The 144,179-nt window shown below is 41.3% G+C and overlaps 3 protein-coding genes and 1 long non-coding RNA gene across 13 annotated transcripts in view; 2 read left to right on the top strand and 2 right to left on the bottom strand.

The window, feature by feature from the left end:
* LOC147170321 (uncharacterized) overlaps window positions 1-31,108 on the top strand; it is a 103,854-nt gene extending 72,746 nt beyond the window's left edge. The window contains exons 5-7 of the mRNA XM_086082170.1: window positions 2,389-2,560; window positions 20,595-20,677; window positions 30,662-31,108. Coding sequence (XP_085938296.1) covers window positions 2,389-2,560; window positions 20,595-20,677; window positions 30,662-30,682 — 276 coding nt within the window. The 3' untranslated portion in view covers window positions 30,683-31,108. The remainder of the gene's footprint in view (window positions 1-2,388; window positions 2,561-20,594; window positions 20,678-30,661) is intronic.
* A 12,372-nt stretch (window positions 31,109-43,480) lies between these two features.
* On the bottom strand, window positions 43,481-104,871 carry LOC147170319 (P2X purinoceptor 3-like). Its single transcript, XM_086083779.1, has 12 exons — window positions 104,750-104,871; window positions 81,821-81,956; window positions 81,683-81,754; window positions 77,283-77,352; window positions 77,082-77,175; window positions 62,354-62,431; window positions 62,095-62,236; window positions 60,074-60,210; window positions 59,743-59,836; window positions 59,601-59,666; window positions 48,408-48,485; window positions 43,481-43,606 (listed from the first exon to the last, which is right to left on the bottom strand). Exons 1-12 carry the CDS (start codon window positions 104,869-104,871, stop codon window positions 43,481-43,483), a joined length of 1,215 nt encoding a protein of 404 aa, XP_085939905.1.
* On the top strand, window positions 64,091-97,408 carry LOC147170320 (uncharacterized). Of its 2 annotated transcripts, none has more exons than XR_015095866.1 (3): window positions 64,091-64,233; window positions 96,555-96,657; window positions 97,249-97,408. It is a non-coding gene; the product is annotated as an uncharacterized LOC147170320 (long non-coding RNA). The 2 variants fall into 2 exon arrangements; XR_015095865.1 differs by lacking the exon at window positions 64,091-64,233 and adding an exon at window positions 78,118-78,351.
* Window positions 104,872-140,728: 35,857 nt separating the features above from the next.
* LOC147170316 (palmitoyltransferase ZDHHC5-A-like) overlaps window positions 140,729-144,179 on the bottom strand; it is a 99,676-nt gene continuing 96,225 nt past the window's right edge. For all 9 annotated transcript variants that reach the window (XM_086082463.1, XM_086082457.1, XM_086082458.1 and 6 more), the window contains one exon: window positions 140,729-141,733. In XM_086082463.1, the coding sequence (XP_085938589.1) occupies window positions 141,673-141,733 (61 nt within the window). In that variant the 3' untranslated portion in view covers window positions 140,729-141,672. The remainder of the gene's footprint in view (window positions 141,734-144,179) is intronic.

Here is a 144,179-nt window from a genome sequence, read left to right as displayed (position 1 = left end):
ACTGCGTTGTGGAGAATGAGAGTTTTCAGGACATGATAAAAACATTAACGACCCCGATATAATGTGCAACTAGATTCCTGTTTGACAATCACGCCGCAGTGAGTTGTTTTAAAAATCGGGTTTGTTGCACAGCAAAACATAAGCATGTGTTAAGTGGAACACAGCCATCCCTCATCGTCACTGATAATGAAATATAGGTGACATCATCGTGATGATCCAAGTTCAGCTATTTTTTCACAAGAAGAACCTTGATAAGCATCAAGTATACATCAACTTATTCACTGCATGTATGGGTAGTTTACAGGAACTGACACTGTCTCACAAGAGTAAAAGTAAGTAAGAGGTAGATTTAACTGTTTTAAGTTAATTAGTTTTAATTTAGTAAGATGGCATGTTGAAAAAGATATTCATTAGTAGTTACAACTTTTTTTATTAGGCAGATGCATGTTAAAATGGCATTTAAAAAAACTGATAGTTAAAGTACCACTGATTGTCACATCCACCCAAGTGGGGGGAAATTCATTCTCCGCATTTGACCCATCCCCTGAGGGAGCAGTGAGCAGCAGCAGGGTCCGCGCTCGGGAATCATTTGGTGATCTAACCCCCCAATTGCAACCCTTAATGCTGAGTGTCAAGCAGGGCGGCAATGGGCCCCATTTTTATAATCTTAGATATGACCCAGCCGGGGATTGAACCCACAACCTCCCAGTCTCAGGGCAAACACTCTACCACTAGGCCCTGGTTTGGTCTGTAACATGTCGGAACAATACTTATGCAAAAATGTTGCTCACTGTTTTCCAAAATAAAAGCAGATGGTTGCAAATGTGCAAATTACGAGATTTAGATCATTTTAAAATAAAATATTCAAATGATTAATGGAGCATCAAAATAATTGTAAGTTAATTTGACAATTGACTAATTGTTGAGTAATAAAAAAATCGCTGCACGGCTACACCGAATCGAACCAAATCGTAATCCTACTGAATCGAACCAAAACTAATCGTTCCATTTTAAAATCTAACCGTCCTTGTATTGGATCGCACCCCACCTATCGAGATGCGTATCGAATCGTCTTGTCTTGATTGGAGAAATGTACACCCCTAGTAACAAACAATAGGGAGCTATTTACTTAAGTTTTTATTGATCTTTTGAAGACATGCTACTGTCCCTGGAAGATCCCTGAACTTTTTGTTTGTAAAACAAAGATGTCTATTGACTAAGATTTGTTTTTAAACGTCAATATTTTAAGAACCATAAATGTTGTTCAATAAACATATGCTTAAAATAAATAAATGCATTAATAAATAAATAAATAAGAGCTAGAGTTTGTATTATTATTTTTTTGATGCCAATATTTTCCCCTTTAGTGAAAATGAATATCGGCTCCAAATATCGGTTATGACGTCCTTGACTACTAATTATCGGTATCGGCCATGAAAAAAACATATTGGTCTATCTCTAAAATAAATGTGCCACTGTGATTCTGTAACCTAGCTTTTTTCCCCACTACCTGTTGGAAAGAAGAGGTAGTGCAGTTTATTTCTCCCCTATGTCATAGAATGGCAAATAAATGCTCCACTGTGATTCTGTAACCTGGCTTTTTTTTCCCCCACTACCTGCTGGACAAAAGGGGTAGTGCAGTTTGTTTCTCCCCTACGTCGTTAGTCTCATTGGAATGAACTAGCTTGCCAACTGCTGCTGTGTGTGAATGCAACCTAGTGGGCTACATACAACCTCTTATAACTAGGAACAGTCGGTACCAGGAATTCAAAGTTCTTGGGCTTTTTGGTGTAAAAACTACTAGCAACCAATCAAAGGTAATGCAAGCGGCAGCACATCTGCAAAGCTGTGAAGCACAACAGCGGTGATATTTGACTTCATTTTAATCACAAACAAAGCATAACGTGGACATTTGTGGCGATAGTATTAATTCTAACACACAGATAGTGCATCTGTGAAACGTGTCAATAGCTGCTTTTCCACCAACAAGCCCAGGATCTTTGAATTCTGGGTAAAGGGAGTTCTTGGTTGTAAAAATTCTGCGGGGAATTTATAATTTGTGTTTCCACAGCGTCTTAGAGTTCTCTGTAATTAATTCAAATGAGTTTGATGACGTATGAGTTTGATGAGCCCAGCTGAAAAAAACAGTATGATACAAAAAAAATGCCTTTAAAATTCTATTTTCTTAAGAATTTATGGGAAAAAGAGATTTATAAAATAATTGATTCATGGTTTTCTGAATCGATATCGGGCTTGAAAAGGAAAGTTGATTCAATATTGATTTTTTTTTTTTTTTAACACAGCCCTATTTACTACACTATTGTTTTGTATGTAATAAAATTCAGCAAATTAAGTTAAGTTCTGTTTTCTGAAATCCCATTGCAAAAGGTCCAGAACATCCAATTGGAGAGAGAAATGGCATTGGCGTCCAATCGCAGCCTTGCGGAGCAAAACCTGGACATGAGGCCGCACTTGGAATCCAGAAGAGAGATTCTGGTGGAAAAATATGCACAGCTTAAGGCCATCAGAGAAACCTACAAAGAACACTACGTCATTATGGGTATGCTCAAGTAAAGTACAGAATGCTGACATCCTGAAACAAAAACAGAGCTTCACTTTGTCCACATTTTCATGTTGCAGGCCTTTTTCTAGATGGATTATTGTTTTCCCCCAGAATTCAATTCACAGCAGCCTATTATGACTGTGTGTGTGTGTGTGGGGGGGGGGGGGGTGCGTGCGTGCGCGTACGTGTGTTTAGCTTTTTGCATAAGTATAAAAAACAAAAAAAACAAGGAAATTACATGTACAGCAAGGGTGTCAAATCAGACGCCCAAAAGGGTTTAATGCCCGCGAGATGCTCTTGTTAAGTAAAAAAATAATAATAATGTCAGACCAATTAATCTGATGGCTGTAATGTTTGCATATAGTCAATCAACATTTCACAAATGTTCTACTGTGTATTAGCATCTCCTATTGGTGAAGGTCTGACACTACATCGAGTTGGTAACTGATCAGTTACGTGCATGTACAAGAAGGAAGCCAGATTAAACAAGCAAGCTGCTGTGAGCACATAGTTGTATCATTGATGTTTTCGTACAAGCAAGAAATATCACTGAAGGGCCGGCCAAAATCAAAACATAAATTAGAAATTTCACAAGCCGTCCTCAGATGAGCAGTGCAACTTGGACACGGAATTTACCTTAATGTCATTATTTTACACACAACCTAAAGTTACAGTTTGTTGAATTTTTTTTAAAATTAAAAAACATAGATCAATTTAAATAAAAAAAACTTGCTGAATGTGACACAGACTCAGCTACATGTAACATGGTGTTACTTTTTGGAACAATATTTACAGAAGAGCCCCGCAATTTAGGGATGGCCTGTAAATAGCGAAGATGTGTGTTTAACTGATGCCAATTGTTTTTAAGTTATATACCATGATTTTTACCGGTCCGGCCATCCATGTGGACCCTGAGCTAATATGAGTTTGACACCCCTGATGTACAGTATGTAATTCGCAGTGTTCACAACCTTTTATGTGAATACTAGGGGTGTAACAAAAACCAATGTGAACCGGAAATCCGGTTTTGAGTTTAATGATGCAAGTGCGCCGGCACACGGACTAATGAATTAGTTTAAAAATAGCTTGCACCGGCCGATGTCTCAGTTAAGACATTATAAATCGGTTTTATGTTGCTGATACAGCTGCTCAAAACGTTTTTATAAAACAACCAAAACAGTCCAGTTGCGATCAATTCAATGCCATGCGAATTAAATGTCCTGAAGATAAAACAAGTGAGCTGTTGAAACTGCATTTCCTTGACTCTAAGTCAAACGAGACTTCGCCCGGGAGACCTGTTTGTTTGTGTGTGGGTGAAAAAAAAGTCACGTGAGACTTGTCACAGTTATGTTAGATAGCGCTTCGCGCAGCTTTTAGTTTGGGACAGAAGTATAATGGAGACGCGGTCACGCGGACAAGATTCACAACATGCTCTGGCAAGTTTAATGTACAAAGTATAGAAGAGATGTTTATTTTATATACAATGAAATGCTGGATAAAAGTGTCGTCATGTACTAAGCCTGTCAGCCTGCGCTCATACACACCGAGAGGACGAGAGATATATGTATATGCTTGACAGCGAGGACTTCTTCCAACTAAAGCACCCACAACTCGACCAGAGGAAAGGTAATAACGTTCTTAATAACCCAGTTTATTGTTAAAGACTTAAGCCATACTGCGTTGTGGAGAATGAGGGCTTTCAGGACATGATAAAAACAATAGCGCCTCCGATATGATGTTCTAGATTCCTGTTTGACAATCAGTGAGTTGGTTGGGGGGGGATGTGGTACGGGTGGGGGGGTGCTGGGGATTTGGGGGCCTGGGGGCGGCTGGGACTGGGTTGTAGTGGGTGGCGGGGGTGGATGGGGGGCGGGGGCGGCTGGGACTGGGTTGTAGTGGGTGGCGGGGGTGGATGGGGGGCGTCGTGGGGGGAGCGGTGACTGTGGCCCGGTGGGGTGCCTTGCGGGCCTGCCGTGCCACGTCCTGCTGCATTGGGTTGGGGGCGCGGGCCGTGTTGGGGTGGGGGGCGCTCCTGGCTCCTGGGTTTACTCTCTTAGATATAACTGTTTTAAGTTAATTAGTTTTCATTTAGTAAGATGGCACGTTGAAAAAGATATTCATTAGTAGTTACAACTAAGGAGTGTAGTATTTTATTAGGCAGATGCATGTTAAAACAGCATTTTAAAAGACTGATAGTTACTAATCTTACTAATTTGAATTTTTTCAACTTTACATATGCAAAAATGTTGCTCACTGTTTTCCAAAATAAAAGCAGATGGTTGCAAATGTGCAAATTAAGAGATTTAAATCATTTTAAAATAAAATATTCAAGTGATTAATGGAGTATCAAAATAATTGTAAATTAATTTGACAATTGACTAGTTGTTGAGTAATCAAATAATGGACCGCTACACCGAATGGAATCGAATCGTAATCCTACTGAATCGAACTGAACCGAATCGTTCCATTTTAAAATTAAACCGTCCGTATATCTGATCGCACCCCACGTATCAAGATGCGTATCGAATCGTCTTGATTGGAGAGATTTACACCTCTAGTGAATACATTTGATCTTTATTCAAAATGCTGTCTGCAGCACTAAGATTTTTAAATAGATAAAGTGGACTCCACCTTGGGTTTCCCATCAAAAGATAATGAGACCAGATCAGTGGGCCTAGTGTCCGCCCTGAGACTGGGAGCTTGTGGGTTCAATCTCCGGCCGGGTCTTACCAGACTATAAAAATTGGACCCATTCTGCCTCCCTGCTTGACACTCAGCATTACGGGTTGGAATTGGGGGGTTAGATCACCAAATGATCCCCGAGAGCGCAAGCCCCTGCTGCTGCTCACCGCTCGGAGAACAAATTTCACCTCACTTAGATGGGCGTGATAATCAGTGTTACTTCAACCTTTTAGCTTGTATTTACTTACATATATTTGGTCTGATATACACTTGGAATAGAATAGAATATAATAACGTAGCATTTACTGTCAGTGGGGTGCACAGTTAAATTGGAATGCTAATCCTTGGTGTGATACAATAGAACCAAAAAACAACGATAGTGTGCCAATGAAAATAAAATGTGCAAAATGCAGTAGAAGCTTTTTCAGTATTCAGGACCAAGGCTACTTTGTAATTCACTCTCCATGTTTAAAGGAATGGAATGTGCCTTAAATTGCACTTTGAGGTATTTTCATTATTAAAAAAAAGAGATAAATAGTACTTTGTCTTAATTTATTTTATAAAATACTTCTGCCCATTAAAAGCTAAATAGAACATTGTCTTCATTTATTTTATAAAACACTTTTGCCTATAAAAAAAAACTGCACTATTATCAGCATTTAAATAAATAGTTGTGGTTGTTCCAGCCCATTAAATATAATAACAAACATTCAACTCAAAATGTCAAACATAGCCGTTAAGATTTTAGGAACACAATTTTAAGCCATTCATACCTTTTATTTTACACATGGACCATGTATAAAATAAGAATGTTTCTGCATCATATTGCACTTAAAGTTGTGTTCCTAAATCCTAAATGGCTATATTAGACATTTAGCGTTTTACAAAATAAGTGAAGACAAAGTATGTATCTGTATGTTTTTTGTTTTTTTCTGATCCGAAAAACAATCTGATCCGTGACTCAAATCCGTGATCCGATCCGAACCATGACTTTTGTGATCCGTATAGTATTTGAACACCCTGCGATTTTGCAAGTTCACCCACTTAATAATTGTGAAGGAAGAAAGGAAAATATGGAGATGTCTGATATTTTCCTCATAGGTGCATGTCGACTGGGAGTCATAATCTAAAATAAAAAATCTCAAAATCACATTGTATGATTTTTAAAGAATTTATTTGTATGTACTGTATTTTCACAACCATAAAGGTGCACGGTATTATAAGGCGCACACACAGTTAAACATACGGTAGCTCAAAACATATGGTATCATGCTATTATGCTAAAACATATGCTCGTGCTAGCACATGTTTAAAAAAAGGCAGAGAATGGAACAAAACTGAATTTGGTTGAAGTAACAATGTAAACACTTGAAGTATATAACAATGTACTCGCGTTGCTTTTGATCAATCCTAATCCACAAATCAGTCATAGTCCTCATGATCTTCTGTATCAGAAACAAACTGGGCAAGTTCTCCATCAAACACGCCATCTCATTGTCAGAGTCAGTCTCGTCGTGTCCTCGGAAATTATGCCTCTGCATTTGCGTTCGCCCAAGCATTCACGATCCATTGACAAGTTGTGGCATAACTTGCACGGTGCTGCCTCCCAGTCTTGGTAAAGCTGTGTTCGCCAGCCTCCCGGAATGAAAGCAAGCTCTGCGTTCATTTGCCAAACTTTATTTTTCACAGCGGCTGAGAGATGTGCGCATTTGAGTAACGGAGATAAGGAAGGAAAGGTGACGAGTAGGAAAAAAAACAATCTGGTGTCGTTAGTATGTGGTGTGATCTGTTTAGCTACACTGTGTTGAATTGCTCTACTTCAAAGGGACTTTTGCGATGTCTGTTGCTGTAAGTGCATGTTGTTCAATAAAGCATTTAAAAAAGAAAAGAAAAAAAGGAAATACACTACTGTATGTAGTAGTTTAGCCCAGGCACCCCTTTGCATTTGGTATGTTCCATCTCCCTCTCTGCGCAAGCAGACTGGTCTGTTTTGGAGAAAGCTGTCAATCAAACAATAAACTTGTAAGTGGCTCCTTAAGCTCTGAAACAAGCAAAAAGAGGACACATGCTCACTGAACATGCATGCTTTAGCGCCATGGCATAAGTTTGAACACAACAAGTCACGATTGGCAGAGCGAACACGTGGGGGTGTGGGTTGGTTTAGGTGGAGAGGGAGAGGAGGGGCTGGAAAATTTGCCACCAAGTTGACTCTTCCGTGCTCTCATGTCTGTCCTCAGTCAGGTCCGCCTTTCTTGTATATAATGTGTGCAGGAAGTCCTCTCACACAGTAAGATTTTGGACCTTGGTCCACACACAAGGCGCACCTCACTATTAGGCACACCGTCGATTTTTGAGAAAATGTAAGACTTTGAAGTGCGCCTTATAGTCGTGGAAATACGGTAAGTGCTGAAAACAAGTATTTGAACACGTGAGAAAATGAAGGTTAATATTTGGTACAGAAGCCTTTGTTTTAAATTACAGAAGTTAAACGTTTTCTGTAGTCCTTTACCAGGTTTGCACACAATGCTGGGGAATTTTGGCCCACTCCTCAGATATTGTCTAGATCTCTTTCAGCTTCCTCCAAAGATTTTCTTTTGGATTTAGGTGTGGAGACTGGCGAGGCCACACAAAAACCTTGATATGCTTCTTGCGGAGGCACTTCTTGATTATACTGGCTGTGTACTTTGGTTCGTTGTCATTTTGCAAGACCCAACCACAACCCATCTTCAATGCTTGACTGAGGGGAAAGAGGTTGTTGGCCGAAATCTCACAATACGTGGCCCTGTTCATCTTCTTAATACGGTACAGTCATCCTGTCCCCTGTGCAGAAAAACAGCCACAAAGCATGACACTTCGTCTTGTCAGAGTCAGTCTCGTTGCCGTGCGGCTCCTCAAAAATGATGCCGACTTTTGCGGAAGCTCGAACAATGGTGCAACCAGACACGGTAGCCCAAGCGTGCACAATCCATTCACAAATTTTGGCATAACTCGCTCTGCGCTGCCTCCCAGTCTTGAGTAAAGCTGTGTTCGTCATCTATCGCTCACACGCAGCATGCAACTTCAACGCCCTGTTTACACTGATGTCCAGTGGTTGGAGTTCCTTTGTCAAGCCTCCCGGAAATATCGCAAGCTCCGTATTCATTTTCCGCACTTTGTTGTTCACATCGCCCGCGACCGTGAATTAAATTTAAATTAGCACGGCACGCTACCACAACCCTACTGCACCACTCGGAAGTCGCGCCAACATTGAACCATATTTACAATTTCATATGGACCACCATGGATGAAATATTGCGGTCTTGATTTCATGACCGTCTTGCAAAACAATTTCTGAATGGAGAGCTCAGCCTCATTCATTTAACGGCAGCGCGAGCATCCCATTCAAGTGAAGGCGATTTTTTTTTAAACCACAATCATTACAAATCCAGCCTTGTTCAGCCTTGTTGCAAAACATTATATTTATTGTATATACTGTATTTTTATGACTTTGGCAAAGACCAGCAGGCGCCTCTTGCCTCGCTTGCGTAAAAATAAGGAAATGTGCGTGTGCCACAGCGATGCTTGCTGCATTTGCTGCATGTGCGCGTCAGAAGAATTCAGATGCACAATCAAGTGGCGGGATCGATGATGGAATGTCGCCTTTTTTTGTTTTTGTTTTGTTTTAAGGTGGCCCTTTTTTATTTATTTTTCTTAAGGTCGTGTGTTGTCATGCGATCGACCAATAATACGTTTGCGGTTGACTGGTCGACCGCGATCGATGCATTGAACACCCTTGACGTAGACCAGGTTCGTATACATTTTGATGCTTGGTTTTTATTTGAAGCAGAGATTTTTTCCATTGAAATGTAATTTATGAGGAGGCTTAATTAGTGGTCGATATTCAGAGTTTGTTTATTTTTCTAGTTAACAAGAGTTGTTTTTTTGGCAAGGGCTATGAGTGTAGATTGAGATTTTTTGTGTGGTAAGTCGGTTGTTAAATCACCTAGTAAACACAAGCTTGGAGATAAAGAAATCCTACAGCGGCGAAAGATGTATACATATACTGTATATGTGGTTATAAAACCTAAAATATGAATACTCATTATGTTTAGGCTATATTACAATTATAATATTAATACATAACTATATCTAAAGTATATTTAAACGAAAAATCTTGCTTAGGTTACCAGTTACTGGTGTATTTTTATGTTTAATCCCCCGCTAATTTCCTTCACTTTCACCTTAGAACACGTTACCTCATATTTTACACAAATTACATAAACCACTTAACCACTTTGATTCTATCCTATAACATGCCAATTTTAACAAATGGTCTATACAGATATATACACAGGACTGAGTCTATATTGTTTGTATGCATAAATTAGTTCTGGTTTCCTGGAATGTTTGTGGCGCTCGCTCACAGCCAAATTTTTTTAGACCATCTCTTAATAAAAGCAGATATTTGCCTCCTACAAGAAACCCACCTACAAAAATCTGAAGAAAAATTACTTATTGATAAGAATTTTAGGCAAGCGTACTCTGCCCCTTATAACAGTAGACAAAGATGAGTCTGTATACTCATACATAAGAATTTATTCTTTACTCTAAATAATACAATAACAGACCCAGAGGGCCCATACATTATTATTCAGGTGACTATATTTAATAACATATATACATTTGGTAATTTATATGCCCCTAATAATGATGATCCGGCCTTTTTCCATGAATTTTTCTCTCAGCAGTTTGAATTAGCAGCGAACTCTACTATTATTATTGGAGAAGACTTTAACACAGTCTTAAATCCATTAATAGATCGTTCTAATAATACAACATGTATAAGGTGATTACAATCTACTAAAGTAATAGGGGAATATATGGATGATTTTGGCCTCGTCGACAGCTGGAGACTTAAAAACCCAAATAAGAAGGAATTTACCTTATTTTTCTTACAAATAACTCTATTGCTGATAAAAACTGTTACAAAAATACATCCTATTATTATTAGCGACCATGCACCAGTCTCCCTTTCCCTACAAGTTGATTATACCTTTAAACCACCCCCGACATGGCGTTTTAACATCTCACTGCTAAACGACGCGGAGTTTGACAAAATTATAAGAAAAGAGTGGGCAGACTTTTTGGAAATAAATGACTCTCCAGACTTATCTCCATCTCTTCTCTGGGAAGCTGGGAAAGCAGTAATTAGAGGTAAAATTATATCATATTCATCTTATAAAACGAAACAGGATCAAAATTTTGAAAAAAGACTTGGAAGATAAAATTAAACAACTGACGGATGAGTACGCAATAAACCCAAATAACCAAATATGGACTGACTTACAAAATACAAAAATACAGTTAGATGATATGTTATCCAAAAAGACAGAGTTTATAATACAACAATTGAGATACAACAACTTTGAATAGAATAACAAATCAGGTACATTTCTTGCAAACCAACTTCAACGCAATTGGGAAAAATCTCTTATAACGGCTATTAAAGGGACAACTGGTGAATGCACACAATCACCAGAAGAAATTAATCAAATTTTTTATAACTATTATCGCAACCTATACTCAGAAACTAACAAGCCTAACCCTGAGCATATTGAGTCATTCCTCAGTAGCTTAAATATACCTCAGTTAACTACTGAATATAAAGATATGTTAGATGCGCCACTTACTATGAACGAGTTGTACAGTGCTCTAGATAGTATGCCTAATGGCAGAGCACCTGGCCCGGATGGTTATCCGGCTATATTTTTTAAGCACTTCTGGTTAATGCTTGCTCCACTATTCTTAAGAGTAGTAACAGAAATTAAAACTAATGGTTACATATGCCCACACATGAATACAGCAGCAATTAAACTTTTATTAAAGCCAGAAAAAGACCCCACCCTTCCATCAAGTTACTGTCCGATTTCACTAATTAACACTGATATTAAAATTATCACTAAGGCTTTCACATCTAGACGAGAAACAGTAATCTCGACAATCATTCATAGCGACCAAACAGGTATATTAAAGGTTGTCACTCTACTAATAATATTAGGAGGCTCTTTAACCTTATTAGCATGTCACAGCGGCATGATAAAAAGGCAGTTATTATATCATTGGATGCAGAAAAAGCTTTCGACAAAGTTAACTGGTCCTTCCTCTTTGCTGTTTTAAATAAATTTGGCTTTGGGAAGTCATTTATTCACTGTGTGTCAGTATTATATGATTCTCCTAAAGCTACAGTTACTATTAATGGGATTATATCTCAGAGTTTTACTCTACAGAGAGGCACAAGACAGGAATGCCCACTGTCCCCTTTATTATTTGCAATATTTATTGAGCCGCTTGCATTAGCTATACGCCAGGAAAGAAGGATTCAAGGTATTCACTTTGGGGTAACAGAACACAAAATTAATTTATATGCCGATGATATTTTACTTTATTTAGAAAACCCTGCTATTTCGTTAGGGGAAGTATTTAACTTAATAACTAAATTCTCACATTTATCAGATTATTCTATTAACTGGACAAAATCAACACTACTACCTATTACAGAAAATTCATGGAACCCTGCAAGCTAGGAACCACACTACTCATTTCCTATAGGTAATTTAAAATACTTAGGCATAAAAATCTCACCTAAATTAACTGATTTAATTCATTTAAACTTTACTCCACTTCTGGATAACATTTATAGTGACTTGGAGCGCTGGAATAATCTTCCTATTTCTCTAATAGGATGAATAGTGATAGAGAGTATCCTATATTTTTGTACTGCGTGTTCCAATAAATTGAAGTTGCGTTTCTGGTGAAGGGGTTCCCTTGCAAGGGTTTATTCAGAAATTTCTGATAACACAAATGAAGTCACCCAAGCAGTGATCCGTTCCAAATGTGTGTCTCCAACTCGAGCACACAGCACATTTATTGAAATACAGTGTTCACAGGAAATTGCCTCTCCCCTCCCCTCAGCAAGTTCTCATAGGTACAAAATCAGATTAGACTTCGACAGCAGTATACCAGCTTGTCCTTGGACTTTCTTTGACCGAACAGAAACTCCTACAAACTCTACTCCCTTAGATAGTAGAAAAGAAACCTGTTACCTTCCTCTTTCCCAGGCAAGAGAGACAGATAAGAAAACAATCGACAGCATTATTCATTGAGCTATACTGAGTTAACATAATTATACCTACATCTACACAGTTATAACTAAATTCAAAACAGTTAAAATATAAAGTAAAACAGTAAAAATGTTAACAATAGCCACCATTAAAATGAAAGTTTTACCCAAAATAATTATTTTTTCTCAATGATTCCATTCAAATCTACGTCTCACTGGTTCCAGTCGTTGGACTCGGCCGTTACAAAATTTTACTGGAATAAAAAAAAAGCAAAGATTAGTCTATCTACTCTTCAGAAAAATAAATCCAAAGGAGGTCTAGAGGCACCAAATTTTATGCACTACTATATAGCTAACCAGCTACAATATATCATTCTATGGGCACAACCTAACGGAGATAGTAACGGTTGGCTGGAACTAGAACAGAAGGATTATAATAACCTCAGACTTCTAGATTTACTCTTCATTACAACATCGATTAGGCGACATAATTGTTTTAAAAACCTTATTGATTTCCGCCACCCTGACTGCCTGGTGGAAGGCACTAGAAATTACAAAAGCCCAAGTGGAGCCCTGCGGGCTTTATCCCCTATGGCATAACCCCGACTTTCAACTTAACAACCAATCGTTTTATTTAGGTGTGTGGGAGCAGAAAGGAATTACACATCTCCACCATCTTTTTTTTAGATAATATGTTTATATCATATACATCCTTGCTCCAAAAATACAAAATAAAAAACTGAAATTTTTTACATTATCTGCAAGTTAAAAGTATGATAAAGAAACAAATTCCAACACTTCGGGGTACACTCCAACCGCCTGTTTTAGCTAAAGATATTACCAAGCTTTCTCCGACAACAAAAAACATCTAAAAAATATATAAGTAACTTTCATATACTGATAAAATGTCTTTACCCATCTCGAAATGGGAGACAGACTTGTCTATAGCGCCGGAATCTGACTTTTGGATTCAAGTTTGTGAAAACGTATTTAAAATGACAAAACACACAAATTTACAACTTATCCAATATAAAATTATTCATAGAACATACATTACTCAATATATGATGAAGAAAATGGGACTCTCAGACTCCGACATTTGTCTCCAGTGTTTACAAAACACTACAGACACTTATTTTCATGCTTTATGGTTATGCACTCCGGTTATGTATTTCTGGACTAAAGTCTTAGAAAAACTTTCCGCTATCTTGGACTGTAGGATATCTTTATCTCCAAACTTGTGTTTGCTAGGTGACCTAACAATAACTGACTTACCACATTAACAACTTCAATCTACACTTGTAGCCCTTACTATCGCCAAAAAACCCAATTCTTGTTAACTGGAAAAATAAACAAACTCTGAATATCGACCAATGGTCTAACCTCCTCATAAATCACAATTTAATGGAAAAAATATCTGCCTCAAATAAAAACCAAATATCTAAATTTATAGAAACATGGTCTACGTCTATAGAATATTTGAACCTAAATCTGGTTACTTAATTCTGCCTGTTAGCGAGAGCCACCATATCGCGATAACTTACATTGCTGTTTCTGTTTTTGGCAATTTGTAACTAATGGTTGTGTTTTTATAGTCAGGAACCCAGTTGCTGCCAGCAGTATCGAGCAGACTACATCAAACGACACCTTAATCACCAACTCCTCAAGGCCCGGGCGACACGGTTCGGGGGCCTGTGGGCCGCCGGGGTGCCCCGTGGTTCCCTCTCTCCTCCCCCTTGCTGCCTCTCTGTCCCTTCTCCCTCGTCACCCTTCCTCCTCCTCTCTCCCTCTCTCTGCGGCCCTGCCACTGCCCCTTGCCCTTTTTGTTGTCTCCCCTCTTTGGTGGAGATTTTCATGCATGCCAGATCCACCACACCAGCATCTATCGAAACTCAGACACAATCTGCTTCTTCCTCTGGTCGTTGAATCGGTGGAGGCTGGTGTCTGTGGATCTCACTCTGCTTAGTCTGTCCTTCCTTCCTTTCCTCAGTCTCTCCTTTGGTCTCTTGAGGTCTGCCTGATTTGTTGGAATTTAGATGTTTCTGGGGTTGATGTGAAGGACTCTGGTTGGTGGCCCGGTGGGTGGTGTCTGGTCGGTGCTGGATTTCACTTTCCTTTCTTTTCTTTGGTCCTTCCTCGGGTCTCCTGACGGCCTCACAACTCTGGCTGGAAGTGTTCGATTTAGGTGAACGGTATGGGATTTTTTAATAGGTTTTAGGTGAACTAATGAATACACACTCACATACACGCACATGCACATACACATTCTCACCCACATACAAAATAACAATATATTAAAAAAAGAAGAAAGGAAAAAGAAGAAAAAAAAAAGAAATCCTACAGTCCAAGATAGCGAAAAGCTTTTCTACGACTTAAGTCCAGGAATACACAACTGGAGTGCGCAACCATAAAGCATGAAAATTAATGTCGGCAGTTGAGCTGTGTGATACTTGAGATTTTTGTGTCAATCGATACCAAGTAAATACTGGTGCCAATATCGTCGATACCGATACCAAGTACTTTTAGGTTAATAAAATATTTATGTTATTTTAAATAATTTGTCCTATTAAATCACTTTGTTGGTTTTTTTTGCAAATTAAACTTTCTTGTTCATAAATATGCCATAATATAATATCCTCAACGGAAACATACCAGGGCTGTTATTTAAATTTGTAAAGTAGTAATAATCTTCATATACTTAGTTCCTGTCACTCTTCTGCACCCAAAAGTCAGCCAAAGTTCCTCTAGTCTAGTTACATTAAATAAACAATACTTACATGTTGTGCTTAATGTGCTACACTAATATCTAGCTCAACTAGTAGTTGGAAAAGTGTTTGTTACCACCAGTGCCACCCACCGCTGTCATTGGCTGGCCGACACATGCGCGTGTGCTACAAAAGTATTGCGTGACGGACCCATGACAAACCAAAATTAAAAAATGAATGTAAAATATTGATACTAGCGCTACGTTAGTATCAATTCTATCGATACTTGGATCGATCTGCACAGCCCTAGTGTTTTGAGAACAGTAGAGACAGATTTGTATTGAGTAATGTATGTTCTACGAAGGATTTTATGTTGGATAAGTTGTAAACTTGTGTGTTTTGTCATTTTGAATACGTTTTCACAAATATGAATCCAAAAATCTGATTCCAGCGCTATAGAAAGGTATGTCTCCCATTTCGAGATAGGTAAATACATTTTATCTGTGTACGAAAGTAAAATATTTTTTTAGAGTTTTTTTGTTGTTGTCGGAGAAAGCTTTGCAATATCTTTAGGTAAAACAGGCGGTTGGAGCCTTACCCCGAAGTGTTGGAATTTGTTTCTTAACCATATTTTTGACTTGCAGATAATGTAAAAACTTTCAATTTTGTATTTTGTATTTTTGGAGCAAGTTTGTATATGACATAAACATATTAATTGAGAAAAGATGGTGAAAGTGTGTAATTCCTTTCTGCTCCCACACACCTGAATGAAACTACTATTACTCCTGTACAAATCTATTGTCACCCGGAGATAGTAGTAAGTGTTTACTTTTTTAAAACTGTTAATAGTAATAGTGCTAAGTTGAAAGTCGGGCTTGTGCCAGAAGTGAGAGAGCCCTGCAGGGCTCCAATTGGGATTTTGTAATTTCTAATGGCTAGTTAACTAAATAGTAGTAATTTGGCTTTTGTAATTTCAATACTAATAGGGTAGTTGGCTGCCCTTTTGGCCAACTCAACAATGACCCTTACCTTATGGATGCTAATGGTGCCTGTGGATTAATTTAGTCAGGTTCCATGAATGTGAAGTGAAATCCGCGCAAGCATTTTAAATTTGGCCCATTTATTGACCGTAGGCTGCAGTGGTACGTTACTTCCTTCCTGCGCCATTAGTTAAAAGCAGGGTCACAACAGACATGGACGCAAGTGCGACACAGGAGAGTGAGGCAAGCTTACTTGGACCTTTGAACTGCAAGTTTATTTATAATAAGAGCAAAGGCAGGAGTTTTGACAAGAACTGAGTGATTTGTACCTTGTGTAAAAATAATTTTCCGTAATGTCCTAGAATTCAAATTCTTTATTTAGGGACCTTTAGCAGATCTGAGATTAAAATAGATTAAATAATTTAAAATCCTGTAATTAATTGGATTAATTTATTTAACCGCCTGACAGCACTACGATTAAAAATTAACTAATAAATCGTACAATTTTCACTGTTCACAATTAATCAAATTGTTCTACTTCTGCTTTTGTGTTTTTCTTAAATTAAAGCGTCAACTTTCAGATTTAAATTCATTAGAGTTTTAAAAATATTATTCAGTTAACTCCTCCGTGAGTCATCACCTTATCGTAGTGGTTGGGTTTGCGTGTCCCAATGAGCCTAGGAGCTATGTTGTCTGAGGCTGTCCCTGGTAGGGTCACCCATTGCAAACAGGTCCTAGGTAAGGGACCAGACAAAGCATGGCTCAAAAAGACCCCTATGATGAACGTCAATTTTGGATTGCGGTTTCCCTTGCCCGGACGCGGGTGACTGGGGCCCCAGTCTGGAGCCAGGTCTGGAGGCGGGGCTCAAAGGTGTGTATCTGGTGGCCGGGCCTATACTCATGGGGCCCGGCCGGGCACAGCCCGAAAAGGCAACATGGGTCCCCCTTCCCATGGGCTCACCACCTGTGGGAGGGGCCAAAGGGGTCGGTGCGCAGTGAGCTGAGCGGCAGCCAAAGGCGAGGACCGTGGCAGTCCGACCCCCGGCTACTGAAGCTAGCTCCGGGGACATGGAATATCACCTCTCTGGCACAAAAGGAGCCCAAGCTGGTGTGTGAGGCCGAGAAGTTCCGACTCGATAAAGTTGGACTCACCACCAGACACAACTTGAGTTCTGGTACCAATCGTCTCGAGAGGGATTGGACTCTCTTCCGCTCTGGAGTTGCTCACGGTGAGAGGCGCAGAGCATGTGTGGGCATACTTATTGCCCCCCCGGCTTGGCACCTGTACATTGAGGTTTACCCCGGTGGACGAGAGGGTAGCCTCACTCCGCCTTCGAGATAGGGTGAGAAGCTCGGTCATCCGGGAGGGACTCTGTGTCAAGCCGCTACTCCTCGACATTGAGGTTACTCTCAATCTCAGTTGAGGTGGCTCGGGCATCTGGTTCAGATGCCTCCTGGACGCCTCCCTGGAGAGGTGTTCAGGGCATGTCCCACCGGCGCGAAGCCCCAAGGACGACCTAGGACACTCTGGAGAGACTATGTCTCTCGGCTGGCCTGGGAAAGCCTTGGTGTCCCGTCGGAGGAGCTGGTTGAAATGGCTGGGGAGGAGTCACTGGTGGGAAGATGATTAAACATGGACTATTCAGGGTTTTACCTGCATTCAAAATTCGGAGGCGACCGCCTACAGCTAATTTTTGTGCCACCTCCAACCAGAGCGACTGATATTGCTCAACACAGCGCTCCAGCTGTGTTAACTGAGCACGGCAGCAACGTATTTTAACTGCAGTTGCAGAGTTGTGCCACTATGTTGGCGCTATATCAACAGCAGTGCGCCAGAAAGACCTGAAGCAACTACCGAAGAAGAAACAGATCACGGAGCATCTCCATTGCACAAGCTCATTTCCTGGTTTCAAGCGAACCAGAGGCGCCCTGCAACTGTCGCAAAATCATGAAAATACACTATATACAATAAACATAATCACAACGCTGAACTACATTTACAATTTAATATGTACTAGTGGATACATTGTTAATGATTGTAGTTTTTTTATTTTTTTTTTATTCACGAGCGCATACAGCTGCCGGGTCGCAATCGGGCCATCCACTTAATGAGAGCTCCAGCCAGTTGTACCCCGGAGCTTCGTCACTTCCCCGGCCCATGGTCATGGCTTCAGCTTCAGGAATGGCAGCTTCTCCATTCAGAATGAATCTGCGCTCGCGAAATCATGACAGCAATATTTCATCCATGGTGGTTTATATGAAATTGTAAATAAGGTTTAATGTTGTAAAATGCATAATGTTTGTAGTCTGTATATATCTAGGGTAGTTATGTAGCTGGCCAGCCGGCAGGCGCCTGGTTGTGACTCGCCACATCAAGCAATTGAAATTCATATTTTGAATCCTGGCAAAAACAGTGGCCGAAACTGCACTGCCACTCCTGAAATGTTATGGCAGAACCGTTTTAATGAATGAATGCTTTAATATGATAATAGTCATATTCTTATTGGAACTCCTAACTTAAAGTATGTTACCTGTAAAAGAAAGTGAGTCCGTTGAATTTACAGAATACGATACGATACAATATACTTTTATTTTCCCCGTGGGGAACTTTTTCCTGGACTCCGTCCAGCTGCAGTTACAGTAAAGAAGAAACAACAGAATAGAAAGAGATAAAATTAAAGTTAAATAAGAAGTGCAGCAATAAGAAACCTTCACAGAAGTATACATGTGTAGAGAAGTATATACATGACTGCACACACCCATATACACACACACACTCCTAAATATATATATATATATACGAGTATGTACAGCACGGCTGCATATATTCCACACCCACAACATTGCACCATATATCTATTGTACTGAGTTAATGTCGGTTGTTAAGCAGTTTGATGGATGTCGGCAGGAATGAGTTCTTGTAGCGGTTCAGCCTGGTTCTGGGGGCCCTGAATCTCCTGCCGGAAGGCAGTAGCTGGAACTCATGATGCAGAATGTGAGTCGGGTCAGTAACAATTTTCTGTGTCAGTCCGGTGACGGACCGCTCATAAAGCATCTGTAGGGAAGGATGATTCCTGACCCCCATGATCTTCATGGCAGTCCGCACCAGACCGGCAATCTGTGACCTTGACTGCACAGTCAGGTTGCCGTACCAGGCCGCAATGCCGTATCTGATGATACTTTCCAATGCAGCCCGGTAGAACAATAGCATGATCCTCTGCTCCACTCCATAGACCATAAGTCTGCGTAGGAAATAGAAACGCTGTTGGAGTTTGGAGCAGAGACTTCCAACATGTACCCTCCAGCTGAGTGTGTTGTCAATGTGGACCCCCAGATACCTGTATGAACCCACCTGGCTGATGTGATTGCTTTTAATGACAACTGGTCTGTGGTCACCAACAGTTTTTGGATCAAATATCACTTCCTCTGTCTTCCCCACATTGAGCACAAGATGATTTTGGTCACACCACTGCACAAATTTCTCTATTTCTGAGAAATAGTCCAGTGGGCTACCGCCGGCCTGCAGCAAGCTGACGATAGCTGTGTCATCAGAGAACTTAATGATAAAGTTCTCTGGGTGTGATGTCACACAATCATTTGTGTACAACGTGAAGAGGACCGGGAGCTGACGCAGCCCTGTGGGGCGCCTGTGCTTATCAATCTGGGTTCCGAGAGGGAGCTGTTGACCCTGACTTGCTGTGTGCGCTGTGTCAGGAAGGAGTGATACCACCTCGAGATGTACGGGTTCACATTCATCTCCTTTAGTTTACCCAAAAGCAGGTGCGGCTGCATAGTGTTAAATGCTGAGCTAAAGTCAACGAACAACACACGTGCATAAGCTTTAGGGCCGTCTAGGTGTTTGTTGACCAGATGTGTGATGCTGTTGATAGCATCGTCAGTGCTGCGACCCTGCTTGTAGGCAAACTGAAGGGAGTCTAAGTGTGCATCCACCTCGCATGCACGTCATAGTGTATGGTCAGGATTAGGGATGTTCGATACCAATTTGTTTCCGACCGGTACATACTCAACTATTGAGCAGTCATCAATACTGTTACCAAATACTTATACCACTAGTAGATACAATTCCCTACCCCAAAATGACAGATGAATTTAAAGAAAGACTTATATACCCCAATACATTATTATTTATCCTTAAAATTGCATGAAAATAATGGCAATTTTTTATTCCTGTAATTTCTCAATTCTAGTTCTTGATCGTAAAACAGGGAATACGATACCTTAAAATGAGACTGGTATCTGCACCTATACCTGGTAGTACCACCTCTACCTCAATTTGAGCCAGGAATGGTGGTATTTAGAGGGGCCGCAGGCGCACATGGCAGCCATCAGTCTGCCCCAGGTCAGCTGTGGCTACATTATATGTAGTTTACTGCCACCAGAGTGTGAATGTGTGAGTACATGATGCATAAGGTTTTTCTGATGAATTTTCAATTGGATCTCTTCAACAGGCTCGGCGCAGTAGATTTAAAAAAATGCATACAATTTATTTATTTGTAATTATTTTCCTTTAAAAAAAAAAAATCTCAAATTTTTTTCTTGCACAGATGGAATAGTTGGCCAGGTGTCTCAAGAATCATTCTTCTCCAGACTACAAACAGAGGGCAAAAAAGCAGAAGCTGAGTCAGAGGTCAGTGCTAAACTATTCAAATAACTTGACTTGTGAGTTTAATTTGTTAAGTGGCCAAGCTTGTAACTCAATTTACTTGAATGTTAAATCAGTGAAGTGGACACCTCTACAGTTTGTCCTTGTTACAAACATGAACTTTTGTAACTTTATTTAAAACTAATAAATTTGACTGTTTAAGTAAATTTTTGTCTTGTTATCAGTGCTTTATGGTTAAAGTTAATATTTTGCCCTCACAACACGTTCTCAGCTTTGTGCAGCGAGACACATAGTATGAAAAATGAAGCTCCAGAAGCTTTAAGGATTCATGTTGATCCTTTTACTATTTTCCTTCATAAAGAGGTTTGTCCTTAAACTTATTTTAATATTCTAAAATGCAATGAAATACTTGTGTATGTATTTATGGATTCTGATTTTAAATTATGTAAAGGGGAGTCTAGCTTGATAAATTTAGCTTCTTTCTGCCCCTTCTCAAACATGCATCTTATCATATTGTGCTTTTTATTTCTTTCCTTTGTTGTGTTTTTATTACTGTGCTTGATGAATACAAATCAAAATCAAATGACAAAGACTAAACTGATGTCTGTTCAAGAAGTCAGGGCCATATATAGAGAGAGTTTGCCCAACTCTGTTATCAGCCATATGTCATGCGGCCAGCAGTTGACCAATCATGCTGATTGGTCAACTGCTGGTCACATGACAAATCTTGTTACCCTGCTTGAAACAGAGTTGACCAAACTCTCTCTACGGCTCTGCAACAAGTGTAACAATGAGGCCCTCTACTGGACTAATAAGACACTACATCAGCAAAACTTATTTCACCACAAGTGTAATTCAGCTTGGATAGGCTCCAGAACACCCGAAACCCTTGTGAGGATAAGTGGTTCAAATAATAGATAATAATAATAATAGATTTATAATAATAATAATAATAATGAGTTTGTATCATCCACAAAACAGTCATTACACATAGGAGCAAGCTTGCACAATCTCACAACTATGTAAAAATATAGTAACTGGTATGTAGTAGTCATATTTAACATCTGTGGTATGACCTGAAATGTTTTTTAATTTTGTCCAACAAATACATATTTTCATTCTATTTTTACTTGTGTGGCTAGCTAGAATGTTTTGTTTATATAGCTAATTGTTTGCCCCATAACTTTGTTAGTTAGTTAGTTAAATGAGTGCCTTGCACGTTGGGGTACTAGCATATTTGATTTTGATTGTTTTTTTTAATTGGCACAATAAATCTTTACATACGGATTTTTAAAAATGTTTTTAAGACAAGTGTGATGTGTGCGCAGTTTAATGAGTTTCCGTCCATGTTAACTCTTTGACTGCCATAAACGTTATATAACGTTTAGTAAAAACCTACGGAGGGGCGCCGAGGACGTTAAAAGACGTTCACTATGTTTTTTTTTGTTTTTTTGGGAAACGGGTGGAGGAAAGCCTTGGGCAGCTGTGCTGAAAGTATCAAGCAGATCTAGTTAGTATAATGACTCGTTTTGGCCCCTAGATGGCAGCGATGACTCTCTTTGGACAAGATTGGGTGGGTGTCAGTAGAAGACGTGAGGCGGAGCTAGAGTGTTGAGGGGACAATGGCTGATGATGCAACAATGGCTGATGAAGCAACAATGGCGACCGGTTGCAAGCAGCTCACGCTTGAGCATTTTTTTCAAAGACGGAAAGCATCGATCAATACTAAAAAGCGCATTGATGTCGACGATGATGATGATTCCGAGCTTGACGCCAAAGTTGGAATCCTTGACGCGACCGTTATGATCACGTAGTAAGCCTCACCGGCTAGCGACGCTAACGCCGGAAAACGCGCAGCACAACCGACTGGGTACTTCTGCACAAGCGGACATTCGATCGGACGATGGAGAGTAGTCGAAAAGCATCGACCAATGCACATTGATGATGATGATGATGGTATGTCCCGAAGTTGACGCCACAGTTGGAAGCATTGACGCGGCCGTTATTCTCTCGTCATAAAGCCTCACCGGCTAGCGCTGCTAACGCCGGAAAACGCGGAGCTGCACAAGCGGACATTCGATCGGGCAATGGATGCATATTCATCGGAGGAGCGGGTACAGTCTGATCACGGAGAAGACACTGGTTCTGGACTACGATGCCACCATGAATGGAGTGGATAAGATGGATCAGAACATCTCTTACCACCCGGTATAGGAACCGAAGGACATGAGGAAGCCAGACGTAACACCACCGTAACGTAACCGTAGTATGATCCTGATAGTAGACTTGATGGCAACACACACTGCAGTATATACTTGCTATTCCCCGGAAAAAACGGCCGGCAAGAAAGTGTAGCTTCTGCACGCGAAGAGGCAATCGCAGTGAAACTAATCTGTTGTGCAAATCCTGTTGCGTCTCCTTGCACGCAGGGGATTGTTACACAAAAAGAAAAACTGTCGTTGAAACATCCACATAATTGTAAATAGTACCACAGTTGCACACATTTGTAAATAGTTTGCCAAATTGTTGTCAAATTGTTACACTGTTGAATGTAAATAAACGTATTTTGCTATCAAAAAACACTTTTTCATTCTTGGTGGTAGTGTTTTATAGAAGTAAAGCACTATTTAGGTGTTTGTGGCATCATTCATGGACAAAAAGAAGTGTAAAATTCACTAGAGTGCATGAAATAATATCGTTTCACTAAAAGCTTGATTTCTCCGTATTTTGGTCCAAAACAAGCGCATTTGGGTGAAACTAACCATTTTCTATTGTTGATTACTAAAGAACGGAATAAGGTTCTGATGAAAGATGAAAGTTCAATCTTTCATTTGGTAGTATGTGTGTTTCCATAGTCCAAACAGAAAATTTTCTGTGGACCTTGAAAGATCAGTCAAAATGCTTAAATCGGCTGGCACTCACAGCATCCCTTTTCTGAAAACGTCTGGCAGTCAGAGTTAAGACCCTCAAAATAAATTGTTTTTGTTTAGCTTTTTGACGAACAATGTGTTGCCACAGCAATAGTGTTCACGAAAAATCACAAAGTTACCGTTTCAACGTGAAGGCCTAAACGAGGGGTGTCAAACATACGGCCCGCGGGTCGGATTAGGCCCGCCGAGGGGTTTAATCCGGCCCATGAGACAATTTTGTAAAGTAAAAAAAAAATTCTAATGTCAGACAAATTAATCAGATGGCCACAATGAATACATATAAATTCATAATTTCACAAGCAGTCCTCAGATGAGCAATGCAACTTGTACACAGAAGCGTCCTGGATGTCAGTATTTTACACACAACCTAAAGTTAAAGTTTGTTGAATTATTATTATTTTTTTAATAATAGACCGACATAAACGTGTTGAGTAAGACACAAATTGGTAATATAGTTTCCTCCATGCGGCCCCTGAGTTAATATGAGTGGCCTAAACACTCTTGTTGTGTTGTTTACCCACTAGGACAGTGGTGTCAAAGTCCGGTCCTCGAGTCCTGCATGTTTTCGAGGCTTCCCACATTCAACACAGCTAATTCATATTTAAGATCATCAGCAAGCTCTGCATTAGCCTGATAATTATCCTGATCATTGAATCAGGTGTGTTGGAGTAGAGAAACCTCGAAAACATGCAGAATTTAGGCCCTCGCGGACCGGATCTTGACACATGTACGTTAGAAGAAAAAAAAACAAAGAAACATTTATTAGCTTTTGCCAGTAGGTGGCACTACCACTATAGATGAAAAATAATTTCATGGATGTCTTCAGGCCTGGACTGTCATCAAATATGTAAAATGTTGAGAAGATAGGATCATCTGGGTCAAGTTACAGCAGCTTTTATTGTTACAGTGAATCATCAGACTTTTCGGCACTGTAATGGCCACACCCTTTGCAGAAAAGTCACAATATTCTGTCTGAGGCATGATCAACATCTTAAGGCTTTTCTGACAATTTTTTAACTGGACCCGTTCTACGGGCTTGGCATAGCAGATACAAATGTTTTGTCACCACTATATGGCACTATATGTACAACCAAATATGATCATATATCTGTCTTTAGGCCGTGACTATTAATATAGTTGTGAAGTTTGGTCTTTTTTGGAGCTTATGCAGAGGAGTTTGAAAGCATTTTGTCTTGTCTTTGAATATATGAAACACAAAATGTAATGTCCCGCCCCATCACATAGTATTTCGAAAACTCAATATTTTTTCCTCTTTTGTCCCAATTAACATGGTACAGGCCAAGTTTAAAGTAAATCCGATGGCACGTCTAAATGTGCAAAAATTGGCAAAAATCTTAACTCACTTCCACTTTTATTTGAGCATATGGCTCCAAGAGACTTTTTTTTGTAGGTCTTAGGCTCCATCACATACCTGCAAAAACTCTCTTCTGAGCAAATATGAGGTAGGTCTTGGAGAAAAAACGTCAAAAGATAATACCATGTATTTCTTTTTTCCAGTCGGTGACTCTAGCACTTGTAGCAATTATTTGGGTTGCCATAATGGCTTAGGAGAAATTTAGACGGTACCGAGGGGAGTTGTAATTTCCTCAGCAACCTCTGGGGCACCACGTTGACTTTGCTTGTTTGTAGGAGCAAAATAAACGATAAAAATCCTATTATCAAGTATTCATAATCTGAAGTGGCTACTTTAGTTAATCATGGAGTTCTTTGCTTTCATAAGAGAATTACTAACACAAATGATTCGGAAAATGGAATTTCTAGACAACAAATTTATTTAATAAACACACATATATCATTCACAGTCTAACCTATTAATGAAACAGAATAAAAATGTGAATCAAAGATAAAAAGAAAACATGCAACCTAAGTAACTAAGATAAAAAGGGAATGAAAAAGGTAGATGGGGGATAAAGATGGAAGCGTTTGACCTGTCAATTATTTTATGTTTGAATAAAAGCGTTGCACCAGTACTATATGGTCAGATTGCAATGACAGCGCACTCACGGACTGGACGGGAGTCTCTGGCTGCTGGCGAGGTGCACGCGTGGCGTGGAGGCCGCGGCAGGTCCTTAGCTGGTGCACGTCCCGGTTGGTGGTGATGTACTTGCGCGTTTGAGAGGCCGCAGTCAGTTGGTGTGGGTGCTGCGGGGCGCCTCGGGCTCACGGCTGGACAGACACGCGCGTTTTGGGGATGTGCAGGGTGGTTGCGAGTCCTTGCTTAATGCATGCTTTGGGAGCGTGTGGTGTCTCAAGTCCGGGGCTCAAAGGAAGAAGCCACGTGGTCACCCTCAGCGACCACGTTTCTAGTGATGATCAGGAAGAGTTCATGGGGCCAGACATGAGGTGAAGAGCAGGCGGGGAATTGCGCAGGAAGTTAAGAGAGAGTCCTTGAGCAGTTCATAGGGCGAAGGAGAGGGGAAGAGAGCAGGAAAGAGAGAGAGACTCCTTCGCGCGCTGGCTTTTAAACTGTGTCCCAGGGGGCCGGCAGTTTGGTCCCGCCTCTTCCGTGCGCATGAAGCAGACTTGGTCGACTGAGACCAAGCTTTTGGGATAGTATTTGATAATTTTTTATCAGAATTGACAAGCCAGATGCTTGATTTATCATTCTGAACACATTTCAAACATTACCGCGATCATAAAGTTATTGAATCCACTAAGCTTACTAATTAGCTAAACTTAGGTGGCTACAGAAATTACACACATCATTAATTTGAGATAGACATACAGGTTGTGTACAAAGATAAACAACAGGAGTCACTTGATGTCAGTCAAGTACATAGAGTCCCGAATGATGTCGACTTCAGATTAATTAGGAGCGGCAGGATTCTTGAGGATAACCAATAGTGTCCGCTGGAGGGCACTGTTGTACTATATAACTTCCAAGGGGCATTATTTCCAAAAAAACACATGGCTAATTCCTGTGGATAGACCAGACCACAAAATATGGTCTGGGGACTGCTTATCAGACAGGTTTTCAGGTCTGTCGGAGCTGTGATATGCGTTTCCTGGGGGTTATAAACGAAATCCAGTCCCTGCTGGAGGGAAACTCAAAGAGTCCTTTTTTAACTGAAAACACAAGAGTTAAGACACGCACACACATTCCCCGGGGGGAAGTGTTTAAAAATAAAATAAAATGGGAAAATTAAGGGTGTCGGGCAATATTCATTACACACTACAATGAAATATAAGTCCGTAGATGTCTTCAGGAATGGACTCTCATTAAATGTGTGAAATTTTGAGAAGCTTTTGTCACAGTGAATCAGCAGACATTGTGGAACCGTAATTGCCATGTCACAATATTTAATATTTGATCAACATGTTAAGTATTTTCTGGCAAACTCGGCACATTAGAGAAAAACTTGAAGAATGACATTTCTTGTACAACCAAATTTTACCATGTAGATGTTTTCAGACCGTGAAGTGGTGTATCCAAGAATCTTATGTCGCTGAGATCATCTTAACGATTATTTCTCAATCCCGACAATTAATCTGCCATAACGGTGTCGTGTGTGCTTGTTCCTAGCTGCGCATGTGCATTTCGAGTGTTTGTAGTATGTAGCCGCAGAGCTTCGGACTCAGCCATTCATCGTTGTAGCTCCACCAATCTCACCGCATACTTTGAAAATGGCTGAGAGCGACTGCAGAGACTGTTGAAGATGATAATGAAGATGAGCTTGTACGTTCTTGGCATTTGATAGGTATTTCTCCCGGACGAGCTGGAGAGCTGGTAGGATGGTCTTCCGCATGTGCATTTTTTAAAAAGTGACAAAGGGACGTCGTCTTCTACTTTTCGAGAAGATCCTTGAAAACACCTTTACAATGTGAAGTTTGGGATTTGTACCAGGGGAGTTATTAAGCATTTCCTTTTTTGTGATGAAGGAAATACGAAAGGCACAATTTGATGCCCCGCCCTTGTCATATAATATTTCAAAAACTCGAGATTTTTTCCCCCCAGTTGTTGTCCCTGGTCTTGAAATGATACAGGCCAAATTTGAGGTCAATCGGATGAAAACTGTTAGAAAAGCGGGCAAAAAGTACGACCCCTGTGAGTGTACAAAAATGGGCCAAAATTGGACATTCAAAAAAATCATAGCTCACTGCCTGTTCATTTTAGGATAGGGCTTCTACTGACTTTTTGTACATCTCACGGTGCTACACATGCCTGCTGTTTTGTAACCCTAGGTCAAATGTGACGGGATAGTGCTCCATTAGGAGTCGCTACAGAGACATTTTACAGTTATCATTTATGACAACTTTAACTCTTTGACCGCCAAAAACTTTTAATAACGTTTAGTAAAATCCAAATGAGTGCCGCCAAAAACGTTAAAAGACGTTAACTATGTTTTTTAATGGAAACGGGTGGAGGAAAGCCTTGGCCAGCTGCGCTCAAAGTATCAAGCAGATCGAGTTAGTATAATGACTATTTATGGGCACTAGATGGCAGCGATGACTCTCTTAGGACAAGATCGGGTAGGAGTCAGTAGTAGAAGACGTGAGGTGGAGCTAGAGTGTTGAGGGGAGAATGGCTGAGGAAGCGAAAATGGCGACCGGTTGCAAGCAGCTCACGCTTGAGCATTTTTTTCAAAGACGAAAAACATCGACCAGTGCTAAAGAGCACATTGATGATGATGATGGTGACTCCGAGGTTGACGCCGAAGTTGGAAGCGTTGACGCAGCGGCTTCGATCACGTCGTAAAGCCTCACCGGCTAGCGATGCTAACGCCGGAAAACGTGGTGCACAACCGAGTACTTCTGCACAGGCGGATGTTCAATTGGACGATGAAGAGTACCCTGAGTCCAATGCATATTCATCGGAGGAGTGGGTACAGTTTGATCACGTAGTAAGCCTCACCGGCTAGCGACGCTAACGCCGGAAAACGCGCAGCACAACCGACTGGGTACTTCTGCACAAGCGGACATTCGATCGGACGATGGAGAGTAGTCGAAAAGCATCGACCAATGCACATTGATGATGATGATGATGGTATGTCCCGAAGTTGACGCCACAGTTGGAAGCATTGACGCGGCCGTTATTCTCTCGTCATAAAGCCTCACCGGCTAGCGCTGCTAACGCCGGAAAACGCGGAGCTGCACAAGCGGACATTCGATCGGGCGATGGATGCATATTCATCGGAGGAGCGGGTACAGTCTGATCACGGAGAAGACACTGTTTCTGGACTACGATGCCATCATGAATGGAGTGGATAAGATGGATCAGAACATCTCTTACCACCCGGTATAGGAACTGAAGGACATGAGGAAGCCAGACGTAACACCAGGTCACCCGTATCATGATCCTGAGAGTAGACTTGATGACAACATGGCCAAACACACACTGCAGTACATACTTGCTACTCCCCGGAAAAAAACGCCGGCAAGAAAGTGTAGGGTCTACACGCGAAGGGGCAATCGCAGTGAAACTAATCTGTGGTGCAAATCCTGTTTGACCGGACCCAACGGGAAGCTTCCGTCCCCGACCGGCACTCCGCTGGTCGCCTCCCAAGCGCCGTCAGCCTGCCGCCCAACCCCATTCCCTTCATGTACGTTCTGTTTCTCTGTCTGGTTCCCCCTTGTCCTCCGTCTCCCATTCACCCGATCCACGGCAGCCTCAAGTCAACTCGCCTCTGCCCCGCCAAGTCTCCTCGCCTCTGCCACGGTAGTCTCAAGCCCATGTTCCTGGTCAGGTGGCGCAAGATCCGCGGCTGCTTCAGGATCCACACCAGGCGGCGCACGGCCCGCGGCCGTCCTCTGATCTTGTTTTGGCGGCACAAACCATGCCTTCTGGTCCTGACTGGCCCCGCCAAGCACTTCTCATTTGGCGTCCGGGACGCCCTCCTGACTGGCCCTGCATGGCACTTCTTGTTTGGCGTCTGAACGCCCCTTTCGGGCTGGCCCTGATGGCCTCTTTTTTTTTTGGGTGCTTTTTTTGTCTTTTTGTGCTTTGTGAGACTTCTGGGAGCTGTCCCTTGAGGGGTGGGGAGTTGGAGGTACTATCTTGTTTCGGTTCTGTGTGGTTGGGTTTTTGTTTGATTTTGGGTGTTCTTGTTGTCCTTTGTGTGATCTCTGTGTTTTGTTATGTTTCCCCTGTGTGGTTCACCTGTGTTTGCCTGCCCTTCCTCGCGTGTCAACTAATCAGTGCCCTCAACTACTTGTGTCTTGCCCAAGTGTGTATCGTCATGTCATTTAGTGTTGGTGTATTTATGCTGCATTCGAAAATGGTCGGAAGTTGAATTGATTTTTCCAAGTTCCGACTTGAAAGCGTTCAAGGCGAAAGTAAACAACCAAAATGGCGTATAGTGATAATTTAGTTATTTTATTTTGGACCTCAAAACTCATTTTGACCTCCAGCAAACTGGCTTTCTCGCTATTTTGCTCCATTTATTGTTTTAATCTTATTTCATAAGCATTTCATACAGTTCAGTAGTTGTAGATCATTATGTAGGCTGCAAATCCCGGAGCGGCAGAGCAGGGGATTAAGGTATTCGTTTCTTTTGTTTTACACTTGGAAAAGATCGCATGGACCTTAGGCTGAGAAAATAACGACGTCACGACGGATGGCCTGGATATCAGCAGTGAGAAGAAATGATCTCACTTTCAAAAAAGGGTTTCCCCACGTGTGTTTGTTCTCTGCATTTTCATAAAGGTAAGGGAAACTTTTAATGGCATTTTGAATAACATTACAAAATGTATTACTTGTATTCTATAATTATTTATTGTTTTGTACTTTTCACACCAAAGTCACAGTCAGAATACTTTGATGTCCGCATTCCTATACATTAACATCCAGTCACTGAACACACTTCCTAGGCAATACTGACATCTAGGGGTATATCAATACAATTTATTTAAATTATTATCTTTATTATTAAAAAGACAAATGTAAACAGCCATATTCAGCTATCAATCAGCAATGTGGAAGCACTGGTATGACCGCCTCTTTTAAATTGTTGCGTGTACGTGCGTGTGTGTGCGTGCGTGCGTGTGTGTTGTTTTTAAAGGATTGTAGTTTGAGCATAGTATGATCCAGTGTGAAAATCAAACCTAATGTGTGTTTCAGGTGAGCCAGCATATAAAATGATGGAGAGTGACCCAGACTGGGCCCCATCCCTACATCTTGGACACACATCTATCAAACCAACAGACCCTGACGCTCTGTGAGACAAAGGATGCGGGAGGAGACACGGAAACAGACCCTTCAAGCAGCAGAGACGGATACACCATGATGTTTTCCCAAGGACTGCATACATTTCATGATATGGTGTCATTTCTGTATGCAAATTTGAGACACAGTCCACAAGGTAATGCGACACCAGTTTGTGGAGGCCTTTGGATACAGTTTCAGTGATTATTGACTGCTTTGAGATATTTCCAGAAAAAACATCAAACCTGAAAGCACGTGCCCAAATGTTCTCCAGCTATAAGCATAGCCACACCATGAAATATTTAATAAGTTTGACACCAAAAGGAGCCTTTTTTTGTCAAAAGGCTGGGAAGGCCGTACAGATTATGCTGAACAGTGGTTTCCTTGACAAGTTGACTGGGGACCTAGTCTTGGCTATGACCAGTTTCGACGGGGGAGCTCAGCTCGACAGAACAACGGCAGCAGCAGAAATTATTGCAAAAACACCGAGAGGACTGGGAAGTAGAAAAACACTTGGTTGAAAAAGTGTGAGAAAGCATCTATCAAACGCACTGTACTGTCTCCCGGTGTAGTTTTAACATAGTCCATGGTGGGCTGACAGATCTTAAGCAACATACTTCCAGTGGTCGACACATGCGGAATACTGTACAAGGTACAACTAGGGAGCCCTAGTAAAAATGTGCAATGCCAGAGATAGATATGGTATGTAAAGAATAATTCTTTAACCCTCTGATCAAGGTTAATATGGAAATGTGCAATGAATGTCAGTGTTGTATGGAAAAGTAAACACATAATAGTTTATTGGGTGTTATAAACAAGTAAAATTGATTGACAAGTACGTAAAAATAGATCATATATAAAAGTAACCATTGATGAATAATTTATACATAGCCTTACATTGATTACAAGTTAAAACAGGTATGTATATTTTTTTTACTGTACATGCAGTTGATATACAACACTATAAATATATACAGTATTAAAGAGTCCCCCCCCCCTAATTTAGACAGTTGATATACGACACCTTAAATATATACAGTAAAAAAAAACGTTTTTTGTTTGTTTTTGTTTTTACAAATTTAGAGGGGATTGCTGCAGAGGTAGCCATATCTATCACATTGTAAGCAGGGTTTGAGCTATAACTCAGATGACTGTGCTCTAAGGCTGACTGATTAGAACATTGAATGACGATGATAAAATATATGGAAAAAATAGTCTCCACTTAATGTGAAATTGAGCTAAACATAAGTTACAGGATGAATGTTCTGCTTATTACTTATTGTTTTATATTAATGTATACAGTTTTAACCAGCAGGAAAGGTTTCTGTTTGAGAGATACTTATTTTGATAAGTTAATTTTGTTAGTTTGTATTAAAGTAAATTTCTGGATCATAACTTTTCCATGCGTTAATATCATTCAGAAATATGCATTCTATTCAACTTGTTTCACCTACAAAAAAAGCAAAAAAATCAGGCCAGAAAGATTGAAGGCAATCAGGTCGGCCGTCCTTGTCGATAAGGTGTACCTTATTTATGTATAGCGTTGGCAACACTAGTTTCTATTTCACCTCTGCCTCCTAGTCTGTGCTGTCCTGCACCTGGGTCCTCAACTTCACTTCAAACCCTAACAGAATGGACCGACCACGACAAAAAAAAATGTCTGCAGCGCAAAACAAAATCCTAACCTGCGCTGTTAACTGATTTACTGTTTGTATTTTTGTTTGTCGTCACAAGTCAAAATGGCGGTCTTATGCTGCACATAATGTGCGCAAATAAGTAAAAACGGTATTGTCCATTAGCGTATGACGAATTTTATGGGGCCCCCTACTAGCTTGAGGCCCAAGGGAACTGCCTAGTTTTGCCTAATGGTAAGTCCGCCCCAGACTGCAGTGTGTCTGTACGTTTTGTTCTGCTCCAAACATTGCCTCCAGTGCTACTCACACTGGTGTATGGAAAGTGCGAAAGTTTGGTGGTAGTCGGAGGGGCCGTAGGCGCACACTGGCTGCCACGCTTCCGTCAGCCTGCCCCAGGGCAGCTGTGGTTACTTAAGTACACACCGCAGTGTAAATGTGTGAGTGCATGAATATTGTATCCATTACATTGTAAAGTGTCTTTGAGTGTCTAGAAAAGTGCTATATAAATCTGATGCATTATTATTATTATTATTATTATTATTATTATATACACGTACACATATCCTACTCCACACTCACACATATACACACAAACACAATATATTCCTGGTGCTACTTTCAACATACAGTCGTTATGGAAGAAAGACGAAAAAAGACATTCAGAAGACCAAAAAAAGAAAAAAAAAAGATTTTTTTTTTTTATAGAAATAGTAAGTAAATACTATATCCAATACATTAATTAAACTCAATAATACTAATAGTATTGGGCTAATTACAGGGCCTCAAATATTTGCTTCCAAACAAAATAAAACTGTTTTTGTTTATTATTGTCCGCTGATATAGTTCTCTCAATATTTAAATAATATTACATTAAAGATTTCCATTTACTTATTCCTGGAGGGTCTGTATTTTTCCAATGTTGTAACAATAACTTCTTATAAACTAATGAATAAAATTATTGTCATTAATTTATACTGGACTAGTCAAAGATTTTCATTGGTTGTAACTGAATATGTGTAAGATGTAAACATTCCTTCCATTTTATTTTGGAATAAAAACTTTGTATGTCCCTGTCCCAGCCATCATATATTTTACTTAATAAATCATTGCTATTTTTAACATTGATAAAGGATTTGTAAAGAGCACTTATAAATTAATTTTTCTGATTATGCTGATCCAAGAGGTACTTTACTGTTACTGGAACGCCGTTTTCTATATCACAGTTTTCTTTAATCCATTTTTTTAAACTGTGTATTTAAATAATTCAGAGTCTTTAAGCTTAAATACATCTTTTAATTTATCAATTGAAAATATTTTATTTGAAAAAATTACATCACCTTATCGTGGTGGAGGGGTTTGCGTGTCCCAATGAACCTGGGAGCTATGTTGTCCGGGGCTTCATGCCCCTGGTAGGGCCACCTATGGCAAACAGGTCCAGGTGAGGGACCAGACAAAGCATGGCTCAAATGACCCCAATGATGAACACAAACTTTGGATTTTCGTTTCCCTTGCCCGGACGCGGGTCACCGGGCCCCCCCTCTGGAGCTAGGCCTGGAGGTGGGGCTCGAAGGCGAGCGTCTGGCGGCCGGGCCTACACCCATGGGGCCCGGCCGGGCACAGCCCGAAAAGGCAACGTGGGTCCCCCTTCCCATGGGCTCACCACCGGTGGAAGGGGCCAAAGGGGTCAGGTGCGCAGTGAGTTGGGTGGCAGCCAAAGGCGGGGGCCTTGGCGGTCCGACCCTCGGCTACTGAAGCAAGTTCTGGGGACATGGAATGTCACCTCTCTGACAGGGAAGGAGCCCGAGCTGATGTGCGAGGCTGAGAAGTTCCAACTAGATATAGTCTGACTCACCTCCACACACGGCTTGGGTTCTGGTACCAATCCTCTCGAGAGGGGCTGGACCCTCTTCCACTCTGGAGTTGCCCACGGTGAGAGGCGCAGAGCAGGTGTGGGCATACTCATTGCCCCCCGGCTAGGCGCCTGTGCGTTGGGGTTTACCCCGGTGAACGAGAGGGTAGCCTCCCTCCGCCTACGGGTGGGGGGACGGGTCCTGACTGTTGTTTGTGCTTATGCACCGAACAACAGCTCAGAGTACCCACCCTTTCTGGAGTCCTTGGAGGGTGTGCTGGAGGGCGCTCCCCCCGGGGACTCCCTCGTTCTGCTGGGGGACTTCAACGCTCACGTGGGTAATGACAGTGAGACCTGGAGGGGCGTGATTGGGAGGAACGGCCCCCCCCGATCAAAACCCGAGCGGTATTTTGTTGTTGGACTTCTGTGCTCGTCACGGACTGACCATAACGAACACCATGTTCAAGCACAAGGGTGTCCATATGTGCACTTGGCACCAGGACACCCTAGGCCGCAGTTCGATGATCGACTTTGTAGTCGTGTCATCGGATTTGCGGCCGTATGTGTTGGACACTCGGGTTAAGAGAGGGGCAGAGCTGCCAACTGATCACCACCTGGTGGTGTGTTGGCTCCGATGGGGGGGTAAGATGCTGGTCCGACCAGGCAGGCCCAAACGTATTGTGAGGGTCTGCTGGGAACGTCTGGCAGAATCCCCTGTCAGAAAGAGTTTCAACGCCCACCTCCGGCAGAGCTTCTCCATTGTCCCGGGGGAGGCGGGGGACGTTGAGTCCGAATGGACCATGTTCCGTGCTTCCATTGTTGAAGCGGCCGATCGGAGCTGTGGCCGTAAGGTGGTTGGTGCCTGTCGGGGCGGCAATCCTCGAACCCGCTGGTGGACACCAGCGGTAAGGGATGCCGTCAAGCTGAAGAAGGAGTCCTATTGGGCCTTTTTGGCCTGTGGGACTCCGGAGGCTGCTGACAGGTACCGGCTGGCCAAGCGGAATGCGGCTTCGGTGGTCGCTGAGGCAAAAACTCGGACATGGGAGGAGTTCGTTGAGGCCATGGAGAACGACTTCCGGACGACTTTCTGGTAAATTCTGGTCCACCATCCGGCGTCTCAGGAGAGGAAAGCAGTGCGCCATTAACACTGTGTATAGTGGAGATGGGGTGCTGTTGACCTCGACTTGGGACGTCGTGAATCGGTGGGGAGAATACTTCGAAGACCTCCTCAATTCCACCAACACACCTTCCTTTGAGGAAGCAGGGTCTGGGGACTCTGAGGTGGGCCCCCCTATCTCTGGGGTCGAAGTCACTGAAGTGGTTGGAAAGCTTCTCGGTGGCAGGGCCTCGGGGGTGGATGAGGTTCGCCCGGAGTTCCTAAAGGCTCTGGATGTAGTGGGGCTGTCGTGGTTGACACGTCTCTACAACATCGCGTGGACATCAGGGACAGTGCCTCTGGATTGGCAGACCGGGGTGGTGGTTCCTCTTTTTAAGAAGAGGGACCGTAGGGTGTGTTCCAACTTTAGAGGGATCACACTCCTCAGCCTCTCAGGTAAGGTCTATTCGGGGATGCTGCAGAGGAGGATCCGTCGGGAAGTTGAATCTCGGATTCAGGAGGAGCAGTGTGGTTTTCGTCCCGGCCGTGGAACAGTGGACCAGCTCTACACCCTCAGCAGGATCCTTGAGGGTGCGTGGGAGTTCGCCCAACCAGTCCACATGTGCTTTGTGGACTTGGAGAAGGCGTTTGACCGTGTCCCTCGGGGAGTCCTGTGGGGGGTGCTTCGGGAGTATGGGGTACCGGGCCCTCTGATACGGGCTATTCGGTCCCTGTACGACCGATGTCAGAGTTTGGTCCGCATTGCCGGCAGTAAGTCAAATTAGTTTCCTGTGAGGGTCGGACTCCGCCAAGGTTGCCCTTTGTCACCGATTCTGTTCGTAACTTTTATGGACAGAATTTCTAGGCGCAGGGGGTCCGGTTTGGTGGCCTCAACATTGCATCTCTGCTTTTTGCAGATGATGTGGTGCTGTTGGCTTCTTCAAGCCGTGATCTCCAGCAGCCGAGTGTGAAGCGGTTGGGATGAGGATCAGCACCTCCAAATCCGAGACCATGGTCCTCAGTCGGAAAAGGGTGGAGTGCCCTCTGCGGGTCGGGGATGAGGTCCTGCCCCAAGTGGAGGAGTTCAAGTATCTTGGGGTCTTGTTCACGAGTGAGGGTAGGTTAGAGCGGGAGATCGACAGACGGATCGGTGCAGTGTCTGCAGTGATGCGGACACTGTATCGGTCCGTTGTGGTGAAGAAGGAGCTGAGCCGAAAGGCAAAGCTCTCGATTTACCGGTCGATCTACGTTCCTGCCCTCACCTATGGTCACGAGCTGTGGGTCGTGACCGAAAGAACAAGATCCCGGATACAAGCGGCCGAAATGAGTTTCCTCCGCAGGGTAGCCGGACTCTCCCTTAGAGATAGGGTGAGAAGCTCGGTCATTCGGGAGGGACTCAGCGTCGAGCCGCTACTCCTCCACGTTGAGAGGAACCAGTTGAGGTGGCTCGGGCATCTGGTTCGGATGCCTCCTGGGCGCCTCCCTGGGGAGGTGTTCCGGGCATGTCCTACCGGCAGGAGGCCCCGGGGACGACCCAGGACACGCTGGAGAGACTACGTCTCACGGCTGGCTTGGGAACGCCTTGGGATCCCATCGGAGGAGCTGGCTGAAGTGGCTGGGGAGAGGGCTTCCCTGCTAAAGCTGCTGCCCCCGCGACCTGACCCCGGATAAGCGGAATTGAAGACGGAACGGAACGGAATATCTGACAATGTATTCACACCACCATTCATCCAAGTTTTCCACATTAAATTATTACCTTGAATTCTAATAGAAGGGTTATTCCAAATCTTAATCTGTAGTGGAGTACCTATCCCAATAGATGCTTTATTTTCCCCCACAAATTTAAGGTATTATTAAATATTATATTATATATTAATACATATTCTTATACAGTTGTTCTTTATTTGCACTAATATAACAGCCACAATATTTTATTTTACAACTTTGTATCTTAAATTGTTTACATTTATAAAATTTCCCCCGGCTTTAACCAACAGCCAAAAATTTCAGTCTTACTAACATTTAATTTATAACCTGAAATTTTCGAAAATGTATTTATTATGTTAAGCACACTAGGGATTGAGTTGTCCACATTAGTTAGATATAGCAACAAATCATCTGCATATAAACTTAATTTATATTCATTCTTCCCTATGGTAATTCCAGTTATACTTTCTCCTGTCCAGTTTTTTCTGCCAGAGGTTCTATTGCCATTGTGAATACTGCAGGGAACAACAGACACCCTTGAGCAGTACCTCGGCTTAATGAAAAAGGTTCTGATGAAACACCATTGGTGTAAACGTGTGCCTTAGGAACTCTATATAAGGTTTTTACCATATTAATACTTCACTAACACTTCAGGCGGGTGCTAGAACTGCACGAATGGAAATCTGACATTTTTTTAAACGTGCTTCTTTTAATATTGTGACATGACGACCTTCTTATAATGACTACATTTACATGCAGGCAATAACCCTTTTGAAACATTCGGGTTTTATAAGGCCATGTAATCAAGCGCAATAATCCAAATAGGCTCTTTTTAAGAACTGGGTTACTTGCATAACTGGAATTCTTGCTCTTATTAACGCATTTGGAATACCTCGATCAATCGGGGCAATGTTTTTTGCTGTGCGCATGCTCGCTACTTTCTTCTTTCTTCTTCTTCACTTATTTGATTTGCAAGGAATCTTGGGCCCAATCCCATTACTTCCTCTTCACCCTGTAACCTTTGTCTCGTTTATCTCTTCACTCACCCTTCTACTTCTTTGGGGAGGCAAAGACAAAAAATAATTCTCGGAATTGGGAACGTACTAACACTATCCAACGCTACGTCGTTACCTCAAGCCGCCACAGCTGCATGCTGGTTGTGACGTAATGGATGCGACAATAGCAAGCGTTTACTAAAACACACAATTGTGCCAATTTCTGCCAAAGTATAGAACATTCGATAAAACCACTATCATTATTATGACATTCAACTAATATTAGCATACTTACATTTACGTGTCTCCTGCGTTTTTTTGTTAATTCCTGGTCTCGCCATTACTTCTGCCATTGCTTCACGCGGTGTTGCCGAGAGGGCGTGACTGTATTAAGGGAGAACCTAGGGAGGTCGGCATCTATCTTCATGAAAAGGGACCTACAGCCCTCGTCTTAACCCTCCCCCTACATCTTAAGGAGAATTGGGAAACTCATTTTTTCGCGTGAACGCACATTCATAAGGAGGAGAGACAAAAGGAGGGGTATTGGGCCTTGGTCTATGTAGTCACGACTTATATGCACAGCTCCGTCCTACTTGCTAAAGGAACCTCCCTTGAATACATTGTTTTCTCCGCTGCATTTTCACGTGATTTTGTGACTCTACGGCGAAAACGCCAGTTTGTGCCTATATAAACATTCAGTAAACACGTATATAAGTCCGTTTTTCTGGCGTGTAACCCACCGGAAATACTCAAGCCGTTGTCAACAAACATGACGCTCCCAGCAAAGAACCACACTTCTGGAGCAAGGTGGAAACCGACTACTTCATTTAGCATGGTGAGTGACATAAATATAATGTCTTTTATTCAACGTAGTAAGTTAAAAGCGGAAATAACGTTATTTATGTAATTACGTTGTCCGCGCGTCGCAGTCAGAATGGGTTATTCCAATTGAACACAAATGAGCATGTAGACGCGAGTACTGCTTTCCGCCACACATGTAAACGTGTTACCTCAATTGTTTCAGAAACCGGAATTCTGACCGTAACTCAAATATTGACTGCAAGTAAACGTAGTCATTGTGGCAGTTTTAATATCGCGATATCACAATATTGCCATTATCGTTACATCCCTACCAGAAAGTGGAGCAATGTGAGAGGGAGGGGGCAGCACGCATGTGTGCTGACTGTGTTGCTTGTAGCGGAGGCAGCAGAGAGAAGGAAGCTCTCACCTTATATAGTTTTTGTCCCACCCCCAGGCTTTGGAAAGGCGGTACCTTTCTGTGGAGGGGAAACTCCCTCTTCTGGCTCAAAATTATATTTCTCAAAATGTATTTAGATCTCTGAACATATCAACTTTAGTTGTTTCATAATGTTCTTATATGTAGCAATGTATTCACGCTTGGCTGAATTATTGGCAGGTGGGATAATCTAAACACGTGATAGATCTTTTTAAAGTCAGAACAATGAACATTATTACTCAACGTGATGATCATATGTTGTGATAATTTACATGGCAGAGAAATTACATTCGGTCAGGCACAACCTGTACCAAAGCAAGAAATACATTCATAAAAGTTATTCAAGGCTTTCTGTTGGAAAGATTCCTGCATGTTGGTCTTTCGGAATGCCAGCAGGATGCATAGTCACAGTTGTTCCAGTCAGATGCCAGGCGAGAATTGATTAGGGTCTCGGTGCCTGGCCGACTTTGAATCCACATGCGAGGTGTCTCCCAAGGATTGTTGAGCCAGTTTGGCAACAAAAGAAACACAACCCCAATTGTATTCTCTGGTTAGATGAAAAGGGTCTTGCAGACCCCCTGGGGTTGGTTGATGTGGCCGTGTCTGGGAGGGGATACGTAGACTATCTTTAAGAGTTTCCCCTGGTGGAGCATCCCACGTTGATCTGACATCCATCATGGCAATATTGTTACAAGCTGGAATGGGAGAATATGCCCCATAATGAATATACACACAGGTCAAAATGTATCTGTTTATTTTAAGATACAGAATTAACAATAATTAGCATAACATTGCAAACCTATGAAATTTAAGTATCGGTACAGTTATTGATATATATGCAATGGAACCTCAGTTTACAAATTTCAATAACTGGCGGAGGTCGGGGCCAATGGGGTGGTGGCCCCCGGGCATTCATCCTGGCTTGAGGGGTAATAATTGGTGAGTTAAGCCTGGTTCACACGCCAAGATTTTAAAAGACAAAGAGACACCACACGTGAAGAGAAAAAATCACGGGATTAACAGTTTTGAACGTACCACACACGAGCCGAGTTCATTTCATGAATGTGATGGGAAGTCTCGCAAAACCTCTCAAGATTAAACATGACTTCCAAGTCAATAAACATGCAGGACCAGTCGCGATACTTCCTGGTTTTCAGACGAAAAAGCGACATAAAAAGAAAAGGCGTTATTTAAAGGAGTGTAAATGGGCTCTGGGCGGCGAGGCATCGCTTGCCCTCGGTGCTGGCATTGCGGATTCCTGTCCCACCCGCAGACCACGTTTATTTGTGTAGCATGTGTGTGCGAGTATAAAAAAAATATATATATATTTTTTTTTAAAGGAGTGTAATAGCGCAAGCACGTACTTTCTGCTGCGTCATGACTGTTTTGATTTTGGATTCCTTGCCGGCTCGCTTTCTGATTGGCTGCACATCACTGTCAACCGGCTGCGCGGTGATTTGTCCTCGGGGCACACAGCACACGGAGTGAAGTCGGTCCAAAACAATCCAACATGTTGAATATCCCCGATTTCCAAGGTCCTTCTGAGTACCGATGTCGGGATGCTCCGTGTGTGGTATCAACACACACGGCAGGATTATCTGTTAAGATTATCGTTTGCGTGTCGGTGCCTTGCGATTGTTGGGAGGAGAAATTCGGGGCCAATTCTCCTCTAGGCTTTAGAGCAGTGGTGGGCAAACTTAGTCCTCAAGGGCTGGCGTCCTGCAGGTTTTGGAGGTTTCCCTGCTGCAATGCATCTGATTCCAATCAACAGAATCATTACCAGGCTTATGCAGCGCTTGCTGATAAACTGATCATATATCAACTGTGTTGGAGAAGGGAAACATCCTAAACCTGCAGGACTCCGGCCCTCGAGGACCAAGTGTGCCCACCCCTGCTTTTTAGAGTCACTGTGGGCATGAGAAAAGAATACATAGCACTTGGATTTATTTTCAATTGCGACCGATTTAGTCATTGTACGAAATTATCATTGCTTGCTGCAAGTTTTTATGCATTATGATCAGCTGTTGCAATTGATAAAAGCCTTGCTGTTTTATTTCCTGTGTCGTTAGTTCGATCACCTTCTTACATTTTGAAAGTTTAAAACTCATTCTTATTTATACCCATAAACAATGTAGCCTACTGCTAAACCTGCAATTTTGCTACTTATGAGCGTCATGTCTCTGTTAAACCTACAATCTTATTTGATTCTGCATATTTTACTGCTTTGTCTTTTGACCACTTGCTGACACCATAGAGTAAATTAATCCTTATTAAGTACATGTTCCGGCACAGTTGACTGAAAGTATTGATGCTTCATGGGGCTTCATTCATCATCACTAGTGGCATGTGTACGTTGGGCAAACAGCCGTCTTTCATCTAACTTGGGCTGACGCTGAATTTTATCCAGAAAGTGTTTGAAAGTTTGATTTTATGTCATCAATATCACTAAATTAGCAGTAATGGAATTGTTCCAATGGGAAAAGTTAATCACTGTAGATCGCGCCATGCCATTATACCGTTGACACAATTATACTTAAACGCCACTGTCCGCCACCGATACTGAAGAAAATCCACATCTACCGTGCTTTGCAGGCTTGGGGAGTAACGGAATATATGTATCAGCGTTATGTATTCAGATTATTATTTTTTTTACCTGTATTCCGTTACAGTACACGAAACAATTTAATCAGATTACAGGTACATTTATTAAAAATGGGGATTATTTCGAGGGATTACAATTTCTACGATAGAGAGAGAGACACCGTTTTGTACTGTTGATGTCGTGTCCTCTACATGTAGCCAGTTTAAAATGCTTCACAGACAAAAGGAGGAAGTGATGACTGCTATTCACAGATTTATTTTTAGCAAAGAAAAAGTTTGAGCTGAGAATTCTGCGGCATGCTACGCTAAGATTCTTGCTAGCTGCCGCTACATCATAATGTGAGTTACACCTTCCGAACAAATATCCCTCCCACCAACTCAACATACACAATAAGGCTAAATTCGTGACTGGGATAAAAGTTCATTTTGCAGTTGATGTCACGCATTGACATCCTCATAGCATTATTAGTGCATGCATGAGTGTGGGTAAAATGAGCTACGATGGGAAATGTTGCTTTCAAAAGCATAATTTTCCCTTTACTCCTCATTCCACATTACAGCAACACCAGCTTTATTAGCAGGCATAGCTTTACTTTACCTCATTGGATGACTATCTATCTATTTATCTATCTATCTATCTATCTATCTATCTATCTATCTATCTATCTATCTATCTATCTATCTATCTATCTATCTATCTATCTATCTATCTATCTATCTATCTATCTATCTATCTATCTATCTATCTATCTATCTATCTATCTTTCTATCTATCTATCTATGAATTCTTTCTTGAGTGACGCATGCGCATGGGGGATTTCCATGCTGTTTTCAGCACTGCCATCAGGCGGTCGGGAGGGAATAGAACCATAGTTACATACGTCGATCTATCTAGGTGTGGTTGCTTTCAGTGACAGTTCAAAACAGCATATGGCCTTCAATCAATCATACATGCATTTTAATGGTTATCAATTAAACAAGGATTTTTGCTGTTTTTAGGCTGCCCGGGTCCCTATCACCCGCAAATAGCAGGGGGTGCACTGTATAGAAATATATATTGTGGTGATATTTATTTTTATTTTGTCTTCATGAGCATACTTGGTATTGGAGTAATCCAAAGTAATCAAGTTACATTACTTTAATATTATGGTACTTGGATTATGTTACTAACTACATTTTTTAGCAGGTCACTTGTAACTGTAGCGGAATACATTTTAAAAGTAACCCTCCCAACCCTGGTGCTTTGCATGCCCTTGCTGTGAACCCAAATCTCAAATTGTTGATTAACACAGTATGAAGCCAACGTGGAGCAAGAAAGCACAGTTCTGAGGCTTCTGCAGCCCCGCCAAAGCTGTTTGTCAACCGAAAAACTGTGTGTAACCCAAACTCTATTTATTTATTTTTAATCAAAAGATTTGTTCTTAAACCATGTAGTTTCTAAACTGAGGTTCCACTGTTATTCCTTTATCAACATCTAAAATAAGATTTGTTTTACACCAATAATTTGCATTTCTGAAAAAAACGGACTAACTTTCACCATGCAATTTTTTTTTTCAAGTTTTTAAATACATTCTTTATTGATATTTTAAAGGGAAATCACCACTTTGTACACAGTGTTAGCTGTAATATTCAATGGTATAAGATCCCAAGTCACTGGACTTCATCAATGTGTCATTAGTTTGAAGAGAAAGGTGGCTGCGATAAAGTCTGTTGTTTTGTGAATCCAGTGCGTTGTCTGACACCTGTAATACATGAGAGACAGTTTGAGTATGGAAATGGTACAATTTTATAAACTCAACAGGATATGTTATCCATCCATCCTTAAGAATTTGGGGTTTTATGGAAGGAACACGTAATGGCGTCTTTAGAAAATAAATGATGCTAATATGATTTAGAGTTTTATTATCTATCCATCTGTTTTTAACACTGCTTATCCTGTTCAGGGTCAGAGGGTGCTGGATCTCAGCTGACTATTTCGCGAACGAGCCGGTACAAACTCTTTAAAGTGAATGGCTCTGTCATTTTTCCTCTCTCTCTTTTTTTTTTTCACATGTCTGAAGCGAGGTTTGGCTGCGCTGCTCAGAGGGAGAGACGGGCTGAGACGTGCTCCGCGTCTCAGCCAGAGAGAGAGATGAGGAGAAAACAAACAGAGAAGAAAAGAGTTGAAGTATTTAGTTTTTCCGAATGCCAATTTGAAATAAAATAAGGTATTTTATCCTGGACCTGGTGAGTAGCTTATAATGTTTGTTTTGTTCGCTGCTGCTGTTGCACTTAAATTACTACTCACTATTTAGTTATTTTGATTGTTGTTGGTTGAAGTTTTAATTTTGTTGCTTATTTATTGTTTGTAGTCTTTTTAACTTTCAATAAAAAAAACAAAAAAACGTTTCTATACTTGATAATTGTTGCTATTTACAGTCAGTAGAGTGAAATACTTAGTTCACCAAGTCATTTATCAAAATGTATGCTAAATTTATCATAAATATTTAAAAGAAAAACTCAAGTTAAAAGAGCCGTTTGAGAGCCAAAAAGAGCCGTCTCTTTTCACTGAGCCGATCTAAATAAACTGGATCACCCAAAAGAGCCGAAAATCCCATCACTACAGCTAACTTTGGGTAAAAGCAAACTACACCCTGAACAAGTCGCTAGTCAGTCGCAGGGCATATACAGAGCCTACAATGATTTACACCATCACTGAATGGGAGCTGAAACCATGCTGGCTGCACACCAGATTCTTAAAATTTTCATTAGAACTATTGTCATTTCAAGATAGGGAGATCCAGATTATGGACATTTGGGGGGGAGGAAATTCTCTAGATGAGATGACTGCGTTCAGAAGCATAATGGTTGTACATCAATATTGACCGTCAAACCTTCAATGACAGACGGCTATTTTGTTGATGATTGGCGAGAAACTTATAAAAATTGACGGACTTAGCATTGCTGGAAGTGGACTTGCAAGCGGATTCCGATACCCGGCTGTGCCGTATCGGTCGATGCCAATACCGTACCGATATCACACCGTTATTTCTATACTAGTATCGGTAAATGGAATCGACCCGTTATTTGTTAGAACTCGCCGATACTGATGCCAGCGTTTTAATGCAGTATCGGGGCCCTTCCGGATACTGGTATAGGAATCGGCACAACACTACTACTAAAGGATCTTAATGGATTTTGCGGACTAATGACGCAGAGTACTGTACTATCTCTCAAGTACGTCAACGGCAGTCATTGGTTGGTTATTTCACCTTCTGTATTATAAGCATTAACAAAGATCCAAGGAAAGTATGCCAGGTAAATACAGTCAGAAAGACTCTAATTTGCTAAATGTCTAAATATTAACTACAGTATTTTATTCATTTATCACAGGGGTTATGTCCCTCGCTCTAAATAAAAATCTGCCAATTTGCAACAATATCTTTATTTAGGACTGAAACTAGCGACTGTTTTAATAATCAATTGATGACTGATAACTTCCCATGGGCTCATCACCTAGAGGAGAGCCAAGAGTTGAGCCGTCAGGCAAAGCTCTCAATTTACCAGTTGTACGTTGCTACCCTCACCTATGGTCATGAGCTGTAGGTCGTGGCAAAACATTTTTTATCACGGATACAAGTGGTCAAAATAAGTTTTGTCCACATGGTGTCCGAGCTCGAATTTAAGCCGGCTACACGCATAAAGACAATTGGGCTGTTTTTGTCACGATTTTGCCCCTTCCCGACCAAGGACCGGACCCGGCGGCAGGGGGGCCGTGCCCGCCCTGGTTAGTCAGCTAAAGCTAGCCAATGACAATCGGAATGGGGGGTCGGGGGTGGTCAGACACACAAATCTACACCGCCCACGTCATATTTATGTAGCAAGCTGCCTTTACGTGGATTTAAAAAAGTGATGCAAATCGATGTATGGGAACCACCAAACCTCGATCCAGGCTGACCCAGTTGACATTGCGAAGCGCGTTTCCGGCTCAAGGTGCCCAGCTTGACAGCTCGACTTCCAACATCAACACACCACATCGAAATTATATTTAATTGCCAATTAAAGACGCAATGAAAGTTAGTCTGTTAATTAGTCTGTCATTAAATTATACGGCATAAGTCTCCGGCTTTAGGAACTAGCCACTAACTGGAGCGAAAACATCAGACAGTGTTTGGCGAGCCGCAAGCTGCATTAAAATACTGTCGGACATTTCAAACTCAGACAGAAAAAAAGTCCATGATTGCATTTACTGTTAATAATTGCAAATATGTAAACAATGTAGGCTTTCTATCACTCTATAAAAGCTGGCATACATTAAGAAGAATTTGGGTTGTGAAATCTTTTTTTTTTATAATGGTTGTTGGAATTTTAGCATTTATTTGCTCTTATGTTCAAAAGTTATCTTTTTAGTATTCCAATAGTATTAATTCACTTACCAGAGGTGCGTGTTCGTTTTGGACCCAAAGAGGATAAAACTGACTGGACACAAGGTCTGTCAAAGGAGATCTGCTTTTATCTCCAGAATTCAGTCAGAGTACAAGTTCTCAATTGAGGGCAGTCTTTTTTATCTGTCTGCGCAAGAAGAGGATTGTGTGAACAATCCCAAAGAACGGCCCTCCTTGTTTATACAATAGTTCAATAACAGCCAGTCTAAACGTTAACTCCTAATCTACTTTCTACCAAAAAGGGAGTTTGTTTTCCCCTTTTTCCGTCTAAGTCTGCATCTTATGATTTCTCGTTAGTCATCATCGTATCATTAGAAAAGTTCACAATGACCTTGTAATCATCATATTGCAGAAAGTAAAATCCACTGACCGATTGTACTGGTCCATATACTGGTCAGCCTGACCATAGCTTATGTGTAAATAAACTTGATTTGTACTTGAAAGTGAATGATTAAATGTCCCTGTAAAAATTTTGACCTAAACACAATGCAAATAAAACAATCTTAGCGAAACATAATGTGTGTAATCAATGTGTCATGTAATCATTAATACTGAAAATAACATAACTTTGTGTGATTTATTCCATCATGGTCCATATAGTTTTTCACTGTTTTATTGCAGACAGATCTTGTTACAGTAAAATATTTTGCAGCTGTATGTTGAGTCAATCTTTACGTCATCATTAAATAGCACTTTGATCGACACAAGTATGCAACAAGGCTAGATAGGAGAGAACCATCCTGTCTTTACCAGCCTGGCAAGTGCTGTTCTCAATAAATTTGTTGCATGAACTGATAAAGCCTGCTCTAATGAGGTGAATCTCCTTCTAAGACAACCAGTACAATCCAGTTGCGATCTATTCAAGACCCTGACAATGAAATGACATGGATTCATCAGAATAATACCAGGCATACGTTTATAAAGCTCCAAGTTTGAGTTTGAAGGTTTGAGTGCCTTATCTCCTTGATGGTCTGATCGACAGGAACAACAGGATTTTGGCTACAAATGTGGATGCAAGACTTCTCTAGTCAAGTGGAAGCGTATTTCAGTTGCATCTTCTTGGCATAGTAGTAGGACAGGATAGGCAGTGAGCATAATTATGCTTGGCAAAAGCATAATTTAGATGTAGGGATCATCCCCATGATACATGGTAGTTGTAGTATCTAATTGCCTTCTCTGGAAGCTCATGTCGGGCACGTTCTCTCTCATATAGACAGTGTTTGCAGTAGGATCTTTTTCAGCAACGGCGGCAAGGATAATATGGCAGTCGACAGGGGGCAGGATTTAAAAGACGTCAAAATGCAAACATAAAAGAAGTAATTGGTTCCCGGCCAGCCCGGAATGCACAAAGGAGTCAAAATGTCGTCTTCGGTCTCAAAAAGCACAAACATCTTTACCAGATAAAAATGCGCCTCTCGCTCTTCAACATTTACTAAGGAAACGGTGAGTAATTCTGCAAAATTGCAGCGTCCATTCGTCTATGTTAGGTTTGTTTGTTGAAAATGCGGTTTTCACAGGTAAGTCGTTTACTTCATTAGGTGATACCCACTAAAAAGCTACCAGTCTCGGAAATCTATCATATCAAAACATGAACGGCGGAAAAAAAATTCTGCAAGACAAATCAAGACATCTGTTACACCATGACACACGGTACAACTTCAAAATAAAAGCGATCCAAGGCATTGATCTCCATATATTATTTGGTAAAGTAAGGTTTATTTTGAATATTCTATTCTATTATTAATATATATATATATATATATATATATATATATATATATATATATATATATATATATATTATGTGTCAAATATTCCTCACAAGGTAAACTGTTTACTTCATGGTAAAATTAGGATTAGTGGGAAAAAAAACTGATTGGGAACCATGCAGGAGATAAAAGTGAAATTCAGGAATATCCAACTATCCCACATGAATTGGGAAAGCTGGCAAGTGTGGTGCATAGAGGTGAGTTGTGCGTAGGCTTGGTGATTGTAAATCGAACCCTATGTATGCAAACAGTTTAAAAAGATACCTGACCGTAATACACCAATTTCATATAATGTGGTTCCAAGCTCTGGGACCCGCATTTAAAACAATCAAAAAACATATTCACGTTACCTCTTCAAATTTCTTGGCCTTGTACAGCGCTGCTCCCTTAAGAAAGTTCAGCAGTATGATGTCACACAGCACAGTACCCTAAATGATAGCAAAAATACTAAATAAAGAGATGATCAGAACATGAGCGAAGCACTGCATTTACACAGCAAAGCCCACTAAATGAGGAAACAAGGTGCCCAAATGTTAATCAAATCTGCTGAATGTTTAGTGAATTCAGAAAAACACTATAAAAGAGTTGCCATAAAATGTGACAGTATTTGAATTACCACAAGATGGTTTAGTTGTTGGTGCTGAATTGTCTCCCTCATGTTAAGGTGATATCTCACTGACCGGTGAAGGCTTAGTTTAAACATGGTAAAAATATGATGGCGACAAGAAAAACAGTTTGCGAGCATAAAAACGACTTGCAAGTGTCTGATGAACGTCAACCTTGAAAAACCCTGACGAACAAACAACACTTGCTTCGTACGCACGCACACCTTTGCAAATCTGCGGTGCTCAGTGAGATACAGGCTTTACGCTGCATTTGTGCAAAGACTAAAGCCTGATTTATACTACTGCTCTTGTGTTAATGACCGGCGCACATCACGTGATTTACGCAGAGAAGTGTGCCGTAGTTGGCGGCTGTGTGCTGCGCTCACGTCACCAAGTCTTGTATGCCGTAGATGGCAGTACGTAACATCGGTTTCCGTTTAGTGACATGCTGTAGCTGTGATGGCGTACTTAGCATTTCTTTACCCCCCCGCAATAGTTTCCGAGAATGCAACTGTGTAACTAGTAAGCACAGGCGGCCGGATTCGCTTCCCTTCCGGGGGGACCACGTTTGTGTCTGATTGTATGGATGTATTGAAAAACAACAACAACTGTTTGCTAAGCACAGTGTGTTGCGTGTGGGCGTGGTTACAGCCGACAGTAACGGTTGCAAATTGGCATTAAATAATCGCTTGGCCTGATCACTGCTCAAACTTTACAATATGCATTTGTATGATGCAAGCACGAGGCATTAAAAGACACACAAATGGCAGCCGACTCTTTTTTTTTTTTCACTTTGTTCCTTGACCCAGAAAAACAAAAATTACAGAATTGGCCATAAAATGCAGAGCAATCTCCACATTGTAGCATCCTGGCCAATGCCAGCTGTAGCAACACTTGGATTGAAACGACTTGGAGTGAAACTGCAGCACATTTTCAAAAAACTCTATATGTGTATTGCGTACCAGTGAGAAGGCAAACGCACGAACGGCACTTTGCCGTATCGTCTCCGCTGTCGCCTCTTGCAGAAGTATAAGTAGACCTTGAAGTGAATCAATTTAATTATAACTGTTTGATTTATAATATTACTATTTAGAAGTGGACATAACTGCTTTAATTTACTCAGTATGGCTCTGTGTGAGAATTTAAGTTGATGTGAGGGGGTGAAGCGAATGTGTCAATTAGATTCCTTTGTATTTTACAACCGGTTGAGCAGGGGAGGTTTTTTTTTTGGTGCCATCCTGTCCGTCTCTGAAAACGTTAATCTTTATCTTGTGACTGAGGGGGAGCATTTGGCGATGTGTATTGATGTATCATGTGACTGTCTGAGATGGAGAGAAACGGCTGAGGATTGGTGGAATAAGACGGGGAGGGGTTTGTAGAGTCACTGAAGGATATTAGTGACTTGTTTGTGGGAGGGGCGTGACAGATGGGGTAGAACATAGCGGAGTTTAGCTGCTACCTTGTCTGTCCATAAGCTTATGAAAATAAATCCTGATTTCACCGATCTCATTGTCTGATTTTGATAATCAACATTATGAACACGGGAAAACAAAGGACAGTTTTCCAAAATATGGTGACCCACGACGTTGTTGTACGCTGTTCGACGACGTCCGCCGTTCGACGTTACCGGTTGCTGAGTTTTGAACGGACAGGAACTTCTAGGCGCCTTACTAATTAATTACGGTAAGTGGAGACGTTTATCCACGTAGGGAAGTCCTGTCTGTCGAGAACTCTGCGACGGTTTTCGTCTTATAAATTTAACTGAATTGTACATGAGATCTGAGTGAAAAGGTGTATTAGCATTGTTTAAATTACGAGTTTGGTTCGTTCCGTTGTGTTTGGCTTTTACTACGACGTTGAACTTTACACGACGAGTTTGTGTCGTGGCTACCTAAGGTTTAAGTATAAGGAAGTAACGTTACGATGTTTTGCGCGCCTGAGTAAAGAGAAATAAGAGATTTGGGTACAGATTGAAGCAAGCGGATTTATTTATTTTTGTGATAAGGCGGGAGTCTCGCCGCTGTGAAGGAATCGATAGATCATGATATAAGTGTTTATTTATTTTGTTTTATTTTTCGCGGAAGCGATATTTTACGTTTGTCTATAGTTATTTTATTTTTTGGGGGGAGTATAGAGCGACGTTGCGGTATAAATATAACCTATTGAACTGTGGTACCACAAGTGAGACGTCACTGAATTAATGATAATGGTTTATACGTATTGCATATAATAATAAATGTGCAAATAATATAAAAAATGGAAGGTGAATTTGACTGTAATACTGTGTGTTTTTACCCCGTGTCAGCAGTATGCATGATATGTATGTGTGTGCGTGTGTGTGTGAGCAGCATTTATGGAAGATGTGTGACTTGAAGGACATATTCTTTGTTATAAAATGACCAGGGTCAATTGTGTGATTATTATGGGAATTTTTCTAGTTAGTGTGTGTGTATGTGTGCGTTTGTATGTGCCTGCAAAAGTTTGAGAAGTTGAGAAAGAATTGTTGAATAATTGTATGAGAACTAAATATAAAAAGGTGGGGACTACCCTGGTGGGTTGAGATTATAACTGGGAGTGTAAATGAATGAGAATGTATGTATGGATATATTTATTTTTTTTCTCCTCAATGTCTTCAACTGTATGTTTGGTGATGTTTTTGAGAGATAAGACTGGTGTGATAATGGCGCTTGCTTTTCGAATGGGAAAGTAGTAAAACAGGTTTTCCATGTTGTGAAAGGTGATAAGAACCCCCCCCCCCCAAGGGGGGGGGGTAGGAATGTTGAAAAACAGGTTTTCATATCGTGCTGTCAGAGTTTTAGGTCATCAGGTCTGAAGGACAGAATTGAACTAAAATATGAGGCTGTAAAAATCTTATCTCTTCCTCTCTTCCCCTTCTTGATTTACCACAGGCCTGGGGATTAAGACAGGGGGGGTTTGTACTACTTTGTGTAAATGAGTGTGCGTGCAGGTCTCATGTGATGCAAATCTGATGGTGCCAATTGGCTTTAGGCAGTAGAAAAGCTGTTAAGGAACAGATGTTAGAAGCAGGTGATATCCGTATTCTTTTGCATAATTAGGTCCGCTTTTATAGTTGAATGAGAAGTAATAAATGTTTAAAAAAAAAAATAATTACTGTTTATTTTTCCTTTTTTCTCCCTGATAATTAGGTTCACAAGCGAGAAAATTATTTCTCTGAGTGTGTCATTCCAGAGCTGATGCTAACTTCCAAAGCAGATGGGGATGTTTTATGGCCCTCACTGATTACAACCTGAAAACGGGATACGCCCCTACGGCTTCCACTTTGTATTCGCAAGTATTTCCAGCAGCCATTTTGAAGGGCATTCCCAAAACTTGCTATGGTACAGTTGAAAAATTTCGAATAAGCAGGAAGTAAACTCTCTTGCTATGATCTCATCTACCTTTGTCGATTGCGGGTGCATAATGTATCGAGCAGGTACAGTCATTAGGCAAGGTGTTTGTTTCCTTTGAGTGGCCCAACATGTGCTGAACGGCCTGGTCATTGGGCCCACGATTGCAGACAGCAACCTCCAGCGTCTGGGTGGAGAGGCAGAGGTCAAAGAACTTCATGCCGCAGCAAGGACATTCCCCTGTGCCAAACCGACAGTATCTGCCTCTATCTGGTGCACAGTTTCCACAATGATGGTGCCCTGAATCCACATGCTCAGTGACTGTTCAATGTTTTTTCACAGACTCGTTTGCATTATTTTGGTTGCGCATAACTGTCCAGTCAATCTTTTGGACAGAGATATCTCCTCTCATCACTGCTGCCCTGATGTATTTGTCCTGGAATTTACTGCTGTTTGCCTCCAGTGACACCTCAGTGCCCGCTTTGAACATTGCCCTGAAACATGCGCCGCTGCTGACATCTACTGGGCAGGACTGGACATTGACTCCAGTTGTTGGCTCAGGTCACCTGGGATGCGTCACCTCCGGTCTTATGATATGGTAACTGATTGTATGCATTGCACTCTGTACTGTGTCAGATAGGGAGATGTGATCTATAGCAAGGCATTTCAGGAAATTGAAAACAACACGTGAATTTGAAATAGGATAATTGGTCAAATTTATTTCAATCTTAATTACTCTATTTTCCGTCACTTGATGCTTATTGGGTTTAGTCTACTGAATTTTTACCCACTTTCTTTTTGCAGCACCAGCTTCTGGATTGACACCATAGGAATTCAACAAACAACAGCGAGTTTGCTGGTTACTTTTTGATTTTTCTCACAACACTGTTGACCATGAATCCCACTGATGTTAATCTTTGTAATGTCTCCCCTGTTGTGTTTTACATGCCCCACTACTCTGTAGAAGAGGTGGGGTTGATTAGCATTTCAGGAACAATTGACAGTTTGCTCAAAGCAGGAGTGTTGTGATATTTTCGGCTCTGATTATATTACGCTTATTTTACCCGTTGAGAAGGCAGATATTTGAAAGTTTCGTGTAATTTGTAACCTGAAATAGATTAATGGGGCCGTCTTAACTCTATTTTTCCCTGACCCAAAAGTACTCACACACCAGTGTTTCAAATTGCATCCGCTTGTGCTCATTTTAATTGCATGTACCTGCAGCTCTCTCTCTTTTACATCACAATCGCCTGATTCAAAGGATTTTGTTATTTACGACGTCTGTGTCAGTTAATGGCTCCACAGGAACTCCCCTCACGAAGTTCCTGGCATTTGCTGATAGCCATAATCTGGTACTCCTTATTTATGAGTCACAAGGTCTCTGTTTTTTTCCCCTCGAGCCTACATCTGTTTATCTTTACTGTCTGACAAAGGTCAAGCGGATCTTTGTCAAAAGGAGGGCAGTCGACTGGTTTGTCTGTGTGTATCAACTCCAAAGGAGGGTGTGCACACATGACAGTTCATGTTGAAGTAAATGAATGTAGACCAATTATCAGATTAAACATCAAAAAAGGTTGTGTGGTACCGACCTACACTCCAACTAACTATAATTCCACAGTCTGAATGTGATAATCCACAGGGGGTGATCAAGCTGTGACAGAAAAAGTAAGTTCAAGAGGAGACAATAATGAAGCATATCGCCAAATGAAGGTAATTATATTATATATTCCATCTCAGAAACAATTGAAAAATGTAATTTCTGGAGCCCAGCAAAAGGTATATGAATATATATAAACCTCTCCCCAGGGTGTTCACGCTAGCTCTTGGATCTGGTATTCTTTAATGATTCCACGGACATGATAAAACCAGTGTCAGAATACAGATGTTTGCTGGTAAAATGATTCCTTTCAGGATGGCCAAAGGCACATTCATGCAAATCTAAATATCGTGGTAAAACATTTGATTAATCATTACATACCATCATATGGGTTTCCTAGAAAAATTTGATCAGACAATGGAACCCATTTGAAAAATAAATATTTACAAGCTCTCTCTGTTGTATTAATGAATGTACGAATGTCATTAAACTCAGTCAAAGGCTGGGTTCTGTTTCAATGTCACACAAACAGACCTTTTCCTGATCCAACAGCACAGGACCTACAGAACTAACATTTACTAACTCCCAACTAACAAAAACTACCAGATGCTCTTTCAAAAATAAAGAATAGTGAATATGTATGTTTATAAGTGACTAAATGAAAATGTTCTGCACCCAGGTGGTCTGGACCCCACGGGGTGATGGAGAGGTTATCTGGTGCAGTTCACTGCACAGAGGGAGGGGAGATGTAGTTCCACATCGTTCCACATCTGGTCTACAAGGCCCGCCGGATCCGTCCCAGGCTCATCAATCTCACCACCTGACGACCCGACCGGGAAAACAACGTCTACTGATCCAGTGTCAGCTGCCCCTATCCAGGGCATCATTCCACAACAATTGAGTCACATTTGCGAACTCCATCTCCAGAAGGTTTCTAAGTGAGAGCGCATTTCCAACTGCTGACTGCATCGCGACACTCTTTCTTGAATATAACCACAACACATCGTGTTAAGCCTCACATATGATATGCTTATTCCACTGAAATATATTTTAATGTTATTTTGAACTCTTTCGAGTTCAAGATAAGGGTTGAAGTGAATCAATTTAATTATAACTGTTTGATTTATAATATTACTATTTAGAAGTGGACATAACTGCTTTAATTTACTCAGTATGGCTCTGTGTAAGAATTTATGTTGATTGTGAGGGGGTGAAGCGAATGTGTTAATTAGATTCCTTTGTATTTTACAACCGGTTAAGCAGGGGAGGGTTTTTTTTGGTGCCATCCTGTCCGGCTCTGAAAACGTTAATCTTTATCTTGTGACTGAGGGGGAGCATTTGGCGATGTGTATTGATGTATCATGTGACTCTCTGAGACGGAGAGGAACGGCTGAGGATTGATGGAATAAGACGGGGAGGGGTTTGTAGAGTCACTGAAGGATATTAGTGACTTGTTCGTGGGAGGGGCGTGACAGATGGGGTAGAACATAGTGGAGGGTAGCTGCTATCTTGTCTGTCCATAAGCTTATGAAAATAAATCCTGATTTCACCAATCTCATTGTCTGATTTTGATAATTAACATTATGAACACGGGAAAACAAAGAACAGTTTTCCAACAACCTTAAGCCGAATGAGTTGCATTGATAAACTGATCTCAATCAGTACTTAGCACATAAGGTGGCTATGTCACATGGCTCCAAAATGCTGTGGAATGCCATTTCATAAAATGCACACAGATGTCAGAATTTAACAGCAATGTCACCGTTGAGCCCTCGATCTGAATGTGTTGTGGGCCTAAATCAGCGGAACACTGTTGATGGAGGGTGTGCACCCGATGAGCCCAAATTGGTGTTTTTTTCCCCTTCTCCCATTCAAGCAAGAAGCGGTGAGAATGTTCAAGTGACTGTACCATTAAGACATATAATCTCTTCTAGATTCTTATGCTGCGTTTACAATGGCCACGATGGTGGTGAGGGGTGGGGGGGAGTGGGGGGGGGTGGTGTCAGGGGACAAAACTTCAGTTCACCGAATGGGCTCTCTCTCGTCTCTTGTTCTTCCCTCTTGGTCTCTGCTCTCTTGAGGTTGGAAGGCCAGAACAACTGGCTACCAGCTTCTTCCTGCCGTTATTGCTCCCCTTTTTGTGTTGAGAAATTCTTAAGAACATCACTTCACTTTTTGTCTCTTCCTGTTTTTCTTTGCTGCGTGGCATCCTCCTCCCTGTATGGTCAGCCATTGCAACGCGACAGGCTCAGCATGGACAACACTCTTTGGTCTCTGCTAGGCTCGAAGGCCTTCAGGGTGGCCGACAAAGGCACTCCGAAGCCGAACAAAAATTTCTGCCTTGTACTATCTCCCTGCTGAACTTTTTTTTTTTGCATCTCTTCTTTAACGAATCTGCTTGCTGAACTTCAAGTACGGGCAAACCTCAACACTTCTCGGACCAGAAACCAGACCAGCTGTAAGTGTTACTTTGCAGACATTAACCAGATTGTACAAATTGGTGCTTCCAATTGGGTAGAATGGTTAGGTTAACTTCTGGTCCCATGTTTGCCTGATTAGAGAAATTCTATCACTTCACCGCTTCAGCTGATTTTTCTTATCTTTGTTTGTTTTAACTTTTTTTAATCTTGTTTCTATTTCCTATCACAGTAGTGAGAGTTTTGCCGTAAAAGGAACCTCGACCGTAATGACAAGTTTTGTCATGTTTGTAATGTTTGTGCTCTCAGACTGTCTTTTGTGTTGCCTATGAGAGGCGAAAGACACATTCTCATTGTCGGACGATTCATCTGCTTGCCTCCACAGCCCAATGAATGATAGTTAGCTACCTAGCTCCACGTTTCTTGATTCACGATCTTCTCGCTGTTTCTTGTCTAGTTTTCGCTGCCTCTCGTCATATGATTTGCGCAAACTGCTTAGTTAATGACTTACTGGGCATTCCATGTTTAGCGTTTAGCCTTGGCTGATGCAAGAGGCTTTGTTCTCTTTGTCATGTCACTGTTAGCCTAGACGATTGCATCGTCTTCAGTTGAAGGTTGTAGTGGACGAAGGGATAGCGAATCTAAATGATAAAAATTTCATGGCATCAAAAAAACTGCGAAAATGCGAACATCTATGCTAAATTTATTGGACTATAGATGGATGTTGAAAAAACAGCATGCAATGCCTTTAAGTAGGGATGGGTACCTTTTGCATTTGAACCGGTTTGAACAGTACCAATTTTCAATACTTTTGTTCTGTTGTTTGTGGTAATAAATGTTAATTTATTTAACAATAAAATTATATTTTTTTAAAAGAACATTCACTTTAACAGTTACTTTTTCATTAAATAAAATCTGACAAATAATAAAACATCATGAATTTAAAACATGAGCCAGAGAAAGTGGAGTAAAAAAAAAAACGACAATAATCTATAAATAAAGTATTACATGTATGTAAATAATACCAAATTCATTACAAAGTGTGACGCAAAGTTCTTTACAATGACAGAGGACGTGAATGACAATGAAGAGAAGAATTGGCATTCGGGAGCAAACTTATTTAAATGTATCCGATGCAGTATGTAATGCTTGCTAGTAGTAGTGCTACACAATTAGATTTTCCAATTTTATCATTACCCACGAAATTATGATTATGATATAAGTACGTGGTAAGTATTGTTCTAAAACTCTTTAATATATTGTAACGATGGTAAAGCCACACATCTTACAACATGATTCGAATTGGTGGTTGAAGACACGACATCTACTGTGTCCGCGCCGGAGAGAGAGGCAGGTGACGCAGCGGGGCTCCCCGCAAATGGCTAACCGATGGCGGAAACATCCCAGCCACCGCTCGGCCTCAGCACCAAGGAGTCCATACACCAGGTGGGCCACCACGCTCAACCAAAGCATGCTAGGAACTGCGAAGCTTCACTCTCGTTTGGCTTGTCGGCGGTCAAATCTTGCTTGCTTCCACACAAACCCGGAAATGTAGCGTGAATAAAATCCAGCGCGAGTGGGTGACGTCAGTACACTGGTGGTGCGTACACTGCTGCGTTCAAGTGCGCCATAGAAAACTACCAACACATCTACTCTTGCTCAGTCACAACTTAAGATGTGCTTTGGTAATATGGCACCATCTGATTTAACGTGAATCGTGCCGTCATCTGTACCGATTCCATCTGGAGTTAAGTGATACACTGAATCTTTGGTCATCTACCAATAATCACCTCCGATTTTTTGGGTGAAATTAGATTTTTTTGAGTAAGCATACACAATACCTAATAATTGCGACCTCAGTCTGTCTGCTGTGTGGACGTAATGCGTCCCCAAAGTGACCCGGATGCGCAGAAGAAGATACAACGTCACAATGCTGTTTGCGAAAGTAAATACATATGGCCCAGCGTGTCAAGTCCGTCGTCGGGGCTCATATTTCTATCATCTCATATCTACAGAGGACGGAGTGATGCGGGAGGGGGTAGAAATAATATTTTGGGAAAATGAGGCGAGCCTGTTGAGCACCTCAGCTCACGGAGACCTCTCCTTTTTTTTCTCTGTAACGATGACGTCATGTCATTGCCGCACGTAATAAATGAGCCGTCTGCGTGGCTAAATTACCACCACAAATGTAATGACATCAAATGTAATCTTTAGACTTCATGTTTTAAATGGGATTAAATTTAAGTCAAATATAAAGTCACAACTGTTACTTGAAACAACTTTGCTGATTCACGTACATCTCTAGAGTCGAGCGGACCTCCCGAATGCATCAAGCATAAATCAAGCTTAATGCCCCCGCCTGCGCGGAGCGCATATTGGATTTTTGATGACATCAAGGTCGGATATATGCGACCTAGCCGTTCAGACTGCGGTCGCATTGCAAAAATTTGAATACGTATCAGATCTAGGACCACATTCCAAAAAAAATCTGAATTGAGCCATTCAGACTGACATAAAAAAGTCAGATACAGGTGGCATTTGGGCAAAAAATCCGATCTGGGTCGCATTTGCCTGCAGTGTGAACGTAGCTTATGTTACCACGATAATGTTACTTGTTACACGGGGTGACAGTCCCATATGGAGCAGAGGGGCGCCTAATCAGTGACGTGCCTTTATTTGATCATATCATTACACGTGAACAAACAGCTGTTAAATACCCTATGGCTCATACTGCATACCCCCTTTCCACCATGCCCACATCCCCACTTTATCCTTTTTATATTTCCTGCACTCTTTCCCACTCATTCTAATCACCTTATTTGATATTTGATATTTTATGTAGGGATGAGCTGGGTACAACAGCTGCTTCATTTCTCTCTCTCTTTTCTCCGTGCCGTGAGCCAGTCAGTCCGATGTAAGCTCCACTTATTTCCGATCAAACCACACCATGTCCGGTTTAGGCCACGCCCTCTCCGAATACAGATTTTTTAGATAGTTGAACAGCTACAGATACAGATAGTGGTGTACTCACTCATCCCAAATTTTATGTTGTGTGTATATTCATTTAGACTTATTTTTATTGTCTTTTAAAGGTGATGCTGTTCAGCTGCTGCTGCTTCTTGATTGCCCTTAGGCCTAGGGGATAAATAAAGTTATATTGAATTGAATTGAACCGAACTGAACCCTAGTGATAGGGAGAAGATTTTCAGAGTGCCACCGACTAAAAAAGAAGAGGTTACATTTCAGCTGTACAAATTAATACATGAATATGCAGCCAGAATAGGACCTTTTACAGGGGCCAGGGAAAAAACTGGTTTTGTCATAATTTATTGTCAATTAATTTTTCATGTAAAGTCATTCAATGAATGCACTCACTCTTATTCCATGTGTTCTGTTATGAAATTTAACTTATGGAACAAACTTTTCATTTTGACTGGTACCAGAAAATGAGTTGCCAACAATGGAGTTGTTGGCAGCAACTGGTCATTCATTTCGTGTGCTGTGTAAGCGTAGCATAATAATTCAATTTGATCAATGTTCCCTAAGCAATACTCACCACTCCTATTGAAGTGAAGGCTGCTACTATATTGATAAGTGTGGGAATCATGTTGAATTTGCCAGCCTAAATTGGAAAACACATTAATATGTTTAATTCATAAAAAAATGTAAACACCCAACCCATAATACTAACAACTCACATTTCCATTGACAAGCACATCAAACCTTATAGCATAGGCTTTCACCAGTGTACGATAGTCGGTCCCATTTTCCATCTTATAGTATTTGGCAAACCTCAAAGAAAAACAAAGAAAAACCTTGAGTTATGAATCTGAGTGTCATCAGCTGGTGATTTCAACATATATTTTTAGTTATGTAATGCCTTCTTTTTTTTTATCCATGCTATTTGAAGTCATATTTCAAAGGACATTTTATCTGATGTATAAAGATTTTGAAAAGGCTCAGTGGATAAGTTTCTTTCAGTCAGTAAGCGTTATTACAAAACATTTGCCTGATCTTGGATCGAGATACCTGAAATTGTAACCAGGTGAGACGGCATTCTTCTGTGACATTGCATCCAGTCGGGTGAATGAGTATGAAGGGTTGCACTGGTCGTCTGATTTGTCCAAATCACACATCCATCCAATCTTTATTCCTATCACTCCTCCCTAACAAGAAGGGACATTGATGCGTCATATGTTTCACCAGATGTCAATTTGTACAGGTGCTCTATAGCATTGCTAACTCCTACAGCAATCAGGATATAAAAGGTGTGTTCATTGATTTTTGGTGGATATTTTTGTCAATTTGTGAATACTTATAACAACAGATATGATGACATTTTAAGTTGTAGTATGTAGTCTTCTACTGCCAACCAGGCCTAGGCCATCTGGAGACAATTCCTGGTGGGCCACCAGAGGGCACGATTTATTTTGGGCCGCTGGTTTGTTTCAAAATCAGCAAATAAAGTGCTTTTGGTAGATATGGCCAAGCCCAGACTAAGGCTACGTTCACACAATGCTCAATTCAGATTTTTTTGTTCAAATCCGATCTTTTTGTGTAAGTGCAATTGCATATTGACTCATTTGCTTCCAAAAATTTATAAATACGTTCTATTTTAAATGTTTTAAGTGTCCCAAAGACGTATTTATAAATTTTTTATGTTTTTTTTAAATGCTAGAGCATATAGAAGGCTTTTGATGCAGCCTCTCAACTGCAAAGAACAGTTGAAGAAATTGTAGTTATTACACAAACAGCCAGCAGGTGGCAGCAGAGCATAGGAAATGAACCATGACCATGTTAAAAAAATCCTCAATTACTCAGAATTCTAAATAGATTTGTGAATACTGATGAAACTTAGCTATATTCAAATGGTTATTGCTGCAAAACGGAAACAGATAGAAATATATATATTTTTTCCTGATGAAAGAAGAGACTTTAATCTTTCTTTTGGTAGGTTTTATGTTTTTATAATAGAACACAATATTCTGTGGGCCTTGCAAAATCAGTCAAAATCCAGTAAAACAGCCGGGAGTGAAGGGTATTGTTTTAGTGAAAATGGCTGGGAGTGAATGAGTTAATTGTGACCTCAGTTAATTTGCAGCTGTGGAGTTTCACTGGAATGAAAGCCGCCCTCCTCTTCGCCAGTCGGTGTAAAGTACGGAAGTGCCTCTAAATTCTCGCACTTTTTGTTTAGAAAGTCGACTGCCGCAGTTATCTTAGCCACCTCAGCTTGCACGCTAGCAATATATTCACTATGCTCGCTAGCCGAGTGCTCCAAATCACGAATAGCACCACCTTGTAAAGCCAGTGCTGCTTCCAGTGGTTTCAGAGCGGTCGAGACAGACTCAGATAAGGTAGTCTCAAATTTGGAGACAATCTCCGCTCATTGCTCCTCCATCATTACTTTGATGCAGCGTAGCATCTCCTCATTATTAGCCTTCGGTTTCCTAGCGGAGTCAGGCTGCCACGGCCCGAATTGGTGGAATCGGTCTTCGAACTAAGACTTGAAATACTTGGGATTTCGATTCTGCCGAAGTACAGTAACAAGTCACTGTCCCAACACTTTGCAATAGCGCACTTTTGGCAAACTCTATGATATTAATAAACGTATACTTAATCACATTCCCCAAGAGCTCCCATCACACGCGTCCTACATCGCACACGTCCGCCAAAAGTCCCTTGTTACAATGGTTTAAAACAGGGATGGCAAGATCCGGTCCTTGAGGCCCTGAGTCCTGCAGGTTTTGGATAGTTCCCTTCTTCAACACAGCTGATTCATGATCAGCTCATTAGCAAGCTCTGCATAAGCCTGATAACGATCCTGTTAATTGGAATCAGCTGCAGTTTAAGTAGGGAAACCTCTAAAAACCTGCAGGACGCCGGCCCTCAAGGACCGCAGTTTGCCATCCCTGGTTTAAAAGGAAATTGTACAATATGTGGATATTGACCACATCACCCATACACATTGCTTAGATTTAATGCAAATGGTTTAAATATGTAAACAATGTTAAATGCAATCACTGGGAAAAAGCATTAATACTGAACTTTACCTTGTCCGCAAGTTTGGTGAAATTCTGGAGTGCATAGCGGACCACATCTCTGACTTTGAAGATAGGGCAATAAGTATTGTTGACCATGTCAAAGTTGCATTCATTGATGTATTTGTCAGTGATGGTGGGGAGAAAGTTGCCTCTGCACACAAAGACAAAACATAATATAGTGTATCGTCTCCATCATACACCATATATCTAGTAAAAAAAAAAGTCATACCATAATGTTAGCATTTTATATTTCATCCCATAAACTTACTTTGTGTAGTTGAAGGTTGGAAATCGAATACTGTTTTTGATGAAAATTGTAAAGTTTTCCACTTCCATCATTGGTGTGCTGACAGAAAGGGAGTACAAATAAAATTGAGTAAAACTTGTTTTAAAAACTCTTTCAAAGGTCAGTTTGAATCCCACTGAGGAAAAAAAAATGGCGCTAGTTGTTGGAGTAGTAGCTAGTATGCTCATTTCTTCCTGACCACTGTCTTATGTGCCTTAACTGTTAAAAAAAAAATATATATATATATATATATATATATATATATATATATATGTGACAAAAGGCAAAAGGGTCTGGCAATGTGCCCAAAAATCAAAATTGAGATTCAAATTCTAGACTTAATTTCATTTAAAGTGATGTATAATAAATGGATGTACCTCACAAAATTTACAAAGTTACAGCAATTTTAATGTTGGAAGGTAGAAATCCCTAATTGTGAGAAAAACAGGTGTAAAGTTTTGGTACTTGCATCTTTCAAATGTCTATAGCAACCAGTAACTTGGGAAAAATATATGAACCTGACATTTTCAGGAACTGTTAAAAAAATCTGTGGAAAGTCAATTCCAATCACAGGTTAGGCCATCGTCCAAGATTTTAACCCTTTAAAAGTTTCGGAAGTTTGACCTCTGAACAAATGACATCAGACTTCAGAGCTTACAATTCATCTTTTGCGGCATCAGTTAAAGTTTGGTTATTTTATTGGTGCTCCTTGTGGTATTTTCTTGCTTAAATTAGGTCATATTACCGCAGTGGGAAATTTGATTTAATAATTTTATGCCTGTGACAAGTTTATGGATGTTATATCTCAAAATGCATTTGGTCACATAAAGAAAATGTTTTGATAGTGAAGAGGGTCTTCTGCCCAGACTTAGTCATAACTGTTTTAATTTATTTATTTCCTCAGTAGAACTTGTATCTGTGGATGTGTCTTTGTGAGTGATGTCGCAATTTCTGCCAAGTGTCTGTAATCAATGATGTGTTTAAAGTCTTATGGTCATGACTGGGATCTCATGACTGGGATCTCATCAATTTCCACAACAATGTAATCAATGATGTGTTTAAAGTCTTATGGTCATGACTGGGATCTCATGACTGGGATCTCATCAATTTCCACAACAATGTAATCAATGATGTGTTTAAAGTCTGAAGTCCAGGTGGGCTGTTTGGAACCGCCCTTCAAAATAGTATAAAAAGGTTGTAAGTGTCTGTAATCGACACTTGCGAGAGACCATTGCTGGGAGCTCGCTTGTGTCCGGAATATTCTGTAAAATAAAACCTTCGAAGGACCTGTTCACCGATCTCCAGTCTGTATTCAATGAATCAACAATCTCTCTACCCCAACAACAACGAACATGTTAGAAGACAAAGATAGTCTTCTAACAATAGTTCAACAGTTTTTTGTGGTTGTTTTTTGTGTTTTTTTTTCTTTTTCCAACGTAACACATGGAATGTTATGTGATGATATTATGCGACTCGAGGCAGACGGTTGATTCATGACACGTCAGAGTGGTCTTTCATAGACGTGACAACATCGAGGAGTGATCAAAACATTTCATTATTTAGGAAATTTACAATACATTAATAGATTAACCTAAATTATCACATACGTGGCATTACAAAACGTTTACACTTATCCGGGTCGCTGTCGCGTAATGCTTCAGGTGCATCAGAGCACGCTGCTCCGAGCTGTAGAGTCTCTCCCTGTCTCCATGGTAAAATGCGCAGTGCATAGTTCATTTACATTAAAGTAAAAATAGACTCGTCAAAGAAAGAGGTTCTGGAATTTAAGATGATCACGATTTGAATTTCAAACCTTTGTCACGGTGCGATGACGGTGCACTTCTACTGTACTGTACAACAAGGTAGGATGCTGTGTTATGTCATGCGTCTTTTGTTTACTTTCGTGCTGAATGGTTACATTATGGTGTATTTCAACTTTTATTGGTTTCTATGTCCATTTATGTCAATCATTTGTGAAGTCACGTTCGAGGTGTTCCTGTTACACGAGGAACCCTGGGTTATTCCGAGACACGTTGCTAGCTAAAGTCGGCTTATAAACATGTTGGCTAACGATGCACTTGTCCTAATAATTGCATATTTTAATACACTTCTACTACAATTTTAACTTTTGTGCTTTTGGGAATTGAAAATAGAGACCTCAAGGAGGCTATTTTTGGAGAAATCTCAAAATTGACATTATCGACCTTATGCTTTATTTTGCTGAATTAAGGGACTTGCCACTTTCCGACATCTAGATCATTTTGCCAGAGCGGGTCACATATACATTTCAAGGGATACGACAGAGAGAGGATTTAAATATTGAAGAAAGAGTTGTTGTTTTTAAATATTGATTTGATTTGGTTCTTTATTGAACATATAAACACAAAGAAAACACATTACAAGTCTAAAATATAAATAATAATAAATAAACAAGAATAGGAAGAAAGAAAATAGTTTATATGTTCAAAAGGGGTAGGAGGAAGTTAAAAACGTATCTAGTCCTACCCCTTATTTGTTTTATGTTAATAAAATAATAAGTTGAATTCACTCAGGGGCTACATTTTGTCGTGTATAAGTTGTTAGGTTTGCCAACCTATATTTATTGTAATAGAGATCCGAACGTTGTCACACATCCCAAGATGGGCGTTAGCGCAGCCATTTTGAGTAAACGGCAAACGGTAGACAGCTGTTGTGGACCAGCTGCCACAAGGAGAAGAGGCAAAAAAAAAAAAGGATTGAGCATTCTCCAGTCTACCATAGGAGGAACCAATGTGTAGCCAATGGATCACAGCAGCCATAAAAAGGGTGAACAACAACAAGTGTTCAGGATTTTTGGGGTCAATCAGCAAGTTAAGGGGGGGGAAAATGATACTCATATCTCGAATTCAATCAGAAGATGGTGAACTTGTGCACCTGTTTATTAAAACAACACGGATTTCCTCGCCTCAAACGTCATTCACAAATGATTTATATAAATGTTGTGAGGATAAGCGGTTCTAATAATGTGTATATGGATGGACAGAGAACCAAAAAAAGTCGAAGTCCACCATAATGTGACCATGCACGAAAATGGTCATTCTGCATGTCATTAACACGCCATAATTTTTTATTTTTATTATTTTTATTTTGAGAGAGCTCAGTATTGTTAATTCGGTAATCTTACCGATTCAACATATCATCATCCTTGCTCTCTCTCTCCCTTTTGTTTTTTGGTGCGTGAGTATGTGCGTGTGTGTGTGGGGGTGGGGGTGTGTGCGTGTGTGTGTGTGCATATGTGCGTACGTGTGAGTTTGTGCTTATTAATTCACCTGAAACCTATTAAAAATTCCATACCCTTTACCTAAATCGTGAAGTTGTCAGGAGACCTGAGGAATGATCAAAGAAAAGAGAGAAAAGTGAAATCCAGCGCCGACCAAACACCACCTACTACACACAGGGCTACAAACCAGAATCTTTCAACAACCCCAGAAGCAAATAAATTCCAACAAATTAGAGAGACCTCAAGAGACCAAAGGAAAGACTAAAGAAAGGAAGGAAGGAAGGATGGATGAAGCAGAGTGAGATCCACAGACATCAGCCTCTACCGATTCAGCGACCAGGTGTCAACCTCCACCTGGTGTGTTGGATCTGGCATGCATGAAAAACCTCCACTAAAGAGGGGATCTGTCGACCCCCGGCTAGGACAGGTCAAGCACAACCCCCCAAGGCCCCCCAGGCCTCGGCAGCGCCAGGGCACAACGCCCGGGCCCTGTGGGGCCACCGGCCGGAAAGCAAACCCAGGAGCCCAAAGCACCCCCCGCTCCAACACAGAATGGGGCACGGCAGGCCTACCAGGCACCCCACTGGCCCATAGCCCCCGCTCCGCCCATGCTTACCCCCCACCCACACCCGCCACCCACCACAGCCCAGCCCCCACCGGCACCCAAACCCCCAGCGTTAGGGATCGCCCCCTGGATACCGGGGCCCACCCAAGGTTCCAGGAGGCTCACTGGAGCAGGGCAGGCCACGCAATACCCCCGCCCGCCCGGCCCCCGGAGCCCCGAGACCCGGGCCATTAACACACCATCATATTTGCTATGCCTTTATGTTCTACACTGTAAGTTAACAATACTGTTGTGTTGCAGTTTAACTTGTTTTGTTAAAGGGACTACACCATTGTATTTTAAGCCCTTCCACAGTTAACTATAGGCATATAATGATGAAATCTTACCTTTGACACAATCGCGATGTAATTTCTTATGAAATATGAGTTATTTTGGTGTCTATTTTTCTTACCCGGAAGTCAAACAGTCGGTTCAGTAAAACCCCGCCTCTCCCCCTGTGGCTGTCGCGCCCCTCTCATGACGTCGTCTGAGCCGCAACGCCCACGAAACATACAGATTTTTAAAATGGCCTCTAAATTTCACAGGTTGCTAGATCTCTGTGTTCGGTCACGCAAGCCATAAATTCTTGAATACAAATTTGAAACAAAACGGGTCCTTGCCGCAAGAAATCGTGGAAGATGAGGGGAGCAGAGAGGTCCCGTTAGAGGAAAGGAGGAGGAGAAAAAAATGCACCACAGCGGTTCGCGAACACGCGCCCTGTAGCTTATGGGGCGAGCGCACTATCCACTACACCATCCATTCATATAAATTCATCAGCACAAATGTTTTACTTTTAGTTTACACCAGTGTCATCCAATAGATTTTAAGACAGCTAATTGTCATTTCATTGCACTTTGGCATTGCAAATGCGAAGAATAATTGATTGCTTTGAATTCATTTGGACAGAATGTTTATTGATAAAGGCTACTTTTGTCATTATCTCATGGAGGGAGGTCTCAGAGAAAGTGGACGCACGTTTAGTCCGCACCGTGCCAACAACTAATTTTCTCAGGTTGGGAGGGGCTGGTGCTTTGAGAGCAGAATAACCTAAAATTTCTCATACAGGGGCGAATGGAGGAAAACACATATTTGGTCATGTTTCTGGTGAGGAATTAGCATTTTAACATGGCTAAAAGCTCCAAAAAGTTGATTTTTCATGTTGCAGTCCTTTTAAGGAACAAAAACCAATCGCTGCCTTCAATTATTACAATTATTTGGCATGCCTCTTTTACATTTTGCATTATTTGTTAGTAACAGGCAGATCTAGCAATTTCACTGGACAAGTCATTCTGAGTGGTAACAAATATATTAGTTACAGTGTACATCGTAAGGATTGCCACCTCTGCCTGCCATCTTTCTCTCTCTCTTTTTATGTGTGGTGGATTTGCAGACAACATGGAGCAATGGAAAACTCTCTTTTGGAATGTAAATTGGACTCAGGGCGGGTACCTTTATTAGACTCCAAACTAGGGATGAGCCGGATATCCGTACAACTCAAGCATCGGGTACAGTCTTACAGATAATATATTTTTTTCCGGGTACAAACATAACCCATAATCCCTTATTATCCATATTTGACGTTCTAGCGCTGCTCTCTTACTGCTTCAGGCTGCTTCTTTCTCTCTCTCTCTCTCTCTCTCTCTCTCTCTCTCTCTCTCTCTCTCTCTCTCTCTCTCTCTCTCTCTCTCTCTCTCTCTCTCTCTCTCTCTCTCTTTCTCTCTCTCTCTCTCTCTCTCTCTCTCTCTTGAAAAGGCACATCACAGAGTTCGTGACGTGACTGGCCAGTCATTTCCCACACATTACAGCCCATTTCCCCCGCTCACTGACACTACTACACCACAGGCAGACTCTGTGCTCAGCAGCAGCGGCCGCTTACTGCTAATCCCATCGTAATTTGTCTGAATTTGTCATAAATGTGTCGGCAAAGATCTTTCTGAGGTCCCATTCATAAATTCACTAAGACGCACTACGGTGAGAGAGCACTTGTACTCAGTGTAGTAGTGGTCCCTGGAGATGTAGGTATACTCTGAATTTTCACCTTTTTTTAAGTCGAGAAAAACACAGTTTTATAAAAAGTGACATGTAAGAAAAAACTGTAATTTCTAATTACTCACAATAATAAAGTTACTTGATTAGGAGCAGTTTATAATATAAATGTATTTATTATGAGGAAACCATGAATAACATATAACAATATGTAGTGAACAATGAATAGATGCATTTACAACACACCGTTGCTCCTACTAAAGCAAGGGTAGGCACACTCGGTCCTCGAGGGCCGGAGAATTGCAGGTTTTAGAACACAGCTGGTATACGATCAGCTTACCAGCAAGCTCTGCTTAGGCCTGATAATGATACTATTGATTGGTATCAGATTGGTATCAGATATATTCCAGACAGATTTGCTTTCTGCTGGAGTTTTGTCACAGGACTGTCTTGAACGTATAGAAGAGGCCCCACGGTGGCTCATCATTCAGGTCCTTGTGTATTTTATAGGCTCAAACATTAAAAGTGGTAATCATCATTAAGTTTGAAATATTTTGTATCAACAAGACAGCTCAAAAACTCCGCATCCAGGAGAATTCGGAAGTGGGTAGATGCAAAATTTATGATTTAGAAGTGGGTAGACGCAAAACTGACTGAAAAAGAAGTGGGTAAACGCCGTATACCCCGGACTACACTACTGCTTGTGCTCAGGCGGAGTGCGCTCTGTATGGAGAAGTACGAAGCTATCTTGGAGACATGTGTTGAACTTATTTTCTAGTTTGTATTTCATGTTTTACAAGTGCTCAACATGCCTATGCACTACTGGCAGCGCACGGACAAACAAGCATGTGATATTCTTCCAAAATGCAACACGATGTTGCCGCGCGGGTATAAGGCTATATGACATTAAACATTAAAATATCAATGTCATCTGACTCCCTGAAAAAAATTGGGTTAAGACGATTAAGTGTCAAAATGATGACATACGAATTTGACTTTTTTGTGCATCACATTGTCGCTGTGACAATACCTGCCCATGCAGGTAACGCAGTCCTGTTCATTTTGGACTTATTTCCTGGTCTATATTGTGCAATAAAAATGCCTATGACGTCGCCAAGTATTGCCATATTTTAGATAGCACTATGCATCTCAGGTTGCATGCATATTCTTCCTTCGAGAAAGAAAGGGGCGGGAAAGACATTTGCGGAAGTGACTGGCGAACACGCAGCCTATATGCCAACCCATGTTTGTGCACAACCGGTCCATTATGGTGGAATTAAGAATGAAAAGTGTGACTAATTGTCACCAAAATTAATAGATACATGTGCTATTCTTATTTTTTCTTAATTTAAAAAAATAAATAAAATAGAGATCACTAGGGCCCTAATTATCCCGCCTTTGTATGACCCATCATATTATACATGAATGAATGAATGAAAATGTTTATTCTGTTCATTGGCAAGATCAATTAAAAATGTATGGTCAAAAAACAAATTCCATACATTCCATATAAAACCGAAAGGGTGTAGGCAGAAGCAAAAGCTTTTCATTTCTGTGCCTGCCCCTCTAGCACTACAAAATAGAAGAAATAATCAATAAATAAATAATTGTACATTTTATAAAGCAAGTTCCTTTATTATTGTGATCATCCATCCATCCATCTTCTACCGCTTATCAGAGGTCGGGTCGCGGGGGAAGCAGGTTTAGCAAGGACGCCCAGACTTCCCTCTCCCCAGCAACTTCAATCAGCTCCTCCAGCGGGATCCCAAGGCGTTCCCAGGCTAGCTGAGAGACATAGTCTCTCCAGCGTGTCCTGGGTCATCCCGGGGCCTCCCGCTGGTGGGACATGCCCAGGACACCTCTCCAGGGAGGCGTCCAGGAGGCATCCGAACCAGATGCCCGAGCCACCTCAACTGTCTCCTCTTAGCGTGAAGGAGCAGCGGCTCTACTCCGAGTCCCTCCCGGATGACCAAGCTTCTCACCTTATCCCTAACGGAGAGCTCGTTAGAGATAAGGTTCCGACTCTGCTTCCTCAAAGGAAGACGTGTTGGTAGAATTGAGGACTTCGAAGTATTCTCCCCACCGACTCATGACGTCCCGAGTCGAGGTAAGCAGCTCCACTATACACAGTGTTAATGGTGCACTGCTTTCCTCTCCTGAGACACCAGATGGTGGACCAGAATTTTCTCAAAGCCGTCCGGAAGTTGTTTTCCATGGCCTCACCAAACTCCTCCCATGTACGAATTTTTGCCTAAGTGACCGCCAAAGCTGCGTTCTGCTTGGCCAGCCGGTATCTGTCAGCTGCCTCCGGAGTCCCACAGGCCAAATAGGCCCGATAGGAGTCCTTCTTCAGCTTGCTGTCATCCCTTACCTCTGGTGTTGACCAGCAGGTTCGAGGATTGTCGCCACGACAGGCACCGACCACTTTACGCCCACAGCTCCGATCGACCGCCTCAACAATGAAAGCGTATGGACCTCAATGTCCCTGGCCTCACCCGGGACAAGAGAGAAGTTCTACCGGAGGTGGGCATTGAAACTCCTTCTGACGGGATTCCGCCAGATGTTGCCAGCAAACCCTCACAATACGTTTAGGCTGCCAGGTCTGACAGGCATCTTCCCCCGCCATCGGAGCCAACACAACACGAGGTGGTGATCAGTTGACAGCTCCGCCCCTCTCTTCACCTGAGTGTCCAAAACATGCGGCCGCAAAGCCGATGACATGACTACAAAGTCAAACATCGAACTGTGGCCTAAGGAGTTTTGGTGCCAAGTTCACATATGGACACCCCTATGTTTGAACATGGTGTTAGTTATGGACAATCCGTGACGAGCACAGAAGTCCAATAACAAAACACCACTCGGGTTCTAATCGAGGGGGCTGTTGCTCCCAATCACGCCCCTCCAGGTCTCGCTGTCATTGCCCACGTGAGCGTTTTCATTCATCGGTGTAAATGTCACTCACGGGTTAAGTACCGATGTACCTCTTACAGATCGACGATCCGCCAGCAGAACAAGGGAGTTCCCAGAGCGAGCTCTCTCCAGCACATCCTCCAAGGACTCCAAAAAGGGTGGGTACTCTGAACTGTTGTTTGGTGCATAGGCACAAGCAACAGTCAGGACCCGTCCCCCCCAACCGAAGGCGGAGTGAGGCTAGCCTCTCGTCTACCGGGGTGAACCCCAACGTACAGGCGCCAAGCCGGGTGGCAATAAGTATGCCCACACCTGCTCTGCGCCTCTTACCGTGGACAACTCCAGAGTGGAAGAGAGTCCAACCCCTCTCGAGAGGATTGATACCAGAGCCCAAGCCGTGTGTGGAGGAGAGTCAGACTATATCTAGTCGGAATTTCTCTGCCTCATACACCACCTCGGGCTCCTTCCCCGCCAGAGAGGTGACATTCCATGTCCCAAGAGTTAGCTTCTGTAGCCGGGGAACGGACCACCGAGGTCCCCACCCTTGGCTGCCGCCCACCCCACTATGCACCGACCCCTTTGGCCCCTCCCACCGGTGGTGAGCACATGGGAAGGGGGACTCACGTTGCCTCTTTGGGCTGTGCCCGGCCGGGCCCCATGGATGCAGGCCCAGCCACCAGGCGCTCGCAGACGAGCACCACCTCCGGGCCTGGCTCCAGAGGGGGCCCCCCGGTGACCTGCAAGGGAAACGCAAGAACATTTATTGTGTTCATCATAATGGGTTTTTGAGCCGTGCTTTGTCTGGCCTGTTTACCATGGGTGACCCTGCCAGGAATGGCTGTTGTTATTTATGTGCTTAAAAACACTCACACATTTAGTAGTAAATTGGTGGGCTTCGATTGAGGTTCCTCAAAGCACAGAAAAGGAAGTTTTGAATTTCCTAAAAAGCAATATAGGGATGATTAGTATCAATAAATATAACCTGGTTTTAGGTGTTCACACTTAACTAGTAGTTTTTCCTCTGGCGTTAAGCATAGGCTAATTTTGTAGGTGTTTATTTAACAATACAGAAGATAAGGAATGAGTATTTATATCCACTCAAATGAACTCATGTTCAAAATTTGTGAACTTAAAAAACAAAAAATTGGGGTGGGGGGCTAATAGATAGGAAAATCGGTATTTAAATAGACTTTAAGAAAAGTCGTTAATGACAGCACTATTTTGATGTAAGCCAATACTTTCCTCTTATGCTTGCTTTTAGAGAAAGCGAGATCGATTCACATTTTGCTTTGCTTTCGAACGAACTGCGATAGCTTTACAATGGCCGTGTGACATTTGACCTCTCCTGTTACACTGCAAAATCCAAGGAAAAGCACAGGAAGTGATGGCTGCATTGTCGCTCAAAGAAAATGTATGTTATGAGACAGTCAAAACGGCCATTTTATGGCCATACAAGTTGGTACCTGAAGCCTATCGTCAAAAATTCAGGAATTACATAAAAGCCCCAAGCCGAACTTGCGTTGAGTTTGCTCGGAAGAAGGGAATACTTTTTGACAAGTGGTGTAAATCAGCCAAAGCTGATACTCTTTCTGCTGGGGACTCAGAAAAACTGTTATTTCTGGGTCCCCATGAACCACATCCACCCAACACCCCCCAAAAAAATATAACTGCACCTTTCAGAGTGGCTTTTTATTGCGGGCACAACTGTGCACTAATAATCATGGTGTCTAATCAGCATTTTGATATGGCACACCTGTGAGGTGGGATGGATTATCTTGGCAAAGTAGAAGTGCTCACTATCACAGATTTAGACTGGTTTACTTTGTGAACAATATTTGAGAGAAATGGTGATATTGTGTGTGTGGAAGAACTTTTAGATCCTTGAGTACATCTCATCAAAAATGGGAGCGTTTATATTTTTGTTGAGTATATGAAAATGAGGGCCACTAGATCCAAAAACAAAGAGCTGACAGCAAGCACCAAGAAAGCCTGGGATGCAGTGATTAAGGCAAAGGGAATCCAACCATCTATCTACTGAAGATTGACATATCGTTTTAAAAATACCATCCATCCATCTTTTTTTTTTCATGTAAAAAAAAGACTGGGAAGTATACGTGGTGATTTCTTCACATTATTCCAATTTTTTGACATCCTGTTTTCGTGGGTTTTATGAGCTGGAAGCCCAAATAATGTAAAAATAAACAAATAAATACTTGAAATCACTTAAATTGTGGGCCCTAAATCTATAATCTATGAAAGTTTTACTTTTTAAATGGAATTACAGAAATTATTTAACTTTTTGAGGATATTCAAATCGTTTGACGAGCACCCGCACTGTATTATGTATATATGGTTCTAACTTCTAAGTATGAACAGCAGAAAATGAGTCGAAACCAACAAAAACAAATTAAACTAGAGCTTCGGGCAGCTATAAAGGGCCCTCCCACGTTGGGGTACTGGCACGTTTGGTTAGTTGCACATTCAAAGCAGAAATTTTTTGAAAATGGCATAATAAACTTTTACATATTATGGATTTTTTTTTTTGCCAGGGGTGATGAGTGTGCAAAGCGCAATGAGTTTTGGGTCAATGTTAAGACCCTCAAAAATCAGCCTCCATTTTATTTTTTGGGCAATGAGTTGCCTCGATTTTAAAGTACATATATACATACACATCATCGTTTTATTCATAGCACAATATTGCTTTTATTATCCATAGAGGACATAATAAATGAACAAATAAATAAAAAGTACACAGGTCTGATGCCACAAAAATTGGTCGAAAGTAAAATAGATGACTTAGTAATCACACTTACTATCAAAATTTTGTACAATTCTGAAAATACCTTATGTGTCGTAATTTTTTTTGTCGACCCAAGGGCTAGGTGGCGATATATTTATAACTGACTATTGTCATAGAGATACCTTCAGGTCGTGACTATAAACATACAAGTGAAGTTTGGGAATTTTTTAGGCAAAAAACAAAAATTATTTGTACCGAGGAGTTATTACGTATTTCATGGAAAAGGGAATATGAAACAAAAAATATGATGCCCCAACCTGTCATATAGTATTTTGAAAACTCAAGATTTTTTTCCTATTTTCTTGGCCTAGGTCTTGACATGGTCCAGGCCAAGTTTGAAGTCAATCGGATCAAACGTGTAGGAGAAATGGACAACAGAATGCCCCCTGTAAATGTGCAAATATCGGCAACAAACGGACATTAAAAAATTCGTAACCAAGTTTCATGAGTTTCTTTGTATGTTTAGGCCCTCCCCCCAAAAAATATTGGCGAATAGTACCTTGCCACGCCCACAGCAATTCGCGAAAACTCACAAACTTGTGTTATGACATCAGGAAGGCCTAAACACTTTTTTTTTTTAATTTTAATTTTAAATTTTTTAATTATTATTATTTTTTTTTTAAAGAGCTCAGTATTGTTCATTCGGTAATGTCATCATCATTGCTCTTTTTTTTTTTTTTGTATGTGGGTGAGTATGTGTACGTATATGTGCGTGCGAGTGTGTGTGTATTCGTTAGCTCACCAAAAACCTATCGGAAAAAAATCCCATACCGTTCACCTAAACCGAACACCGCCGTCAGGAGACCCGAGGGGACCAAAGAAAACAAAGGAAAGTGAAATTCAGCACCGGCCAGACACCACCCACCGGGCCACCAACCAGAATTCCTCACCAACTCCAGAAACTCCAACAAATCCAAAAAAAAACAGGGAGACCTCAAGAGACCAAAGGAGAGACTGAGGAAAGGAAGGAAGGACAAACGAAGCAGAGTGAGATCCACAGACACCAGCCTCCACCGATTCAATGACCTGAGGAGGAAGCAGATTGTGTCTGAGTTTCGATAGATGCTGGTGTGGTGGATCTGGCATGCATGAAAATCTTCACCAAAGAGGGGAGCCGTCGACCCCTGCCAGGACAGAGCAAGCGCAACACCTCAGGGCTGCGCCAAAGGACGACCCCCGGGCCCTGCCAGGGCCACCGGCCGGAGAGCAAACCCAGGAGCAGGAGCGCCCCCCACCCCAACACGGCCCGCGCCCCCAACCCAACGCAGCAGGACGGAGCACTGCAGGCCCGCCAGGCACCCCACCAGTCCACAGCCCCCGCTCCCCCCACGACCTCCCCGCCCCCCATCCACCCCCGCCATCCACCCCAACCCAGCCCCAGCCGCCCCCAGGCCCCCAGACACCCCCCACCCCCAGCACCCCGCCACCACCACCCCCCCAACAAAGCCGCCACCCCCGCCACCCACCCCAACCAACCGGCAGCCCCCGGGGACCCCCCGCACCCAGGCACCGGCGCCGAAGAGGGGCCGGACAGCGGAGTGGAGAGGGCAGCCGCGCCCACCCCACCCCCCGCCGCGTTGAGGGACGGAACACCGGGGGCAGCAGGGGAGATGGGGGCACCGGAGGACGGCCGGCACCCCCGAACCCCAGGCCCAGCGGGGAAAGGCCCCGGTCGTCACCCCAGCGTTCTTAGTGAAAGTTAACCCCTGTTACTGAGTCCGCCAGCTCGCCGACTGGCGAACTCTACCCCTAAATCTTGAATGTGTCCCCACCCAGTGTATATACAAGTGTGTGTGTGTGGTGCATTAAAATTAGGAGCAGGTGAACCGGAGCAGAGGGAAATGATATCCCCACGCTCCGATCCACCCGCCTCCCAGGCATGTCAGTGAGTGTATGTGGTGCATTAAAAAAATAAAAAATAGGGGGGGGGGGGGCGCGGCGGGGACACTAAACACTCTTCTGCGCAAATATGAGGTAGATCCAGTTAACGTGGTTAGAGAAAAAAGTAGAAGATTTTTTTTAAATATTTTTATTTGCCAATAGGTGGCGCTATCAGTACGAATTAATATAAGTTCGTAGATGTATTCAGACCTGGACTCTCATCAAATGAGTGAAATTTTGAGAAGATAGGATCATCTGGGTCAAGTTAACGCAGCTTTTATTGTCACGGTAAATCATCAGACTTCGCAGCACCGTAACAGCCTCGCTCTTTGGCGAAAAGTTACAATATTTGGTGTTGGGCATGATCAACATCTTAAGGCTTTTCTGACAAAATTTCAACTGGATCCCTCAAACGGGCTCGGCACAGTAGATACAAATGTAAAGTATGACATTTCTTGTCACCACTAGGTGGCGCTACATGTATAACCGAATATTATCATATAGATGTTTTCAGGCCGTGGCTATTAAGATGCATGAGAAGTTTTGGATTTTTTTTGGAGCTTGTACAGCAGAGTTATTAACCATTTCCTCTTTTTTGATGAAGGAAATATTAAAGGTCATTCAAAAAGTCAAGATTTTTCCCCCAGTTGTTGTCCCAGGTCTTGAGATGATACATGCCAAGTTAGAAGTAAATCGGATGAAAACTGTTGGCAAATGGGCGAAAAGAATGACCACAGTGAACACATTCAAAACACATTAAAAAATTCATAGCCCACTTCCTGTACATTTTAGGATGTGGCTTCCACTGACTTTTTTGTATGTCTCGAGGCGCTTCACGTGCCTGCCAATTTTTGTAGCCCTCGGTCAAACGTGCCGGGATTGTTGCATATTTTTCCACGCTAGGAGGCGCTATATGTTGTTATGTTACTTCATAATATCAAAGCCCGAGGAGTGCAAAGTTTGGTGAGTTTTCGTAAATGTTTAGGTCCCCCAAAATGAGATAGTTTACAAAGAGGGACCTCGCAGCGGTTTTTAAATTTTTGTATCAAAAAAATATCGAACTGTGACTACTGTATCGAACCGAACTGAACTGTGAATTTTGAGTGTTTTTGAGTTATTTGTGCATGGATTGTATGGAATCGGGCTAAATACGCATTTGGGCTAAATAGGCATCTGTGACTACCCCCAAGTAGAGGAATTCAAGTCTACCGTCTTCAGGTCTTGTTCATAAGTAAGGGAAGAATACATATGCAACATCCCAGTCTCTTACGTTTTTATGGTATCAACCTCAGCAGGACACCACCCTTTAATTTCACATGTCTTAATCGTGGCTTTGAAAGCAACACATCTCCCTGTAGGAATTCCTGAGCAGCAACAGAATAAACAGTTAGGTTTTTACACTTTCTTTGCTTGTATAGTTGAATTGTGAGGCTTACCTGGAAATGTACTTGTACAGAGACGATAAACTCACCATAGCTTCCTGGCTTGTTAACTAGCCGCGTGCAGTTGCTGTCATGGGTACACATATATTTATCCTCACTCTACAAAACACACAGTTCCACCAGATTATTAAAGCTGCATGAATGAAAAATATACCATACATCTATCCTCTGAACTACCTATCCTAACTAGGGTCATGGGGGTGATGGTGCCTGGCTATTTCATTTGTCATTGGGCGAGAGGCGGGGTGCACCATGAACTGGTTTCCAGTCAATTGCAGTGCACAAATAGACGAACAAACAACCATTCATACTCACACCGACAATTTAGTGTTCATTCAACTTACCATACATTTTTGGAATGTGGGACGGGGGCCTCATTTATCAAGTGTTGGTACGAACAGAAGTGTGCATATAAACGTTGCCATGCAAAGTGTGGGATTTATCCATTTCATTTGTGCGTGACGTGCGTAAATTTACACACAACTCTGACCACGCGTACGCACAAAACCGTGCGGTAAAACAATGAAACAACAGATATTAGGGAGATACATTATTACAGACATCACCAGCAAGCCAAAATTAAGGAGTTCCAAAACATTTCGAGTCATAGATCAATTGCAACTTCATTTCAATGAAAGCACAATAACACATGAATTCAGCTATGTGAACAGGAAATGATTCCATACAATTGATGCAAAAATAACCTGCGATCTCAGTGGGCTGGAGGAATTTACCTTACCGTAAACCACACCCGCATGACCTACAGTAAACCAATCAAGACGCAAGACGTCATATTTGCGTTGGCACGTGTGTTTTGCTGCGGACAAACAAAGCAATCCAGCTCCCGGTGATGCATTGCGTGGTTATACAAAAGCAAGAAAAAAAATCAATTAACAGCTTGTATAAGGGTGGTAACCGTTATCCGATCGACTAACCGGGGTCCTGCTGTGGTCACAGCTTGTGTAAGAGAGATAACCGTGTCCTGTTTATTCCTTTCCCTAAACCCTCAAACAACTACAAGAATGTCTGAGCTGGATCAAACTTTGTGGAAGACCACACGACCAGTTGAATCCTTCCAAAATTACCGTCTGCACTAAGGTAATGTTCTCCATTGTTGTTTTTAGCCAAAGGCTAACGATAGCTCCGGGTAGCTAACCGTCCACGCGTTTATTGACTTACTATTTACTATTAATGCCAACCAAACATTGAATCTATGAGGTAATATAAATTTATTCTTACCCTGCTTGACAAGAACAACGTCCAGAAACTTTGGTTTTGCTGACAATTAGTCAAAGTGAGTGAAGCGACTCTGTCTTTTTCTGACTTCTGTAGCAGCAGACAGTGATGTGTATTTCCTTTGTTTTTGGGCAAAATTGCATGGTGAGAGAGTGAAGATACCCTTCACAAAAAAATTAAAGCCCCCTCTGCTTACTTTAAAGAGAAATATTGGTGTCTCGAAAATACCCGACCGAGAAATTACAAGGAAGATCGAATCACTTTGTCATTACTGTGTATGCACTTAAGCTCATCTTGACCGGTTAATGTCAGAGGGAGCTGCTCGTCGTATTTAGTGGGCGGGTAGGGGCGTGCCACGGTAAGGTCAATTAAAGCATGATTAATTAATTCTTTGATTGGAACAATGATGTGCGCATGCATCGCTGGATGCCCGGGGAAAACGGATAATTGTCAACGGGAATAGGCTGATGGATGTTTCAGCAACATGTTAACAATGTTGGAGAGTCCACGCATGTTGTGCGCACTCGATGATGCATACCCCCTCCCCTCGTCTCACAGATTCTCTTTGCCCTCTTTGTCATGACTTTGGATTTCTTACAGGGATTGCTGCTACTATTTTAGTTTTAGTTTTTTTGTGATATGCTGTGCTGTTTTCCTTTCTATATCACAATGAGATGGTTTGTCAACATATTGCAGTGCATACAGTAAAACACTGTCGTGCATAGTCCTTGTAGCTCCCAAATCATCACTTTTCAGAAACGTCAACCTTTTTTCAACTGTTAACATTGCATCGTCAACAAGAGCAAGCCATTTCAACACTTAGGCCCTGTTCACACGGAAGCAACCGGCTATGTTCCTGAAACAAATCTTGTACAGACAGAAACGTTTCAAGACATTCGAGTGTCTGAAAGAAGACGCTGAGGACGTTTAATGGCTGTAATATATATGCAAAGTCTGGAGTGCCGCTGTAGCTAACGGAAAGCATAGAAGACGAATCAGCAAAGACGAGGAACCACTGATCTGAATATATTACTGGATAACCAAGACTTTTGAAGCTACAAGGCCGCCATATTACTCCTCCCAAAAAATATTCCTCAGCATACGATCCTATACATTTACAGTATCGAAATTGGAGAACATTTTGAGACAGTACTTAGAAACAGCATCTTCATTTTGATGGCACTGACATGGTCAGTGACACAAATATTTACTTTTGAGATATGTACTAAGGATTTTGAGGGAAAAAAAGGCTTTTGCAGGGAAAACATGCTGTTTTGAGGCCAGGCACAAACCGATGAAACAGAACAAAAACATCCATTCATGAGATCCATCCATCCATTTTCTTAACAGCTTATTCCCCACAAGGCTCTCGTCTTATGACGGCTGCTGCGTGCACCGCCCACAAAACTCTTGAGCGTTGCATTCGAGCAGTCCTCTGAGTGGTCACACAAGACCGGCCAGCCCTTGAAGTACAACCGTGTCTTCTTTAAATGTGGAAATTGGATTGATGTTCAATTCTTCAATAAACTTTTGAAACAAAATGGCTTCTTTGCCGCAATAAATTATAGTGGGAGCAGGAGAGAAAGAAAGAAAAAAAAACATTAGTGGGACACGAACCCGGGACGTTCTGCTTACAGGTTGAGCGCGCTGCTGACCACTCCACTGTTCAATAAGTTAGTTTCAATAGCGCATACATTTTACTTGTAGCTACCATGGAACCTTTCTGGGAAGTTAAGACAGCCAGTTGTCATTGCACTTTGGCATTACAAATGTGAAGGATAATTGATTGCTTTGAATTCATTTGGACAGAATGTTTACTGATTAAACTGGCTACTTTTATCACTATCCTGCAAGCATAGAGGTTTCAGAAAAAGTGGACGTGTGTTTAGGCATAGGCGGTGCGAGGGTGGGTCCGCACCTGATGATGTCATAGAGTGAGTACCTGCTCCTTTTCTCGGGTTGGGAGGGGCTGGTGCTGAGAGAGCAGAGTGACCTAGAATTTCTCATAGAGGAGCGAATGGAGAAAAACACCACTTCGGTAATGTTTTTGGTAAAGGATTAGGCATTTAACATGGCTAAAAGCTCCAAAAAGTTGATTTTTCAAGTTACTGTCCCTTTAAAACAGCATTTAAAAAGACTGATAGTTACTAATTTGGTCTGTAACATGTCGGTGCAGTACATATGCAAAAATGTTGATCATTGTTTCTCAAAATAAAAGCAGATGTTTGCAAATGTGCAAATTATGAAATGTTAATTTTTTTTCATTAAACAAGATATTCAAACGATTAATGGAATCAAAATAATTATAAATACATTTTACAATTGACTAGTTATTGAGTAATCAAATACTGTAATCACTGCAAAGCTACACCAAATCGATTCTACTGAATCAAACTGAACCGAATTGTGCCATTTTAAAATCGAACCATCCTTGTATCCAATCGGACCCAGTGTGTGTGTTTGTGCGTGCGTGTGTGTGTGTGTGTGTATTACAGGCATACTATGACATACTGTACATTGTTTCGAGGTCATGATTGGCATGCAGTGAACTAGTGCAGTACTTATTGTTTTTCATTACTGTTTTATATTTATATTTAAGTGCTTTTCCTACAGATATTTACTGTAAATATGACTAATAATGTGTGACTGTAGAATAGTGATGGACTATGACTTATTCTGTCAGTCAATTTTGACTACGAAAAAGAACTGTATCTCTTCTCAAATTCTCTTTTTTTTTCCGCCTCCTTCCCCCAACTTTAATGTTTAAGATCACCAAACAAATGTAAAAATCAGACAAAGATAACCCAAGTAAACATAAAATGAAGGTTTAAAATGTTGAGAAAAAGCAACCAACAAACTAGTGCCCTACCCCCACATGCCCCCTGTTTTGCCTGTTTGATGACATCAATATTGTGTAACTGCACACCACTCCTGATTGCACTGCATGCTTATTTTTTCTCCATGCTTGCTAGAAAGACAAATGCTGCTTCGCCCACTAGAGTTCTAATTGTAAATTGGCCTCCTCCATCAAAAGAATAACCTGGTTACTAGTTTTAACCAGGCCTAATCATATAGGAAGAACAGAAGGCATAGTGAGCAGAAATAGGAGTAGGGGAGAGAGACATAATCACGCTTCATCAATTGTAATGGCAATACTCAATCAGTTACAATCATGACATTAACACGGGCTGACCTCTGGACAGTATCCTTGGACTTGATTTTCTGTCGTTATCAGTTTAGTAATGATGCAGAAGACAGAAGCTCCCTAAACAAACAAATGAGCACATCACCAACATATGCCATAGAATGTTAGCAACCCAATTTTTCATACCTGTGTTGGTGTGACATAGTCTGCAACATCCATGACTTTGTCATTGTAGACTCCAAAACCTTTTACCTTTGTCATCACTGAAGATTCAATTGCCGTGTCCCTCACTTGGTAAGCCTTTTCATAAACAAACACCCATCTGAAATACAATGTGGCCAAAAAATAATGATAATAATGAAGGAGTGAAACAGCGAAGGTGATTCATGATTGAACAGGTTATTTTGTCTTGTGCACACTAAAAAGGAAACAAGCACTGAGCAAAGAAATTCTTACCTTGCTTATCTCTATGCACTTACAAAGAATATAACAATATAAATATAATAAGTGCTATTTTTAATAATGCAAGATTAATACGGAAGGGAGAAAGGGGGGTGTACAATGTAGATAAAAAAAAACTATTTAAAAACTAGAGCTGCGGGCAGCTTTAAAGGGCCCTCGCAGCCCGGGCCACTTTGCCACATATATATATATATATATATATATATATACATCATAGCTCAATATTGCTTTTATTGTCCATAGAGGGCAAAAAATAAATAAATAAAAAGTACTTATGTATGGATTTTTCTGATGTCACTGAACATTTTGAGTGGTGGGAAGTTAAAAAATATATTCATAAATAACTTAGTTATCACACTTACAACGAGTATTAAAATTTGGGACAAAATAGCTTATGTGTCGTAATTTTTTTTGTCGACCCAAGGGCTAGGTGGCGCTATATTTATGACTGACTATTGTCATAGAGATACCCTCAGGTTGTGACTATTAACATACATGTGAAGTTTAGGATATTTTACAGCATGTACCGGGGAGTTATTACGTATTTTGTCTTTCATAGCGAAGGAAATATGAAGCACAAAATATGGCGTTCAAAAATTGGCAAAAATCGGACATTCAAAAATGTGTAACTCACGTCCTGTTTATTTTAGCATATGGGTCCAAGAGACTTTTTTGTAGGTCTTGGGATCCCTCATATACCACCATTTTTTCGTAGATCTTGCTTAAACATACAACCGGGGCTGCTTTGTTGAAAATTTCTAGGGGGCGCTAGTGAGTAATTAAAAAAAATCGCACAATACATGATAAAATATTGCTCATTTTGCCAGGCCAGATGTGTGTTCCAAGTTTCATGAGTTTCTGTGCATGTTTAGGCCCTGGCGTTGTTTTCTTGGCAAACAGTACCTTGCCACGCCCACAGCGATTCGCGAAAACTCACAAACTTCGTTTTATGACAACATGAAGCCCTAAACACTCTTTTGAGCAAATATGAGGTAGATCCGGTTAATGTGGTTGGAGAAAAAAGTAGAAAAAAAAGTTTTAAGAAAAAAATGTCAGTAGGTGGCGTTATCAGTACAAGTAAATATAAATTTGTAGATGTATTCAGACCTGGACTCTCATCAAATGTGTGACATTTTGAGAAGATTGGATCATCTGGGTCAAGTTAACGCAGCTTTTATTGTCATGGTGAATCATCAGACTTCACGGCACTGTAACAGCCACGCCCTTTGGCAAAAAGTTACAATATTCGGTGTTGGGCATGATCAACATCTTAGATGTTTTCAGGCCGTGGCTATTAACTCTGTGACCGCCAAAAACGTTTCATAACGTTTAGTAAAATTCAAATGAGTGCCGCCAAAGACGTTAAAAGACGTTCACTATGTTGTTGTTTTTTGGGGGGGGAAACGGGTGGAGGAAAGCCTTGGCCAGCTGTGCTGAAAGTATCAAGCAGATCGAGTTAGTATAATGACTATTTTTGGGCACTAGATGGCAGCGATGACTCTCTTTGGACAAGATCGGGTAGGAGTCAGTAGAAGACGTGAGGCGGAGCTAAAGTGTTGAGGGGAGAATGGCTGAGGAGGTGAAAATGGAGACCGGTTGCAAGCAGCTCACGCTTGAGCATTTTTTTCAAAGACGAAAAGCATCGACCAATGCTAAAAAGCACATTGATGATGATGATGGTGACTCCGAGGTTGACGCCGAAGTTGGAAGCGTTGACGCGGCGGCTTCGATCACGTCGTAAAGCCTCACTGGCTAGCGATGCTAACGGCGGAAAACGTGGTGCACAACCGAGCACTTCTGCACATGCGGACGTTCAATCGGACGATGAAGAGTACCCCGAGTCCAATGCATATTCATCGGAGGAGTGGGTACAGTCTGATCACGGAGAAGACACTGGTTCTGGACTACGATGCCACCATGAATGGAGTGGATAAGATGGATCAGAACATATCTTACCACCCGGTATAGGAACTGAAGGACATGAGGAAGCCAGACGTAACACAAGGTCACCGTATCATGATCCTGAGAGTAAACTTGATGACAACATGGCCAAACACAGACTGCAGTATATACCTGCCACTCCTCGGGAAAAAAGGCAGGCAAGAAAGTGTTGTAGGGTCTCTACGCGAAGGGGCAATTGCAGTGAAACTAATCTGTGGTGCAAATCCTGCTGCGTCCCCTTGCACGCAGGGGAGTTTTACACAATATACCACACAAAAAGAAAAACTGTGTAGTTGAAACATCCACACAATTGTAAATAGTACCACAGTTGCACATATTTGTAAATAGTTTGCCAAATTGTTTTGTCAAATTGTTACACTGTTGAATGTAAATAAACGTATTTTGCTATCAAAAAACACTTTTTCATTGTTGGTGGTAGTGTTTTACAGAAGTAAAGCACTGTTTAGGTGTTTGTGGCATCATTCACTAGAGTGCATGAAATAATATCGTTTCACAAAAAGCTTGATTTCTCCGTATTTTGGTCCAAAACAGAGAATTTGGTTGAAACTAACCTATTTTCTATTGTTGATTACTGAAAAACGGAATAAGGTAGAAACAAACTTTTTTTTCCTGATGAAAGATGAGAATTCAATCTTTCATTTGGTAATATCTGTGTTTCCATAGTCCAAACACAAAATGTTCTGTGGACCTTGAAAGATCAGTCAAAATGCTTAAATCAGCTGGCACCCACATATCCTCTTTTCTGAAAATGCTTGGCAGTCAAAGAGTTAAGATGCATGCGAAGTTTGGGATTTTTTGGAGCTTGTACAGCAGAGTTATTAAGCATTTCCTCTTTTTTGATGAAGGAAATATTAAAGGCAAAATTTGAGGCCCCGCCCCCGTCATATAGTATTTCAAAATGTCAAGATTTTTTCCCCAGTTGTTGTCCCAGGTCTTGAGATTATACATGCCAACTTAGAAGTAAATTGGATGAAAATTGTTGGCAAATGGACAAAAAGAATGACCACTGTGAATGTGCAAAAATGGGCCAAAATAGGACATTCAAAAATTCATAGCTCACTCCCTGTACATTTTAGGATATGGCCGTAAAATACTTTTTTGGACGTCTCGGGGTGCTTACACGTCACTGCCAATTTTCGTAGCTCTAGGTCAAACGTGCCGGGATTGGTTTTTATTTTTGTACATAGCGCTATGGAGCTATGTCATTATGACAACTTCATAATATCACATTTTTCGCCGTGCCCGAAGAGTGTGCAAAGTTTGGTGAGTTTTCATCTATGCCTAGGGAGTCAAAAATTGCATCATTTGCTGAGAAGAAGAAGAAGAGTTACAGCTGCGAGCCGTTTTAAAGGGTCCTCTCAGCCCGGGACACTTTGGGGTACTTGCACATTGGGGTACAGGCACGTTGGGGTAGAGATACATTCAAAGCCAAATAGCTTTGAAAATGGCATAATATACCTTTACCTATGGATTGTTTTTATTTTTTTTGCCAGGTGTGATGTGTGTAAAGCCAAAGAGTTTTCAATGTTAAGACCCTCAAAAATCGTTGTCCGTTTTTATTTTTGGACAACCAGTTGCCGTGATTGGCATTTTTTTTTAAATTACATATATACACATCATCGTTAGTTTTACTCATAGCACAATATTGCTTGTATTGTCCATAGAGGTCATCAAAAATAAATAAATAAATAAAAAGTACATATGCATTGATAGGTCTGATACCACTGAACATTTTGAGTGGTGGAGGTAAAAAAATATTCCTAAATGACTTAGTTATCACACTTACAAAGAGTATCCAAATTGAGGACAAAATACCTTATGTGTTGTAATTTTTTTTGTCAACCCAAGGTATAGGTGGCGCTATATATATATATTTTTTATTTTATTTTTTATTTTATTTTTTCTAAAGAGCTCAGTATTGTTCATTCGGTAATGTCATCATCATTGCTCTTTTTTTTAAATTATTATTATATATTTTTTTGTATGTGGGTGAGTATGTGTATGTGCGTGCGTGCGTGTGTGTATTTGTTAGCTCACCAAAAACCTATTAGAAAAAAATCCCACACCGTTCACCTAAACCGAACACCGCCGTCAGGAGACCCGAGGGGACCAAAGAAAACAAAGGAAAGTGAAATCCAGCACTGACCAGACACCACCCACCGGGCCACCCACCAGAATTCTTCCCCAACCCCAGAAACATCTAAATTCCAACAAATCCAAAAAAATCAGGGAGACCTCAAGAGACCGAAGGAGAGACTGAGGAAAGGAAGGAAGGACAGACGAAGCCGAGTGAGATCCACAGACACCAGCCTCCAACGATTCAATGACCTGAGGAGGAAGCAGATTGTGTCTGAGTTTCGATAGATGCTGGTGTGGTGGATCTGGCATGCATGAAAATCTCCACCAAAGAGAGGAGCCGTCGACCCCTGCCAGGACAGAGCAAGCGCAACACCTCAGGGCCCCCCAGGCCGCGGCAGAGCCAAAGGACGACCCCCGGGCCCGCCAGGGCCACCGGCCGTAGAGCAAACCCAGGAGCAGGAGCGCCCCCCTACCCCAACACGGCCCGCGCCCCCGACCCAACGCAGCAGGACGGGGCACTGCAGGCCCGCCAGGCACCCCACCGGTCCACAAATCCCAAACTTTACATGTATGTTTATAGTCACGGCCTGAAGTTATTTCTATGACAGAGGTGGTCAATCTCGGTCCTTGAGGGCCAGAGTCCTGCTGATTCCAATCAACAGGATCGTTATCAGGCTTATGCAGAGCTTGCTGATGAGCTGATTATATATCAGCTGTGTTGGAGAAGGGCAACATGCAAAACCTGCAGGACTCCGGCCCTCAATGCCCACCTCTGCTCTATGACAATATAGATCAGTTATAAATATAGCGCCACCTAGACCTTGGGTTGACAAAAAAAATTACAACACATAAGGTATTTTGTTCTCAATTTGGATACTCTTTGTAAGTGTGATAACCAAGTCATTTATGATTTTTTTTTTTTACTTTCGACCACTCACATTTTTTAGTGGTATCAGACCTATCCATACATTGTACTTTTTATTTATTTATTCATTTATTATGTCCTGTATGGACAATAAAAGCAATATTGTACTATGAGTAAAACTAATGTACTTTAAGCTAGCGCTGCGAGGCCCCTAATGTTGTTCGTCCATATTCTTCTTCTTCGTCTTCCTCTTCTTCTTCTGTGAGGAGTGGGAGGGATAGAGAGAGAGAAGTGCGAAATTTTGAGCGTTTTTTTGTGCTTTTTCTGGCACTTTTTTCATCTTTTTTTGATATTATGTGTAATAGTTTTTTTTCTTTATCTTGTAGTTATTTTTTGTAAAACTTAGTGGTTAGTGTTGGTGGGGGTTTTTTTTCGGTGGTGGACCGGCGTCGCCGGTAGGCAACATGCCGGTGGCGGAAACGCCCGCTGCCGAGTTCGAGCGTCTCACTCGCCGGCACGCAGTTAAGCTGTTGCCGGCAGTGGGCTGCTCGGTGGAGGAGGCAGGACTGGCCGTGGGGAAGGTGGTGGGATACAGTAGTATTAAATCTGCGTCCCGAATGAATGGAGCGATCGTTATCTTCCTTGATGACACTAACAAGGTGGGCCAGGTGGTTGAGAGCGGTGTTGTGATTAGCGACACCTTCACTCCCGTTCTCCCCCTCGTGAGCCCTGCAAGAAAGGCAACGATCTCGAATGCTCCGCCGTTTATTAAAAACGAGGTGCTCGCTAAAGAACTGTCGAGATTTGGTCAACTCGTTTCACCGATAAAAATGGTGTCTTTGGGCTGCAAGTCACCGCAGCTTTAGCATGTTGTGTGTCACCGGAGACAGGTGCACATGGTGCTTAAAGACATGACGGGCGAGCTGAACCTGACATGCACTTTTAAAGTTGATAATTTTCCGTATATGGTGTTTGTTTCTACTGAACACATGAAGTGTTTTGGGTGCGGTGCGGAGGGGCACCTAGTTCGCTCCTGTCTGCGGTGGTGGCCGAAGGGGCGCCGCAGCCCACGGAGCCGACGGATTCGGCGGCGCCGGAGGCTCCGGTGTTGGCCGGTCCGTCGGCTCCGGTCGCCCCGGTGACGGCGGATTCGGTTGATACGGTGCCATTGGTGGGCGGGGCCGCGGAGGGGTCGACAGGAGCCGGCGGTGGCCCGCCACTGCCACAAACCGATAACGTAATACAGGAATCGATAAAAGAAAAAAGGGGAGCAAACGCCGTCATTCTACGACCGTGTGAAAATGTCTTTGTGAATGAAAACATGGCTGATGTGGGCGATGAGGCAATGTCTGATGATGACACACTGAAAGTGTCGCAAAAGAGAAAACTTACTATTCTTGTGAAAGGTATTGTTAAAAATAGAAAAACGACTGAAAGTGAATGTGATTTTACACAGGATGACAACGATGTACCCTACTCTGTCGAAATGATTAAGAGGTTTCTTAAAGATACAAAAGGGGTACGGCAAACCGCCGTATCCGAGCATTTTTCCGATCTCAGGCTTTTTATTAAGTCCGCAAAGCCTCTTTCACGAAGGCTTGGGGAAGTGCTCACCGACCAAGAAATTTATCGGCTCAGAAAGAGCATAGCGAAAGCCAAAGATGAATTGCACAATGATGAAATTGGTGATTAATCTCCTTTTATTGTTTTTTTTGTCATTGCTGTGTTGTCCTAATGGGTCGCTATTTATTTTCCCATTTATGTGTGATTTTAATATGGGAACTCTGAACGTGAATGGTGCCCGGGCTGATTTCAAAAGAGCTGCTCTTTTTAAGATGATGGAATTGAATGGACTGAATGTGTTGTTTCTTCAAGAAACGCACAGCACTGACAACAATATCTGTGAATGGAAAATAGATTTTAAGGGGGAGGTAATTCTGAGCCATGGTTCCAGTACCAGTGGTGGAGTTGGTATTTTATTAGCTCAGAATTTTTTGCCGGCTTCCTTTAGTGTAGAGGAAATTATTCCAGGTTTTTTACTAAAAGTTATAGCTTTCTATGAAAATGTTAAGTTTGTATTTTTAAACGCCTATGCTCCAACCAGAGGGTTGGAGAGGATCACGTTTTTGGATAAGTTAGGTGATGCTCTTAAAGCGTGTCGTGGTGATTTCGTGTTTTTAGGCGGTGATTTTAATTGCACTGAAAATTCCGCTCTGGACAGGAATCATCCTGAGCCACACCCTGGGTCGTCTCACAGACTCAGACAGCTCATTAAAGACCACGAGCTGTCTGACCTATGGAGAGTTTTTCATCATGACACACGACAGTACACATGGAGCCATAAGTATGAGAATTATTTATCCCTCGCCAGACTTGATCGCTTTTACTGTTTTAGTCACCTTTTGAATATTTTTAAAAGGTGCTCGATTCGGCCTGTTGGTTTTAGCGATCATTTTCTTGTGTCTTGTTCCGTTTTTATTCAGAACATTCGCTTACGTAGCGCCTATTGGCATTTTAACACAGCTCTTTTGAATAATCAGGCTTTTAAAACAGCTTTTAAGTTTTTTGGGTTATCCCACAGAGAGAGCAGACCCAATTTTCCCACCATCCAGCAATGGTGGGATTACGGAAAAACTCAGACCAGACAACTGTGCCAGAATTGCACTCGCTTTGCCACGGGTGAGTTGACCCGGACTGTAAGGGGTCTGGAGAGACAGGTAGAGGAGTTACAGTCTTTAGCTGCTTCTACTGGAAATCGAAGGCTTTTAGACTCCCTCAAGTCCAAACAGTCGGCGCTGGCCAGCCTGCTCGGGGTTTCTGCACAGGAGGGCGCTGGTCAGGTCGCGTTTTATGAACATCTCGCAGATGGATGCTCCCTCTCAGTTTATCTTTGGGCTTGAGAAGAAAAATGGACAAAGGAAGATCATTCATTGCTTACGCACGGGTAGCCGTTCTGAAGTTTCAGATTCTTCTGGGATTAGGAAATATGCTGCCGGTTTCTACAGAGACCTTTATAGGAATGAGTGGTCAAGTAATCCAGAGACACACAGCAAATTTTTAAGCGGTCTCCCTCAGGTGAGCCAGAAGCAACCCCCCAGTCGGCGGCACCGGTGAGGCTCGAGGAGCTGGAAGCTGCCCTGGGGAGCCTGCAGTGTGGCAAGGCTCCTGGCATTGACGGCCTTTCGGTGGATTTTTACAAATCCTTCTGGCCGATTGTCGGACCAGACTTGCTTGCCGTGATGAACGACAGCATCAAAAATGGGAAACTCCCGTTGAGCTGCAGGAGGGCCATCATCACCCTGCTACCAAAGAAGGGAGACCTGCAGGACAATAAGAACTGGAGGCGCCAAAGCGCTGGCCCTTAGGCTGCGAGGGGTGATGTCGTCCATCATCCACCCTGATCAGACCTATTGCGTGCCGGGCAGGCTCGTTAGTGACAATGTAAATCTAATTCGGGATTATTTGGAACTCTGCAATTCCTTGGCTATTGGGACTGGTCTCATTTCCATAGACCAGGAAAAGGCTTTTGACAGGGTTGAACACCAGTACCTGTGGCAAATCATGGGTGCCTTTGGTTTCAGCCCTGACTTTATAGCCATGATCCGTGTGTTTTATTGTGACATTGAGAGTGTTCTTAAAAGAAATGGTGGTCTGAGTGCCCCCTTTGACGTCCGGAGAGGGGTGAGGCAGGCCTGCTCTCTCTCTGGGATGCTTTATTCTCTGTCCATAGAGCCTCTGCTCCACAAGTTAAGGGAAACTTTAAACGGTGTGTACATCCCCCAGTGTTGTATGTCTTTCAAACTGTCTGCCTATGCCGATGATGTCGTAGTTTTAACTAAGTCACAAGAGGACATTGATACTTTAAGAGCAGTTGTGACAGAGTTTGGTTTTATTTCATCTTCGCGAGTGAACTGGGGGAAGAGCGAGGCTCTCATGGTGGGAGAGGGGCTGAAGGACAAGCTCAAATTGCCGGGCGAACTGGCATGGAAAATTGGGGGTTTTAAATATCTGGGCATAGTTTTGGGGGATGAGACCTACAAAAAGAAAAACTGGGATAATGTGTTGGAGACGGTGAGGGGGAGGTTAAAACGGTGGAAATGGTTGCTGCCAGAAAATGTCTTACAGGGGCAGAACCCTCATCGTCAACAACTTAGTTTCGTCTTCCTTGTGGCACAAACTAATGGTCTTGGACCCTCCAGCCTCTCTCCTGGAAGAGTTGAGCGCATTTTAATTGATTTCTTTTGGGGGGGCAGGAGGCACTGGGTTCCAGAGCATCCTTTTCCTCCCTAAAGAAGAGGGGGGGGGGGGGGGCAGGGCTTGGTGCATTTGGCCAGTAGGGGCGCTGCTTTTAGACTCCAGTTTATACAAAGGCTCCTGACTGGCCCCAAGGATGTTCTGTGGAGACCATTAGCCCGATGCACCCTGCAGCGTTTAGGTTTATGTGGGCTGGATTTTAGTTTGTTTTTAATGGACTTGTCACGCATGAGCACAGCTTCTCTGCCTTGTTTTTATTGGAGTGCTTTCAAAGTCTAGAACTTCCTGAAGAAACAGCGGGCGGAGCAGGCCGACTCACTGTACTGGCTCATGCAAGAACCTGTCCAACAGGGAACCCTACTGGACTACCCTAGCTGGGGGGGAGCGACTCTGTCCAAGACCCTTCAAGCTGCAGGGGTCGCAACGCTTGGCAGTGGTGGAGCTGACCGGTCCCAGTCTCGAGGAGCCCGCTCCGCTGGCCTCCATTCTGGGGCTACATTCCTTGAGGGTCGTCAACCAGCTGCTGAACCACTGGAAAAGAAGACTGGCTGGACATGAGCGCTCCCTCCTCAGTCTGTATGGCAGTGGTTCCCTAACTCCAAACACGGAGGATGGCTTCCCCCACATCGGCCTGCATCCAGACTTGGGTGACTGCGGCGGACCCCTGCTGGAGAACATTCCAGCAGTTTCGTTGGGAGCCGCTCCTGGAAAACAATTTTACCGAACAATGGTCAAGACCTTACACAAAAACAAACTTAACGGACGCTTGGACACTCCGTGGAGGAGAGTTATAGACGATAAACTGAAGCCAACTTGGGGCACCTTATACAAGGCCCCAGTGGTCAGGAAACACGGCGATGTTCAGTGGCGGATCCTCCACGGCATCGTGGCCGTGAACTCCTATATATCCGCGATAAATCCAGCCGTTGCGGATACCTGCCCCTTCTGTGGACACAGAGAAACAGTATTTCACTGTTTCTATCAGTGCGAGCGTTTGCGATGTGTTTTTGATTTGGTTGATAGGGTTTTTACTCAATGTAAAGTAGCTTTTCACAAGCACTCTTTTATTTATGGTTCTAACCACAAGGGCCAGATCAAGAGGGAAAGCCGGGTTTTAAACTTTGTTTTGAGCCAGGCCAAGATGGGTGTGTGGTTGTCCCGAAAAAGGAAAGTTGACGATGGGGCAGAAGTCGATCCTACAGTTCTGTGTAAAAAGTTGATAAAGTCCAGACTCTTTATTGATTTTAGTTTTTACAAGAGAGCAGGAGATTTGGATAGGTTTTGTGAGATGTGGACTGTTAACGGGGCACTGTGCGACGTGAATGAGGAGGCGCTATGTTTTAGTGATGTTTTGATGTAAAAGCTTTTTTATTTTTTTATCTATTTATTTAATTGCTCTTGCAGAGCTGTGTGTTAGGAAAAGAATGTAAATAAGAGCGGCAAATAAATGTATTTTTTCAAAATCAAAAATCGTCTTCTTCTTCTTCTTTGTAAACGATCTCATTTTTGGGGACCTAAACATTTACGAAAACTCACCAAACTTTGCATACTCCTCGGGCTCGGCGAAAAATTCGATATTATAACAACATAACAACATATAGCGCCCCCTAGCATGGACAAATATGCACCAATTGTGGCACGTTTGACCGAGGTCTAGAGAAATCGACAGGCACGTGAAGCGCCCCGAGACGCACAAAAAAGTCAGTGGAAGCCATATCCTAAAATGTACAGGAAGTGAGCTATGAATTTTTGAATGTCCAATTTTGTCCCATTTTTGCACATCCACTGTGGTCATTCTTTTTGCCAACAGTTTTCATCCGATTTACTTCTAACTTGGCATGTATTATCTCAAGACCTGGGACAACAACTGGGGGAAAATTTTTGACTTTTTGAAATACTATATGACGGGGGCGGGGCCTCAAATTTTGCCTTTAATATTTCCTTCATCAAAAAAGAAGAAATGCTCAATAACTCCGCTGTACAAGCTCCCAAAAATCCCAAACTTCTCATGCATCTATTAAGCCGTGGCCTGAAAACATCTATGTGATAATATTCGGTTATACATGTAGCGCCACTTAGTGGTGAAAATAAATGTCATACTTTACATTTTTATCTATTGTGCCGAGCCCGTTCGAGGGATCTAGTTAAAATTGTGTCAGAAAAGCCTTAAGATGTTGATCATGCCCAACACCAAATATTGTAACTTTTCGCCTTGTTTTTTTTAGCAATTAGCATTAGAATATAGGAGGGTTGCAATTACGTGATTCCGGCGGCGCGCAAAATTCAACTGGGGGTCAGGAAGTAGGGAACACCTATTGAAAATGATGGAAAGTGACTATGCAAAATCATTGGGTGAGCCCGGACGTAGCCGATACGCTCTAAAAATAGTAAAATATGTCGGATATGATCCTTACACTCTCACAAAAAGAGATTCCCTGGTGTGGAGGCAATCAACAACACAAACGACCTCGTTCTCCAGACATTGTACTACACCGCTAGCCAAATGAAGGCGTATAAAAGCCTGGAGCCTTACAACTATTTCTTGTGTGGTTGGGTCAGCGAACTCGGAATTTAGAAGCACTAAATGACTGCCGTCATGTTTTTGCTCGGGTGAGTTAAATGTGATTCAGAATCATTCTCAACTCAAACGTACACAAAAGTACCACTGGCGTCAGGCTACAAGCGAGCTGGCTAACTTTTACAACTGGTCTTAAAGCATAACTCAACACTTAATCAACTTTATTTGCTGATAAACTGTATAAACTGGTATCTACAAATGCTGTTTACATGTCCTGGTCATTATTTTTACATATTAGTACATGTTTGTTTAAAGTTTGATTTGGGGGCAAAAAACGTGTGTTTGGTGCCATCTTAAGATTAAACACTGAGATAAACACAATTTGGCTGTTTGTTCTTATATTACACGAGACGATACATACTACGTCACTTGTTCTTCATGACGTAGTCGCCCCCGCCACCCACCGGCTCATTCTCGTACACGCCTCCTTAAACGGCTTCTTAGTGAGTTGCTGCTGTCAATCACAGCCAGACCATGCCCAACCCTCTTCCCATTCGCAACCCAACGGTCCTCCAGGCAACACCCCCTTGAGCGCCGATTTCAAATCTTAGTGAGGGGTGGAGCAAGAGTCTGACTTCCTGTTGCGTTCTTCTTTAAAAGACTTAAACGGTCAAACAGAGACTCATCAGTAATGTATCTCCGTTCTGTAATTATGTAGACGTCTTGTGAATGAATGCTTAAGTATAAGTATATATTTCTATCAGTATGTTGTGGCCTTTGAAATGAATTAATTTAATTACAACTGTTTGATTTATAATATTACTATTTAGAAGTGGACAAAATTGCTTTAATTTACTCAGTATGTCTCTGTGGGAGAATTTAAGGTGAGGTGGGGGTGTGAAGCGAATGTGTTAAATAGATTCCTTTGTCTTTACAAAACCAGTTGAGCAAGAGGGTTTTTTTTCTCTTCACAGTACTGAGAGCAGAGCGAATGTGTTAATTAGATCTCTTTGTTTAAACTGGGGCCAGCAGGTCTGCTTTGAAAAACAACTCAAATTCTTATCTGATCTCTGCATAACATCATTGTGGGAGTGGGAGGGGACATCTAGGTCTGCTCTGAAAACAAAATCATTGTAGGAGGGGGAAGTTTGGTGAGTGTATTGATGTATCATGTGACTGTCTGGGAAGGAGAAGAACGGCTGAGGATTGGACGAAGAAGACGGGGAGGGGTTTGAAAAGTCAGGGGAGGATACTAGTGATTCGCTCGGAGGAGGAGCGACACACATGCGGGGGAACAATGGCGGCGTTTGGCTGCGACTTCATGTATCCATAAGCTTATGTGAAAATAAATCCTGATTTCACCGATCTCATTGTCTGAGTTTGATAATCAACATTGTGAACACGGGAAAACAAATAATCGTTTTCTAACACCTTCCAGGAAGAAGGACCTCAATTCAAGAACCACTCTTCGTGATAGCTAACGTAGCTAGCATTGCTAAAAAACAAAGACCCAGCCACCTAGCATGGACACCAGGGTTATTATAGTTTTGGAATTTTTCATTTTAGTTAGTTTTTATTTAGTTTTGAGTTTAGGTTTTTAAATTTAGTTAGTTTTAATGAGTTTTCAAGGTGGTTCTGTTAGTTTTTATTATTTTTTGTTATTTCATAAATGCTTAATTTTAGTTTAGTTTTAGTTGGTTTCAGTATGAGTTTTAGTTTTAAAAAAAATTACTTGTGCGCAATATTTAAAAAACACCATGGGAGCAATGTCATCTGAAGGTGCTTTTCTATTGGCTGCTGCTAGATGACGTCACTTTTGTGTGACACACTTTCAAATGTCCTTAATCCAGTTAATATCAAAATAAATCTACTTAAAATCATGCCCAAAGGCTCATGCATTCAATTTATTACCAATTAATAAATTAAAGGACATTTTTGCTATAATTATAGCTAGTTTTGTCAACATAAAATGTAGTTTCAGTTAGTTTTTGTTTTTTTAAAAAGCATTTAAAAAAAATTAAATTTCTTTAACGAAATAGTTTTTTGAATTTTTTTTTGTTAGTTTTAGTTAACTAAAATAAACTTGATGGACACACAAACTGTAGAACAAACTCCACATAGTAATATCACAGTGAAATAAGTTTCCAGTTATACCACATTGGCCTGTTTAGAGTTTTATTCAGCTATGTAAGTAGGATCATTACTGTAGCCTTACCTTTAACAAAGTGATCACTGCATATACGACCGTTGACCGTCTCAGCTCCTCCGGATTTCAGACGAAGGTTTTTAATCCAGGTCTGCCGTCTTCTTTAGGTAATTTTTTATTTTATTTTCGCCTTTATAGGTTACTAATTTCGGGACACTTAAGTAGCTTATATTTGTTTCTCGATTAGACCGGTTGGTACAGCGATAAACAGCACATAACTTTGGCATTTCCTCAGCTTTTTCCTATGGACAAATTACTTCCTGCCCCCATCTTTGGTTGGGCCGCGTGTCCTGGAGTCACATGAAACCCACCTATAGCTAAGTTTCATCATTATTCACAAATCTTATAACTGTGAGCTTTTTTCGGTATCTGTCTCAAAAAAGTGATATTGAACATCCCTAATTTAAAACGTATCTCAATTGGATGAGGATTTTGGTGTTGGTATATCCAATGATGCAGCTCCATTCCAGTTATTTGTTTCCTTTTTTAAAGAGCTCAGTATTGTTCATTCGGTAATGTCATCATCATTGCTGGGGTTTTTTTATTAGTAAAAAATTTATTATTACCATTCCAGTTTGATCCACACCAGTAAAGCGACCGTCGAAAAGGGCTCACATGGATATGGAGGAAGCGTTGGAAGAGGAAGACAAGCGACAAAAACACATGTTTTTTTGCAGGTTTGGCTAAAAAATTTATTCTCTGATTTCTCTCTCTCTCTCTCTCTCTCTCTCTCTCTCTCTCTCTCTCTCTCTCTCTCTCTCTCTCTCTCTCTCTCTCTCTCTCTCTCTCTCTCTCTCTCTCTCTCTCTCTCTCTCTCTATATATATATATATATATATATATATATATTCAAAATATATGTGCCAAATTAATCATGCCATATTTCAAAATTGAAAAATTGTGTTGTGTATACCTTCAAGTTTTTATTTCATGTTTTACAAGTATGTGGCCACCATCGGCAGCACAGACAACATCAAGCAGATAAAGGGGAATGGGAGGAATTCTCATATCGGCATGATGTGTTGTCCGTGCTGCTGGTGGTGGCCACATTTATCACTTGTAAAACATGAAATAAAAACTTAAATAAAAATTGTTTTTGTCTTTGAAATATTGCATGATAAATGGTGTATGAATTATGTATTCTCTTTGAATTACCCTGTATTTAAAGAATACTTCACTTTGTGATACTTTGGGGGAATTACATGTAACTGTTATTTAAAAAAAAAAAAGTAACATAAAATTTTGAATTATGGTTATTATTTGTTGTAGATACGACAGCTTTCTGCAGACTTGAGAAGGTGATGGCAAACAGAAGGATCATCAAGGATGTTGCTAAACTTAGCCCACATTACTATAGTTTAACTTTGAAGGCATTCCATAGTGTCATCCTTCGCTTTGCCCCGAAGAATGTTGTAGTTCCCTTTCTCGAAATGCTATGCAGGTAAATAAAACTGTGCTTGCTTGTAACTTTGACGTGTGTAACCTAAAATTTCTGACATCTTTGATTATTTTCTTTTTTTCTTATTACAGACTATACTTGACAGCGATGTATTACTTAGCGCTGCCTTTGATACCATCGTCTCAAGACTCATTTTTATACTCTTGCATTTGGCTGAATTATGTAGGTCTGGTGAATGCCACTGCTTTCTTTTCTTCACTTCTCCACGGCTTAGAAGAGGGAGTTAGGTGTCAATGACCGATTTGGAGGCTGCTTTACAGGTTATACGCTGGTTGATCGGGACAAGATCCGGGGCGGACCATCACCTTGGAGTTGCTGCCATGGACCTTCCCTGATAACATCTTCTTGCAGTGCTTCAACTTCTTCAATGGACTTTCGCACTATTCATACAATATTGTTGTAGTTTTCTTGTGCTGTATGTTGTTTCCTCAGTTGAAGTGATGGTCTATGGATACTGTGTTGCAATTATCACATTTATCTGTAAATAATTCAATTGCAATACATGTTTGAGTGTGTACATTGAAACGACCCCCTTTCAATTAGTTACATACACATTACTTGCTAATGATTTATATATATATATATATATATATATATATATATATATATATATATATATATATATATATATATATATATATATATATATAACCACAAAGATATCCTGTTTGTCAAACTTTATTACAGTTACATTTTTGTACCTATACCCACTGAAGTGAAGAAGTAATCCATAAAATCTTTGATTTGAATTGTAACCCTTTTTTACCCTTGTCATCAATTTGACACCAGGGATATGCGTGCAATGCAATATGTACATTGAAAAAAAAAAATGCGTCATGATAATTAATCAGTCGTCCCCACCAAATTATGAAAAGTCATGAAATATGTAGCCTAAACTAAGCCAACTATTAATTTGTGAATATAACATTTAGCAAACATAACATACCAGTGCATTCCCTTTAACCGCAACGGACCATAGTCTGCCTTATAAATTTGGCTTGCATTCTGCAAGGAGAGCCGATTCAGGCATACTGGCTTTAACCCTGAATGATCCACCATGCATTTGAGGTCCCCCTCAAACTCCCACAGGCGTCTGCTAACCTAATAGATATTACAAAGTATAAATGTAATTATGTCTCATTTAGCAATAAACCATAATCATGACAAACTAGATTTCCTTTTGTATGTCTTTACCTACCTGTGGTATCTCCAAGCAGCATACATATTCTCGCTCCGTGGGCATTGTTTTACAGTTTCCACAGGAGCACCTATCAAAAGAAGAAAAAAGTTAGAATTTCACCTGTATGAAAGTTGCCAACACAAACAGAATTGGCTAAGACTTGTGACATTTGTCTAATGTTGAGATGCAGAACAAGTAGCATTTTAAGCACTATGGCACTCCTTCTAATTTTGACCATGTTATATTCGGGACACAGACAAGACAGCTCTGCTGAATATGTTGCAAGACTTTATATATATAATTTTGGCCTAGTGACATAGTTTGATTGTTAAGTATCTCTTCAGTTTTAGCATTTACGCTGGTAGCAGTCTTAGTATTTGCTGGGGTTATTTACAGCCCCGTGATGACAACTTCTACTTTTTTTCCCTTTAAAAATTTTTTTTATTAGCCTTCAAGAATATACGGAAGAAAGGTAAGTATAATGTTACTGCACTGTTTATAAAAATGCTCATTCGCCAAAAGACCTCGAAGTAATAACGAGACAGCGGCGAAGAAGCTGTTAGCAGAAGCTAACGTGTAACAGTGTACACACAAAGTATTTGTATCTTACCACTCTGAAATGTCCTGCTGCTGTCGCTGAGTCTGAATTTCTGCCGAAGCCTCTCCCTCTGGGTCAGACTCTGGCTCAAATTGGTATGGTTGCACCACGCTGATTCAGCTCGCCATTGCCGACTGTTGAGTTGCTTCGCATTCAAAACATTAGCACGTGACTAGCACAGCCGAAGCCAAGCCCCTTCGAGAGAAAAGGGTATGGCCTAGGCGTGGCCTGCGGCAGCTATTTACATAAAAGTGATTTAGGGACAGCAAAAATATTAGATCCAAAGTCAATTTTGACGAATGAGATTTGAGAACTATTTAAGTATGTGGAAAAGTTGAATCCAATGTGAGCTTTAACTTCAGTAATTGTGACTGGCTGGTGTTTTGCACATTTTTCTTCCCAGGCAAATGGGCTTGTGTTGGAGCACCATTAGGGAGTCTGTTGGTTGAAAATCACCGCCCTCTATTGATCATGCAGAGTGTATCTATATAATTGAATTGTTATGTCATCTTTATGCTCAAAGGCTGAAATACAATAGCAAAATTCCCAACACATTTTTGTTATGTACAATAAATCTTGGGGTGTAATAGACTCAGACCTGACTTTCAGCAATCATATCAAATCAATCACTAAGACAGCCTTTTACCAGCTGAAAAACATATCCAGACTGAAGGACTGCATGCTTCAAGCAGACCAGGGGTCTATTTCACTAAGCAGGTTTAGTGAGAACCCTGGGTCAAGAAACCCTGAAATATGGCAAACTCTGCGTTTTCCGTTTCAGAAAGGGAGGTAATTGAAACCAGGGAAAAATAGGTAACTCTAGCCTGTATCATAAAAAGAGGTAATTTAAGCTCTCGATCAGTTACCGTAATAACATGTTCCATGAACCAAACCTGGTCGGTTGCAGGTTTTTCACAATGAACCTCAAGGTTTTCTCTGTCCCCGCCTCCTTTCGCCACATTTCCTCATTCATAAAGTCCGCTGCCGTGAGTTTTTGCGTTAATACGCCTATTTTTGTCACGAACATGGCATGAACTTTTGACAATGAGCCTATTGATGAAAGTTACGCATTATTGCGCAGGGAATTAAATATTCGTCGTGAGATTGTTATCAGACCGCGCATAGATATGCTGTCATTTCTGGACAGTTATCTTTTTGAGCGGTACCGTTTCACATCACAGTCCATCATCTACATACACATCGGAATCCGTCCTTACATTTGCAACATTACGAGGGCTGTAGTCATGCGCTCACATCACAGCATATATTGTTTGTTTCGCTCTGTTTTTCTTATAACCGTTTGAATAATGTTTTTATATTTCATCTTAGGTCAAGTGTGCTTCTCCCCCGCATGATTGCCCCTAAATTAAATGAATTAATGAATTACCATTAAACTGGTTTCCCCTGTAATATTATTGTGATTGCAAAGGACTACATTTAAATGTATGCACTGTCCCGACATCCGAGCAGCAACGTTCTCCCACACCGCCTACGGGCAGCCGCTGCAATGTTGCACTTTTTTTCTAAAGACATGTTCAAATTCGCCATAAGATCGCGTTAAGGTTTTCAGTTGAGAGGGGTAAAATACAAACAAAAAAAACGTGGAAGCAGAGGGGGGCGGCGCGCACTGCGCTTCCCCGTTGCCATGATGACTCCACGAATCGGGGCTCCATTGATGTGGACTTTTTAGTGTAGTGGCAACGCGAGGTGAAACTACTCTGCATTGATATAACTACCTCAAATCAGCTGTCCTGGAACCGAAAACGCGGAGTTTCCTATCTCAGGGCATGTCAACTCGCTGTTCAGGGTTAGTCTTGGTGTTTGTTGAACATTCTTTGTGAAATGGATCCCAAGAGAAGCTTATCCATGCTTTTATCTCCAGCAGACTCGATTGCTGTAACAGTCTTCTGACTCGACTCTCTCAAAAGAACATCAGACAATTGCAGCTCATTCAGAACGCTGCAGCTCGAGTTCTGACCAAAACAAAGAGATGAGAACGTGTCACTCCAGTCCTTAAGGCTTTACACTGACTCCCAGTCAGCTGTAGAATAGATTTAAAAATGTTGCTACTGGTCTCTTTGAATCCTGAATATATTTAAGAAACGCTGATTGAATACAAATCCAGCATGGCTCTGAGATCTACAGACTTGGGTCAACTAGTGGAACCCAGAGTTTGAAGTAAACATGGTGAAACTGTATTTATCTGTTATGCTACACACTTTGGAATTGGATTGGATTGGAATAAGCTGCCAACAGAAGTTAAATCAGCCCCGAGTGTAAATGCTTTTAAATCCAGATTGAGAATTTTTTGCTCTGAATGTTAACTCTTTGACTGCCAGACGTTTTCAGAAAAGGGATGCCGCCAGTGCCAGCCGATTTAAGCATTTTGACTGATTTTCAAGGTCCACAGAAAATGTTCTGTTTGGACTATGGAAACACACGTACTACCAAATGAAAGATTGGACTTTCATCTTTCATCAGAAAAAAAGAGTTTGTTTCTACCTTATTCCGTTCTTTAGTAATCAACAATAGAAAATGGTTAGTTTGACCCAATTTCGCCCGTGTTGGACCAAAATACGGAGAAATCAAGCTTTTAGTGAAACGATATTATTTCATGCATTCTAGTGAATTTGACACTTCTTTTTGTCCATGAATGATGCCACAAACACCTAAATAGTGCTTTACTTCTATAAAACACTACCACCAAGAATGAAAAAGTGTTTTTTGATAGCAAAATACGTTTATTTACATTCAACAGTGTAACAATTTGACAACAATTTGGCAAACTATTTACAAATGTGTGCAACTGTGGTGCTATTTACAAATATGTGGATGTTTCAACGACAGTTTTTCTTTTTGTAACACTCTCCTGCGTGCAAGGAGACGCAACAGCATTTGCACAAGATTGCCTCTTCGCGTGCGCCACTTTCTTGCCGGCCGTTTTTTTCCGGGGAATAGCAAGTATATACTGCAGTGTGTCATCAAGTCTAATATCAGGATCATGCTACGGTTACGTTACGGTGGTGTTACGTCTCGCTTCCCCGTGTCCTTCAGTTGCTATACCGGGTTGGTAGGAGATGTTCTGATCCATTTTATCCACTCTATTCATGGTGGCATCGTAGTCCAGAAACAGTGTCTTCTCCGTGATCAGACTGTACCCGCTCCTCCGATGAATATGCATTGGACTCGGGGTACTCTTCATTGTCCGATCGAATGTCCGCTTGTGCAGCTCCGCGTTTTCCGGCCTTAGCAGCGCTAGCCGCGCTAGCCGCGCTAGCCGCGCTTTGCCGGTGGGGCTTACTACGTGTTCATAACAGTCACGTTGGCGTAGAGTCATCTTCATCATCATCATCAATCTGCATTGGTCGATGCCAACTCTCCATCGCCCGATCGAATGTCCGATTGTGTAGAAGTACCCGGCCGGCTATTGTGCGCGTTTTCCGGCCTTAGCAGCGCTAGCCGCGCTAGCCGCGCTTAGCCGTGAGGCTTACTACGTGTTCATAACAGTCACGCCAAAGCTTCCAACTTTGGCGTAGAGCTCGTTGTCATCATCATCGTTGACATCAATGCGCTTTTTAGTATTGATTGATGCTTTCCGTCTTTGAAAAAAATGCTCAAGCTGAGCTGCTTGTAACCGGTTGCTTGGTCAAGCCATTGTGGCTTGGATCAGCCATTGTCTCCTCAACACTCTAGCTCCGCCTCACGTCTTCTACTGACGCCCACGGTGGGCGGCCCATCCAACCTTGTGCAAAGAGAGTCATCGCTGCCCTCTAGGGGCCAAAACGAGTCTTTGACTAATCAGATCAGCCTGATTCTTTCAGCACAGCTGCCCAAGGCTTTCCTGCACCCGTTTTTGAAAAAAAAAAAAAAAAACCATAGGGGACGTCTTTTAACGTCCTCGGCGCCCTTCCCTAGGTTTATGCTAAACGTTTTATAACGTTTATGGCAGTCAAAGAGTTAAAGGTCCCATAGGATGAAAATGCACTTTAGTAGGGTTTTCTATCAATAATATGCATCCCCGGCCTGTCTACAATCCAACCAGGCATGAAAAAAGTCCGTCCACGACTTCTTTAGCTTTCTCCTCCTTTCTAAAATGTGTGCTTCAAACGGGCAGATTAAACTACCGTGACTTAGTGACGTCAAAGAGACACGGAAGTGCACTCGTCCCAGCCCCCTCGGGTTAGTGGCACCACCTCTGGTAAAGGTTTGTCACGCCCACTGAAATTCAAGAAGCTGGCTGCGCCTTTCTTTTTCTCTCCCTGCTCGCAAATGCTCCGTGGAGAGGGGAAACATTGAAAAAGTGGTTGCTTCCTTCGTCCCAAGTCTTTGAGAAGACAGTGGATTAATTGTATTTTTGAAGGGCATGTACCGACACCATTTCTCAAAGGACTGTTTTGTTAGTGAAAGCCTGCTCAGAGCTGGATTTGCAACACGTCTAAACATAATGGATCGGTCCCAACAGTGTGACACGACTGCAAACGAGAAAGATGTAAGTTTAACATTTTTGATTTAGCCTTACTTCCTATCCTTTCTAATGAGAGATGTGCACATTCTACCATATTACTGGTGTATTTTTAGTGCGTTTTTTTCACATTTGTTGTGTGGAGGTTTTTTGGTTACAAGAGGTCAGATATGATAAAGCAGACGGTGGTTGGATAATATGAAGCGGTTGCGTATTGTTTTGTCAAGATACAATCCGCGGTGGTTGATTTGCCGTGACTGACAACTCGCCACCTAGTTGACATGACTTTGTGATGCTAACCGGCCGCTAAGTGGTCTCGATGAGACTGCTTGCACGTTGCGACTGCGCAGTGGCCTAAATGTGCACATTTGTGTTATTTATAACCGCTTGTAAATGTCTACAAGCATTCACGGCAAATCGGAGACATTCACGGCAAAATAACTTTCGCGGGAAATTTGCCGGTTACGGCATAATAACCATTGCCTAAACAATCACAAACGCTACAACTTAGTCTCTGTAGTAACGTTATGCTACTTTTTCGTATGGTAAAACGTTATGCCACTTTGCCACATATTAAAATAGTTCTCAAATGTGTAAAAGACATGTTTGTATTTCTCTTTTCTTCTGCTCCCATGGCCAGTTGTTTCCATTCACAACATTAGCACATGTCTATCATGACCGAAATCATTGCCCCTTCGAGAGAGAAGGGTATGGCCTGGTGTGGCCTGGCTATTTACATAAAAGTGACACCCCCCTAAAACAGGCTTTTTTGAACAGAGCGTTTTTTTTTGGCTGATTTAGGGACAGCAAAAATATCAGATCCAAAGTCAATTTTGTCGAATGCATGTCACAGACATGTCTTTTACACATTTGAGAACTATTTTAGTATGTTTAAAAGTTGAATAATATGAGACATTTAACTACTGTGTTTGTTGATGCTTATAAGTGTTGTCTTTTCTTGTGTAAAGCACATTGAGTTGCCTTGTGTATGAAATGTGCTATACAAATAAACTTGCCTTGCCTTACAATATAGAACAGTTACAGGATTTTGGGTAATAGACTAATACTCACCCAATGAAGTAAGTGAAGATGAGGAGTTGGACAGCTCGGTTGATGATGCCAATTGTCCAGCTCTTGACAACCACTGACTTAGTGGTTTCATAGGTGAAGAAGTCAGTTATGCAGGACCACATGCTAGTACTGTGTAAGTAAGTATGATCACAATGTGAAACAACAGATAAATGACACGCCAATCATGCAAATGATTCAGTGTGTCCATCCATCCATCCATCCATTTTCTTAACCGCTTGTTCTCACAAGGGTCACGGGGGGTGCTGGAGTGTATTAAATTAAATAGTTAATTAACTGGATTACAACTGGAGCAGCATGCACACATTCCTTTAGCAATTACAGCTTTTGGTCCCAAAATGGCATTAACTTTAGTTTAAAGAAAACTGCATTTCAAGTCTGAGAAGAGAACTCGCCTGAACAAAGTAGAATCCAGCCGATACTCCAAGTGCCCATCCCCAACAAAATCTCTCTTATAATTCACCCTCACCCACTCTTGTCCAAGACACCGCCCCCAGGCCCACTCACCACCTGCATCAATCTGCTATTATCATCATTACGTTTCCACTTTCTTTCTCCCGTGTAATGCTCTCATAGTCCCAATCGCTGTATGCTTGCACACATTCACTCTAGCTCCTAATATAGTGCGGACATCACATTGAAACAATGCATTTCCTAACCCCTTACCTTCATAACTGATTGCCTAATCCTAACCACAACCAAAACTCAATTCAACCCTAAACTCTTTAAGAAATAAAAATCCAAACTTACCCAATCACACTAAATTAAAAATGCAACACCGCAGAATTGCAGATGCCATTTTGTGTAGTATACTGGATTGTGCAGTCAACTGTCAGTTTAAGAGACAAAAATCCAAACTTATCCAAATATTATCCAATAGTGCTTGAACAATGCAAACAGAAATGCTAATTTTGTGTTCCATTGTGTATACTTGGAGTGTGCAGTCAACAACTTCTGAGGAAAAAGAAAAAAAGACTATTTCCAATCTGCCAATCCAATCTTTGACAGTTTTTTCAGGGAGATTTATGTCTCTTGTTTTCTGGGGGGAAAAAAACTTTGTCTATGAAGACAATAGATGTTATGAAATCTTAATGTTTCTTTGAAGTGCTTGACGTGAGGTATGCCAAATTTACAAGACATTCGAGTGGCGCACATCGTTGGATTACTAAAATATTAAAAACATTTTTATTTTAATGTTAATCGTTTACCATAGTGTTCGATTTTAGAATTATATTTTAAAACAAACAAATTAAAAAAAAAAAAAATTTGAAAGTTTTTTTCTGATCAAATATTTTATTTGTATTTTCTTTTATTTTTTATAAACAATACCAACGGAGAATAATTAACACCAAACAGACATTACAACAATTTAACATATAAACATCTGACCAAATCCAAACCCACCCCTTGGACCTAAAAAAAGAAAGAAAAAGAAAGCAAGAAAAGAAACATCCACAACTACAAAAAATCAACAGCAGCAACAACAACATCATATATTGTAGCTTATAACAAAAATGTATACATAAAAAAAGAAGAGAAGAAAAGAAAAAAACAGTACATACCAAAAAATTAAGGTATTATTGTCATGGCAAACTAAAATACAATTAAATGTCTCTACCAAGTTTGATTTTTATTTGCTCAGCTGCCTCAGTCCAAAATAATATTTTTGGGTGTTTTGAATTGATTCGTGCCGTCGATAATTCCAAATAAATTAAATTATTAATTTATTTTCTTAATTATTAATTTAATTTGTTTTAATTATTAATTTAAGTTAACCACCAAGCCGTAATACTAAGTAGGGATGAGCGAGTACAGCAGTATCTGTATCTGTTCGACCATCTCAATTATCTGTATCTGTATTCGGAAAATAGTTAGCTCTATGTTTTACATTTATGATAAAAGTTTTAAGGCTCTAAAACCCCTCACCACACAGTTTATACACTTTTCTCATAGAGGCATTTACATTTTCTCACATTTCTCTTTTATTTATACATTCTCAATGCTCAAACCTTCATACATTTTACAAAGTACATTAACATTAATGTAAAAAAAATGCATGCAAAATTGCACTGAAAAAATCAGTGATACAGCGAGGCCGCGAAAAGTTAACCGCGTTATACATATAACACTGTATCCGCACAAGTGTCTTACCATTTGGGCAGTTCGTCCACACGGTGGCGCCGCTGAAACCGATCACTTTTGTAACTGAGCTCCAGAATGGAAAGATTTCAAAATGCGTTACGTTCCAATTTGGACACTATATGCGGGATACTCCTCCAGTTTGATGATGTATGCCGCAATTCTCGCGTGACTGCGTGCGAACCGCCGGTCTGTCAATAATAGCGGATAGCCGTGTCGTACTCGTTTTGCGCAACCTCCTTAGCTTTTACAGCAAAATATTTTGCGTGGTGTTCTTGTACGGTACTGGAATCACCCGCCATTGACACTTTTCCTGTGTTCGTCTCACTGATCTGTATATACTACTGGTTGGCTGATAGCATGCCCACCGTGCAAGCTGTTAAAGCGACAGGGCGGGAGAAAATTGTGCATCATTGACTGAAACAGACAAAACCATGTCACTTTAGTTTTACCCAGTTGAACCCATACAGGTCAGTCATGCTGAAAGGAAGAGAAATCTCAGGGGACCTCAGGTAGTGAAAGCACATCTGTCTGGGGAAAGCTATAAAGTAATCAAAACATTTTTTTGCTTCATCATTACATTGTGAAGCAGATCATCTGCACTAGAGAACACTGAAAATTACTACAATCCTGCCTAGAATTGGACGACCTTCTAAAGTATTAGCAAGAAAAATGATAATTCAGGTAAAAAGATCAATTGGAACATCACATCAAGGGATTTGCAGACCTCTTTTGCTGCATCTGGGACACATGTGCATGCTTCAACAATCAGAAGAAAAGTCAATTGACAAGGGTTTCATGGAAGGCTTGCTAGGTAGAAGCCTCTGCTCACAAAAAATATCAAAGCTGCCCATCTCAACTTTGCCATCTCAACACTGAAGCTTTTTGGAAGGCCCTTCTGTGGACAGATGAGTCCAAAATTGAACTGTTTGGTCACAACTAAAACAGTCATGTTTGGTGAAAAGTCAACACTGCATAACAGCAAAAGAACCTTGACCCCAGAGTGAAGCATGGGGGTGAGAATGTTAAATTCTGGGCTGGCTTTTCATCCTCAGTACCTGGACAACTCCACATAATCCAGGGAATCATAAATTCTGAGGCACCAGTCTCCCTTTCCCCACATGGCATTTTAACATCTCACTGCTAAACGACGAAGAATTTGACAAAATTATAAGAAAAGAGTGGGCAGACTTTTTGGAAATAAATGACTCTCCAGACCTATCTCCATCTCTTCTCTGGGAAGCTGGGAAAGCAGTAATTAGAGGTAAAATTATATCATATTCATCTTGTAAAAAGAAACAGGATCAAAAATTAGAAAAAGACTTGGAAGATAAAATTAAACAACTGACGCATGAGTACGCAATAAACCCAAATAACCAAATATGGACTGACTTACAAAATACAAAAATACAGTTAGACGATATGCTAACTAAAAAGACAGAGTTTATAATACAACAATTGAGATACAACAACTTTAAATATAATAACAAATCAGGTAAATTTCTTGCAAACCAATTTCAACGCAATCGGGAAAAATCGCTTATAACGGCTATTAAAGGGACAACTGGTGAATGTACACAATCACCAGAAGAAATTAATCAAATTTTTTATAACTATTATCACAACCTATACTCAGAAACTAATAAGCCTAACCCAGAGCATATTGAGGCATTCCTCAGTATCTTAAATATACCTCAGTTAACCACTGAATATAAAGATATGTTAGATGCACCACTTACTATAAACGAGTTGTACAGTGCTCTAGATAGTATGCCAAATGGCAAAGCACCTGGCCCGGATCGTTATCCGGCTATATTTTTTAAGCACTTCTGGCTAATGCTTGCTCCACTATTCTTAAGAGTAGTAACAGAAATTAAAACTAATGGTCACATACGCCCACACATGAATACAGCAGCAATTCAACTTTTATTAAAGCCAGAAAAAGACCCCACCCTTCCATCAAGTTACCGTCCGATTTCACTAATTAACACTGATATTAAAATGATCACTAAGGCTTTCACATCTAGATTAGAAACAGTAATCCCGACAATCATTCATAGCGACTAAACAGGCTTTATTAAAGAGCGTCACTCTACTAATAATATTAGGAGGCTCTTTAACCTCTAGCCCCCTTTAGCATGTCACAGCGGCATGATAAAAAGGCAGTTATTATATCATTGGATGCAGAAAAAGCTTTTGACAAAGTTAACTGGTCCTTCCTCTTTGCTGTATTAAATAAATTTGGCTTTGGGAAGTCATTTATTCACTGGGTGTCAGTATTATATGATACTCCTAAAGCTACAGTTACTACTAATGGGATTATATCTCAGAGTTTTACTCTACAGAGAGGCACAAGACAGGGATGCCCAATGTCGCCTTTATTATTTGCAATATTTATTGAACCGCTTGCATTAGCCATACGCCAGGAAAGAAGGATTCAAGGAATTCACTCTGGGGTAACAGAACATAAAATTAATCTATATGCCGATGATATTTTACTTTATTTAGAAAAGCCTGCTATTTCGTTAGGGGAAGTATTTAACTTAATAACTAAATACTCACAGTTATCAGATTATTCTATTAACTGGACAAAATCATCACTTCTACCTATTACAGAAAATTCATGGAACCCTGCAAGCCAGGACCCACACTACTCATTTCCTATAGGTAATTTAAAATACTTAGGCATAAAAATCTCACCTAAATTAACTGATTTAATTCATTTAAACTTTACTCCACTTCTCGATAGCATTTATAGTGACTTGGAGCGCTGGAATAATCTTCCTATTTCTCTAATAGGACGACTAGCCACTATTAAAATGAAAGTTTTACCCAAAATAAACTATTTTTTCTCAATGATTCCATTTAAACCTACGGCTTACTGGTTCCAGTTGTTGGACTCAGCCGTTACAAAATTTTACTGGAATAAAAAAAAAGCAAAGATTAGTCTATCTACTCTTCAGAAAAATAAATCCAAAGGAGGTCGAGAGGCACCAAATTTTATGCACTACTATATAGCTAACCAGTTACAATATATTATTTTATGGGCACAACCCAAAAGAGATACTAACTGTTGGCTGGAACCAGAACAGAAGGATTGTAAAAACCTCAGACTTCTAGATTTACTCTTTATTACAACATCGATTAAGCGACATAACTGTTTTAAAAATCAAATGATTTCCGCCACCCCGACTGCCTGGTGGAAGGCACTAGAAATGACAAAAGCCCAAGTGGAGCCCTGTGGGCTTTCTCCCCTATGGCATAACCCCGACTTTCAAATTAACAACCAATCGTTTTATTTGGGTGTGTGGGAGCAGAAAGGAATTACACATCTCCACCATCTCTTCTCAGATAATATGTTTATATCATATACATCCTTGCTCCAAAAATACAAAATAAAAAACACTTCGGGGTACGCTCCAACCACCTGTGTTAGCTAAAGATATTACCAAGCTTTCTCCGACAACAACAAAAAAAACTCTCAAAAATATATAAGTTACTTTCATATACTGAAAAAACGTCTTTACCCATCTCGAAATGGGAAACAGACTTGTCTATAGCTCCGGAATCTGACTTTTGGATTCAAGTTTGTGAAAACGTTTTTAAAATGACAAAACACACAAATTTACAACTTATCCAATATAAAATTATTCATAGAACATACATTACTCAATATATGATGAAAAAAATGGGACTCTCAAACTCCGACATTTGTCTCCAGTGTTTACAAAACACTACAGACACTTATTTTCATGCTTTATGGTTATGTACTCCGGTTATGTATTTCTGGACTAAAGTCTTAGAAAAACTTTCCGCTGTATTGGAGTGTCGGATACCGTTCTCTCCAAACTTGTGTTTGCTAGGTGACTTAACAACAACTGACTTACCACATAAACAATTTCAATCTACACTTGTAGCCCTTATTATCGCAAAAAAAACAATTCTTGTCAACTGGAAAAATAAACAAACTCTGAATATCGACCAATGGTCTAACCTCCTCATAAATCACATCTTAATGGAAAAAATATCTGCCTCAAATAAAAACCAAATGTCAAAATTTAAAGAAACATGGTCGACCTATATAGAATTTTTTAACCTAAACCTGGTTACTTAATTCTGCCTGTTAGCGAGAGCCACCGCAGCGTGATAACTTGCATTGATGTTTCTGTATTTGGCAATTTGTAACTAATGGTTTTGTTTTTATAGTCAGGAACCCAGCTGCTACCAACAGGATCGAGCAGATTCGCCTCCAATGGGCACTAAGGGTTAATATTCGGATTCACTGCATGCCAGTGGGTTAATTCTATAGGTGCTGCCCCCCCTGGCTGGGCATGGGCGGGTCTGCCCTTCTGTTGGCTGCTGGGTGGCAGCTGCGTCTTGGCCGTTCCCTGGGTCTCTTGGGGGGTGCTGCGTTGCGGGGCTCTCCCTGGTGTCCGGGGCGGCGCCGCTCTGGCGCGGTCCGTCGCTCTGGGCCCGGCGACGCGGTTCCCTCTCCCCTCCCCCTTCCTCCCCCTTGCTGCCTCTCCCTCCTCGCCTCTCCCCGCCCGTCCTCCGCCTCCCTGTCCCTTCTCCCTCGTCACCCTTCCTCCTCCTCTCCCCTTCTCTCGCTCCTTACCCCCTCCCTTCCCCCTCCCCGGTACGCCTTCCTTCCCCTCCCCTGAGCCGGGGGCTCCATCCATGGCCCGGGTCTCGGCGCTCCGGGAGCCGGGGGTGGGGGAAGGGGTTTGGTGTTGTGCCCGCCCCGCTCCGGTGGGCGTCCTGGCGCCTCGGGCGGGCCCCAGGATCCGGGGGTCGAGCCCTATCGCCCCGCCGGGCTGGTCCCATATGCCCGCCGGGGTCCCGGTGGGGTGGGTGGGGGATTGGTGGGCGGGTGCACCTCCTGCCCCCGCCCGGTTGGGGGGGGCCCCGCTGGTCGCTCCTCTTAACTTGGGGGCCTGGGGGCGGCTGGGGCTGGGTTGGGCTGGATGGGGGCGGGGGGGTCGTGGGGGGAGCGGGGGCTGTGGACCGGTGGGGTGCCTGCCGGGGGTGGATCGGGGGCGGGGGGGTCATGGGGGGAGTGGGGGCTGTGGACCGGTGGGGTGCCTGGCGGGCCTGCAGTGCCCCGTCCTGCTGCGTTGGGTTGGGGGCGCGGGCCGTGTTGGGGTGGGGGGCGCTCCTGCTCCTGGATTTGCTCTCCGGCCGGTGGCCCTGGCGGGGCCCGGGGGTCGTCCTCTGAGGTGTTGCGCTTGCTCTGTCCTGGCAGGGTCGACGGCTCCCCTCTTTGATGGAGATTTTCAAGGAGGCTATTTGTGGATAAATCTCAAAATGGACAAATAATGTCCAGCTGCCTAATATTGTCTAATATCTCCAGATTAATCCTCCCGTCATGTGGACCATTTTGCCGGAGAGGGCCACACACACACTGTGTATATACAAAGGTCTTGGCTTATCGGCTATTCAGATCATTGGTTTGTCTTCTTCGCTGATTCTTTTTCTATGCTTTCCGTTGATTCCCTGTGGCTGCGCTTCAGCGCCACTCCAGACTTGGCATATACATTACAGCGTCCTCAGCGTCTTCTTTTGTACACACGCATGTCTTAAAACGTTTCTGGGTGTACAAGATTATTTTGAGGAACAAAGCCGGATTTGTTTCCGTGTGAACAGGGCCTTAGTTTAGATCCTTATGCTTTAACTAACCAGAGGAACACAGTGTTTTTGCTATAATCTTAAGTACTGCATTCCGAGAACAAGGACAGTAGTTCATGTAAAGCCAAAATAAGAAGGATATATAGTGACCATTGTAGTCAATGAGACACATAATCTCTTCATTTTACAAAGCTTTATGGACTGACTGATTGATGTTCAGACATTTGAGCTTATGAAACCTGAGAGACCAGGTTGCCTACACAATCTAATTTGGAGACATTACTCTCTGCAGAAGATCTCTCTTATATAATATTACAGCCATTAGCTGAAGAAAGATGAGTAGTCGCATTAACTTTTTTTTTTCCTATTACTGACCGCATGTTTATGTCACTGTCAGGCAGAACACCCCTATGTCCAAAATTGAAGTTAATATTATTGTTATTTATTATTAGTTTTTTTTTCTTTCTTTTTTGCATATGAAACATTAGCTAACATAATTGTATTACTCTTTTAGCTGATGGACGGATGGACTCTCCAGGTAATGTTTTTTCAGCTCTTTTTTTTTTCTCAAAATAATGTATTTCTAGGCAACGACATTCAGCCATGTGTTGTACATATGCAATGATTGAGCAAGACACCCTGGACAACATAAATGTCACCGTCGATAAGAGGCATGTTGGAGGGAAGAGCACGTTTATGGAGAAGGATGCCTTTACAAAAACATTTGATGTCCTGTGAGGGAGCTCAACATGAAAGAAGTAGTGACAGATGCTCACATGCAGATTGCTTCCCACATGCGTAAGAATAAATAAGTTGTATGTGGGTTGTATTTTGATAGCGATTGGCATTTTGTAGTATTAATTCTTCATACCAAATCCACAAAAAGGGCGATACAAGGAGACGAGTGTTTTTCATTCCTTCAATGTCTGACATGCTGCAAAGAATATTACAAAGAGACTTGCTGTAAGTGACATTTTATATTCAAAGTGAAAGTGGCATTATACAGTCATTGAAATTGTTCATTTGGTCTCATTTCCAAAGGCAGGGGTGATTTCAGGACAAAAAAAAACTTGCTTGGATCAAAGATACTGTAAACTAGGGATGAGCGAGTACAGCACTATCTGTATCTGTTCGACCATCTAAATTATCTGTATCTGTATTCGGAGTGGGCGCGGCATAAACAGAAAGTAGGCGGGACTTGAACATGAAGTTGGAGTGGCTTACATCTATACATTCCTGTATTAAAAAAATAATAATAATACATAAATTTGTTTGACATTGATATGGAATGATCAAAAGTTTTGATATTTTTTGTTAATTTGAAAATTATTGACAAAACAGCCTAGTAAAGATTAAAATCAATGCTTTTGATCACACCAAAAACAATTCTAATACGTTTTTATCTTTATAAACTCAGAAAATGTATGTGTATGAATAAATATTCACTGAACAGTCTGAGAATTGAGATTCATTTCTTTTTTAATCACAATAGTAAGGGAACTATTTAAAACATGTTTTTTTAATGACTCAGAACAGTCATCTTAAGTGTATGAATAGATATTTACAGAACAGTCTGAAAATTAATATTCACTGCTTTTGGTCACAATAGTAAAGAAACTATTTACAGAAGAAGTTTTTTTTATAAACTCGGGGAAAAATACTGCTGAATACATGACTAACATTATTAAAGGGTGTTAAGTTGTGTGTGTAAAGTTTAATTTGCAATATTTATATTTTTATGAACTGCTGTGGGAGGAATATATATATATATATATATATATATATATATATATATATATATATATATATATATATATATATATATATATATAGGGGAATCTCAGTCAGGCTTGGAAAATTGGACTGCCTGAAATTGTATCCTCATGTATCTCTGGTCAAGATGCTCATAGAGGCTTCAAATTCACTCCACTTCCTCTCAGTAGTCCCCTCGGTGTCCGCTGAAAAGCATGTGCGGATTGGACGAACAGAAATGGACTTGGGGGGGATGCAATCTCAGGCAGGCGGGGAAAAACGGACTGCCTGAAATTGCAACCCACCCCCTAAATCTATTTATGTTTCTCCAATCCTCACAAGCTTTTCAGCGGACACCGAGGGGACGAGTATGAGTATTCAAGGTGAGTTTTGTGGCTCTATGACCATCCTGACACAAATATGATTTATGGGTGGGGTCTGCAATCTCAGGCAAAATGGATTGCTCCCCCTATTTATTTCTATCTACACTGTCAATACTAGTTCATGTGCATGACTTCACTTACCCCTGTTTATAAACAAGTGTAAATATGTTAATTAAAACATAATATTTTAATCAACAACAATGTCACAAACAGTACAATAAACACAATATCTAATTTTCTTTTACGAAAGAAAGTTAACAAAATGTCTGATTACACAAAAATAGTAAAATTACCGAATGAACTATACTGAGCTCTTTAACTCTTTGACTGCCAGACGTTTTCAGAAAAGGGATGCCGCCAGTGCCAGCCGATTTAAGCATTTTGACTGATTTTCAAGGTCCACAGAAAATGTTCTGTTTGGACTATGGAAACACACGTACTACCAAATGAAAGATTGGACTTTCATCTTTCATCAGAAAAAAAGAGTTTGTTTCTACCTTATTCCGTTCTTTAGTAATCAACAATAGAAAATGGTTAGTTTGACCCAATTTCGCCTGTGTTGGACCAAAATACGGAGAAATCAAGCTTTTAGTGAAACGATATTATTTCATGCATTCTAGTGAATTTGACACTTCTTTTTGTCCATGAATGATGCCACAAACACCTAAATAGTGCTTTACTTCTATAAAACACTACCACCAAGAATGAAAAAGTGTTTTTTGATAGCAAAATACGTTTATTTACATTCAACAGTGTAACAATTTGACAACAATTTGGCAAACTATTTACAAATGTGTGCAACTGTGGTGCTATTTACAAATATGTGGATGTTTCAACGACAGTTTTTCTTTTTGTAACACTCTCCTGCGTGCAAGGAGACGCAACAGCATTTGCACAAGATTGCCTCTTCGCGTGCGCCACTTTCTTGCCGGCCGTTTTTTTCCGGGGAATAGCAAGTATATACTGCAGTGTGTCATCAAGTCTAATATCAGGATCATGCTACGGTTACGTTACGGTGGTGTTACGTCTCGCTTCCCCGTGTCCTTCAGTTGCTATACCGGGTTGGTAGGAGATGTTCTGATCCATTTTATCCACTCCATTCATGGTGGCATCGTAGTCCAGAAACAGTGTCTTCTCCGTGATCAGACTGTACCCGCTCCTCCGATGAATATGCATTGGACTCGGGGTACTCTTCATTGTCCGATCGAATGTCCGCTTGTGCAGCTCCGCGTTTTCCGGCCTTAGCAGCGCTAGCCGCGCTAGCCGCGCTAGCCGCGCTTTGCCGGTGGGGCTTACTACGTGTTCATAACAGTCACGTTGGCGTAGAGTCATCTTCATCATCATCATCAATCTGCATTGGTCGATGCCAACTCTCCATCGCCCGATCGAATGTCCGATTGTGTAGAAGTACCCGGCCGGCTATTGTGCGCGTTTTCCGGCCTTAGCAGCGCTAGCCGCGCTAGCCGCGCTTAGCCGTGAGGCTTACTACGTGTTCATAACAGTCACGCCAAAGCTTCCAACTTTGGCGTAGAGCTCGTTGTCATCATCATCGTTGACATCAATGCGCTTTTTAGTATTGATTGATGCTTTCCGTCTTTGAAAAAAATGCTCAAGCTGAGCTGCTTGTAACCGGTTGCTTGGTCAAGCCATTGTGGCTTGGATCAGCCATTGTCTCCTCAACACTCTAGCTCCGCCTCACGTCTTCTACTGACGCCCACGGTGGGCGGCCCATCCAACCTTGTGCAAAGAGAGTCATCGCTGCCCTCTAGGGGCCAAAACGAGTCTTTGACTAATCAGATCAGCCTGATACTTTCAGCACAGCTGCCCAAGGCTTTCCTGCACCCGTTTTTGAAAAAAAAAAAAAAAAACATAGGGGACGTCTTTTAACGTCCTCGGCGCCCTTCCCTAGGTTTATGCTAAACGTTTTATAACGTTTATGGCAGTCAAAGAGTTAAAAAAAAAAAAAGGACTCCACTTGAAACCACTTGTTGCACATGCTACACAGAATCTTTAAAGAGACAGAGAGGCTGTTGTCCGGTGGGGTGCCTGGTGGGCCTACAGTGCCCCGTTCTGCTGCGTTGGGCTTGGGGCGCGGGCCGTGTTTGGGGGGGGGGGGGGGCACTCCTGGCTCCCGGGTTTGCTCTCCGGCCGGTGGCCCCTGTGGGGCCTGGGGGTTGTGCCTTGGTGCTGCCGCGGCCGGTGTCGACGGCTCCCCTCTTTGGTGGAGGTTTTTATGCATGCCAGATCCACCACACCAGCATCTACCAAAATTCAAACACAATCTGCTTCTTCCTCTGGTCGTTGAATCGGTGGAGGCTAATGTCCGTGCATCTCACTCTGCTTCATCTACCCTTCCTTCCTTTCCTCAGTCTTTCCTTTGGTCTCTTGAGGTCTCCCTAATTTGATGGAATTTAATGTTTCTGGGGTTGGTGAAATATTCTGGTTGGTAACCCGGTGGGTAGTAGGAGATGTCGGTGCTGGATTTCACTTTTCTTTCTTTTCTTTGATCCTTCCTCGGGTCTCCTGACAACTTCACAACTCTAGCTGGATTCTGAAGTATTCGGTTTAGGTGAACGGTATGGGATTTTTAATAGGTTTTAGGTGAATAAATGAGCACACACTAACACACACGCACATATGCACACACACACTCGCACATGCACATACTAACACACATACAAAAAGAGGAAAAAGAGAAAAAAAAAGAGAGCAATGATGATGACATGTCGAATCGGTAAAATTATCGAATGAACAATACTGAGCTCTCAAGAGAAAAAAAAAGTAACTTAGATATAACTGTTTTAAGTTAATTAGTTTTCATTTAGTAAGTGTCACACAGCGGTGAGGTTGTCTTGTCATTTCCTGTTTTATTTTGAAAATTCTGACTCCTTTCGTTTCAGGTCACTTGCCGTTCCTCATTTGGTGTAAGTGTCAACCCTTATTCCTTTTTTTTTTCTTCTAAAAAGAGCTCAGTATTGTTCATTCGGTAATGTCATCATCATTGCTCTTTTTAGTATTTTATTTTTATTTTTTTTGTATGTGGGTGAGTATGTGTATGTGTAGGTGCGTGTGTGCGTGCGAGTGTGTGTGTATTCGTTAGTTCACCAAAAACCTATTTAAAAAAATCCCATACGTTCACCTAAACCGAAAACCGCCATCAGGAGACCCGAGGAAGGACCAAAGAAAACAAAGGAAAGTGAAATCCAGCACCGACCAGACACCACCCACCGGGCCACCAACCAGAGTTCTTCACCAACCCCAGGTTGGGCTGGCTTTGGCTCCGATTAAACGGCAAAACTCCCTCCAGAAGTGAGACACAAACTGGGGCCCCCGGTCCGACACAATGTCTCTACGGAACCCATGAACTCGAAAGACGTGGTTAATCATGACCTCAGCCATTTCCTTGGCTGAGGGAAGCTTAGGCAAGGCATTTTAGAAAATCTGTCGACTACAGTGAGAACTGTGGTTTTACCTCGGGAGATGGGGAGTCCTGTGACAAAGTCCAGGGATATTTCTGCCTATGGTCTGGAAGGAATGGGAAGGGGCTGCAGCAGGCCCATGCGTGATCTGGTGGATGACTTATTTCGGGCACATACCGAGCAGGCCTCGATTTACTCTCGGACCTCCGGCTCCATGGAAGACCACCAGAATTGCCGGGAGATGGCGTACATTGTCCGTCGGACTCCCGGATGACAGGAAAGAAGTGAGGTGTGGGCCCAATGGATCACCTATGGGCGCAGCTGCACTGGGACAAATAGTCTATTAGGCGGGCATCCATTTGGTGGAGTTGCCTCACCGTTGGCTTGTTTAACGTCCTTCTCGATTTGCCATGTCACGGCTCCAACCACACAGTTCGGCGAAAGGATGGTCTCTGGTTCCTTAGCTACAGGCTCGGGGTCATAGAGGCGAGACAGGGCATCAGGCTTGACGTTACGAGACCCCGGCCTGTAAGTGAGAGAGAAGGAAAAACGGTTAAAGAACAGCGCCCACCTGGCCTGGCGTGGGTTAAGTCTCTTGGCTTGGCGTATGTATTCCAGGTTCTTGTGATTGGTCCAGACCACAAACGGATGCTTCGCCCCCTCATGCCAGTGCCTCCATTCTTCCAAAGCAGCAATTTTGACAGCCAGAAGCTCTCTGTCCCCAACATCAGACCATTTAACACATGAGGGTAATGGGAAACAGGTGGACACAATCAGGAATCAGGTGCTGGGGGTGGGGGGGTGCCTGGGGGCCTTGGGGCGGCTGGGGGCGGGGGGGTCGTGGGGGGAGCGGGGGCTGTGGACCAGTGGGGTGCCTGGCGGGCCTGCAGTGCCCCGTCCTGCTGCGTTGGGTTGGGGGCGCGGGCCATGTTGGGGTTGGGGGGGGGGGGGGGCGCTCCTGCTCCTGGGTTTGCTCTCAGGCCGGTGGCCCTGGCGGGGGCCCGGGGGTCGTCCTTTGGTGCTGCCGCGGCCTGGGGGGCCCTGAAGTGTTGCGCTTGCTCTGTCCTGGCAGGGGTCGACGGCTCCCCTCTTTGGTGGAGATTTTCATGCATGCCAGATCCACCACACCAGCATCTATCGAAACTCAGACACAATCTGCTTCTTCCTCAGGTCATTGAATCGGTGGAGGCTGGTGTCTGTGGATCTCACTCTGCTTCGTCTGTCCTTCCTTCCTTTCCTCAGTCTCTCCTTTGGTCTCTTGAGGTCTCCTTGATTTGTTGGAATTTAGATGTTTCTGGGGTTGGTGAAGAACTCTGGTTGGTGGCCCGGTGGGTGGTGTCTGGTCGGTGCTGGATTTCACTTTCCTTTCTTTTCTTTGGTCCTTCCTCGGGTCTCCTGACGGCGGTGTTCGGTTTTGGTGAACTAATGAATACACACACACACACTCACACGCACGCACGCACATACACATACTGAGCTCTTAAAAAAAAAATTATACAAAAATAAAATGTGCAAAATGCAGTAGAAGCTTTTTCAGTATTCTGGACCAAGGCTACTTTGTAATTCACTCTCCATGTTGAAAGGAATGGAATGTGCCTTAAATTGCACTTTGAGGTCTTATCATTATTTTAAAAAAAAAAGAAAAGAAGATAAATAGTAAATAGTTTGTCTTAATTTATTTTTATAAAACACTTTTGCCTATATATAAAAAAAACAGCACTATTATCAGCATTTAAATAAATAGTTGTGGTTGTTCCAGCCCATTAAATATAATAACAAACATTCAACTCAAAATGTCAAACATAGCCGTTAAGATTTTAGGAACACAACTTTAAGCCATTCATACCTTTTATTTTACACATGGACCATGTATAAAATAAGAATGCTTCTGCATCATGTTGCACTTAAAGTTGTGTTCCTAAATCCTAAATGACTATATTAGACATTTAACGTTTTACAAAATAAATGAAGACAAAGTATGTATCTATATGTTTTTTTCTGATCCGAAAAACAATCTGATCCGTGACTCAAATCCGTGATCCGATCCAAACCATGACTTTTGTGATCCGTATAGTATTTGAACACCCTGCGATTTTGCAAGTTCACCCACTTAAAAATTGTGGAGGAAGGAAGGAAGGAAGGAAAAAAAGAAAATATGGAAATGTTTGACATTTTCCTCAAAGGTGCATGTCGACTGGGAGTCATAATCTAAAATAAAAAATCTCAAAATCACATTTTATGATTTTTAAAGAATTTATTTGTATGTACCGTATTTTCACAACCATAAGGCACACCGTATTATAAGGCGCACGCACAGTTAAACATACGGTAGCTCAAACTATATGGTATCATGCTATTATGCTAAAACATATGCTAGTGCTAGCGCATTTTTTTAAAAAGGCAGAGAACGGAACAAAACTGAGTTTGGTTGAAGTAACAATGTAAACACTTGAAGTATATAACAATGTACTCATGTTGCTTTTGATCAACCCTATTCCACAAATAAGTTATAGTCCTCATGATCTTTTGTATCAGAAACAAACTGGGCAAGTTCTCCATCAAACACGCCATCTCATTGTCAGAGTCAGTCTCGTTGTCGTGTCCTCGGAAATGATGCCTCGGCATTTGCGTTCGCCCAAGCATTCACGATCCATTGAACATTTGTGGCATAACTTGCACGCACGGTGCTGCCTCCTAGTCCTTGGTAAAGCTGTGTTCGCCAGCCTTCCGGAATGAAAGCAAGCTCTGCGTTCATTTGCCAAACTTTATTTTTCACAGCGGCTGAGAGATGTGCGCATTTGAGTAACGGAGATAAGGAAGGAAAGGTGACGAGTGGGAAAAAACCAATCTGGTGTCGTTAGTATGTGGTGTGATCTGTTTAGCTACACTGTGTTGACTTGCTCTACTTCAAAGTGACTTTTGCAATGTCTGTTGCTGTAAGTGCATGTTGTTCAATAAAGCATTTAAAAAAGAAAAGAAAAAAAGGAAACAATACACTACTGTATGTAGTAGTTTAGCCCAGGCACCCCTTTGCATTTGGTGTGTTTCATCTCCCTCCCTGCGCGAGCAGACAGGTCTGTTTTGGAGATAGCTGTCAATCAAACAATTAACTTGTAAGTGGCTCCTTAAGCTCTGAAACAAGCAAAAAGAGGACACATCCTCACTGAACATGCATGCTTTAGCGCCATGGCATAAGTTTGAACACAACAAGTCACGATTGGCAGAGCAAACACGTGGGGGTGGGGGGTGGGGCAGGTTGGGAGGGAGAGGAGGGGCTGGAAAATTTGCCACCAAGTTGACTCTTCTGTGCTCTCATGTCTGTCCTCAGTCAGGTCCGCCTTTCTTGTATATAAGCAATGTGTGCAGGATGTCATCCCACACAGTAAGATTTTGGACCTTGGTCCACACACAAGGCGCACCTCACTATTAGACCGCACTGTCGATTTTTGAGAAAATTTAAGACTTTAAAGTGCGCCTTATAGTCGTGAAAATACGGTAAGTGCTGAAAACAAGTATTTGAACACGTGAGAAAATGAAGGTTAATATTTGGTTCAGAAGCCTTTATTTTAAATTACAGAAGTCAAACATTTTCTGTAGTCCTTTACCAGGTTTGCACACAATGCAGGGGAATTTTGGCCCACTCCTCCTCAGATCTTCTCTAGATCTTGTTAGAATGACCATCTTTGTCTTCCGCGTGTTCGTTTTGTTCCGGGTAGAGAGAATGTTGATTTTCTGAATACAGACTGGAGATCGGTGAACAGGTCCTTCGAATGATTTATTTTACAGAATATTCCGGACACAAACGAGTTTACAGAAGCACAGCTGCAACTCCTCGCAAGTGTGTCCTTACAGCGGACTCATAGCATTCTTATACTATCTAGAAGGGCGGTACCACGACGGCTCCCCTCTTTGGTAGAGGTTTTCATGCATGCCAGATCCACCACACCAGCATCTACCAAAATTCAAACACAATCTGCTTCTTCCTCTGGTCGTTGAATCGGTGGAGGCTGATGTCCGTGGATCTCATTCCGCTTCATCTACCCTTCCTTCCTTTCCTCAGTCTTTCCTTTGGTCTCTTGAGGTCTCCCTAATTTGTTGGAATTTAGATGTTTCTGGGGTTGGTGAAAGATTCTGGTTGGTAACCCGGTGGGTAGTAGGTGATGTCTGGTCGGTGCTGGATTTCACTTTTCTTTACTTTCTTTGATCCTTCCTCGGGTCTCCTGACAACTTCACGACTCTATCTGGATTCTGAAGTATTCGGTTTAGGTGAACGGTATGGGATTTTTAATAGGTTTTAGGTGAATGAGCACACACTCACACGCACGCACATATGCACACACACCCGCACATGCACATTCTCACTTACATTTAAAAAAAAATAATAATGAGAAAAATGAGAGAGAGCAATGATGATGACACGAATGAACAATACCGAGCTCTCTTTTAAAAGAAGAAAAAAAATTAAACAAAATTGCTGCAATCAAAAAACACTTCTGTACTGTGTATTTTCTCTGGCTGCCCTGATTATTTGATCTAAATTGTATCATCAATCTTGTATTTAGCTGTTCAATCGAGTTTGTCACTAACATCGTTTGAGCTAGGCCATTACTGGGAAAAAAGTTACATTTTAGAAACTGTTTTAAAATTAATAGAGTGATATGTTTAAAATGTAGGTTAAAAGAAAAAACTGACAAAAGGAACTCCCTCTCCCCATCCTCGAGGACCGCTTCCAAACACTTGAGGACCGATTCCACACATACACGCACCACTGTTTATGTTACTTCATCAAATCCAAAAGAATATCTATCTTTTTACAAATTTAAAAACTACACATGTTGGGCTATTTCAGTTAGTGAACTAAGAGTTTGGTGCTGTGTTTTACAGTATATTCTACTGTGATAAACCTATTACCTGTTACGGGACATTTAAACTGATGTTGATTGATTTATTACTGTTTAAACATGAGATAATTAACATTGATCAACTAAAAGGAACATTCACCAGATTCTCGAAGGAGGCGGTTGACTATATCTTGCCTCATCCTGTTCACTGGCGTGATTGTGGTCCTCATGTTGACAGTTTTTTTTATTTTGATAATTTCTCTGCAACCTGAAAAGAAGTACGGTTACTACAGTATATATATGTTAAGATGAATACATGAACTAGCGAGATGCCGATATACATGTATTAAATAAACAACTTAAATAAAACTTTTCCTCTACATCAAATTAACATGGTTATTTTATGATGAGCATCACAAACAGCCATAGTACTATCAGAAAACAGGTTAACAGATTTTGATTTTAATTTTAAAATAGTAAATGACCTCGAGGTTGTCTAAATTATTTCAGTGGTGTATTGGGTACTCACTTTTAAGGCTAGGACATCACCCCCAAGTCTATTTCTGTTTATCTAATCCTCACATGCTTTTCAGCAGACACAGAGGGGAGTATTACGAGTAAGTTGGGTGAATTGGAAGCTCCTATGAGCATCCTGACCAGAGATACATGGGGATGCAATTTCAGGCAATCCGTTTTTCCCAGCCTGCCTGAGATTGCATCCCACCCCAAGTCCATTTCTGTTTATCCAATCCTCACATGCTTTTCAGTGGAAACCGAGGGGACTACTGAGAGGAAGTGGAGTGAATTTTAAGCCCCTATGAGCATCTTGACCAGAGATACATGGGGATGCAAGTTCTGGCAGTCCGTTTTTCCCAGCCTGCCTGAGATTCCATCCCCCACCCCCCCCCAAAAAAAATAATTTCCTCACATGCTTTTCAGCGGACACCGAGGTAAATACTGAGAGGAAGTGAAATTAATTTGAAGCTCCTATGAACATCCTGACCAGAGATACATGGGGATGCAATTTCAGGCAGTCCGTTAAGCACAACACACTTTTAAGTTACAAACACGTCCTGTTTCCGACCTATTTATACAGGATCGTCTCATTAAAAGCACATATTTTATACCTAGATTTATAAGAAAAACCTTGCTCATTTTGCAGCATTAAAAGCATTAAACCTGCAAAAAGAAATAATTTAAAGCCCGCTTTAATTATGTTGTAAATTACGTCATTCATAAATTATTATGTATCGGCCCTCTGGGTCTGTTACTGTATTATTTAGAGTAAAGAGTAAATTCTTATGTATGAGTATACAAACTCCTCTTTGTCTACTGTAAAAAGTACACTTGACCAAAATTCTTGTCAATAAGTAATTTTTCTTCAGACTTTTATAGGTGGGTTTCTTTGTAGGAGACAAATATCTGCTTTTAATTTTAAGAGATGGTTTAAAATGTTTTATTCTTTTTGCCTGTGAGCGAGCACCACTAACATTCCAGGGGACCAGAACTAATTTATGCATACAAACAATATAAACTCAGTCATGTGTATATATCTGTATAGGCAACTTGTTAATATTGGCATGTTATAGGATGGAATCAAAGTGGTCAGGTGGTTTATGTGATTTGTGTGAAATAAGAGGTGACGTGTAAGTGAATATAACAGTGAAAAAACGGGGAGGAAGGTGGATGTGAAGGAAATTGGCCGGGGATTAAACATGTAACAATACACCAGTAAATGGTAACCTAATAGTAAATGGTAAGATTTTTTGTTTAAATATATTTTAGATATAGTTATGTATTAATATTATATTTGTAATATAGCCTATACATAATAAGTGTTCATATTTTAGGTTTTATAACTACATATACAGTATATGTATATATCTAATAATCAAACAGTTCAGTTCCACCAATGCCAATTAGAACAGACAGGGAGTGGAGTTGGGGTTCCGGAATAGTTGGCCATCGATGTATAGCTTATCAACGACCATCGTAGTCCGTTTACCCTCCTGCCTATTTTGTCTCATTTTAGGAAACAGTCCCTTTCGCCCCTCATTAATCTCTCTCGGGAATTGGTCATTCATACCGAAAGAGGTCCCTTTAAGTTCCCGTCCTTTTAACAAATTCTTTCTGTTTAAAATACTCAAATTTAGCGATAATAGGAAGGGGTTTGTTGCCCCTACGGGCTGAGTCAGGAATTTACGGGGGCGAGCGGAGGTCCAACTCGAGGGTAGGTACTGCGCCGGCCCGATAAACTCCCGATCGGGCTTTCGTGCTGATTGGCTAAAAATTATTTAGTATAAAAAATTATCTTACCTTAATGACCATGATGCATTCTCGGCTTAAATCTCTTCCACCAAAACAATTCTCTTAATGATCCTTTGCGTATTTTTGTTCCACTCTACTGTTAGCCTTTTCAAATTCTTCATCTGGACGTTGTGTCTCCTCTTACTCAAACCATCCATCCAAGGCAAGTACATAAAAAAAAAAGCACAAAAAAAACCCGGCAACCGCCACAAGTTTTTCTCTTTCCTCGTTGTTCGGATTTTTGCGGCGCCGTATTTGGGTGATGTCACAGAAACCGTCGCAAGGCGATTACGTATCGATCGAAACTCGTGACTTGCGAGTCAGCCTTTTCAAATTCTTCATCTAAACGCCGTCTCCTCTCACTCAAACCATCCATCCACGCCAAGTACATAAAATAAGCAAAGAAAAACAGCAACTTCCTAAAGTTTTTCTTTTTCCTCGTGATTTTTGTCGCGCGGTGCTTGGATGACGTCACGGGCGAAAACCAAAACTTGTGAAGTTGTGAAAGGGGTCGTACTCCACAGTGGAGACACAGCCACAAGTGGGCTGGCTGAGAGGACGGTTCCTCCTCATACCCGAACATCGGTGGTAACGCAGCTTATATGTTCCAAAGGGGTAGGAGGAAGTTAAAAACGTATCTAGTCCTACCCCTTATTCGTTTTATGTTGATAAAATGATAAGGTAATGTATTTCAACAAAAGGAAATGTATAAACCTAATCATATATACAAGTGCACTTTAACATACGCACATTTGCCAGCGACATATATTATTTTCCCCGCGGGGAACTTTTTCCTGGACTCCGTCCAGCTGCAGTTACAGTAAAGAAAAAACAACAGAATAAAAAGAGATAAAATTAAAGTTAAATAAGAAGTGCAGCAATAAGTAGAAGACTTCCCAGAAGTCTTCACAGAAGTATACATGTGTAGAAAAGTACATACATGAGGACTGCACACACCCATATACACACACACACTCCTAAATATATATATATATATATATATATACACGTGAGTATGTACAGCACGGCTGCATATATTCCACGCACACAACATTGCACCATATATCTTATTGTACTGAGTTAATGTTGGTTGTTAAGCAGTTTGATGGATGTCGGCAGGAATGAGTTCTTGTAGCGGTTCAGCCTGGTTCTGGGGGCCCTGAATCTCCTGCCGGAAGGCAGTAGCTGGAACTCATGATGCAGAATGTGAGTCGGGTCAGTAACAATTTTCTGTGTCAGTCCGGTGACGGACCGCTCATAAAGCATCTGTAGGGAAGGATGATTCCTGACCCCCATGATCTTCATGGCAGTCCGCACCAGACCGGCAATCTGTGACCTTGACTGCACAGTCAGGTTGCCGTACCAGGCCGCAATGCCGTATCTGATGATACTTTCCAATGCAGCCCGGTAGAACAACAGCATGATCCTCTGCTCCACTCCATAGACCCTAAGTCTGCGTAGGAAATAGAGACGCTGTCGGAGTTTGGAGCAGAGACTTCCAACATGTACCCTCCAGCTGAGTGTGTTGTCAATGTGGACCCCCAGATACCTGTATGAACCCACCTGGCTGATGTGATTGCTTATAATGACGACTGGCCTGTGGTCACCAACAGTTTTTGGATCAAATATCACCTCCTCTGTCTTCCCCACATTGAGCACAAGATGATTCTGGTCACATCACTAGACAAATTTCTCTATTTCTGAGAAATAGTCCAGTGGGCTACCGCCGGCCTGCAGCAAGCTGACGATAGCTGTGTCATCAGAGAACTTAATGATAAAGTTCTCTGGGTGTGATGTCACACAATCATTTGTGTACAACGTGAAGAGGACCGGGGAGCTGACGCAGCCCTGTAGGGCGCCTGTGCTTATCAATCTGGGTTCCGAGAGGGAGCTGTTGACCCTGACTTGCTGTGTGCGCTGTGTCAGGAAGGAGTGATACCACCTCGAGATGTACGGGTTCACATTCATCTCCGTTAGTTTACCCAAAAGCAGGTGCGGCTGCATTGTGTTGAACGCTGAGCTAAAGTCAACGAACAACACACGTGCATAAGCTTTAGGGCCGTCTGGGTGTTTGCTGACCAGATGTGTAATGCTGTTGATAGCATCGTCAGTGCCGCGACCCTGCTTGTAGGCAAACTGAAGGGAGTCTAAGTGTGCATCCACCTCCCCCCTGAGCAGAGTCACCATCAGCCTCTCGAAACACTTCATGACAATGGAAGTTAGAGCCACAGGCCTGAAGTCATTATTGACCACAGGACATTGTTTTTTAGGAACCGGGGTGATTACTGATTTTTTCCAGAGACTGGGAATGGAGTGTGAGTCCACAGATCTCTGGAAGATGGGCTGCCATGCCGCTGTGAGCTCCTCTGCACAGGATTTTAGCAGAAAGGCAGATATCCCATCCGGTCCTGAGGTATTTTTTGTGCAGACAGACCTAAAAGCAGATTGGACATCATGGGGATGAATCACCAGCCTTGAGTCCTGCTCATTCACTGAAATGGACCTCAGGACCTCCCCACATTCAGAGGAGAAGTCCTGGGTTTCGAATCTTAAATAAAAGTCATTCAGCTCCCTTGCCTTCTGGAGGTCATTTAGGGTGCTGAGACCTTTTTGAGCAGGAGTCAAGTTGGTGATCCTCCTCATGGTGTCCCACATTTCCTTGGAGTTGTTAGCAGCAATGTACATGAAATTCATAGACATATACCATAATACATTTATAAATCATATCCTCATACTCACATGTAAAATTTTCCTTGCACTCACACCGATACATCGAAATAATTTACAGCATATATACATTTTTAACAGCTCATGACTGATGAAATTTTTTAAAACTTTGCTTTTAAACATTTTTTTAAATTCAGCAAGTGACTGACATCTTTTCAGGTCAGTTCCAAAATCATTCCAGAAATTAACACCTTTTACAGAAACACACCTATCCTTAATATTTGTTCTTGTTTTAATTTGTTTGTAGACATTTGTACCCCTTATGTTATAAGGACTCTCTAATTTCAAACAGCTTCTGAGTACTGTGGCAGAGTAGATTGTTGTGTACTTTATACATTATTTGTGCTATTTTAAATTCCACTCCGTGAGCCGGCATCTTATCGTGGTGGAGGGGTTTGTGTGTCCCAATGATCCTAGGAGCTATGTTGTCTTGGGCTTTATGCCCCTGGCAGGGTCACCCATGGCAAACAGGTCCTAGGTGAGGGGCCAGACAAAGCACGGCTCAAAAGACCCCTATGGTGAGTAAAATAAATGGACTGTTGTTTCCCTTGCCCGGACGTGGGTCACTGGGGCCTCCCTCTGGAGCCAGGCCTGGAGGCGGGGCTCGTTGGCGAGCGCCTGGTGGCCGAGCCTACACCCATGGGGCCCAGCCAGGCTCAGCCCGAAGAGGCAACGTGGGTCCCCCTTCCCATGGGTTCATCAACGGTGGGAGGGGCCAAAGGGGTCGGGTGTGTAGTGGGATGGGCGGCAGCCAAGGGCGATCCCCGGCTACAGAAGCTGGCTCTTGGGACATGAAATGTCACCTCTCTGGCGGGGAAGGAGCCTGAGTTGGTGTATGAGGCCGAGATGTTCCGACTAGACATAGTCGGACTCACCTCTACACACAGCTTGGGCTCTGGTACCAGTCCTCTCAAGAGGGGTTGAACTCTCTTCCACTCTGGAGTTGCCCACGGGGAGAGGCGCAGAGCAGGTGTGGGCATACTGATTGCCCCCCGGCTTGGTGTCTGTACGTTGGGGTTCACCCCGGTAGACGAGAGGGTAGCCTCCCTCCGCCTTCGGGGGTGGGGGACGGATTCCTGACTAATGTTTGTGCATATGCACCAAACAGCAGTTCAGAGTACCCTTTTTGGAGGGTGTGCTGGAGAGCGCTTCCTCTGGGGACTCCCTCGTTCTGCTAGGGGAATTCAACGCTCACGTGGGCAATGACAGTGAGTGAGACCTGAAGGGGCGTGATTGGGAGGAACGCCCCCTGCCCCCCGATCCGAACCCGAGTGGTGTTTTGTTATTGGACTTTTGTGCTTGTCACGTATTGTCCATAACGAACACCATGTTCAAACATAGGGGTGTCGATATGTGCACTTGGCACCAAGATACCCTAGGCCGCAGTTCGATGATCGACTTTGTAGTCGTATTATAGGATTTGCGGCCGCATGCACTCGGGTGAAAAGAGGGGCGGGGCAGTCGACTGATCACCACCTGGTGGTGTGTTGGATCCGATGGTGGGGTAAGATGCCGGTCAGACCTGGCAGACCCAAACGTATTGTGAGGATTTGCTGGGAACGTCTGGCGGAATCCCCTGTCAGAAAGAGTTTCAACGTCCACCTCCGGCAGAACTTCTCCCTTGTACTGAGGGAGGCGGGAGACATTGAGTCCGAATGATGAGCCATGTTCCACGCCTCCATTGTTGAGGCGGCCGATCGGAGCTGTGGCCGTAAGGTTGTAGGTGCCTGCCGTGGCGGCAATCCTCAAACCCGCTGGTGGACACCAGCGTTAAGGGATGTCGGACCAGCTCTTCACCCTCTGCAGGGTCCTCGAGGGTGCATGGGAGTTCGCCCAATCAAGCCATGATCTCCAACTCTCACTGGAGAGGTTCGCAGCCGAGTGTGAAGCAGTTGGGATGAAGATCAGCACACCTCCATGGTCCTCTGTCGGAAAAGGGTGGCGTGCTCTCTCCGTGTCGGGGATGAGATCCTTCCCCAAGTGGAGGAGTCAAAGTATCTTGGGGTCTTGCTCACGAGTAATATTTTGACCGATTTATAATTCTTATGGCTCTTTTTTGCCCTTTGAAAACAGGATTGGTATTTGTTTTATATGCGTTTCCCCAGATTTCCACACAATAGGTCAGATATGGTAATAATAATGAACAATATAATGTGTACAATTATTTCTTATTCAGGACATCCTTAGTTTTAGAGAGTATCCCTATAATTTTGGACTTTTGACATTATCTGTGTGACTTCCGACTAAATTTTTCATCAATAACTACTCCAAGAAATTTATTTCCATACACTATTTCCATTTCAACAGCAATACCAAAATGTTGACCTGTTGTGTGGTTTGTCTAGTACCAAAAACTATAAACTTTATTTTATTTAAGTTTAGTGATAATTTGTTCATATCAAACACATTTTTTTATGTGTTTAGTTCATTCTCCACAGTAGTCAGAAGCTGCTTCAGCTTTTCAGTAGAGCGTTGTATCATTGGCGAATAAGACACGTTTGAATATTTTTGAGGCACAACAGATATCATTTATATACAATATAAATAATTTGGGGCCTAGCACAGACCCTTGAGGGACTCCATGAGTAATCTTCAAGTGTTTTGATTATATAGTGTTAACTGTAAGTACTGACATCTTAACTGTAAGTACTGATATCTTATCTTATTATCCAAACAACTTTTCATCCATTTATATGCCAAACCTCTTATGCCATATCTTTCTAATTTATTCATTAGTATAGAATGATCTATAGTATCAAATGCTTTTTTTTAAATCTATAAACATTTCAACAATATTTTTATTATTATCTATGTTAGTAGATATTGCTTCTACGAGTTCCATGACTGCCATTGAGGTGGTCCGTTTTTCTCTAAACCCACATTGATTTTCACTTAAAAGCTTATGTTTTTCAGTAAAATTGTCCAGTCTATATGAAAATATTTTTTCTAGAATTTTTTAGAACTGTAGCAGCAGTGAAATTGGTCTATAATTAGTGAATATATGTCTTTCTCCATTTTTGTGAATAGGAATAACTTTTGCTATTTTCATTTTTGATGGAAATATACCGGCTTTAAACGACAAATTACATGTATATGTGAAAGGTTGCACAACATATTCTATAATACTTTTTACTAATGTCATGTCAATGTTAAAGCAGTCAGTGGACTTTTAATTGTTTTAATATTTTAACAACATTTAATACTTCTGTATCATTAACAGCATTAAGCCACATAGTGGATGGATTTTTTTTATGTGCTTATTTATTTCATGTTTGTTTCTTGGCTCAGGGATTTCTTTTGTCATATTATTGCCAACATTAACAAAATACTCATTAAAATCATTAGCTATGTTTGAAATTTTTTCAATAACAATATTTTAATCTTTTATAAAATATTCTGGAGAATCTTTATTTTTTATTTATTTTTTAGCTATTTTTAATTACATGATTTAGTATTTTCCATATTTCTTGTGTGTTGCTTTTATTCTGCTCTAGTAATGAATGGTAATAATCTTTCTTACGTGTTCGTATAATATCGATAGTTTATTTTTGTAGGTCTTGTACTTTATTTCAGCTTCCATAGTTCTCAATTTAATAAATCTTTTGTATGAAATGTTTTTCTTTTTACATGCATTCTCTATCCCCTCCGTTATCCATGCCTTATTTATACCTTTATATTTTCTTGTGACTTTTATTAATGGACAATGTTTATTGTATAGAGAAATAATGGTAGACTGAAATGCACTGTATGCAATATTGGGATCATCGTTTGAATAGACCTCAGACCAATTATGTTTTTCTAAATTCAACTTAAAGGCAGCCATGGAGCGTTGTGTTCTTAGTCTTGTTTCTGATGTGTAAGTTATTGTTGTTTAAAAAAAAAAAAATCTTAAAATAGTCTTGGAAGATTGCAAAGACCGGAAGATGATCACTTATATCATTAATAAAAAGTCCACTTTCTATTTTATGGTCAAATTTATTTATAAATATGTTATCTATTTGTGTAGCTGTATCAATTGTTATTCTGCTAGGTTTCATAATTACAGGGAATACTATACATTGTATTTATAAAATCAGTTGTTTTCTGATGCCCATTCGGATTTAACAAATCAATGTTAAAATCACCACACATTATTTGCGTTTTTTTAAATCATTTGTGTAACTGAGAATGTCTGTTAGTTTTTCATTAAATATGTCAAGACATGATCCTGGTGTCCTATACATACAACGTGTAATAACATATGGTGCATTTTTAATATGTACTTCAATGGTTAAACATTCCATTATGTTGTCAATGGTGGTAGTCAAATACTCAATTTTAATGCTTCTTAGAGATCTGTCTACATATATTGCGACACCCCCTCCCCTTCTATTTTCCCGATTTGTTGCAAACAATTCATATCCTTCTAGTCCCATGTCACTAATTTTTTCATTACCAATGGGGGGAGCCGGGGCTATGGGCCGGTGGGGTGCCTGGTGGGCATATATAAAAAATATATATATTGTACACTTTATTATGAATTCAGATATAAACTGAGATATAAAATGTGTGATTAATTTGCAATTAATCGTGAGTTAATTATTGAAGTCATTCAATAAACTACGATTAAAAGTTTTTATTGACTGACACCTCTATAAAAAAATAGAAAAATTATCTGAAATAGCTAAATCCACAACAGAGGCAATATGTGTTGACAGGCCAAAAGTAATAACTAGGTCAAGGTATGACCTTTTAAATGGGTAGGTTGGTAAATATGTTGAGTAAAATTTATACAGTTAAGAACATTTAAAAAATCAGATGCAAAGGAGTCAAGTTGATTGTCAATATCCATCCATCCATTTCCTTAACCGCTTTTTCTCACAAGGGTTGCGGGGAACGCTGGAGCCTATCCCAGCTGGCTTTGGGCAGTAGGCGGGGTACACCCTGAACTGGTTGCCAGCCAATCGCAGGGCATAGACGAACAATCATCCACACTCACAATCACACCTATGGACAATTTGGAGTGTTCAATTAACCTGCCATGCATGTATTTGGAATGTGGGAGGAAACCGGAGTACCCGGAGGGGAAACACGCAAGCACGGGGAGAACATGCATACTCCACCCAGGAAGGCTGAAGCCCGGACTCGATCTCACGTCCTCTGCACTGGGAGGCGGACGTGCTAACCAGTCAGCCACCGTGCCGCCTTGATTGTCAATATGTAAGTTAAAATCACCTAAAGTAATTATTTGATTATATTTGCTATGAACAATGGAGAGCTGTGATAAATCAGAGATAAATGATGAATTATATTTAGGGGGCCTGTACACACACATGCAAAATATTGAACTGCTAAGAACAAAAGAGTGATACTCAAATGTTTAATAAATGCCCAAAACTGTTTCATTAAAATTCTGTGATGAGGATAAAATAGCTGCCACGCCCCCTCCCTTCTGTCTGGTATGTTTGTGAATGAAGGTTGTAGTTGGGAGGGGATGCTTCTAAAATAACAGATGGCCCATCAGTGCTAAGCCAAGTCTCACATAAAAACAAACTGTCAAGATCATGTTCTAAAATCAAATCATTAATAATAAAAGACTTATTCGCTAAGGATCTTACTTAAGTGCAATTTTCAGTGTAGTGTGAGGTTTTCTGTGAGATAATGTGTGTATCTGTATGAGACAAACTTATGTCCTAGTTGAGCCCGACTGTAAACACTGTAAGCATAAAGTTCTGGTTTGTTTAAAAAAGCCATAAAATAGTCAACGAAAATAAATACCTCTATTCCTACAGTACCCTTTTAAAAACACATAGAGCTGTCTCAATCGGCTGAACTTAACGTCACTAAAGCAAGGTGGAGAAATAGGACCAGAAATGACCACTTGCTTACCCGTGTCCAGCAAGTGGTCGGTGAGGTTGATGAGGTTCTGCTTGAGCCACAGACCAAATGTTATTTTGTCCAATAATGGAGTTATTCTGAAAGATGTATTGTTGTATAGCTATTGCTCCCTAGAAGTGATTGTTTTCATCTTTGTATGTTGTAAATGTTCAAATAAAGAAGTTTAAAAAAGGAAAAAAGATCTCGAGTACCACTGATTCTCACGCCCATCTAAATGGGGTGAAATTTGTTCTCCGCATTTGACCCATCCACTGAGGGAGCGGTGAGAGTTTGGGGATCATTTGGTCATCTAGAGTTTTGGCGACGACTGCCGCCTTCCTCAGAAGCTGTCAAACTGACAGTTGTGATGTGTCTTATCAGCTGATGTTCCTGGGCGTGGCGGTGCTGTCATGTGACACTCCACGCCAACTACGCCCTCCGTCGCTCGGTAATCTCCAGAGAAGTGGATCCCATGTGTGGGAATGTTGAAAAGTTCTTTCGTCCCTGTTTAGTGTGTCCGGTCCCCGTTTCATGATCTCTATTGCTTCTTTTATCCATCTTTTGTATTTTTGTTCTTCTGTTCCAATGATGCTTGCTTTGTCCCAATCCATGATGTGTTTTTCTCGTTTGCAGTGATCTGATATGGCGGATTTTAGGTTTTCTTGTGTGGCCCTTTCCTTTTCTGCTCTGGTCTAATGTGTTGCTGTTTGTTTGTCACATCCCTTTTGGTGTTCTTTTTTTCTTATGTTGAAAGATCTTCCTGTTTCCCCAACATAGGTTTTATTGCAGGTTTTGCAGGGTATTTCATATTTTACATTGCATTTATTGTCTGGATGTATACTGTCCTTTGGATGCTCTAATTTCTGCCTTAGTTTTTTGTGTGGCGTATTTATTGTACCTATATTGTATTTGTTCTGTGACATCTCTAATATATGGTAATGTGATTGTTTCCTCTGTTCTTTTAATGTGTTTCTTTTTTGTTGTTCTCTCCTTTGTTTATTTTTTACCTGATTTTTGCCTTTTTTTATTGCCCATCGTGGATATTGACAATTTTTTAGTACTGTTTCTATGTGTTTTTTTTCTCTCTTTCTGTCCTCCATGCCCATAATAATGCTTGTGCATTCAAATAATGGTCTAACAACTGACAGTTTGTGTGCAATGGAATGTTCTGAGGTCCAAAGTAGATACTGGTCCATGTGTGTGGGTTTCCTGTAGACTGTGGTGTTGATGCTGCGATCCTGTTTGTGATGAATACTTATGTCCAAAAAAGCGAGTTGTTCTTGTTGTTCTACCTCATGTGTGAACGTGATATTTCCAGTTTTGCCCATTGTGTTGAGGTGGTCTGTTAAATCTTGTGTATGACCTTGTTTTACTTTTTCCAGAATGTTTACATAAACCTATGATGGGGAAACAGGAACATCTTTCAACATAAGAAAAAAAGAACATCAAAAGGAATGTGACAAACAAACAGCAACACATTACACCAGAGCAGAAAAGGAAAGGGCCACACAAGAAAACCTAAAATCCGCCATATCAGATCCCTGCAAACGAGAAAACCACATCATGGACTGGGACAAAGCAAGCATCATTGGAACAGAAGAACAAAAATACAAAAGATGGATAAAAGAAGCATCAGAGATCAGGAAACGGGGACTGGACACACTAAACAGGGACAAAGGAACTTTTCCACTTTCCCACACATGGGATTCACTTCTCTGGAGATCATCGAGCGACGGAGGGCGTAGTCCCCGTGGAGCGTCACATGACAGGTCCGCCACGCCGTCTACGCCCAGGAACATCAGCTACTAAGACACGTCACAAGTGTTATTTTTTTTGGATTAAATTCTTGTAATCTTTGCCAAAATCGGGCATTTCCTTTGAAGTGTGATAACTTTGTAATTTATGAATATTTTTTTCACTTTCAAACGCTCAAAATGTTCACTGGCATCAGATCTATCTATACATGTATAGTTTTTATTTTATTTTATTTTTTTAATGCCCCCTATGGACAATAATAGCGGTATTATGCTAATAGCAAGACTAACTATGCTGTATATATATATAAAATAAAAGACTAATTTGAATATTTCATATGACATATTTAGAGGCTTGAATAAGTCCATAAGTCATAACAATAGAATTGTTTCTGCATGCCCAGTTTTCACACAATGGCAGTTTAGAATTTTTTTATGCATGCATTTTGTATTAATTTATTAGCATTTGGCGCCACCTAGTGGATTTTTGTGTTAACACTCTCAACACACAAATTCCTCTATTTTCATGTTTATGACTCGTCAAAGAAGCGATTGCATCAGTAATCACGGAAAATGCATTACAACACATCAGGTATACAGCATATCAAAAACTGTGATTTATAATGGGAGTCAATGAGCCAAAATCGGGCATTATTACAACAATTTCGTGTGAATCTCTCCTTCCTGTTTGGTAATAATTATAAATTACAGCATGGCGCCAATTTGAACTTCTACATTTTTAAACAATCCTGGTAAAATGTCAGGTCCCTAGTGTATTTTTTTCAAATGCTTTTTCTTTGATGAAAAACAGAAAAACATAAAAAAGCCAGAAAATGGACAAATAACACCGACGGGTTAACAGCTGAGGAAGGCGGCAGTCATCGCCAAAACAAGTCAAGGTAAAGCACAACCTTTTTTTGTCTTAAAAAATAAAAATCACAGAACGATAAAGACAAAAAGATGATTAAAAACAGAAGACCAATTACTCTTAGAAATACAGATTATAAACCTCTCCCCTTTATTTCCAAAATCCATCTTCAATCTGGTATCACAAATGTTGTTTCAGAAACTCAATCTGGTTTCTTAAAGGGGAGATCAAATCCTAACAATATTAGATTCATAATGGATATTCTTGACTACAGGGAGCTGATACAGGATGATGTTTATATATATATATATATATATATATATATATATATATATATATATATATATATATATATCCATCCATCCATCCATTTTCTTAACCGCTTTTCCTCACAAGGGACGCGGGGGTCGCTGGAGCCTATCCCAGCTGGCTTCGGGCAGTACACCCTGAACTGGTTGCCAGCCAATCGCAGGGCATAGACGAACAACCATCCACACTCACAATCACACCTATGGACAATTTGGAGTGTTCAATTAACCTGCCATGCATGTCTTTGGAATGTGGGAGGAAACCGGAGTACCCGGAGGGGAAACACGCAAGCACGGGGAGAACATGCAAACTCCACCCAGAAAGGCCGAAGCCCGGACTCGATCTCACGTCCTCTGCACTGGGGGGCGGACGTGTTTTGATTCTTTGGAATACCAGTTAATTTTTTTAATGTTGGTGTACCTTGGATTTTGAGTTAAATCTACCAACTTGATTAGCACTGTCTTACTGTCAAATGGAACCACTCCAAGATTCAATGTCTCTGTTGGTATTCCCCAAGGCTACTCAATTTCACCTTGTCTTTTCATATTAGTTAGCGAGATGTTAGCAATTTATCTAAAGAATTGTCAAGAAATTAAGAAATGTTTGGGACGTTTGGGACACTACGCTTTTTTTAAAAGATGACAGTCAAATTCCAATAGCTATTGATAAAATCTGTTTTCTCATGCGTCTGGGTTGATCTTAAATGTAAAGAAATGTGAACTTCTTGCAATCCACAACCCTCTTTTAAAAGAAATAGGCAATAATCCCAATTAAATCTGAAATTAAATACTTGGGTACGTATATATCCAAAAATCAATATTCCAATGTTACTACGAACTTTGAAAACAAACTTAGAGAGTGCAAATCCAAATTAAATATTTGGCTTCAGAGGGATCTCTACATTTTAGGGCGCATGCACTTAACAAAAATGGAAAGTCTATCAAGAATAATATACCCAAGTTGTACCACAGCTGTTTTAAACAAAGTAATTAAAACAATTAATACCATAAATTTAAATTTTATTTGGAGGAACAGGCCTCAATATCTTAGAAAAGGTAAAATGGTTAAAGATATACAAGATGGTGGCCTGAAGGTTTTGATTTTGATTGTCTTAATGGAACACTTGAAATTAATTGGTTAAAATCCTGGCTTAACAACCCTAACACTACTTGGTACTGTGTCACAAACTTTATATTTAACAAAATAGGTTGGCTAAAAATATTACTTCTGTGTGATTTTACAATAAACAAATTACCACTTAAATTATCAAAGTTCCATAAACAGGTATTATTGTATTGGAAACTATTGTATGTACACAATTACTCACCACACTCAAATATAATATGGAACAACAAGTGTATACTATGTAGAAACAAGTTACTTTTTTATAAAGATTGGATGTATAAGAATATATGGTCAATTGTACATTCGATGAACGCAGATGGTACTATGCTGAGTTCTGAGCAATTTTGTGGCAAATATAGTTTATATCCTCCTAGATTTGAATTTGAACGAGGGGTGAATTTGTTTTTCTTACAAAAAATATAGTTGAACATCAACGCGTCAACCCACAGTTGGGGTACCATTATTATTCAAGGGATTTCTCTCACTGACAAAAAAATGTACAAACAAATTCATTAGACTGTCTTACTGAAATTATTTCCCCTGGGAAAAGCCACAACAATAACATAGGAAGTAAATATGACAAAACAGCCATTACAAAGCTATGGTCACTTTATTTAAAACTTCCGATTCCACCAAAAGTGAAAGACACACTTTAAAATTTTGAATGCTGTTTATCCTGCTAAAGATTTTCTCAAAAACCTATTTAAATAAGATGATAATGCATGTGCTTTCTGTGAGAATGGTGTGGAGACAATAGACCACATATTTTTTGAATGTACTAAAACTCAAGTGTTTTGGAAGCGTGTGCAAGACTGGACTCGTGGACATTTTGGAGATCGACCTATATCAAGAGACATTGTAACATTTGGAACTTTTCTTGAACACAAGAACAAAGAACTGTGCTATAATTAAATTTTGTGTTTAGCCAAATTCTTCATAAACAAAGACTTCATAAATCACCCCCCATCTTTATTGTTTTTCTAATAGAATTTGAGTTATATTTGAAATCCCTTAAAAGTATTGACGCTTGTATAACCCTTTGGAAGTGAACTTCGTTTTGTTGAGTTTTGTCTTCATTGTTTTGTATTTGAAAGTGTGAACTGTGAAATGAATAAAAAACAAAACAAAACAACATTAAAAAAAAGTTTGGTCAATAGGAAGCCGTGTGGTTACCGCACTGTGGTAGTCAGGTGTTATGTAACGTATGGTGATGAAACTGCATCCCAGCCGAAGTTCCGCCCCGTCCCCATGTCCTAGCTTTTTTTCCCCTGTTCCAGCCGAAGCTAAGAGGAACAAACTTCACTTGTGTGTACGAGAGCATATCAGTGTTCTTTATAAGAGAATTTCAGTTGTGTTCATGAGAACGTTTCACTTGTGTGTACGAGATAATTTCAGTGATGTTTATGTTTAGTTCTGTCTTTTCAAGAATGGACGGTTAGAGCACTTACATTTGCTCCATTAATGTTTATTATAACAGCACATCTCTGGTACATGTTGCTTCTGCTCCTCCTGTGCGCTGTGCAACAACTCAAACAATCCCCCTGGAAAACACATACCCACAAACTAACAATCCTATTGTTACATCCTTTCTTTTCTTTTTTTCTTTTAAAGCACTTTCTTAAAACAAACTTTTACCGGCTTGACTTTACATAAAGGATTCTTCCATATACATTTTTGACTATCATATCAAACAAAAAATATAAAGTGTCACTTTTCCTGTGCATTACTAATAATATAACCCAAAACATCCTATAGAATCCGTCTCAAATAATAAAACATCTGCTTTCTTTTTTTTCTCCAAAAATCAGAAATTCAGTGTATAAAACATCTTGTCAGTATTGTATTGTATTATATAACTTGTCAACATTAGCCCCCCTATTTTTCTTGACGTTGTTGGTTGTTTTTCATTTCTTGCACATTATTTCGTAGCTCCGGTTTCAGCAGAGTATCCTTTGTGGGGAGAAGGATTATCATCCTTCTGTTCAGCAGTCTCTGTTTACTTCATTTACATATAGTGCTTTTCCACCTTACAAGGCCCTCAAAGCGCTTTACATTCAACTACCCATTCACCTACTGATGACGCAGCATCAGGAGCAACTGGGGGGTTCAGTATCTTGCTTAAGGATACTTTGACATGGTCACAATGGCTTGGGATCTAATCCACAACCTCTGGATTGGGAGATGACCACCGTACCACTGAGCCACGCCGAAGGGCTAGGAATGAGACATTAGCTTGGCATGTTCTGATGGGCTAGCATGGCCAGATATGGGTCCCGTCCAGCCATTGCAGCTTTTTCCATGAGACTTTTGGCTGTTTTTAATGCAGATTTACAGCAGATTCCGCCTTACCATTACTCTGAGCGTAACCAGGTGACAATGCTAATTCATACTGGATGCGTCTGCTCACTGTGCTGCATTGTAATCGGAAATAAGGCCAAAGAAGGGGCACGCGTTAATTGCCGTAAAAAAAATACAAATAAAGTTAAGTTAGGTAAAAGGGACTTTGAATTAACTCATTATTAAATCGTTAAAAATTATTACAAACTGAAACTTACAAAAACTAGGCCATACAAAAACTCAGGTTTCACTGTATTTTGCATTTACAAAAGCAATAATATTAAAAATTATTTGAAAATCAGACCACTCCTTTATATACAAATCTGTATCATAGGGTTAATTATTTCTCTAACAGTTCACAAGTGTATTTAACATGATCTTTTCCCCTCAAAAGCATCTATGATCCCCACATAAATACTCACACAGTATTGAGTATTTTACTGTATTTTTGTTAATAGGCCATTTTAGAGGCATATTGTATGTGCATAATAAATAAGGCATCAGGTCAAGTTCAATGGAAAAAGTTAAAAGATTGTTTTATTAACTAACTTTGATAATTTAACATAAATTTTTGCAGAAACAGTTTGCAGAAATTCAACCAAGCATGGAAGGAAAGACACTTAGAATTTTTTACACACATAACCTCCCTTTTTTTTTTGTATGTACATATTGTATATCAATTAAATGTAATCAACAAATAAAAAATATATTTTTAGAACAACACTCAGATTTTGAAGAACTTGATTATCAGCCTTGTTTTCCTAAATGGTCTTGATTGTGGTTGACCTCTTTTTTTTTTCTTTTTTTTACTGTTTGTTCAAACCAACCTTATTCACAGTCCAACACACATGCCTACAGTGGCTAGTAATAATCAGTGTGCATGCTGTCAAACAATATGGACAATATTATCAACAAAAGTAGAAAAGTTAATTCACATTTCAAACCACACTATCCTCTACTAATTTGAAATATTCACATCTAAGAATAATAAAAAGAGGGAATCAGCATTTGTTAATTCTTCACGCTACGAAAATTAATTTGCCATAATGAAACAATTTGCAAGTAGCAATCTTTCCCAACCACAGGCAGACTCAGTCAATCAGTCAGTCAGTCCAAGAGATAAAAAAAAAAAAAGCCTGTTCAATTGATTGTATATTTTTTTAACAGCAGTCTGGTGCCCTTTTGTTTTTGTTTAGTCTCAAATCATTCCATTTTACTAGCTGTTTTTAAGGTCCGCACAATAGAGTTAATCAGCCCTTTTCTGAGAATCTCAAGATGAAGCTGCAAATTAGACATATATCCCATGGGTGATTCTCTCACCACCTGTCAACCTCTGCACATCAGCAGTCAGAGGCTGGTGGGTTTGAGGCTAAATAATTCCTGCGCTATAATCAGTCACTCCGGCAGATGGGTTGACCCGGTGGGAGGCAGAGGAAGCGGAGCCGGATGAGCCAAACTGCTCACTAAAAAAAATAACTGGTCCAACTGAGCAGCTCGATCTTGTTGATCTGGTCTAACTCAACCCTGATAACAGAAAAACACAGCATTAAAGAAATCATTGCAACTGATACAGACAGAAAGTGTAGTTCTTTTTAGATGAGTTGTTAAATAGTGCATTCCTAAACAGCTGGTTCAATGCACAAGGAGCATTATTTGGTTGTAACAGAAATTGTCAAATGCATCACGACGGCTATTAGGGCCACATATAAATATATTTTTTTAGAGGTTGGGGGCAATATTCAGAGAAAAAAACTTTCCTATTTATCACTTTATAAAGTCGCAAAGTTGAGACTTTATAACGTGGCAAATTTGCAAGAAAAACCTCAGAAATTTACGACAAATATACGTAGCTATAGTCTGATGTGAGGATTCGTTGGTGGTTAATGGGACAAAAAATATATATATAAAATTAAAAGGCAGGATGGAGACGGATTCATTCTTAATTTAAACTTTACTCGTCATACATGGCAGCTAGGCGACAACACTTTCCCGATCCTCTATCAGCTGACTAACACTAACCAATCAGAAGCTAGCATACTTTAGGTAAATGGAAGTGAATGACGGAGAGCAGCAGATTCGACACATCAACTTAGCTACTTGTACAAAAAAATTAAAAAAATTATGAATGTGTAAATCATAATTATTGAATTAGTCTCATTTGATATAGAGGTTGGCAAATTATCCATCAAATATATGCAAATTACGTCATTTACACACAAAAAACACTGGTACACCGGGGCGCAATCTGGTTGGCAGTAATGTGGTTGGCAGTGCAGCTATTGCTGAATTTCCCCATCTGCGCGTGCTTAGTGGATTCTACGCTCCCGGATTGCTCCATTTATACTAGTTAGCGCTGCGCAAAAGCTACGCAAACCTTTAGTGGATCTGGCCCTTAGTTTTTTCAGTTTTCTTGGACTCTGGGCTGGGCTCAAAGCTGGCCTTTTTTTTCTTCTTCAGTTTCCTTCCCAACTGCGTTGTACACTAACACTAAATGTCAGCGGGGATGAGCATGACTTCACCCTGTTCCACTCCACACCTTCCCACCCCCGATAGAAATCCTACTTCTTCTTTTTTTTTCTTTTTTTTATAAGAGCTCAGTATTGTTCATTCGGTAATGTCATCATCATTGCTCTTTTTTTATTTTTTATTATTATTTTGTATGTGGGTGAGTATGTGTATGTGCGTGCGTGCGTGCGTGCGAGTGTGTGTTAGTTCACCAAAAACCTATTAAAAAAATCCCATACCGTTCACCTAAACCGAACACCGCCGTCAGGAGACCCCACCCCAACACGGCCCGCGTCCCCAACCCAACGCAGCAGGACGGGGCACTGCAGGCCCGCCAGGCACCCCGCCAGGCACCCCACCGGTCCACAGCCCGCGCTCCCCCCGCCCCCCATCCACCCCAACCCAGCCCCAGCCGCCCCCAGGCCCCCAAGCCCCCAGACACCCCCCCCCAGCCTTTTTGTCTAAAATATTAAAATAACCTTATTACATTTTTTGTCATACCCAAATCTACAATGCTGACATTGAAAATAATGGACTTGAATAAAAAGAATGATAATATTGTCATTCATTCTTGAACATAAGTTGTTAATTTAAGAAAAACTCAGATTTCATGGGTGCAAAAGTATGTGAACCTCTCACTTAATCAGACATTGCACCTCCTTTAGCAATGAGAACTTCATCCAAACACTTTCTATAGTGATTTATCAGTCTTTCACACCTACTTTGGGGTAATTTTTGCCACTCTTCCTTGCAAAATGCAGCCAATTGAGAGAGGTTGGATGGGCGTCTAACATAAACCCGCTTCAGGTCCCGCCACAGTATTTTGAAAGAATTTAAGTCAGGATTTTGACTGGGCACATCAAGAACATAAATCTTGTTGTTCTTCAGATATTCCCTTGGTTGTATTGCTGGAATGCTTTGGATTATTATCTTGTTGCATGATCCATCGTCGACCAGGCTGTAACTTCACAAAGGACGGCTTCAGGTTATGTTCCAGGATTTCACAATATTCCTCTGAATTCATGATTCCCTGGATTATGTGGAGTTGTCCAGGTCATGAGGATGAAAAGCCAGCCCAGAACTTAACATTCTCATCACTCTGCTTCACTGTCGGGAGAAGGTTATTTTGCTGGTATGCACTGTTGACTTTTCACCAAACATGACTGTTTTAGTTGTGACCAAACAACAATCTGTCCACAGAAGGGACTTCCAAAAAGCTTCAGGTTTGTCCAGGTACTCTCTGGCAAAGCTGAGATGTGCAGCTTTGATCTTTTTTTGTGAGCAGAGGCTTCTACCTAGCAAGCCTTACATTAAAGCTTTGTTGATTGACTTTTCTTCTGACTGTTGAAGCATGCACATGTGTCCCAGATGCAGCAAAAGAGGTCTGCAAATCCTTTGATGTGATGTTCGAGTTGGCTTTTTACCTAAATTATCATTTTTCTTGTGGTTCTTGCTGATAGTTTAG

Source organism: Leptonotus elevatus, chromosome 8, assembly GCF_054856555.1.
Source record: "Leptonotus elevatus isolate MCC_2025b chromosome 8, RoL_Lele_1.0, whole genome shotgun sequence".
Taxonomy (NCBI): domain Eukaryota; kingdom Metazoa; phylum Chordata; class Actinopteri; order Syngnathiformes; family Syngnathidae; genus Leptonotus; species Leptonotus elevatus.
Note: the sequence above shows the minus strand (reverse complement) of the source record. Positions and strands in the feature narration are given on the sequence as shown.

Coding starts and splice junctions, on each gene's coding strand:
- LOC147170319 (XM_086083779.1), bottom strand. CDS start 104,871: ATGTGGTCCTGCATAACTGACTTCTTCACCTATGAAACCACTAAGTCA. Junction 77,176..77,282: donor TAACAAGCCAGGAAGCTATG/GTGAGTTTATCG, acceptor GTTGCTGCTCAG/GAATTCCTACAGGGAGATGT. Junction 60,211..62,094: donor TCACCAAACTTGCGGACAAG/GTAAAGTTCAGT, acceptor CCTTCTTGTTAG/GGAGGAGTGATAGGAATAAA.